This window comes from Phycodurus eques, chromosome 2 (genome assembly GCF_024500275.1).
Source record: "Phycodurus eques isolate BA_2022a chromosome 2, UOR_Pequ_1.1, whole genome shotgun sequence".
Classification (NCBI taxonomy): Eukaryota; Metazoa; Chordata; class Actinopteri; order Syngnathiformes; family Syngnathidae; genus Phycodurus; species Phycodurus eques.
Window position 1 is genome coordinate 18564988 of NC_084526.1, and position 144179 is coordinate 18709166.

The 144179-nt window shown below is 41.0% G+C and overlaps 1 protein-coding gene across 1 annotated transcript; it reads left to right on the forward strand.

Annotated features, from left to right (window-relative positions):
• The first annotated feature begins 1599 nt into the window (after positions 1–1599).
• On the forward strand, positions 1600–94966 carry tox3 (TOX high mobility group box family member 3). Its single transcript, XM_061701883.1, has 7 exons — positions 1600–1727; positions 63528–63593; positions 81130–81381; positions 92666–92929; positions 93029–93259; positions 93958–94038; positions 94125–94966. Exons 1-7 carry the CDS (start codon positions 1626–1628, stop codon positions 94884–94886), a joined length of 1758 nt encoding a protein of 585 aa, XP_061557867.1. The 5' UTR covers positions 1600–1625; the 3' UTR covers positions 94887–94966.
• Positions 94967–144179: the final 49213 nt, after the last annotated feature.

Sequence of the window (144179 nt, forward strand, 5' to 3'; positions counted from 1 at the left end):
TCGCCACACACACGCACACACACACGCACACACACGCGCACACACACACGCACACACACACCTATAAAGCGGCACGGTGGTCGACTGGTTAGAGCGTCAGCCTCACACTTTTGAGGACCGGGGTTCAATCCCCGGCCCCGCCTGTGTGGAGTTTGCATGTTCTCCCCGTGCCTGCGTGGGTTTTCTCCGGGCACTCCGGTTTCCTCCCACATCCCAAAAACATGCATGAATTGGTGACTCTAAATTGCCCGTAGGTGTGAATGTGAGTGCGGATGGTTGTTTGTTTGTATGTGCCCTGCGATTGGCTGGCAACCAGTTCAGGGTGTACCCCGCCTAAATCCCGATGATAGCTGGGATAGGTTCCAGCACGCCCGCAACCCTAGTGAGGAGAAGTGGCTCAGAAAGTAGATGGATGGATGGATATATCTATGAATAAATATTTTTCTATCCAAAGCTCTTTCTCAGTCTTGTTTTTGTTGTTTTACAGTTTGCATCCAAGTCACTGTTCTGATTGAAAAGCGTTTCTCCACTTTTTAGTCCAGTGTTTTTATCTGAAACCAACGCATCTTGTGCTGCTGTTTCCTAAAGAATGGAAAAATCTAGAAATTAATTTTGTGTTTCTGGCGAAAGAAGAGAGTCTCCGATTTCTTTTTTTGGGTAGTTCCGATGCTTACATTGTTGCAGAACACAATATTCTGTTGGTCTTGAAAGAGCAGTCAAAATTCTCTAAAATAGCTAGCAATATGGGGTACTCTGCTTTGAAAGTGGCTGGCAGTGAATTATTTAATAACTTCACGAAAAGTAAGTTCCTGTTTAGAACTTTTACACACAGCTAGCTTTTAGGTGAATTTCCAAGGAGGGAAAGAGAGAAACACCCAATAAAGACATATAGGGCTACAGTGACCAAATGTGAGCTTTTATGTATTATTTATTTCATAAACATATAGGTTAAACATCAATATATGTGTTAGCCACTTGGATCAAAAGAGTTCTGCTGAGTTTACCAACTGCTATGATTAGCATCCTGTTAGCATGGGCGTGTCTCGCCGTGTATTCTCCTCGGCACTTCACCTTGTTCTCCTCTGGCGTGTGCAGTGCAGTCACAGCTTCAATCTTGAACAACAACACCTAATTTCCACTCACCGCGTGTTCGTGGAGCCATAGCACAGTCTTGCTCGGCTACTTCCTCCACTAAGTTGTTTCAATTGGCGTTGAAATGCGTCGGGCGGACTAACTCTGAACTTTCAATCGGTGCGTTCGTGTGAGAAGGAGAAGTAAGAGGAGGAGGTGGACCCGCGCTCACTCGAGCCTCGCTCACTCACCCACTCGCTCGCTCCCTGCTAGTCTTTTGTATCCAGCAGCTGCGTGTACATGCTCGGCCACAGGCGTTCCATGAGGGGCACCTTCTTACAGCCTTCCTGCAGGGATTCCTTGCGCGTCGAAGAGGGATAACCCAAACTTCCACTACTACTACTACTTGTACTGCTACCACCGCCGCCACCACCACCACCACCACCACCAGGCTCCGCGGTGCGCTTTGGATTGTAAAGTCGCGAAAAGCACCCCGTACCCCGGTGCGCCACAGCCGCGCGACCCCACCTACTGTTTTTTTTTTTTTTTTTGCCATGGATGTAGGTTTTTACCCCAACGCCGGTGGAAATGCTATTCCCGGAGAATCGCCGAACCTGGATTTCTCTCACTGTCTGGGATACTACAACTTCAACAAGGTGAGGGGGCTTGTTTGTTGATGATAAGCCTAAAACACCAGCGTGCACCTCTTGCAAACTGATTTAAACATATTAATTTTCGGTTCTTCGGCTCTAACCCCACAGCACTAAAAGCTACTCAATTGATCTCATCTGCCACTTATACGCAAACTTTTAACAAACTTTAGTCCAGTCATATTAAAATCTGGCAAGAGCAGCAAACATTTACCACCACGAATTTACCGGTAATGCAGTGGCATGCCATGACATCATGAATTAGGATTAAGAGCACAAAAGGCATGGGTTTATAGGGTTGATAAACAATCAATAACAGCATTTTACGATCTGGACCCCAGTAAAAAAACAACAACGACAAACAGACACAGACAGTTTCATCTACCTTGGACTTGAAGACATACCATGTTGCCATCAAATATAATGCAAAAAAATATATAAAAATAAAGGCAAATCACCACAGTAGTAGTTTCAGTAGTAGTGCTACAGTTATTCCTAAAACAGGCATTAAATATGTAATTGTATTCAAACCTCATCCAAATACTGTAATTGAAAATATGAAATTATTTTCAGATATTGTTTAATTTGATCTTCCTACTTGAATATTTTTTTGCAAAACGTCATAGTAGTTCATTGAAGCAATACACAAATATATGCTTTTCCCCCTTATATTTATTGCTAATATTTCAGTTATTGGCATTACCTTTCTTTGCTCATTGCTTTGACTGCTTTGTACAAGTTGAAGCAGACATTTTGGACTAAAATCGTGAAAAAAAAACATTTCCTGGTCACATTTGAAACAACAATAGCAAAACGCAAGGCTGTTGTTGCTCTTTTTTCTCTTAACTCAATTTGTCAAGCTTAATAATTAAGCATACAGGGGTTCTTCGGTTTACGACAGTACCGACATAGACATTTCGAGGTTACGAATGGTGCTAAAACAATGATTTTCTGCAGTGGCGTTGTAATATGTAATCAGGCGACAAAAAAAGTTAACATCGTAGATAATGTTTTTCATTCGAATGTTGTGTATTGATGGCCTACAAGTGTTTTGTAAAAATATTTACTATAAGTATGACTACTACTACGATACTTTAAGTTGGCAATAGACTGGAAGTTGGACTTGCGTACAAATTCAGGTTACATCGCCACCCCCTGTACATTTGTATTAGTAAGACCTTTCTTCGCTGATTGCTTCAAATGGTTTTCAATTAAAATTGATTAAAATCATTTTTAAAAACCTCTGTTTTTGGTTACTCATTCATACGATAAACTTTTTGTGAAAACGTGTTATAATTCCAGAGGCGGTCCTGGCACCCTATGCAACGGTCATATGTGTAGCTGACGTGTATGCGCCCTGTGGGTTGGCCGTCGATTGTGGACCCCTGGCCGATCTTGAACGACAGCGGGGGTGCCGCTGCCCCACAGAATGATGCCCTGGGTGGCTGCCCATATCGCCTATATCAGAAACCGCCCCTGTATAATTCTAGTGTAAATACTGAAAAGTGCAACCCTGCAATACATGATGGACATGCACGACTAAGACGAAGAAGACGACTTTATTGATCCCACAGTGGGAAAATTCACTGGACTACATCTCGTTCAAAACAACAATGGCGGAACGCAAGGCTTTTGTTAAGCTTTTTTCACATAAATCATTTTGTCCACATGAATTTAGGCGTCTTTTGTTTACAACCGTATCGACATTTGAGGTTTTCAAGTTTTGAATGGCACACAATGAAGGCTCAGTTATTGCAGTATTCCCTTTTTTTTTTATCTCATCGTTTTATATTTGTGGCTTAGAAGTGTTTTCATTTGGCATGCAACGATATCTATATCTCACGGTTCTGTTTTAATCGCGGTATTAATCTCACGGTACGATAATTATTGCAATATCGTGGGAAAGCTCACGGTATTGCAAGAAGAGGTGAAAGCAGAAGAACTGAAAAACCTCTTTTTCTTGCTCTTCTTCACGCTTGCTGAGTCCTTCTCATTAGGTTTTAGTAGTTGTTGTCCATTTTCCCACAGGTTTTTGTGAAAAAGGCAGCTTCAAATCATATATTACCATGCACTTCTATCCCTGTCCATCCAATGTTTACATGCATATACTCTACCTCCAAAACAGTATTATTGCTGCAGCAATAATATATGCTCACAATAACAAAACTGTCCATAAAAAATCTATTTATAATGTTAGAAATTGGATACTGTCTACAAACATTGTTTTCCTTGCTTGAGTCCAAAAATTCAAGTGACGTCAAAAACGCATGAGCACTCTTAAAGGCATAAGAATCTTTTCCTCTGATTAGGGATATGGTAAGATGATTTATTTTTCTGAGCATCCTCTGTAATATGTTTTAATCTGAAATATGGACATTTCATTTGAAGAGAGGGAAGTATGTCAGATTTATTTTTGCATTCCATCCATCCATCCATTTTCTTCCGCTTATCCGAGGTCGGATCGCGGGCCAGTAGCGTTACCAGGGCAGCCCAGACTTCCCTCTCCCCAGCCACTTCCTCCAGCTCCTCCGAGGGGTTCCCGAGGCGTTCCCAGGCAAGCCGTCAGACATAGTCTCTCCAGCGTATCCTGGGTCGTCCCCGGGGTCTCCTACCAGTGGGATGTGACCGGAACACCTCACCAGGGAGGCGTCCCAATCAGATGCCCTAGCCACATCTCAATCTCAAGCGCTCATCTCAATGCGGAGGAGCAACGGCTCTACTCTGAGCCCCCCCCCCCCCCGATGACCAAGCTTCTCACCCTTATTGTTGCATTGATAGCTGTATTTGTGTGGAATGGATCTATTTCATAATTTCATTTTTGGGATGACTAATGTATTGGCGGAGGGATATGTTGTATTGGGGAGTCTGAATCGTTATTCTCTCTCTGTGTGATGTTCTTTCACCCGCAACTTTCGACTTGAGATAAGCACTCACAAATATACCATTGAAGAGTGCTGCTGTAACAAAATGCTGAAATCAGTGGATCATCTCATTGAAGGGGCACGGTGGTGGCAGCTAGTGGGGCTCCCTGGTGTGGGATACGGCTTCGCAAAGTAGCGGTCCACTAGCAGCCGATGCAGGCCCGTGGGCCGTTTGCAGGGACCGAGGCCGGCGCGAAGAACAAGGCGTGCTGTCGCCCAATCAATTGCAACGCAACACTCAGACTAGCATAGCGGCTACACTGTAGCTGTGGGAGGGACTTGGGGCACCGAGTTGTTTCTGCATCCCTCCCAACGCAGCATCTGGTCGCGTGGACCAGTCAGCCAATCACTATTTTATGTGATGTACCTACATGGTCACATGGGTTACGTGTCCAATTGGGTGCATTCATACTCTTAATGAGGAAGTGGAGTGCTGTATTCTGTCTGGAGCAGCCTGGTTAAGTGGTGTGGCTGCGTATAGCCAACCCAAAACTAGATTTTAAACACGACGGCCCATTATTTTATACAGACAAGACCACGACGATATCGAAGCACTTTTAATTTTGCGATATCGCGGTGTCGTGAATATTGTTACATCCCTAGTTTTCAGACAAGTATTTACTGTAATATTAATTTACTACTGTGTTAGCGATAGCGTAGGTTAGCGACGGACTACAGCGCGTTCACACTGACATACAAAATTGTCAAAAGTAGTTATGTCACTGTTGAAGGAACGGAACTCCGTCGTAAAGTAAGAACCCATGGACAGCATTTTCAGTCATTTTAGTAGCTACGTGTGAAACTTTTCAAACCCACAAAGTATTTGAAGATTTTAGTAAATCGTGCTGTAGGTGTTAAAATGTGATTTATTTATTTTCTTCTAAAGGCTTACCTGACAGACTCAGTAGCGGGTATTGTAGGGGTCAAAGCATTGGATAGGCATTTGGGTAAATATGCTTGATGGAACAGGGGAAAAAAAATATTAGTATTTTTGAGGATGTTCTGAACTCCCGTTTCCTTGCAAGCAGAATAATGCTGGGGCCTAAGTGAAATGTATGCCTTAACTGATGTCATGTTGCTTCTTCTTACGTAAAAGTTGAGTGACTAAACAGCATCACAACTGTTTGCAGCCAAAAAGGTGTACTCCAATTTAAAAAAAAAATAGGCAAAATTCTTCGCAATCAATTAAATCGATTATTATGCCCACCCCTCATCCAAAGCACACATCAAAAACCAATATTCCATCATCAGTGTTTGTTACTTTCAGGTGTAGACTATACAGTAATTATAAGAGACCATTGCCATTAACATTATTTCCAAGAGTCCTCACACTGCATTCTTGTTCAGCATCACGAGGGTGTTGTAGTATGTTTATTACTCCCACAATGTTTTGCAAGCCCCAAATTTTTGGGGAGGGAGCGATATGATGTCAGCATTGTAGTAGTGGTGATCCATCACACTGACAGAAAAATAAATCGTTATAAAGTCCAAACAATGTTTTCCAACTTCTAGGTTATCAGGTCTATTTGGCCTCTGCCACTGCAAAAAACAGTTGCTGGCTTTGTCATAATGTTTCATCAGCTCTATTGTGGCCAACTTGTCATATGTGCCCAATTTCATCATGTCTTCATCAGCCCCCAGTAGGCTGCTTTGATTTGGCTTGATTTCTTGTTCTTCATTTGTGCCGAAATTCCCCAGGTCAAGTGTAATCATCTGCAACAGTTAATTGGCCATAATGCAAAAGGAGGCTTATCCTATATCTCTACCAGATATGATGGAAAGGGAAACGGAGGGTAGGTTAGAACAAGCACAAAGCACGCGTTCCATGCTAATGACTACCGTTTGCATGGCGGACACATGCTCTCCTTTGCATGCATCATTCAAACCGTCCCTCTTGTTTATTTCTCACTTCGCAGAGAGCTTACACTCAGTTGGTGTTAAGCATTGCTCTTTTAAATCTATTAATACACCCTGGCAGGATCTTTAGTAACAGATCAAAAAACAAAAACTCAACACAAAGGCACTTTTTGCGACATGAGAGGTTCCTTTTTTAAATTGACAGAAAATCCACACGAGTGACAGAGAGTTAATTAGGCACTCTAGTCATGACTAATGGAGATGAGATGGAGGACGAACGAGCTGCGACTTCAGACAGAAGAATAATACTTCTGTAAAATGCTTTGGACTAGGAATTTCATCATTACATGTAATCTATAAAGTTCAATGTATCTTAAGTAGTACAATTTGGAATTTGATGAAAAACGTTTGAAATATATGGCTGTACAAAGGTTCAGAGTTCTTCTGGTCAACAGTATTGAAAAAAAAAAACATTTTGGAACATTCCAAGATTTTACTATCCCATGTAAATACTAGAATTTACACCGATCTGATCAGCTTGATCAGGTATCGGCCGATAATTAGCATTATGCCAGACATGCCGAAAGTCCGGCCCGGGTTCATATTTCCACTGGCCCGAAGCCTCTGTCATAAAACCAATAATATGTGGCCCGGCAGTACAAAATACACGCGCAATTTTATATTTCACCACAGGATGGCAGTAAACTTGTGGCTGAACTCCCGCGGGGCCGTTTTGCGCATGATCTGTGTTTTGCCCATTTCTAAAATGGCAACTGGAAGTAAGAAAAGAAAAGTTGATAGCGAGGGCCGACGTTTCCAGGACAAATGGAAGTCTGAATATTTTTTCACTGAGTTTCGAAACAACTGCGTCTGCCTAATTTGCCAAGAGACTGTGGCTGTGTTCAAGGAGTTCAATATAAAGAGGCACGACCAGACGGAACATGCTAATTACGACAAGCTAACTGGGAACAAACGCAGTGAAAAATTGAAGCAACTGGAAGCTGGTTTAACGGCACAGCAACACTTTTTCACAAGAGCCAGTGAGTCGAATGAAAATACAACAAAGGCAAGCTATGAGGTGGCAACGCTGATTGCCAAGCACTACAAACCTTTTACTGAGGGTGAATTTATTCAAGACTGTGTGATGAAAATGGTGGAGAACATTTGTCCTGAGAAAAAGCAACAGTTCGCCAATGTTTTCCTGGCTCGTAGCACTGTGTCACGAAGAGGCTAAGAAGTTTCTTCTGATATTAAGAGACAGTTGGACGCAAAAGGATTGGAGATTGAATTTTTTTCGTGAACCTGTGACGAAAGCACGGATGCATCCGACAGCGCTCAGTTACTGATTTTTTTTAGAGGAGTGGACAGTGAAATGAACGTGCGTGAAGAGCTACTTGACCTCCAGAGCCTTCACAACCAAACAAGAGGGAAATATTTATTTGCTTCTGTTTGTTCCGCCGTACATGACATAAAATTAAAGTGGAATAAAATCACGGGGATTATTACGGATGGTGCACCTCCCATGGTTGGCGAGCACAGTGGATTATCAACCCTAGTGTGTCACAAAGTAAGCGAAGAAGGAGGTAAAGCTACAAAACTCCATTGTATTATTCGCCAAAAAGTTCTATGTACCAAACCGTTTCCGTGGATCTCAGTGACGTTCCAGCCCACCTGCAGCTGGAGCTCATTGAGCTGCAGTGTGACACAGAGTGTCGCAGCCGGTACCAACAACTCCCTCTTGTCAACTTTTACCAGCAGCTGGATAAAGACAGGTTCCAAGAGATTCGTACATTTGCTAAGAAAATGTTGAGCTTGTTTGGCTCGACATACTTGTGTGAGAAGACATTCTCAGTCATGAACATGAATAAGAACCGCGTGAGGACAAGACGAAGTGACTCCCACCTGCGTGACATCTTGCGCATTAAAACCACCGCTTTTGAGCCAGACCTTCCCGATTTACTGCAGTCGAGATCTCAGTATCACCCTTCACATGAATGCAAGCATGTTGTTTGTGGATTCTGATGAATAAAGTTTGAGTTTGAGTTAAATTTCATAAAAATACTATATTTTGCATCATTTTTTTTCATTTTTATTTTAACTTTCATTTATCCAGGTCAGGCAGTTATAAGATCTACCTAGCAGCAGACAGCATAGTAAAACAGTAAAATAAAAATACAAAAAAGGATTCCCCTCGTCGGTAGCATGTAAAATTAATGCTGGCCCGCATGACAATTTTTTTACAGCAATGTGGCCCCTGAGCCAAAACGTTTGGGCACCCCTGCATTATGCTGATCAGCTGTCATAATTTGCCATAATTATGCTGATCAGCTGTCATAATTTGCCGATCCGATCAATGACGTCATTGAATGGGTCCGCAAATAACATTTACTCCGCGTCGCCATCGTGTACAGTATATTTGAAGTCAAAAGCTACTTTATTGTTTTGGCCTTGTCGCATGTCTTTTGACGTACTACTGTAAATATTGGACAGCCGATATAGTTATTTAAAAAAAAAACATGTCGGCGGCGGATCAGACTACAAGACAAATTTGGTCTTTCATGATTGCACTATGTCAGACTACTGCAATAAAATCTTTGCATCCCATCTTTTACGATCACGGGGCTTTATCTTGTCAACTCAAACACGACCGGATACACTCGTTACCATGGCGACGACATCGCGATACGTGTATTATAAGAACAAAATGGGGAAAAACGTGTGGTGGTCACCGGTGCTCGGCAGATATCTTTAAATTAAGGATTACTGGATGTATGTTCACGTACTTTTTATACGATACGGCTTGCAAGCAGGCAACAAAACGTTATGTTGCCTAGCAAACCAGTGCTAGTACTAACGGTTGTACGTAAACATGCTGGCGTTAAGTGGAATCATGCTCTAAAGTATTGGTGTGTGTGTAGTAATTTAATGACAATAAAGTAATTCAGTTAGAGTAAGTTAGCACCCATTATTTCTGTCATGTTGTAATGTTGGTTTGACCTGACGAGAGCAGTGATTTCCAACCTTTATGGAGCAAAGGCACATATTTTACAATTGGAAAAACTCACGGCACACCAACAAACAAAAATGCCACAAAAAGTATATACACAGTAATTACAGACCCTTTCCAAAGAGTTAGAATATCATGGTAAAGTTTATTTATTTCCATAATTCCATTCAAAAAGTACAACTACATAGATTGTAGATTCAGGGCCCACAATTTAACAATTTCAAGTATTTATTTTTTTATGTTTACATAATTTGGGCTTCCAACTCATAAAACTTGGGAATTCAAAACATTTGAATACTGTGAAGAAATCACCATTTACTTCTCAGTGTTAGTAGAAAAAAAGAAAGAAATTAGCGTCACATTAAATCAATCAAAATATGGTACTTTTCAAACGATATATTAATCCTCAATACTTGGTTGGGAAGCCCATTGGTTTAATCACTGACTCGATGCGCCGAGGCATTGAGGCAATCCGCCTGTGGCATTGCCTGGTAGTTATGGAAGCCCAGATTTCCTTGATGCTTGCTGTCAGTTCTTCTTTGTTTTTGGGTCTGGTGCCCCTCATTTTCCTCTTGATAATACCCCATAGATTCTCAATGGGGTTTAGATCCGGCAAGTTGGCTGGCCATTCAAGCACTGTGATGGCATGGGCATCAAACCAGGTTTTGGTGCGGGATTGGCAGGGGCCAGGTCCTGCTGGAAAATGAAATCTGCATCTCCATACAGATCCTCAGCAGAAGGAATCATGAAGTCCTCTAAAACATTCTGGTAGACCGTTGCGGGGATCTTGGATTTAAGAAAGCAGTTTACCAACACCTGCACTGGAAATTGCACCCCAAATCATGACTGTGGATATTTCACACTGGACCTCAAGCAGCTTGGGTTCTGTTGTTCACCCGTCTTTCCCCAAACCCTTAGACCTTGAATCCCGAATGAAAGACACACTTTCATCGGAAAAGAGTCCAGTCCTTATTCTTCTTGGCCCAATTGACATGCTTCCTATCTTTGGCTCAGGCTCAGAAGTGGCTTGACCTGAGGAACCCGACAGTTGTAGCCCATCTACCAGATGCGTCTGAATGTGGTGGTTTTTGAAGCTGTGACTTCCACCTCATTCCACTCTTTCTGGATCTCTGCTAGATTCTTTAATCTTCTCTCTTTAATAATTCGCTGAACCCCACGGTCATCTCTTTTGTTGGTGCATCTTCTCCTGCCAGAGTTTGTCCTTCCATTAGACTTTCCATTGATATGCTTGGACACAGCACTCTGTGAACAGCCAGCCTCCTTAGCTTTGCACTTCTGTGGCTTACCCATCCTATGGAGGGTATCGATGATGGTCTTCTGGCCAGTTGTCAAGTCTGCAGTCTTCCCCATATTGAACCCAACTGAGACAATTGAACCAAACTGAAGCAATTTAATGACACCTGGGGAAACCTGTGCAGGTGCTTTGAGTTTAGGAGGTGATTAGTGTGTGACACTCAGTTTAAAACATTAATGGCCTGCAAATTTTGGGCTAATTTCTTCACAGTATTAAAATTTTTTGAATTCCTGATTTCGTGGGTTTTATAAACTGGAATCCCAAATTTTATAAAAATAAACAATGAAATACTTGGAATTGTTTAAATTGTGAGCCATGAATCTATAATCTATGAAAGTTTAACTTTTTGAATGGAATTATGGAAATAAATAAACTTTTCCATGATATAAATTTTTTTGGGAAAGCGTCTTTACTGTATGTACTTCCTGCCATCTAATAGAAGAGCATATATTTGTTCTGTCTGTCACTATGCCTCACTGGCATAAATAGAGGAACAAAGATACATTATTTCTTGTAAATGAATAAGATTTTGAGCAGTTAAGTAAAATTTGATACTTTCCGACGGCCCACCTGAAGATTGCTCATGACACACTAATGTGCCACGGCACACTGGTTGCGAATCACTGGACTGGAGAATACTTTTGAAAATGAACAAGTCATTTAACTAGACACATCTTGTGATCGGATCGTTTATCGTTTTTTTAAATTCACTGATTGCTGATCGGCCCCAAAAATCGTGATCGTGTAAAGCCTAGTAAATACTATTCAAACAATACTACCTAATCAATGAATGAATGAATGAATTTTTGGGAAAGGCACAAAAGTTGTACAAAAAGTAACATTGTATGAAAGTAAGAATGTTAAAATGTAAAAAGAAAAAGAAAAAAAAGCATGTATGGTTAATAAATGTCCGTAGAATAATATACTCACTTTATTTGTACAGCACCTTTACAAACAGGTCCACAAAGTGCTTTGACAGACAATAAAACACAGTACACACCAAGCATCACGATCGTATATCATGAAGAACAAACCAGAACAACGAAGAGTGAATCCTCAGGCAATGAAGCCCCCAAACAAAGCAAGAACTCAGCTTGCCCAACTGAGACCAAGAGGGTTTATGTAGAGTGAAAACATAAGTAAGTACATAAACCTATAAAAACAGCATGATAAAATAAAATCCATTCATAAATGAATGAATAAATAGATCGATAAGTATATCTAAAAACATGCAAACAACAAGATAATATAAAATCAATTTATAAATAAATGAATATAAATAGATCTACACAATAAAATGAAAAGAAATACAAATTAGTAAATTAGGAAAAATTAAAAAATAATAAGAACGGGGGAGTAGACGACATCACATAAAAGCGCGTCCGTAAAAGTGCGTTATAAGATTTAAAAGATCCCACCAAATTTGCAATTTCCTTAGGCAGGCCATTCCAAAGTCGAGGCGCTCTGATGGAGAATGCTCGATCACCTTCAGTTTTAAGCCTCAACTTTGGAACAACCAGAATGGCCTCACCCAAAAATCTGAGACTGCGGGCTGGCTCATACGAGGTTAAAAGACTGGTAACATAGCCCATAGCCAGGCCGATACGTGCTTTAAAAGTAATCAATAAGATCTTAGAATCATTCGATGCCATGAGTAGCCAAGCTGCTGCATTCTGAACTAGCTGGAGGCGAGAGAGTGATTTCTTATGAATACCAGAGAGGAGTGAGTTGCTAGTCTAGCCTGAAAAAGATTAGTGCATGAATTAATCGCTCACTGTCCGATTTAGTGAATATTGATTTTATTTAGTAAGTTGATTAATCAGTCGTTAAGAAGTCTGTCGATTGTGTGGCATTCATTGGTGAGTAATAATTTCTGTAAAGCAGTGTAGGCAAACTAGACAACACTACTTGGATGAAACCAGCCGAAGCGCTGTCAATTCAGTCTGAACTAGTTTTGACCTGAAGAACAACAATGTGAAATTAGCTATGGAGGTTTGCATCTTTTGACCCAACTCCTTTAAGCAACATGTATGTAATGCAGAGCCATATCATGAAAAAATGAATGCAAACTTCTCAGGTATCTCAGGTTTTATTATTTAGGTAAATCATCCCTCCATCCCTTTTCTACAGTATGGCACTTGTCCTCATTTGGGTCGCACGTGAGCTGCTGGAGTCTTTCCCAGGACGTTGGGCACATCCAAGGACTGTTCAGCAGCCAATTGCTGGTTATATAGAGACAAACAATTCACACTCATATTCATACCTGTGGACAACTTAGAGTCTTCAATCAACCTAACGTGCTTGTTTTTGGGTAAAATCCCATGGGAGAACATGCAAATTCCATACAGGAAGCCAAAGGCAAAATTCAAACCCAGAATGTCAGAACTTTGAAGCAGACATGGTAACCACTAGGTGCTTAATTTCCTTATTTAAAAACATATTTTAGCCAAAGTCCCATCCCCTTGTGATATTAAGGGAAAAACAAACAGATTGTGTTTTACCTCAAATGTTCCACTTTACCTAGACTTACAATATTCTGTTGCATTTACTTTCAAGTGTTGACAATATTGCTCTTCAATGATTGGTTGTTAGGTTGGTGACTCAGCATTGTGACTCACATTTTTTTATTGTCTCTTTGGATCACGTGTAGCAACACCTGGTTGCAGTCAGTAACAGAGCTGTTTCCATCGTTTGGAAAACCTTTAAATGAGCACATTAGAGTTTATTTTCTGCACATCCAGTGTTGATTTGTCCGATTCCGTATTATACACATGATGTGAGACAGCGAAGGTTATGTGTTTAAGTCTCAGTGCTCAGCACACGGCAATGTCTGCGTTTTTTCTGTTTGTAAAAACAGAATGTGATCAACTTAAATGCTGTCATGAAAGAGACCCAGTGTATCCCTCATATTTATGACCATCTGGTCTGCCTCCCCCCACTTTTTTTCCCTTAATAATGTTTCAGATACAGTATCCATTTAGTGTGTGGGGTTTCATTGCCTTCAGGCGCAGAGAGATTGAAATTACCAACAGATGTTTTTGCAAACTCTTCACCTGCTCTGGTGTGAATACTCAAACGAACAGGAATTCCACCATTGCAAAAACATATAGACTAAAATGTACCAACTTTCATGTGTTAGGGGGGTGACAAATGAAAGGAAAAACATGGAAAAAAATAGTTGTTGCATTATTATAATATTTGAGTCCACATGGATAGAAATGACAACTATAAACGCATAACATTAGCTTACCATGTTGATATACATTAGCTCTGAATGCTGCAGTATTATATTCTCAATTTTGCTGCAGCGGTCCTTTTATTTGTTGTCCTCAATCTCCGAATGAAATTGGCATATCAGAACATTTGAGTACACATGGCTAAAAACGAAATAAACACACGTTACAGTTAGCAAACCCTGTTGATGTGCCTTAGTTCTGGACTCCAAAGTACAGTACTATAATACACTCCACAGTCTCCACTTGTCCGCAGCAAATCATTTTCTTGCTGCTCTCAGTCTCCTTCAAATAAAATTGTCATACTGTAACATTTGAGTTACTGTTGCTAGGAATAACAAAACTAAACACACATGCTAATTTAAGGTTACCCATTTGCTGTGCTGAAGCTGTGGACATTGAAAAAAAATATACTCCGCAGTCTCCACTTGCTGCAGTGGCCCATTTTCTTGCTTTCTTCTGTCTCCTCTTGGATAAAATTGCAGCTCTATGGTAACATTTGATTAAAGACATTGAGCTGTAGCGCTCCATTTTCTCGCCACCCTTAATATTTTGTTGAATAAAATGTGTAATTGTAGAATTTGAGTTTACCATAGCTTTTGCTGTGCAGTATTATACTTCACAGTCTCCCCTTCGCCGCAGCAGTCATTTTTTTTGCTTCCCTCAGTCTCCTCCTGAATAAATTGTCTCCCTGTGACACGAGGTAGACTCTTGTTGTCCTCCATTGTTATTGTTTTTAAACATGCCTCATTTTGAGTAATGTGTTCAGTGTGGCATTTTTTTTTTGCTGTCTTGGAGGCACTATTTTGGAAACGAGGCATTAATGTGTCATTAGGTGGCGCTCTCCTCCAGGGGTGTTCTTGCTGCTAATTGAAGTAGTTTATACTGTATGTTCATGGTGGCTTTTTCTAGGACATTACTTGTGTAAAATACACTTTTACAATTGTGTATTATTGTTTGTATTTATTTTTTTAAGCCACCTATGATCCACTTGAGTCACTCATGTTTGTGCTGTGGAAAAAGTGGCAGTTGAAAGGTTGCAGCTGTAATTACCTGAGGCTTTTACTGGGTCTGTAAAAAGAAACCGATCCTGACACTGAATAGTTGCAAAAGCTCTCTTCCCCCTCCCCAGTTCCATTGTGTCCTTTGTCCCACCTTCTGCATGGTTAGCAGGGAAGGGGTTAAAGCTTCGCCTCCATGAGTGGGCCTTGTGCATCCCTCCAGTGTACACAGCTGGTGCCATTTCATCGCACACATTCTAAACATATCCAAACACAACTTAAACTGTGTGCCCGGGAAGAGTGTGCACGTGTGTGTATGTGACCTCACAAGCTGTTTTTTTCAAGCTTCACACAGTTGACAGATCGGACTCCAGGGTGCTTGTAAAATGTGTAATTGTACAAAACGTGAATAGCTGACGTTTTTTTTTTCCTTCTTCTTTTTTTAAAAATTGTATTTATTTTTTTTACAGTTTTTTAATTGTAGCATGTCATGAACTGCAGTTTGCCAGATTTATTAAACACCCAATTTTCTCACTGAGATTAGAGAGCGTTTATTTTTAGTGCGTTGTCATCGCTGCAGTACTGTCGCACTGAGCTCCTGTATCTGACAGTGATGTTGCCGACTGACTTGTCGATGATATAAAAAACTGACAAGTGCACAGTATTATCATACGCACAACCATTTTCTTCACGGTACAGGAAGTACGGAGAGAGTCAACACTGCTAACTATAGGTCCATGTTAACATTCTTAACAGTCATACAAAGGTAAAAAAATATTTTTGGTTCCCAAAAATGCTTCGCAATTAATTCAATTAGGTTAGTTTGTTCGTTATTGGTCTGCAGGATTAGACCAACATTTCCAGGAACAGTTGCACAGTGGTGGGAGATGGGCCAGGGGAGGACCCTAATCCAAATGGAAATGCAGAACACTTGGTTATTACAGTCCGCTTGCAATGGGGACAAGTTAGACAGTGACTTGGGTATTCCAGCTTCCTCCCACATTCCGAAAACATGCATGGTAGGTTCACTGAAGATAGATTGATGTGAACGGTTGTTTTTATTTATGTGCCCTGCGATTGACTGGTGAACTAATTAGGACGAATGTAGAAGTGTAGAAGATTGATGAATATGAATATGACATCGGAAACCCCAACAAAAAAAAAAAAAAAAAATATAATCATTTTCATATAGTTTGATCCAGGGGCGGTTTCTAGTTTGATCCAGGGCACGGCATGAAGGCATATTTATGTCTGTATGCTGGTCTCTATTAATATTACAGTTACACTGTATATTACAGCACACCAGCATCGCAGCAGACCCTGCGATGTGACTATTGGGCACACATACATCACAATGACGATTCTCAAACAAAATAGCGTGCAGCCCTACTGTTTGTCTTTACGGTCTGCACTATTTTGTCTTAATCATAGGTTTATTTCAGATGGTCACCACCATTTGTCTGTCAGTGGGTTCTATCAACAAAGCTGTAGCAGAATTTAAGTCAGAATAAGAGTGATGCACAAGTTCATACATTCTAAAGGATGGGTGTTCTTTAATGGTTCCATATTTTGGCAATTTAGAACTCCATAGAGTGACTCTCTCACATGTTTTGAGTATAAAAGTGTGAATTTCATTTAAAAGAAACACCTTGCTTTTGTCATAAGAGTGTCCAGAAAAGGCCTCTCAGACAGCTACTTTTGTTTGACCCAGTTATGTATCCGCTTTGTCCATAATTGGCTAAGGCCGCCCCCTTTCCTCTGATTGGTTGCCTCCGTGTACAAGACCCACTTGTGAGAGCATACGTTTATGTTGACGGCGCTTGCCTGATTTCAGGCCTCTCAGCAGAAAACCGTCTGGAGCTCAAGAATGCGTGGACAATTTTAATTCATATTTCACGTTTACTGAGGCACCATAGAGCCAATATTACATCCCAAATGGTAGAAAAAATTGGTTTGGTAAAATATCAATGTATTTCTAGTTTTCATTGCTAAATTATGCAATTACTTTGTCAGTTGTTCAAAATGGGGCTGTCACAATCAAATCTTTTTAGAATTGATTATCCTATAGATATTTAATCGAGTACTTGAGTAATTATTATTATTATTTTTTTACTAACATGCATTTTATTCAAATTTCCGAGGGCTGGACTTCTATCTTTAAACTGAATATGTTGGTACTAAGTGTCTGGCATAAACACTGTACAGGATTTGAGACAACATAATCTGCCTAAACAGTTTGCATTCACCATTAGCATTAGCAAGCTAGCGGAAAAAAAACAACAAAAAAACAAAAAAACACTAACTACCATTCAGCTCACTCATACATGTTACATGTGCATTACACATCTAATAGTGTCTTTAAACTCAGTTACAGACGTTCCTCTGTCGTTTCTGGCAAAGTGTCTCAGTGGTGCGACACTGCTACCGTCTGCCATAAATGTCCGTGTGAAACATTGGCTAAACATTGGTTTCTGGCGAAACTTTTTTTTTTGGGACCCAGTGGAGCTTTGAGGCAGAAATTCTGTGAAATTCTTTTTGAAGTCGATTTAAGAGTTATTTGATTTTTTTTCACCCCAGCCCTAGTTCAAAGTATAATGTTATAAAGGTTTAACACCAATCGGTAAAATTGAGGCTGTAAGTTCACTACTGATTTTGTTTTATGATTGAATAAAGTTGTTCTTCATAAATAAAATCTGTCACTGTTTATGATTTGTTTTTCCCTTAAAAGCTTAAGAAATCTTGTTGTTTGGATTATAATTGCACGGGACTGCCATGAAATCAGTGTACTGTACAGGGTTGCATTAGCTAGCGACAGTTACAGATAGTTTAACCAAATGTCTTTGGCTACGACGTCAAAAACAGAAAAAAAAAATCCAGAGAAAATCAGCATACGACCGCCAGTACTTGCTTGAATTACTATACAATCATCCAGTGACTTTGAGTTCGTAGTTAAGGGTAATCAGATTCATGAGCTTAGCCGCTGAGAACCAGCGGCATATGGCGTAGCAAAGTCACTTAAGGGCCTATCTAACAGGCGGAGACGTCGCCGAGATTGCCAAGGTCTCCCGGGTCCTGGAGACCAAAATATTGCCTGCACTCTAACCAGGAACATGTCTTGCAGACATCTCCAGTAGGGCTGCAACTAGGGGCACATTTGAATCTTTTTAGAATCGATTATCCTATAGACATCTCCCAAAAATCCAATATATATATATATATATATATAATCAGAATTGTAATTTTAATACTACTTTAAGAAGTTCACAATGAAAGCTTGTTTGTAACATTTAATCTTTACTAAAACATTTTAAGCGTTTTAAACAAACCATTCCTAAAAACAGTATTTGAGTTGTGAAACGTGATTTTGTTTCATGAAGCAGATTTTGACAAAACAGACAGAACAGTCCAGTACCCAAACCTCTCTTGGATTGTTTTATCGCATCTCATAAAAGAACCTCATTACAACTAACCTGTGGTTTACGCTGCATTCAGGGTGGAGCAGATGCTGTGAAACATGCTCGATCACCTCCCAATCAAGTTTATTTGTCATCGTGTTGTCAGCAGGGATGGCTTTGTGTCGGTCGTCCTTTCCAATGTTGGCTCTGATTGGAGCAGTGGCATTGATGAAAGTGTCTCGCATCCTGAAGACTGAGCATCAAAATTATCTCTGCCAAGTAACTACCTAACTGATTTATACAAACGTTTGTAGGGTAGTGACTGCCCAAAGGAAAATGCATTTGTAAAATGTGTTTTTAAATTTGTCTCTCTGAGTCACTATGAGGTAAATGAAACAGTCCATGCAATGTGCAAAATGGCATTGTCCGTCCATAGTCTGCAAACTTACATTGGACAACCAAATGGATGTATGAACAGAAAAATATGGCTCTACTCATTTAGTTTACCTGTTGCGTAAACAGTAGTTAGGCCATGACAGAAGTTTTCACTTGACTGAGTGTGGCTCTAGTTCTTAAATACTACTGAAATGAGTTCTGTGAGTGTTTACTGTTTGCAAAAAAAGTTATTAAAAACAAAGTTACGACAGTGTCGTTGTCAACACAATGTCAGCTACCTTCCAAATCAGGTCTAATGCCCCCATCATAAAATGATCAAACAGTAACATAGTTCTTGTTTTTTTTCCTCTTGTTTCAAACACTTCCTTAAATCCAATTTTTAAAGCCCCTAAATGATGTTTGCACATGTTGACTCAGTGCTATTAGCGACTGAGCCTCCGTGTGAACCCACAGCTGTGCATTCAGTCCACAGCTCATATTATGTTGCTTATCTCCCTGATATGTGGTTGTACAATGTAGATATGCGGTTGTTAAGTTGGCTGCCATGCATACTGTTTCCCATCAGCGTAATGCTTTGAGTAAAACCCGGCCTAAATCTAAAGATTGGTTTCAGGATTAAGGACAGGGAAGTATTGATTCAATGATACATTGCAAGCACTGACTGCGAATGTCACAGTTTGCAGTGGGTCTTCCCCATAAGAACTGACAATAAACTGTAACATCTTACAATTGGTGCTGTTATTAGCAACATAATTCGTTTTTGTTTCCTTATTTCAGTCAGGGTATTAGTTTAACAAGATTAACAAACCACAGAAGAAGAAAAACCTTGTAGTTTCAAGCCATAAAAGAAGTGGTATGCTGCGCAGCTATCTAACTGTTCTGTAAATATTTAACTTGTTGTTGTTGACTTGTTGATGTACAATTCTGTATTATATTATAATAATTTTGTAATCAGATTTAGACATCAAACAAGGTTAAAATGGGTACAGGTACCTGTGTATTCTAACCTAATCACTACAGTGTTATAGTACTTGAGATCAGTCTTCGTCTCTACTTACTTTTCCAACACAATTATCCATCCATCCATCCATCCATTTTCTTTACCGCTTATCCTCACTAGGGTTGCGGGCTGCCGGAGCCTATCCCAGCTAACTTTGGGCTACACCCTGAACCGGTCGCCAGCCAAATTCAGGGCACATAGAAACAAACAACCATTCACACTCACATTCACACCTACGGGGAATTTAGAGTTTTCAATCAACCTACCACACATTTTTTTGGGATGTGGGAGGAAACCAGAGTGCTCGGAGAAAACCCACCCAGGCACGGGGAGAACGTGCAAACTCCACAGAGGCGGTACCGGGATTTGAACCCCAGACCCCAGAACTGTGAGGCAGATGTGCTAACCAGTCGTCCACCGTGCCGGCTACAACACAATTATATTTACTGAAAATATAATTTTCCTATTTCTAGAGAGCAAGGTTGATTGTTGAAGCAGACTTGAATTGCTTTTATTAGTTTAGCAGATTTTCAGATCTTGCTCCAAAAGTTCTTTGTCTTGTCTTAGTATCAACTCCTCAAATTTTAGGTCTTGTTCTTGACTTGGTCTCAACTTCTCAAGGTATTGGTCTTGACTTGGTCTCAATGGGCCTCTTTCACTAACCATGCATACGCGCTGATTTGTGCTTAAATCGTGCATATGCACGTTTGATGCACAAATCTGTGATTCATCAATATGTTCGGACTTTTTTTTGTTCGTAGTCTGTTAGCAAATTTAGAATCTTCTCAGACCATGCGTACATACAAATAATGCAGGATTAGCTTTAGAAAAAACTTCAAGCACACAACACATGCACAACGTATTAGAATGACATCACTTATAAAACAAGAAGAACCCAAACAAGGAATTTGCTAATGGGTTGACTGTCCTAAATAACAATGAAAAATACACTTCTCATCATGTTTACCCTTGCTTTGTTCAAGTGTGTGTACAGTATGTGCATTTATGTGTGTGTCCCTGCGCCCCCTTAACAACATACGTAGTCTTTGTTCATTCCTGGTCTTAAATTATTATTTTTTTGCATAGGTATACAGTATGTATATTTTCTACTAACATTCTCTAATTTAGCTTCCTAGTTAATTAAAAATGATTAACATGAGGCGGCACGGTGGTCGACTGGTTAGCTCATCTGCCTCGAATGGTTTGTTTGTTTATACGTGCCCTGCGATTGGCTGATTATTGATTGATTGATTATAGGATGAAGATTAAGAAAGCTATTAGCTTTGTATCAGCAATCCTTAGGAACGGCCACTGGACGACTCCTTCCGCGGAGATCATTGTCTCGATGGAGGGCTACTTGCATAATGGAGCCATGATCAGCTGATGATCAGCCTCAGGACTTGCTAGCTACTGTACAACTGCGCATATGAGCATGCGCAGTAAGTCAAAATGGCGTCAGCCATAAACAAAGGTTAAACATCATTTTGTATTATTATTATTTTTTAATTTTGTATTGTACTATGTATTTGTAAGTAAATGTGGCGTGGCAGCATTGCAGATTGTCAGAATAAGATAAGAAGTATGTTATTCTTTAATTTGTTGTGATTCAAATCCGAAAATTCTGATTCGTTGTTCTTTTTTTCCCGGCAGGCTTGAATGCCAATTCGAGTCACCACCCATTTGTGCCCCAGTAGGAACATTGTTAACCTTACCTCCGAGAAGGCAGGAAGTCAGGGGTCAGCAGGAAGGGGAAGGGTGCATGACATTTAGGACTCTTTAGATAAGAGTCTTGACTCAAGTACTGCATAACAACATGAAAAGTCACTGGTTTGGGTCACTTTATCACATAGCTCCAAGGGGAAAACAAACCTTCTGTCAAAGCAGATATATTTACCGTAATTACTTACTTTTTTTTTTTTTACCGTTACTTTGGCTTGCCACGTTTGACAGCCATGATCTTATTAAAAGGGGAGAAAACTCACTGTCCAGCCCCAGAAGCTGCTTTTACCCTGAGTAAAGAAGCACTTCTCAATAGAGCCAGTCAATCACTTCTAGTTGGCTGATTCAATAAGTGTTGAGTCCCTGCAGTGGTTAGGACACATCCATTTTTAAAGCTTTCCAGATGGGGCAGCACTCCTATGTTTCATAGCTCTAATATCCAATCCTCTTAATGGGCTCATGGGCCGTATTAAAACAGTTGACTTTTAACTTGACATGCTTGATATAAGCTCGCCCCTCTTTATTATAGATGCCCTCCCCTCTCAATTCTTTTGGTTATATCGCTTGCATTCCTCTAAATGTTACTGCTGGTTATCTTCTAGTCATCTTATAATTAAGATAAATGAGTAATATCATAAATACGGCATATAAATATTGCCTGTCAAACCAGTTTAAAACAAATAATAGCTTCCTTTTCAACAACAGGGTTAGCATTTCTTCCTCCTGGGATGCAGGTGTGTGTTGCGTATCATTTATCTGCAAAACACAACCAACCCTTCTTCTCCTCCCCTCACATGCCACATTCCCATAATGCAATGTGTTACCAGGCTGCACTCAAAAGGACCGACAAAAGCAGCAGGTGTGCAAATATCTCTCAGAGCCATCGGACAAAGAGCTTCAATATTAGCTTTAAATAAGAATGCTCTCATTTTAATGGACAAATGAGTGCACAGCAGACCACGTAGCTTGTTTGTCAGTTTGTCACCAAGATGAAAAGATAGTGTGCCAGTGATATATGTTAAAGGTGCCATATTTTACCAAAGCAACTGTCTCTGGTATTTGGGATGTAATATTGGCTCAGTAAACAGTGGAGACATGAATTAAAATCATCCACGCATTCCTGAGTTACAGACCTTTTTCTGCCGAGAGGCGTGAAATCAGGTCATTTAAATTTCTCGAGTTTATCTACGTCACTAGCGAAGCTCTCCGCCTACTTCGCCACCCCTGAGCCAGCACTGTCAACATAAACACATGTGCTCTCACTAGGGCTGCAGCTATTGAATATTTTAGTGTTCGAGTATCCCACCAAAAAATTTAATCGAATAATCCATCCATCCATTTTCTGAGCCACTTCTCCTCACTAGGGTCGCGTACGTGCTGGAGCCTATCCAAGCTATCATCAGGCAGGAGGCGGTGTACACCCTGAACTGGTTGCCAGCCAATCGCAGGGCACATACAACCAAACAACCATTCGCACTCACATGCACACCTACGGGCAAGTTAGAGTCTCCAATTAATGCATGTTTTTTGGATGTGGGAGGAAACCGGAGTGCCCGGAGAAAACCCACGCAGGCACGGGGAGAACATGCAAACTCCACACAGGCGAGGCCGGGGATTGAACCTGGGTCCTCAGAACTGTGAGGCTGACCCTCTAACCAGTCGGCCACCGTGCCGCCGGCCAAACATGAAGCTGACATGATTGCGCCATCAGCATGTACATTGTCATAACGCTAACCACTTAAATGAGCTTTGTTTTTTTTCCCTCTGGAGTTGTAGCCTTCCCAGGCTCCTACACTTTGATTCTGTCCTTTTATTCCCAGGCATCAGATTTCTGTAAGGAGAATACCGTACTGATAACAGTGTTTGCTCTTTAGCTTTCTCAGTTTGAAAGACATGTTTCTAGCTTACTTACTGTGATTGACACTTCAGTGTGAGTGATTCAAATAGATAAATTAAATGGGGGTTGAAACAGCGGGTACTGAAGTGGCAATTGCCCTTTGAAAGATTGTACTCTTAGTTGTGGAATTACAGAAAATTGCACTGCAAACAAGTCTTAATGATCCTGGAGGGTAAAAACACTACTCAGGTCTTTTGCCAAAAAAATAAATAAATCAAAAATCAAGATTAATCCTAAGCATGTCGGTCTGACTTGTGGGGTTGGAAAAATGTCCTGTAAGTTCACTGCCTTTCTCGGTCCCGATGAAAGTGGACTGTAACCACGAAAAGTCAAAATAAATTATTCTACATGCACCTTGGATCCTAAACAGACCTTGGTACCCCGCCACAAAGTTATCTGGCAGTCAGAAGTGTCGTTTTTGTTTAATCCAGCTAACAAAGCTCTTATTAGATGGTTTTCCTTTTCATTAACGTGTCAATAAAATGTCACATCTTTGAGAGGTGTTTCATCTACTGACATTACTTGCCAAAGGAAAGTGCAGCTGAAGGTCCAGTCCCTTAAACATCAAGCTGACATTATGCTTCAAATGGGCTCCATGAAATGTGTGCTCCAATTCTGATATTTTTGAGAGTTTGCAGCATGTCCTGGTTGTTTCTTCTGGCGGGTGAACTCCTCCATGAGGCAGAGCAGCAGATGAAGGTCTCGACTTTGGCAGTGTTTGCCTTCAACTACATGACTTTTTTTTTTTTTTTTAAACTATATTCTGTAAGCTAAGTTTCCTAATACCTGTACAGGCGGTACAATTTTACATTTCATGTCTTTGCCTGGCTGATAAACAAGGAGCAGGGCAGCCTGATTGCGCTGTTTGGAATGCATTAGTGGCAGCGTTAGGTCAAAGTTAGCCAAGGTTAACCGTCCATAATGAAACACTTTGAAAATAATGATACACCGCATGGTTTTATGAAGTCCTGCTGTTGGCTGCTCCGCTCCACTGTGGTGACCTTCTGCAGCTCCACCGACTAATCGAAGCTCAGCGCTCCCTATAGCTGGGATACTCCTTTAGCTTCTGGGAACATGACCATCAGACGTATTCTATTCTGGCATTAACCATTTTATGTGTGCTTCACCTTAAGGCTGGTCTTGCTTCTTCCCAACCAGAAATTTGTCTGAACGAAAAAGTTTCAGCTGATCGTCCTGAGAAAAAGAGCTAAAAAAAAAACTATACGGCACATCTGTTCAGAGATTAACAACAGAACCAAATTGGAAAGCACTAATCAGAAGCACATTGTGTTACTAGAGTTATTCCAGGGAATGTGGCCTGTTAAAACAGCTACATATTGAACACCTGGATTATATTAAATATGTTTCAAATCCAGGACTGGCCTCCGTCCATGATATGTTATAAAGAAAGACAGAAACAACACTGTTAGCTTTGGCTGCAGTGGTAAAACAAAACAGTGCTATTGCAATATATTGAATTGTTAGCTCTCACACTACAGTACCGCTACTAAGGGTGGGAAAATACCAATTGTATTGATAGTATGACCATATAGCAATGCGTGATAACAGATATATTGAAAAAAACACATCTAATACATTTAATCCAGTTTTAGCAATAATGTAAAAAAAAAAAAAGATAATGATTTGATACATCATAATATCAATATTGAGTACCACCTCTAATTGACATAGTCACCCAAATATTACAGCTAAACGGCAAATGAAGACATGTTTTATTATATTGTGATTTTAACTGAATATTTATCTGGTCCGTTCCAGTCTCCACTCTGTTCAATTTTGTTGAGATGAAGAACACATCAGTGTCAAGAACAGAAACAATTCACTTTAATTGTTATATATATGCTAAATGTGAAGCAAGATTGCTTCTACAAGTTATCCTCAGTTTACGACATTCTCTACGGACAAGTTTATGAACTGAATTACTGTAGCTGGCGTAAGAGTAGCTCGTCACACAGTACAAAAACGCAAGCTGAGTTACTGCAGGACTTTTCATTTAATTGTTTAATATTTATGGCCTAGAAATGTTGCTGTGATGAGGACTTCACAACTGCGCTAAAGCAGGTTAGTGGTAGACTATGCGCTCCGACTACTCCGCACACATTCGGGTTACGTTGCCACTATATGTACGGACCTCTGTTGTAATTCAAGGAGCCCCAGTTTATGGATATTGATAATATTATATTGTAGGCTAGTCTATTAGATGCACCCTTATGAGACATCTATAAATAAAGAAGTTGCATTAAACATTGATACATATTCATATGCCCTTCCTTGAGCCGTCACCTTGTCGTGGTGGAGGGGTTTGTGTGTCCCGTGGAATGTCACCTCTCTGGCGGGCAAGGAACCCGAGCTGGTGTGTTAGGTCGAGAAGTTCCGACGAGATATAGTCGGGCTCGACTCAACACACGGCTTGGGCTCTGGTACCAGTCCTCTTGAGAGGGGTTGGACTCTCTTCCATTCTGGAGTTGCCCACGGTGAGAGGCGCCGAGCAGGTGTGGGTATACTTATTGCCCCCCGGCTTGGCGCCTGTACATTGGGGTTCACCCCGGTGGACGAGAGGGTAGCCTCCCTCCGCCTTTGTGTGGGGGAAGAGGTCCTGACTTTTATTTGTGCCTATGCACCAAACAGCAGTTCAGAGTACCCACCCTTTTTGGAGTCCTCGGAGGGGGTGCTGGAGAGCGCTCTCGCTGGGGACTCCATCGGTCTGCTGGGGGACTTCAATGCTCTTCAATGGACTTTAATGCTCACCTGGGCAATGACAGTGAGACCTGGAAGGGCGTGATTGGGAGGAACCGCCACCCCGATCAGAACCCGAATGGTGTTCTGTTATTAGACTTCTGTGCTCACCACGGATTGTCCATAACGAACACCATGTTCAAGCATAAGGGTGTCCACACGTGCACAGGACACCCTAGGTCACAGTTCAATTATCGATCGATTATTATTTGTGGTCGTGTCATCGGACTTGTGGCCACATGTCTTGGACACTCAGGTGAAGAAAGGGACGGAGCTGTCAACTGATCACCACCTGGTGGTGAGTTGGGCCACGGCTGAAAGTAGCCAGATGAGGTGGCTTGGGCATCTGTTTAGGATGCCTCCTGGACGCCTCCCTGGTGAGGTGTTCCGGGCACGTCCCGCCAGGAGGAGACCCCGGGGTCGACCCAGGACCCGCTGGAGAGACTACGTCGTTCGGCTTGCCTGGGAACGCCTCGGGATCCCCTCGGAAGAGCTGGAGGAAGTGGCTGGGGAGAGGAAGGTCTGGGTCTTCCCTGCTGAAGCTACTGCCCCCGTGACCCGACCTCGGATAAGCGGAAGAAAATGGATGGATGGATAGATATTTATATGAGTCACTGATGGTGTACACTCGCCTGACTTTGGTGCGGGCAGCGTGGGTTCAGTTCTCACTCAGTGATGGTGTGAATGTGAGTGCGAATGGTTGTCCGTGTGTGTATGTGCCCTGCGACTGACTGGCGACCAGTCCAGAGTGTAGTCCGCCTTTTGCCCGAAGTCAGCTGGGATAGACTCCAGCGCCATGCGACCCTGAACAGGATAAGCAGTGTTGAGTATGGATGGATGGACCTATTCAGATGTAGGAGTTGCTATAACAAAACTATTAAGATTAAGTGTCTCCAGAAACTCTGCAACACACTTGACTAATAATTATTTAGTTTCCTGCTGCAAATACTGGAAACTATTCTCTTGGTGTTGGTCCCACTCGGTAGCAGATTTTTGTAGCAAATGCTTCTGGTTACATTCAGTCTGACACTTCCATGTTCAATAGATATTCACACATTTTGAATTTTCAGAAGAACTGACAGGAACTAATTAAGAAATAAGAAAGAAAATGGCCCGGGTTCTTTTATTCATCAGTGCAGCACTCGCATAAGAGGCGAGCTTCAAGTAGAAACAACAAAGTAGTAAATCAAAGTGGCTTCCTTTGCCAAGTCGGAGCCCCTTGGGAGCTACCTTGGTGCTTAATTAAAATCCAGAAGGATCATGTTTTAAGTGTAGGCGAATGAACACTGAATTACAATGACAAATCACACCCCAGAGCATAAGTGCCTTATTTTATTCATTTCTTTCTTTCAGAATGGCAGACTGTTATTTCTTTTGTTGCGTGAATTAGATTTGATATGACAGGAGCCATTTTCAAAGCATTGTGTTGCCTTTCCTGTCTGGAGAACATGCCAAAAAACAGTATTGACATACTGTATTAATCTCTTCATTACCGAAACAGGATTAGAAGGAATTATTCGACATTATTGTGACGGTTTACTGTTTTCATTGCTTTGTACGTGGTGTTACAGAGTGTAGTCATAATTCTGTATGAATGTATATCAATATATAGTGACAGATTTAGGCTAAAAGAATGTTTGAAAAAGATTTACATTTTTGGGTTAGCATTGAAATTCATAACCTGTTTTGGAATTCGAAAGTCTCATGAAAACACATTTTTTTTCAATTTTCCCTGTTTAGAAGTGTATTACAACCTTGCAATTAAATATTCTATTATTGTATTAGAAATTCCATTTCCATTCTCTCCTATGAGAAAAATATTTGCAGACTACCAACAAATTTATGGTTGACCAGCATCCCTAGAATGGATATTGTTCAACTGTAGAGTTTCTACTTTAGTGCAGTTTTTCAGAGATAATTTTGCTTATCATGCTTACATACGCAATGGATGTCACAGGCCATGGTGGCCATCCTCTGAGCTATTCTTGTCCCCGATCTTTCAGTTTGTCTGTATGACATTTCTGAAGTGACACTGACTTGTCTGGGGTCACAACATAGATATAAAAAAAACACAGCACGATATGGAGTCATATTTTCAATGGACGATGACAGAAATGGCCGACATACTGCTGTTTCTTAACCAAACATGATGTTATGTAAACTGTTACCTACCTAGCGGCCGTTCTACTGACGAATTACTCCAAGCAAAAACAGATTTTCGGAAGCCAGGATGAACCTAATAAATCTTTTTAGAGCTTAGGGCCTGATTTACTCAAGGTTTGCATGTATAAAATGTATGTAAACTTGATTGAGCATGCAAATAGATGTTAAAGCTGATATGCTAACCGTGCACAACCAGGATTGCATCTGCCAAACTCGCTAAATTGTTGCACAGTAATTTTGCATATTAAGGGAGGAGTATATGCAAATTAATAAATTTAGCGCATGCAATGTGATTTATCTAACCTGAGCTGAATTGCGCTGGCTGATTTTGCATCTTTAAATAGTGCGTCTGAAAGGCAGATGCATACCAGCCCACAAAGCGGTGCCAGTAAAACGCAAATGAGAGGCAGCAGGGAAAATTTTTCCGCTTGTGTAAACAATTTTGAAATACTGACAAAACTGATCACTACATATTACACTATTCAGTAATGTAATTATGGAGCTTCTGAATGATGAAAGGGCTGACTCAGACAGTTGCAAGAAGGAATCATGCCATGTCATTTGATAAAACTCCTTTCAACACTGAATTTTCGTGCATCTGGGTCATTTAGTTTCAGCACACTGTGACAATTGGTGCAGGCCTCTCCCAGAGCAGTTTTCTGGGTGTTGCATAATAATAAAGGTGATTGAGACAAGGGCTGGTAAACATTTCAAGTAAGGGCATGATGAACAGCCAACTGCTTGCTTTACCTGGAAAGCCAGAGAGAAAAGATCAGCAACGAAGGTACAGTAAGAAAACAATCACGAGCACACATTCCACACTGATGCACAGCACACACATACCGACAAATGGGCCGAATTTTCACGTTTTTCTTCACCTACAAGGTCAGCCAATGTGATGCCTCTTCATGATTACCATAAATGATTTGTCCTAAATTTTAATTTCATGTTACTCATGAGTTTGACTTCCACAAAATACTTACAAAGTATTTGTGTGCAGATATGAATATATTGTGTGTCTGTGTGCCTGTGAATCTCTAAATTTCTGGCCTAAGCTCTTCTGTAAATTGAAGTGTTATTTGAAATCCTGCACTTCAATTGGTTGAGAGATGAGCTTTCATGAACTTTATGCAGTGTGTATTCGTGCATGTACGCGCGTGTGCGTGTGCATGCCTGGATCAAAGGAGGGTCTGCCCCAAATTTAAAAAAAAAAAAAAAAAAAAAAAAGGTGTTTTTATTGATGTTTGAATTTCAACTCTTATTGGTCGGTTTGAATGTATCCCCTCCTATTGGTTGAGGGCATTCAAGTCCTCTAAAGCTCATCAGTTTGGTGAGCTCACTTTCACACCAGCAGCCATGCCTGAGACTGCATTCGGCCTTTTTTTCAACGACATTTTGAAGCATATACAGAGCATGACCAACCTGCAAGGCTGCACGTGAACCATGTTTTGGCTCAAATAACTGCTGTGTGCGCCATTGTTCCAAAAACAAAACAAAACCTAAAAATCTATGTTGTTATGACTTATTGACATATTCAAGGCTCTAATTACATCATATAAAAATTTACACTATGATTTTTTTATAAAAATATGTACAGCATATTTAGAGTTAGCGCTCCCGCTGGCGATTCCATCGTTCTGCTGGGGGACTTCAATGCTCACGTGGGCAATGACAGTGAGACCTGGAAGGGCGTGATTGGGAGGAACGGCCCCCCTGATCAGAACCCAAGCGGTGTTCTGTTATTGGACTTCTGTGCTCGTCACGGATTGTCCATCGACTTTGTGGTCGTGTCATCGGACTTGCGGCCGCATGTCTTGGACACTCGGGTGAAAAGAGGGGCGGCGCTGTCAACTGATCACAACCTGAATTGGCTCCGATGGTGGGGGAAGATGCCGGTCCGATGTGGCAGGCCCAAACGTATTGTGAGGGTCTGCTGGGAACATCTGGCAGAATCCCCTGTCAGAAGGAGTTTCAACTCCCACCTCCGACAGAACTTTGCTCATGCTCCGGAGGAGGCGGGGGACATTGAGTCCGAGTGGACCATGTCCATTGCTGAGGCGGCCGACCGGAGCTGTGGCCGTAAGGTGGTCGGTGCCTGTCGCGGCGGCAATCCCCGAACCCGTTGGTGGACACCAACGGTGCGGGATGCCGTCAAGCTGAAGAAGGAGTCCTATCGGGCCTTTTTGGCCTGTGGGACTCCTGAGGCAGCTGATGGGTACTGGCTGGCCAAGCGAAATGGAGCTCTGGTGGTCGCTGAAGCAAAAACACGGGTAAGGGAGGAGTTCAGTGAGGCCATGGAGAAGGACTTCCGGACGGCTTCGAGGAAATTCTGGTCCACCATCTCAGGAGAGGAAAGCAGTGCACCACCAACACTGTGTATAGTGGGGATGGGGCGCTGCTGACCTCGACTCGGGACGTTGTGAGTCGGTGGGGAGAATACTTCGAAGACCTCCTCAATTCCACCGACACGCCTTCCCATGAGGAAGCAGAGTGTGGGTTCTCTGAGGCGGGCTCTCCTGTCTCTGGGTTTGAGGTCACCGAGGTAGTTAAAAAGCTCCTTGGTGGCAGGGCCCCGGTGGTGGATGAGTTCCTAAAGGCTCTGGATGTTGTGGGGCTGTTCTGGTTGACACGCCTCTGCAACATCGTGTGGACATCGGGGACAGTGCCTCTGGATTGGCAGACTGAGGTGGTGGTCCCCCTTTTTAAGAAGGGGGACCGTAGGGTGTGTTCCAACTACAGGGGGATCACACTCCTCAGCCTCCCTGATAAGGTCTATTCAGGGGTGCTGGAGAGGAGGGTCCGTCGGGAAGTCAAATCTCAGATTCAGGACGAGCAGTGTGGTTTTCGTCCTGGCCGTGGAACAGTGGACCAGCTCTACACCCTCGGCAGAGTCCTCGAGGGTGCATGGGAGTTCGCCCAACCAGTCTACATGTGTTTTGTGGACTTGGAAAAGGCATTTGACCGTGTCCCTCGGGGAGTCCTGTGGAGGGTGCTTCGGGAGTATGGGGTACCGAAACCCCTGTGTCATCGGTCCCTGTACGACCGGAGTCATCCGCATTGCCGGCAGTAAGTCGGACTCGTTCCCGGTGAGGGTTGGACTCCGCCAAGGCTGCCCTTTGTCACCGATGTGGCCTGGGAACGCCTCGGGATCCCCCCGGAAGAGCTGGATGAAGTGGCTGGGGAGAGGGAAGTCTGGGCGTCCCTGCTAAAGCTACTGCCCCCGCGACCCGACCTGGATAAGTGGTAGAAAATGGATGGATGGATGGATATTTAGAGTTATAGTCATAACGCAATACTGCTTGTATTGCCCATAGATGCCATAAAAAAAAACTACATATCTATGGATAGTTCTGATGCCATTGAACATTTTGAGGGGTTGAAAGTAAAAAAATGTTTATGACTTATAAACATGTATTTAAAAGCCTGAAGCATGTTTTGTCCCAAAATGACTCCTACGTATGTATTGTGATTATGATGCATGAGGGTTAAATTAAGAAAGACTTTACTTTGACTTGAACTGCCTTTTTTTTTTAAAGAAAGAAAGAAAATGGTTTTGGGGGTCATCCGCGCCAACCTTGTGCCAAACTTGTCAGTATGAAGTAGCCAACTGCATGAACAACGATGGAAGGCGCTCCAAATTTATGGTTTGTGACCATACATGCAAATCAGTCGAGTTTTGGCGAAATTCACCGTTTTGTGCTCAAAATAGGCCATTTACCTGAATCGTATAGATCTGATGAGTTTTTCCTGGGGGGGGGGGAGTCGGTTGCTGTCGCTGTCATCATAGGGTGTTTCGTACTCCTTGAACGCTGGCAGCTAGCGGTAACAGTACTTTTACGCTGTTACAATGATCTAAATGTCACTCGCTGCTTTTACCAATTATTGCTTATTTCGTGTGCGAGACTATAACTTCGACTTCCTCATTGGGCGCTGTTTGCGTCATCTAATTGCGTCATCTAATTTAAGCGCAAGTGACGTTTAAGTCTAGTTCACGAATGAAATGACAAAAGAAAGTCACATGACCTCACACAACGTCTTCTACTGGGCTTCCCAGGTATAGGTATTAACACTAGATAAACCAGCCCAGCTGATTGTCGTGCCTAAATGACCAGCATTTTGGAAAGGTCGTCGTTACCATGAATGTTTACATTTAGACGAACAAAAACAACAGCTTTCATGTATTGTAGTATTCGTCTGATATGGTCTGCCCAAATGTGGATATTTCAGCTCACTTATAACTTGAGAAAACTGTGTAGTAAATTGCTAAATGTTTTTTATTTTGTTTTTTGTTTTGTTTCAGTACTTGAATAATTAGTTCACTGTGTACTTTTTACTCTTATTAAAGTATTTTTTTGGAGGACTACTTTTACTTGAGTCACATTATGGTCAAGTAACAGTACTCTTACTTGAGTACAATATTTGGCTACTCTATTTTTATTACGCACATGGTTACAAATTCAGTTGTTGTTTATTGTCAGGAACAATTAGTAAACAAAAGACATACTCGGACATTTCCAAACTACTTTCCAGAGAAATGTACAAGCTTTTGCCAGCCTCTGGCAACTGTGGTAAATTGATTATGCATAATAGATTATGGCATTGTTATTTGACTATAATAACAGACATAAGTATTGTTACCTTACAGATTGTCTGTCATTTGTAAGCATAGTTCAACCATTTTATTTGAAATGTGCGCACTTTTTAAAACCTTCAAAGCGCAACAAATATCAGAATTAAAGCTAAAAATATAGTGGAACCTTTGTCAAATTTCTGTGTCAAATGATCTGAAAATCAAGTAAATCATTTGGGGAAAATTTTAGTCCTCAGATTCATGAGCAACAAGGCTAAGTTTGCAATTGTATATTTTTTGCCATCTTTTGTTGTGACATTTCAAAAAAATAAAAAATAAAAATAATAAAAGCGGCTAAACAAGGGGTGTTACGAGAAAAGAATATATACCGTACTTATGGACTTCGTAAGCCTTATTAAAGTTAAGGTAGCGTGTATGCTATCAACTGTTAGTTTGTTTTTAACTGTGAGAGAATTCAGAATGAGGCATTTTTATTGTGATTCACCTTCACATTATCAGAATCAGAATCATCTTTATTTGCCAAGTATGTCCAAACACACAAGGAATTTGTCTCCGGTAGTTGGAGCCGCTCTAGTACAACAAACAGTCAATTTACAGAACACTTTGGGGACATAAAAACATTGACAAAAAACAATTGTGCAAAAAGTTGCAGAGTCCTCTAGCACTTAGAGCAGTTCGAATGACTAATATTGCAATAGTCCACCATGACAATGACCATTGTGCAAAGGGCGCTGAGACTTCAAGGAGTGTATGCGGTTTAAAGTGACGAGTAGTGCGATCATCTGGGACAATGTCGGTTGTGCAAATGTTACAGATACTCCTCAATCAGTGTGCAAATGGAGCAGATGCTACTCTGGCATGAGTGGCCAGTATATGCAAATAGTGCAGCATGGTGAGACAACTACAGTGAGTGCACGAGTAATACATAATTGGCCCCACAGAAATGTGACAACGAACTCAAGTCAAAAAATTGCCAGCTTGTTGTAATGGAATTATAGGTTAGGTGTTTAAGAAGTTGATCGCAAGAGGGAAGAAGCTGTTGGAATATCTACTAGTTCTAGTTAGCGTTGATCGGTAGCGCCTACCTGAGGGAAGGAGCTGGAAGAGCCGGTGACCGGGGTGCAGACGGTCCGAGAGGATTTTGCACGCCCTTGTCTTAGTTCTGGCAGCGTGCAAGTCCTCAATGGTGGGTAGGGGGGTACCGACAATCCTTTCAGCAGTTTTGATTGTCCGTTGCAGTCGGAGTTTGTCCTTTTTTGTAGCAGCACCAAACCAGACTGTGATGGAAGAACACAGGACCGATTCGATGACCGCTGTGTAGAACTGTCTCAGCAGCTCCGGTGGCAGGCCGTGCTTTCTCAGAAGCCGCAGGAAGTACATCCTCTGCTGGGCCTTTTTGAGGACGGAGTTGATGTTGTTCGCCCACTTCAGGTCCTGAGAGATTGTAATTCCCAGGAACTTGAAGGTCTCGACGGTTGACACAAGGCAGCTGGACAACGTGAGGGGCAGCTGTGGCGAAGGATGCCTCCTGAAGTCCACGATCATCTCTACCGTCTTGAGCGTGTTCAGCTCCAGGTTGTGTCGCCCGCACCACAGCTCCAGCCGCTCCGCTTCCTGTCGATATGCAGACTCGTCACCGTCCTTGATGAGGCCGATGACAGTGGTGTCATCTGCAAACTTCAGGAGTTTGACAGTCGGGTTCGCTGAGGTGCAGTCGTTCGTGTAGAGAGAGAAGAGCAGCGGAGAGAGGACACAACCTTGGGGCGCCCCAGTGCTGATGCTGCGTGTGGATGAGGTGACCTCCCCCAGCCTGACCTGCTGTGTCCTGCCCGTCAGAAAGCTGTAAATCCACTGGCAGATGGCAGGTGAGACGCTGAGCTGGAGAAGCTTGGTTGAAAGGAGTTCAGGGATGATGGTGTTGAACGCTGAGCTGAAGTCCACGAACAGGATCCTCGCGTAGGTCCCTGCACTGTCGAGGTGTTCGAGGATGAAGTGCAGTCCCATGTTGACTGCATCATCCGCAGACCTGTTCGCTTGGTAGGCAAACTGCAGGGGGTCCAGCAAGGGACCTGTGACACTCTTGAGGTGGTCCAGCACGAGACGTTCAAAGGACTTCATGACCACAGATGTCAAAGCGACAGGCCTGTAGTCATTCAGACCAGAGATTGCAGGTTTCTTGGGGACTGGAATGATGGTGGAGCGTTTGAAGCAGGATGGAACTTCGCACATTTCCAAAGATCTGTTAAAGATCTGAGTGAAGACTGGAGCGAGCTGGTCCGCACAGACTTTGAGGCAGGGGACACATGGTCTGGTCCTGTTGCTTTGTTAATCTTCTGTTGTTTGAAGATGCGTCTCACATCCTGTTCATGGATGGTTAACGCAGAAGTCAGAGGTGTGGTTGTGGTCGCGGGTGCGGCCGGGTGGGTGTGTGGAGTGAAACTGTCCTTTTCAAATCTGCAATAGAAGGTATTCAAGTCGTCGGCTAGTGTGCTATTTTTCTCAGCTTGGGGGGATCGTCGCTTGTAATTAGTCAGCGATTGGAATGCACGCCAGACTGATTTCGAGTCGTTCGCGCTAAACTGTTTTTCCAACTTTGCTGCATAGATCCTCTTTGCAATGTTAATTTCTTTAGTAAGCTGGTTTCTAGCTCGATTATACAGGGCCCTGTCCCCGCTCTGATATGCATCTTCCTTAGCTTGGCGAAGCTGCTTAAGTTTAGCAGTGAACCACGGCTTGTTGTTGTTGAATGTCCGAAATGATTTTGTTGGTACACAAACCTCTTCACAGAAATTGATATAGGATGTGACAGTGTCCGTATATTCATCCAGGCTGCCGGCTGAATTTTCAAAGACACTCCAGTCTGTGCAGTCTAAACAGCTTTGAAGTTCCATCTTTGCTTCATTGGTCCACTTTTTGACTGTTTTCACTGTAGGCTTCGCACATTTAAGTTCTTGCTTGTACGTCGGTATTAAGTGAATTAAGCAGTGATCAGACGAGCCCAGGGCTGCACGAGGTATAGCACGGTATGCGTTTTTTACCGTAGTGTAGCAGTGGTCTAAAGTATTATTTTCCCTGGTAGGACAGTCGATGTGCTGCTTGTATTTAGGGAGTTCGTGGTTGAGTTTAGCTTTGTTAAAGTCCCCGAGAATAATGAGGGGTGAGTCAGGGTGTTTTTTTTCAATTTCGTTGACCTGTTCGGCGAGCGTTAGCAATGCGGCGCTCGTGTTAGCTTGCGGTGTGATATAGACTCCAGCCAGTATAAACGATGCAAACTCACGTGGCGAGTAAAATGGTTTACAGTTCAGAAACAGCGACTCCAAATGCGGGCTGCAGTGTGTGCTGAGCACCGTGACGTCCGTACACCATTTTTCGTTTATATGGAGGCATATCCCGCCGCCCTTCGTTTTTCCCGATGATTCCCTGTCGCGGTCCGCTCGATGAATGTTGAAGCCGGGAAGCGTGACGGCGCCATCGGGTACAGCGTCGCAAAGCCAGGTCTCCGTGAAGCACATGGCCGCGGAACGTCCGAAGTATTTACTGGTCTTTAACAGAAGATGAAGCTCGTCCATTTTGTTGGGTAGGGAGCGTACATTCGCGAGGTGGATCGACGGGAACGCCAATCTGTGTCCTCTCTTGCGGAGTTTCACCTGAATGCCGGCTCGTTTTCCTCTGTGGCGTCGCTTCCGCATCCATGCGCCGAAAACCGCGGACGCCGCTCCGGTGAGTGACTCGGGGAAAAAACTGAGCGGATTTTCGAAAGTTGGTGACAGAAAGTCCGGTGTAGCCTCCTTGATGGTTAGCAGGTCTCCCCTTGTGTAAGTGAGTCGTGTAAGGTCTCCAAAGACGGACGAAAAACACAAAAACAAAGACAATACTAGAGAGCGCGTTACCGAGGCGGCCACACTGGTAGGCGCCATCTTGGATCCATCTTGGATCCATTATGTCTCGAGTATCGTATTATTTTTTACATATTACTAATAAATGTGGTGTGGCTCCTAGGAATGTTAAAATGTACTTAAAACATTGCATGCAGTTAAAAAAAGGCTTCACTTTCAAGAAATCATTTTTATTTCCACTATTTCCTATGACAAAAATTCCACAAACAGATTGTGTTTGACCTTAATGGTTCCACTGTATGTCAGTATGCTTCCAGCAAATAAATATGTAAATACATTGAGCATTGATGATTAAGTCCATACTAATGTAATTCTTTCAGGCCTGAGAGATGAACAAATCTATCCTAACAAGTGTGAGGTAGCTGTGACCAAGACAGTAACTTTTTTTGTATTTGGTTCTCAAAGTAGGCGGCACGGTGGTGGACTGGTTAGAGCGTCAGCCTCACAGTTCTGAGGACCCGGGTTCAATCCCCGGCCCTGCCTGTGTGGAGTTTGCATGTTCTCCCCGTGCCTGCGTGGGTTTTCTCCGGGCACTCCGGTTTCCTCCCACATCCCAAAAACATGCATTAATTGGAGACTAAATTGCCCGTAGGTGTGACTGTGAGTGCAAATGGTTGTTTGTTTGTATGTGCTCTGCGATTGGCTGGCAACCAGTTCAGGGTGTACCCCGCCTCCTGCCCGATGACAGCTGTGATAGGTTCCAGCACGCCCTCGACCCTAGTGAGGAGAAGTGGCTCAGAAAATGGATCGTGGCCCTGGTTGCGGTCCCAGTGGAACCACGAAGCACACGTAACATCAGCGACAAGACTTAGTCCACTAGTACATCTTGTATTAATTAGGAAGCACGCCTACAATTATCTGATTAATTTATGGATGTTAATGTTAAATGTATTACGCGATGGCGCGATGTTAGGTATTATGAGACAACACAGAATGAACTAACTTCAAATTCAGAAATGGCCAATAAAAATGGAACAATACTGTACCTAATATTTTCCTGGAGGATCCATTTGGGATTAGCCTTTGAAGTTGGTAGTAGTGAAAAATGAAGTGAAACAGACAATGATGTTAGTAAATTATTTTCCAGAATGAGTGCTTAAAGAGGAGGATGCTATTCATGTTGCACAGCTTGAAGTAGGCATCAGGTGCAGGTGGAGATGGGCCTGGCTCAAGTTGGAGGCCAAAACAAAAAAGCAAAAAAAAAAGAGGCAAATGTAATTTTAATCTTAAATTTGTACATCAACATGTGCTTCAGCGGTGTAAATACATGTTTTTCTGCGTGAAGAAAATTTGTTGATTTAGCCTGATTGTACTCTTCAGAGTCTTCCAGTTTTCTTAATTTATGTTAAAATAAAAAGAATTCTCTGTGGGGTTCCGGGGGATCCCCCCCAGACCCAACTCACGCATTAAAGACACAACAACAACGATGTGGATCCGTCACTACAAAACTCACAAAGACAGGAAAGCTAATTCAACAGGGTTACATTTAGGGTACGTTCAGAAATGTAATCTGATGCTCTCACTGCGCTCTGAGTGTGCAGTGTTCAGAGAGGCATAGTGCGCTCCATTTTATATGAATTAGCTAACAAGCATGTTGGCCATTGGCAGGGATATGTCAGTGTGTCCGCCATATTGAATGTGTCGGTTCTGCCTGTAAACATCTCGTCCTGCCTGACTGAGAAGACAGAGCGGCCGGAGTGTGCTCCGGTACTCCCAGAGTGTTGTGCTCTGAATATCCGAACGGCACTCTCCAACAACACTCTCGAGTCTCCGAACATTCTGGAGTGTAGAAGAGCGCACTTAGAGTACATTTTCAAACGTACCATAAGTTTCATAGGGACAATTAAAAATATAGGGACAATTAAAAATAAAACATTATGTGAATGTGAGTGTTGTAGTACAACTAAGTTACGTAACTCAGGGTGGAACAGTTTATGATAATTGTCCGAATCTATCGTTTCGGTTCATCGAGATGCAAAACTCGTTCTCTCTCATTTACTAATGAGGTGAAGTGTGCACTCTAGAGCAGAAAGTAGCAACTAAAATATAATGTCAACCGCTGAATGGAGAAGGAGTAAAGCGGCATTGTTAGTGGTGAGTTGTGGAGATTTAAAAAAAAAAAAAAAAAGTGTGGAGACGTTTGCGAGGATGACGGCGCTAGATGTTGTAGGGCTGTATGGGATCACTTTGCATTACGATCACAGCGATTAAAAAAAAGTCATTGACAAAAGTGTGTTCCACCATTAGTAAGTACAGTACAAATTGTGAGTAGCTACATATGAATATATTTTTCATTCTATTGAACATGTTTATTAAAGTATCACCATTAAAATGTTATCTGTGAAAAGGCTGTCAGCACTATGTTTCTAAAATTGAGACCATAACATATGAAACATAACCTTTAATCTAATGACAATTGTCAATTGTCCAGAGTCAGTGCTTCTAAATAAATAAACTTTACTTACACCGCTTATCCTCACTAGGGTCGCAGGTATGCTGGAGCCTATCCCAGCTAACTGTGGGCGAGGCTGAACTGGTTGCCAGTCAATCGCAGGAAACAAACAACCATTCACACACACATTCACACCTACAGGCAATTTAGATTCTTCAATTAACCTACCGTGCATGTTTTTGGCATGTGGGAGGAAACCGGAGTACCCGGAGAAAACCCACACAGGTACAGGGAGAACATGCGAACTCCAAACAGGCGAGGCCGGATTTGAACCCATGTCCTCAGAACTGTGAGGCAGATGTGCTAACCAGTTGGTACACTGTGCCACCATAAATAAACTTCACTGAGTGATTTAATTAAAGTAGAGAAAACAGGAGGAATGCAGATTTTGTTCACATTACTTTTTTTTTAAGGATGGCAACATTTTTATGTCCTGTATTATTCCCTTAATTATGAATCTCTTTCATTCGTCGTTAGGCCATTAGCACATCTAATTATATTTGACCAACAGAAAACAGTCTTTGCTTTTTTTTAATGGTGTTCTCTTAAAAACTTTAGCAGTTACAAGGCTGTCATCACAAAGTACACAGCATAGCTTGTTCAGAAATAAAGTTGACTTAAATTGAGTTTGGAAAAACAAAACAAAAAATTCAAATTAAATTTAAAACAATTCAGTGCAATAGTTTAAATCAATCATAAATAATCTCAGTTGCTCATTTAAAGCAAGTAATGACATGACTCGACTTGCTAGAAAATTAGTGGCGATTTGACTTGCTTGATTTTTTTTTCCCACAGTGACTGAGATTTAAAGGTTATGACTTGAGACTTGCTTATGACTTGCACATATTGTATGTGACTTACTCCCACCTTTGGATATTTTCACCAAAATACAACACAAAAAATCGTCAATATCCAAAGTAATTCAGCATATGATTGCCAGCACTTGCTGAAATTGCGATCATCCAGTGATTTTGAGTTTGTAACTATGACGGTTGCCGCCGAGCTAACTAAGCTAGCTATCTTTAAACAACAAACAATGGTGGCGGGCGTTCGAGCCAGCTCATTTTCCTCAAATGGACGGGGTGCCTTATAATGCGGCGCGCCTTATGTGTGCACCGAGTTGCAAAATCTGTAAATGTTGTTGCGTGACGTCAGCCGCATTATAAGGCTCCGCTTGACTGACTGACGGAGCATTTCCAACCAACACGCTGCTTATATAGAGGAAGGCGGACGTGACTGAGGACAGCATGCGGACGTAAAGGGGGAAGGGTGCGTGTGACAGAGGGCGCAAAAGAGACGCCCCCAGTAGGTATATAGTTCTGGTATGTGCATCGGTTTGGCTAAGGACCCCCGAAAATGGCACCTACGAAGAGACACGTTTACAAAGCACAGTTTAAACTGCAAGCTGTTAGTTACGCGGAGGAACGTGGGAATCGAGCAGCCGCGAGAGAATTCAAGATCAGCAATCCATGGTTCGCAAGTGGAGGAAGCAGGAAAACGAGCTTCGCCAAGTCAAGAAGACGAAGCGGAGTTTCCGCGGAAACAAACTGCGGTCAAGCCAGCCTCCATTCGTAAAGTAGGAGTCAAGCCAGCCGCCCCTAATTTTGTTCATACTCGGCATTACGGTAATAAGTCACCAACTCTCGGCAAAAGCCACCTTCAAAATAAAAGCCTCCCAATAATACAAACGTCAATGACGAGAGGGAACCTGACGTGTTTAATTGAGAACTTGCCCAGCTGTTCATTTCGGATACAGAAGATGAGGACTTTGACGGATTTGTGGATGAGGATTGATCAAAAAATAATGTGAGTACATTGTTAAATACTTCAATAAAGTACAACCGAACTCAGTTTTGCTCCCGCTGCCTTTTTAAAAACATTGTTTTAGCGTGCACGCATGCTACCGTATGTTTTAAGCTTGCGTATGTTTTACCATGCTTGCACCCAATAATATGGTGCACCTTATGTATGTGTTAAATACAGAAATAGACCCCGTAACTGAGACTGCACCTTTTAATACGGTGCGGCTTATGGTCGTGAAAATATGGTAGTTTTCGACTGTCCAAATCCTATAAACGTGTGATTTCCGACGCTGAATGGCAATGCTGACTTCAAATTGATCCTGGGCCCGGGAGCTTGACATGTCTGTTTTACAGTGAACTCGCAGTTTATTTTTTATTTTTAGTTTTAATTTTAGTGTCCGCTATATGGGATCTTAATAAATCAGGTCATAAATGTTACAAGCATCAGGGCTGTCAGTCCCCGTGGTTATTGGTTTGATCACTTTCGCAAAGAAAAAGATTCTCTACCTGTGTTTCTGGTGAATCTGTCCTTCTGGCTGCCAGTAAATGAGTTGATGACAAGCTGACAGTGGGATTTCCATCTCCAAAAAATCTGTGGCTGCACACCACCCTGTTGTATGAACAGATTTTCCAATTGTTTTTACATTGATTAATTGTTTTAGTGCCATTTCGCTTCCGGGGCTTATTGACCATACACCTGGCTGACGCCGTTTTCACCATTTTAGGAAGGATTGACAAAATTCTGTCATAGCTGTAAATTAAAAGTGAAGTCCATAAATCATGAGCTGGCTGACCTCATTTATTTGAGTAGAGGAACTCACCTCCTGGTGCAACAGTGCAGGTCAAGGCTCAAGTACAGAAAATGTCAATGAACCCCTTTCTTTTTAAAGCTACTTGCAGGGGAGAAACAAAGGGGATGGGCAGAGGAGGAGGGCTTGAACAGGGGGTGTAGATGGGGGAGGAAATCAATAGTGTTGGAAGGAGGGGGATGGAAATGTACAACATACAAGCTTGTTTCAGTGCATTGTAATAGCAAAAGAATTTATTATTATATTTTATATTAATTTATATTATGATGGTCCTGTTTGTGGGCGTGCAGCAAATGATCCTCATTCATAATCAGTAATTTAGTTGTGCTCTTTGTGTCAGTTGTGTGTGACAAGTCCTCGGGATTAATTCCATGCTTGATCCAATCAATTGAGAAATCAATGGAAGAATAGTGGTTTACCACAAGCTTGTTAGTGTTGTCTGTTTTAGCATTCCATTTTGTCATTTCATTTCCAGTCTAGTTTAATCTCTCAGGACACCGTCTTCATATATTGTATACCCAGTAGGCCTAATTATTGAACTCCAAGTTACTACCAGTTTCTGGGCTGCAAATGTACAAGTATGTTCCCAAGTTGTAAAAGTAGAACTGTCGGCGTACCACCCTAAAGAACATCAGAAAATGCATTCATGGAGTTATTTCAAAGATTCTGTGCATTTGATCTTCATTTTAATTATTGCTACTTGGTCATATGCCCTCCAGTTCTGAAGCCGAAGACAAGGCTCCTGGTGCCCCAAAAGGTGCTGCTCGGATTCAAACCCAGAATCTCCTGTTTACTAGACAAGCACTTTAAACAACAAAGCACCTTTAAACAATGCCATATTACACTCAAAAGATAGAGTAACAGGTTGAAGTGCAGAGTGGACACGCCAGAACAAATGAAGGATGCAATGTAATACCGAGTTGAATCTAGAATTTGTCCTGGCTGTGGCTTTGACAGCAATTTGATGTAATATGGAAACCTGATTTAACATTGTTAGTCACTTGTATCGAGGTAGATGCTCATCAGATTGATAGGCACTCCCACCCTCTGACTCCAAAACAAAGTATTCACTGAAGGAGCTGCCACCTTCAGATTTGCTGTTTACTAGACAGGCACTTTCACCAGCTAAGGCACAGCACCACATAAGATGAGCACAAACGGATAAAGCAGCCACAAAATTCACTGCTGGGATTTGAAGACCAACTAAGACACAGTACCACATTACTCTGTGGGTTGATGTAACTACTATATCAGATCAAACCAAATTTACACTAACACGATTAGAAATGGATCATGCGGTCTCAAACTGCACTGGTGGGATTCTAACAGGATCTCTTGTATTCTAGAAAAGCCCTTCAAGACAAGTGCGCCAGAGGACGACGTTAACTTCTTCAGCTATTACAACACAAAAATAAAGTGCAGGCTGGGGAGAGCAGGAAGATCTGATCCAAATTGCAGCAGGATTTGAAATGCAATATGGACATCCAATTTTGCATTTTCGGTTGTTGAGTCACTCAGATTTGATCAGATGGCTATAGATATATCGTAGATATATAGCAAGATTAATTGTGACCCTTCGGTTCGAAAGCCAAGTACTTACAATCAGCGCTATCATATCATAGAACACATACTCAAAAGGCACAGCTCACATGCTATAACACAAGCGCAGTGCAGCGTGGGGAGAGCAGTCCTGGTTTAATCAGGATCTGATCCAGACTGAGCCAATAATTTAACGTTCGGTCGCATAGATGGATGGATGGATGGATATTTTATTTATCCTGTGAGGGAAATTGGGGAAATGATATCAGTTAATTATACTGCATCAAATTCTATCATATATTATACATTGATACAGATACATGGTAAATACACAACAGGATTAATTCTGTAGTACCTTATAAATCATGTTGAGAGACCTAAAAGACAGCAGGATTAATCCCCAACCTTGCTCACATCCATCCCAAAATTCTTGACGGAGAGGGAGATACCACAGCCTCAAAATAAAATAAAAAAACTGAGGACGCTCCTGTTTACTAAGCAGGCTCTTAATCAATTAAGCTACACCAACATATATTCCTTTTGATACGTTAGTTCAAGTTTTGTAGAAAGTGGTTTTAATCCCAAACATTCTACCCGTCGGTCCCAGTCACCTCTTTACGAACGGAGCTACTCCAGCCTCAATAGGCAATAGGAGAAAGACTACAATAGAAGGTGAAACTAGATAGCATCTTTGACCAGCACAAGAACTGACTACTGTATTTATATAATACTTTAAATAATATTGAAATACTAATAATGACTGGACCCAAGAGCAGGCGGAGGGTGAGAGGTTGTGATGAACAGTTTATTGAAAGGGAAATGGGGATGGTCCTTGGGATGCGCTGGCGGGTTGTTGAGGCAGAAAATACGTGGCAGGCAGTGACGAGGACGGGCGGCTGGCTTGATGGTGAGGTGGCAGAGATCCACTTGACGAGGGACACGGAGGATACGCGCTGTAGAAGCTGCAATACTCTAGCGAGAGTTTCCGGGATCTGGTCAGGCTTTTATGCAGGTGGTAACGAAGGCTGATTGGTGACAGGTGCACGGCCGAGGAAGATGCTGGAAAGAGAGTGAGGGAAGGGGAGAGAGAGAGGGCGAGATGGTGCAAAGCGCCACCTAGGCTCCAACCGTAGTACTGCAGGATGGATCATGACAAATAAGAGAGTACCGATTTTGTAAATCCAATATAAAGGTCTTAAATAATACTACTGTATTATCTAACAATAGATTGCATACACTTATCTGAAAGTTACATCCACATAAAGTCACTGTTCTTATATCATGCTGCCCTGGTCAGGATACATTCTCCTGCTCGGTCTGTCTTTACAATGTCCCTCTCCTCCCAAATCACATTACCTTGCAAGCTGAATTTGAAAGCTCGCATGGCCATGTGAGAAACCTGAAATTGTGTGCAATAATGTGAAACTAGAGCTCCCACTTGGGAACACCAGTACTCAAATCTCTGAACGTTAATTCTGTGGCACAGCATATGTAACAACAGACATGAAGGATTGTCTTCTTTAATGCCAATTGGAAGGGTATAGAAATCTCCTATTAAAATCATGTACTTTGATTTGTTTCTAGATATTCAAAGCATAAGGAAACCTTGAAGTGACAGTTGGGAATACGACTACACAAAACAGTACGAGCGAGACACTTAGCCTAATGGCTCCTGTCACGGGAAAAACAATATCTGTAACTGAGTGTGTCAGGTTTGCTAATAATGTCCGAACATGCTGTCAGTCTTCCAGATGAACATAAAATAGTACGCCGAGGAGAAAATGCTTGTAGAAGCTAGTTGCCTCTAAAAGCCCACTCAGCCGTTATGCTACTGCTACATTTTCGCAGATGTTTTATTTTTTTTTAATGCAACTTGGCATCAACATCAAGAGAGAAGAAACAGTATACGAAGTTCATGAGTATCATGACTAAAATGATCACGTACAGGGTCCGATGTTAAGTCGTTTTGAGTGGTGGCCTGAGCCAAGTTGTGGTGTCCCTGTCAGAACTTGTACTGGACCCATATATTCATGATATATTATGTTAAGTTTTAGTGGTTATTTCATATTTAGCATCTTTATACTGTATTATTTAAGACCCTTTAAGAAATTATTAGTACAGTTGCCAAAGGACTTCATGACCACAGATGTCAAGGCGACAGGCCTGTAGTCATTTAGACCCGAGATTGTAGGTTTCTTGGGGACTGGAATGATGGTGGAGTGTTTGAATCAGGATGGTACTTCGCACCGTTACAGAGATCTGTTGGAAGATCTGAGTGAAGACTGGAGCAAGCTGGTCCGCGCAGACTTTGAGGCAGGATGGCGACACATGGTCTGGGCCTGCCGCGTTGTTAATCTTTTGTTGTTTGAAGATGACAGGCTGCAGAGTACGAGCTGCTGTATGTGGCTAGCAGCGTTAGCTTCGGCTATCGTCTTGAGACTAACCCGAGTGTGTTCCCGTTTATCCAGTCAGGCGGCGCTTGTTGCTGCTTCTCCTTACGTCATCACAACATGATATCTTGGACGGGATGTTTCGTTGATAAAATAATTTCAGACCAACACTGAAAACTCAGTTCTGGACCATTTTCGGCAGGCGAAATTTTTCAGTGACTTAGAAATTTGTACTGGCCTGAGCGGACCAGTGTCTATACGTAGGTAGGTGGTGGTCGCCCCGGGCCACTGGACCACTGTTAATGTCGGACCCTGATGTATATTTGTATTATCATAGTTTTGCTAAAATTAACTTGGGAAAAAACACACGGTCCAAAAACATTGGAACACTTTTTATTTTGAAAACAAAAGTATAAAATTGGCTACACCAAGTACTTTTTGACATTAAACCCTAAATAACAGCAACAAAAGGAAATTTTGACGCATAGAAGACCCCAAGAAATGTACCTTAAATTCATTATTATTATTATTATTTTTTTTTAACCAGTATGTTCAGCTGCATGGCCTTGCAGAATGGTGGATCTGTATGCCTTTGTGCTTGAACAGTTTTGCTGTTCAACATGGGAGTTTGAAATACTCCCTCTGCTTATTTAAAAATATACATATATTATTATGATGTTTATTGAAAATGCAGCTGGACAGAAAAGGGTTTTAGAGGACAGACAGAGAGATAGAGTTGACAAGGGGACAAGGGGTGAGAACCACATCAGAACAACAGTGAGACTGTCTCGATATTTGAACATAAGTAACATTACAACAGTCATTTGTAGATTGGGGGGGGGCTCCCGGTGAGGACATGCAATAAGAAAACCAAGAGAACAAGATAAGAGAGGACAGAAAAGGGCAGGACAAGATGTGGGGAAACGAGAGAGGTATTGCTATTGACGAGTGTTGTGGTGGGATTCTTTTTTTAGTGTCTAATGACCTGTAAGAACCTGTGAGTTGATATGTTAGTATAACCTGTGTTGTTGTTAGTGATCCCAGCACAAATAATTAAAGCTTATAGTGTGTCTATCAAATTTATGAGTGAGTAAACACCATATCACATACATGTTAGTCAACTGTTGTACGGAGTTGCTGAGCCGGCACATCGAGGAAGGGTGGGGGGCCGAGTCAGCGAGCCCGTCCAGCAGGGAACCCAACCAGGGGAACACCACCGACCCCTCAGTACCCAGGGAGGTCCCGAGCCCGACCGAAGAGCCCCAACCAGTCCCTAAGGGAGGGGTGCGGGCACCGGACCACCGCCGTCTGACCCCCACCCCTCCGCGGCCCAACAACCAGAGGTGTGTGTGTGGGGCGGGGGTGAGGGGGTTGCAGGCCACGGGAGTCAAGCCAAGAGAAATGTGAAAACCCACCACCCAGCCTATTATTATGGTTACCAGGTCTCCGACTAGCAACCATTAACCTAAGATTTCTAGACGACAGTAATATATTGAATATGAAACAATTTAAATATTTTGAGGCATTGTTATTGTTCAATACCACACCGCTTATCCTCACTGGGGTTGCGGGTGAGCTGGCGCCCATCTCAGCTGACTCTGGACGAGAGGCAAGGTACGCCCTGAACAAGTCGCCAGCCAATCACAGGGCACACATAGACAAACAATCACTCACACTCATGTGCACACCTATGGGCAATTTAGAGTCTTCAATCAACCTACCATGCATGTTTTTGGAATGTGGGAGGAAACCGGAGAACCCTGAGAAAACCCACGCAGGCACGGGGAGAACATGCAAACTCCACACAGGCAAGGCCGCATTTGAACCCGGGACCTCAGAACTGTGAGACAGATGAGCTAACCAGTCGGCCACTGTGTCGCCACATTGTTATTAAGTATTCTCATTTTAATCAAATTTTTCAGCAATCGAGATGGATCACCTCAACATACTTCCTTGACACTAATTACTAGCTTTTCTATTAACCAGGGCAATTTGTGCTGTTATAGAAAGTGCACAAAAGATGTGAGTAGGCGAGTATTTCAGCAGATATAGCTGGGGATACGTTCCACAGAAAGGCACAAATGGGTGAATTTGGGACTATGTTGGGGTTCACTGTATTTACAATAATGCAAATTTGGAACTGTAAATACTAACGTTTGAAATTTTATGAAGGTATCACTGGCTGGAACGATGCAGCGATTGTTATCCAACCAGTTGCAGTAAAAGCAGTGTCACACAGTCTGCATGTTGTACATTGTCGTGATTTCACTTTAATTTGGACCGGCTGTTGACGTTTAGTCCCTGCCAACTTGTTGATTGTCAGTTTTTGGAAGACACATTTCTGGAGAGCGGCCCGAGAGTATTTGCAGTGCCGGACCACTGTTGGGGAGTGCCAAGCAACACAGCCACAAATTGGAATGTGGTGCAGCTCCGGGAACGCTGCCAGGATTTAAATTAGACAATAACCTCTGCTCTCTCCATATTGCTTCTCTATTCCAGCTGCAGGCCCGGGCCATTTGTTTAATACAGTTGAGCTCCGTGCTATATAATAGACTGATATACGAGTCGTCGCTCAGCAGTTTACGGTGCAGATTTATAGAGAATGAACAACTGGTCATGCTTACGGTATATGTTTGCTGCTGGTTTTTTCTATGAATACCAGAGAGGACAGAGGCGTCACTGGGGCTTTGTCTCACTAAAGGAAAGAGAAACAGATGAGAACTGACTGCTTTTATTGGTGTTCTGTTTTTTTCCCACCCTGCATCCTTATGATACGCGGAATCATTCAAAGCAAACACAGTAGCCTACTTAATAAGAAACGAGTTTAACTTTTAAGTAATTGCATTCCAAATGAGCATTTACTAAACATAGGTTGACAAAAATCAGCTTCTTTATTACTTCCTACTTTTCAGGCTTTGAGAATAGTGGACTATGTTTATTTCACATTCCCTAACCCTGTTATAAAAGGTGTATTAGCCAATAATAGCACAGTGGGGATAGAGAAATATGTGAGCATATGTGTGTGTGGTGGTGTGCGTGCGTGCGTGTGTGGGTGCTGCTCCAGCAATAGGACCTTTATCTGAATTCATAACTTGCTGCCCAGTGAACCAGCAGAAGTAGAACTACTGTCACCATTAGTATTATAGCATTTTAAGCAGAAAGGTGCAGTTATCAATAGGGCATTGGACCACTGTATTTTCACGACCATAAAGGCACACTTAAAAGTCTTAGCTTTTCTCCGAAATGGATGGGGCGCCTTATAATGCGGTGCGCCTTATGTGTGCACCGAATTCCAAAATCTGCCATTTTTTTTCTTAAGATATCAAATAAACTACATTTTTTAATGTATCTCAAGATTCAAATGAACTTTGCTGGTAGCATTCCTTAACCGAAGAGCACTGACGTACGTATTATTGGGAAGCTTTTATTTTGAAGGTGGCTTTCGCTGCGAGTTGGCGACCTATGACCGTATTGAGATCTCTGGAGAGACCTGGAAAAAATTAACTTAAATGATTTTCGCAAATAATATATAATGCAATATAACAAAGAGTGAAAAATTTAAGGGGGTCTGAATCCTTTCCGTACCCACTGTATATGCAGTCATACGTACCCCTGTCATATTGGAATGAAAGTGTAAGCTACACCTTCTTCATAACCTCTAGGTGGCGGTGGCATATTGGAATGAAAGTGCACAGTTTTTTGGGGGGGATGTGGGAGGAAATCGGAGTGCCCGGAGAAAACCCACGCAGGCACGGGGAGAACATGCAAACTCCACACAGGTGAGGCTTACGCTCTAACCAGTCGGCCACCGTGCGGCCGTATTTAACATTAATATTATTATTATTATTATTTAGGGTTAACACAATCAGATCACCGATCAGCGAGTTTAAAAAAACAATAACCGATCACCGATCCGATCACAAGATGGAGTAATGTGTATATATAAATGACTTTATTATTTACTGTTATTATTATTATTTACTGTATATACTTGTGTACTTAATTGCTCAAAAAATTATAGTTACAATAAATAATGTATTGTATTAAATATGTATTAATGTATGTGTAATTATGTATTATTGTATTATATGTATTAATGTATTAAATAATGTTCATCTATTTATGCCAGTGAGGCATAGTGACAGACAGAACAAATGAATGGTCTTCTATTAGATGGCAGGAAATACATATAGTAATTAATGTGTCCACTTTTTGTGACATGTTTCTTTGTTGGTGTGCCGGGAGATTTTTTAATTGTAAAATATGTGCCTTGGCTCCATAAAGGTTGGAAATCACTGCTCGTCAGATCATGTATTCTGAGGTCAGGTCAAACCAACATCACAACATGACAGAAATAATGGATGTTAACTTACTTAAATTTAACTTAAATTACTTTATTGTAATAAAATTACTTCACACACACCAAAACCTACAAGCATGATTCGACAAAACGCCTGCATGTTCGCTTACAACTGTTAGTCCTAGCACTAGCTTGGTAGGATAGCATAACATTTTGTTGCCTGCTTGCGAGCGGTATCGTATTAAAAGTATGTGAACATACCTCAAGGAAGCCTTAAACGAACGTCCTCTCCCGAGCACGGGTGACCACCAGCATGTTTTTCCCCATTTTGCTCTTATAAACATACAGCGGAATCCATTATTGTTGTCGTCGCCATGGTAACGAGTGTATCCGGTCGCGTTTGATTTGACAAGACGAAGCCCTGTGATCGTAAAAGACGGGATGTGGTGGTATCAAAATACAAGATTTTATTGCAGTAATCTGACATAGTGCAATCGTGAAAGCCAAAATTTGTCTGTTGACTGTCTCAGACGTATTGTCTGTTCCACACCGCCGACATGTTTTTTGATAAATAACTTTATTGGTGGTCAGATATTTACAGTACTACGTCAAAAGACACGCAACAAGGCTAAAAATAAACTAGGGTTCGGATTCAAATATACTTTACAAAATGGCGACGCGGAGTAAATTTCTTCTGCGGAGTCATTGATCGGATCGGCGAATTATGACATTAAACCCCATCAGCCGATCAGCATAAAATGCTAATTATCGGCCGATACCGATCAGGCCGATCAGATTGGTGTAAAGTCTATTATTATTATTATTATTACATTATATTACATTAGTTTAGTTGGTGTTTTGTGACTGGATGTTTTTTGTTAGTCGCTACAATAGCAGGTCAAACCAGAATTAGAGGTACAAAATGGATCAATAGACTGTTTTGCCCGACCCTTTGGCAGGTATTGAAAGTCCAAAAATGGATTGTTATTTTACGAAATATCGTTGACCAACCGGGGAACATTATTGATGTTAATTAATTTTTTTCAAATATGATTATGCAATGTCCTGAACTCTTAATTTTCATGCTCATCATATTGTCATATTTAGTGGAAAATGCTAATTGTTTGAGTTTTGCCATCATGGAATAGTGTAGATGTAGGGCTTAGCTGGCATCATGTTGTTCTTCTTTTAACTAATTGGGAGTGACTCCTGAGCGCATCTGCTGGTTTCAGTGTAGCAGCACACTCCAGTTTGTCTACAGTGCTTCAAGACATGACTAATAACTTTCATTGGACCAACAGAATTTGCAACAATAATTTATTGTACCCAGTTTCGTTCCACGTGGCATGCTAAGCAATTATTTGTTAAGATGTGGAGGATACTTTACGTTGCGGTACTGGTACAGTATCTTGAGTGATCCACGGGTGGTGTTGGACACATTGCAGTCTGTTGATTGGTTAGGAGAGTAGCCTCACATCAGTGTGACAACAGGAAGGGAATACAATCTACAGTCACAATTTGGAAATTCATTGCAACACTTTCAAAGCAAAAATTGCGGCAGTGGTCATGTGAACTGATCTACTGTACCTGTATATCACTAATTAATTGTTGTATTCTTGGTGGTTCGCTCCGCTCAACCTCACAGCAAAGTGAGCTTAGTACAAATACACTGAGAGCATCTTGGAGTTTCTTCAAAGCTTCGAGGAAGAAACAGTCTTACGGCGACATGGGGGCTCAAGCTGTGACAACAAGAGCCCACCATCGGGCCTCTCATGTTGTTGCCTCCCAAGCCTGTGTTCATGCACTTGCACCAGCCATTGTGAGAAGACTACACTATATTTCTGAGGCCCTCTTCATCTCCTAAGCTTCTTTTGTGGCCGCCGGCCAATGGCTGCGCACCCTGCAAGATCAAAGATGGCGCCCCATTTAGCTGGTAGCTTTCTTGTAGGATTGTCTCATCTCAAGGACGCGAGGCTGCTCGAAACAAAAGGGATGTTGGATGTTGACCTACACTACCGCAGTGTTGACATACTGAGCTCAGGCTATAGGTCCAACACAAACAACACTGATCTTAACCTTCTTGTTGTGGTGTGTTTTTTAAATTTTATTCGATGTATGATTCCAGTTAATGAGTCAGCCATGCCAACAACAGTCAGTGGAATCTAGTAGGCCAAACAATTGGGAATTTGAATATAACAAGCCTTTAAAGTTGCCAAAACACTTTGGAAGTTTGAAAAGCTGTTACTGTATGGATGACACGTGCAAAACATCAGTTCGAGAATCTAAGGATTAACTCGGGATTAACTCTTTTTTTTACTTTTTACTACAGGGGTTTGCAAACTTTTGGGGTCCAGCAAACCCTTACAAGGGGAGAGACTTTCCAAGGAACCCCTCATAATCCTCATGCCAATCATACATAACAACAGTGTGGCTCCGTAAATGCCGTAGAAATGAAAATGTTGCCTATTTTTTGAGTAAAAAAGTCAAGGTTTTTATAAGAAATGAATATTTTTAGTGAAAGAAGTTGCAAACTTACAACAATAAAGTGGTTATAGTATTCAGTTTTACCTTGAGATACGAGTTTAATTTGTTCCTTGACCATGTATGTGACTCAAAACATATCGCAAATCGTCTTTCATGCATTCAGCTAGCGGAAGATATGTGGTTGCTTTATATAAACATGTACAATAATTCTCTTTGTTTTATGTTTAATTTGACAGTAACCTTCAGTTGAGACTGGTAATAAACAGCTTGAAGCCTCTTTAAGATTGTTGTATTGGCACCATAAATGATAAGACATCATAATTTGTTGCAAATTATTTTTGCTGACCCAGAAGCTACCGCTTGTAGACCCCTTGAGGTCTGGGTATCCCAGTTTAAGAAACTGTCTTCCAGTACTTATTCACAAGCATACGACACTGCTGTCCTGCATGACATGACACAAGTAAGTGGATTTCGAATAATTACCGTAGGTGTCATTCCTTATCAAAGTTGAGGTAGAGAGTTTAATTGTTTTTAGACTTCACACTTGCATCAGAACTCACAATTTTAAAGTCAGATTCAACATGACTTGCCTTTGCATTACACCTTTGTCAATTGTCAACAACAGTGTTTCATTCCTAACAGTGGTTTATTTTAAAACCTTTGAAGAATGTTAAAATATGTCTTAAAAACATTGCCTTTATGGCTTCCAAATGATGTCGAAAAAGCAGTCTATGTCACGATGCGATGGTATAAATTTTAACTGGACCCAGAAGCAGGCGGAGGGTAAAGAAGTTTGTGGAGAATGGTTTATTGTGAAGGGAATCAGAGGTGGATCCTTAAGGCATACTGGTGGGTCGGCAGGCGGTGGCGTGAGCAGGTCGATGGCTGGGCGGCATGGTGGAAGAGGTCAGCAAGGTGGGGAACACGGAAGGAGCAGTGAGGACAAGGAAGAACATGGAGGTCAGAAATATTGCGAGGACTGGCGTAGCTTACGTGTAGGTTGAGAGCCGTTGTACCACGGATGAACGTTAATACTCTGACAGTGGAGTCTTGGATCTGGCAGGCTTAAATGCAGGTGATGATGGAGGCTGATTACCAACAGGTGCGCACCCTAGGTAGTGCTGATTACTGGGAAGAGCAAGAGAGAGGGTGAGAGGGGCACAAAAGCGCCACCCAAGCTCCAACCAAGGAACTCCAGGGCACAGCTCATGACAGTCTATTTATATTACTTACTATATATTACTACAGGAAAAATTGTTTCCCAGTACCAACAAATTGTAAAAGGTTGATGCTCCCTGCAACTACTGTTAGCTATTTTAACAAATTTTGACATGTTAATTTATTATAAAAAAAATACACAAGTATAATGTACTTTACGTTGGACCCAGGTTGTGCTGAACAGTGTTTACAGTACATATACAGTATCGACAATTGGAGAATAAGCTCAGTGGGATACACTGTTGTAGTCTACAATCACTCATTTGCATGCCGGCTCTCCCTGTTCTTTACTCAGTATGTTTAGTTCAGCCTGTTGCCAAGGAAACCACACACTGCATTTAGTATGTTGTCTTGTTTTATGGCCCATGGGGTTCTAATTTATTGTGCCCTGCGAACTTTGCCTCGCAATAGCAATGTGTGACGTGTGTCATAGATGTATCGTCTGTAAGGAAAGACAAGTAGCAGTTTGTCAAAACCTATTGTACAATGCAGTAAATAAAATGGAAAATAAAAATGAACAACCCCCTCCCCCTGGTCTGTTTGTCTCAATAATCTCATATGCCGTGTCTACTGAATATCAGTTCAGCCCTAAGGAATATACTGAAGCTAACAATAGCTTGTCCTCATCAATACCGTAAAGAATGAGTCCCTTTAAAAAATGCATTTGTTTTGTTAGTCAAGCTTGAAGAAGAAGAAACACATGGCAATCGCCATCTTGTGTTTGATGCATCTGAAGAGTGGATTTCATTGACACCTGGATGGCAAGTGGATTTACAGTATAGCAGGAGCTTAAACTCTAGGCTGCTATAACGCTCGCTGGTCAATGCGCTCGCTGAGATAATGCACAAGAACCGAAGTACACATTTGCCGTTCTGAGTCTGAGACCCACCACTGAGATGACATTTAGTGATACTCGGAACAAACATCCCGTCAGCGCTGCCTTTCTTGAGGACTGGTGGTCCTAATAGTGCAAGACAGTGCTGGGCCGGGGGAGTAGTGATTTTAGCTTTAAACTGAATTAACTATTGATTTAGCAGCAGCTCGTCACAGAGCCCACTGTGTGGACGTGCTGTTCTGTGGTCTTGCTTTTCCAAATGTAGCCCTCCACACACACGCACACATATGAGGATATACATCCATACACTGTATGTCAGCTCAGCACTGTCTTTGCGGCAGCCTGCTGGGCGTAAATGGGCCCTGTGAGGGCTACAGAAGCAGCTGCACAGTGTTTATGCTGAATGAGCTTGTAGATGATGAAATCTGCTATTGTATCCCACCAAGATTTGTTGTTGTTTTTCAAATTTTTTCAAAATTGTATTTTTTTTCCATGTACAAGAGTCACTGTTTTATTTGGAACATGTCCATAAATCCACATTTCCACCAAGCGGTTTGTATCAGTTAAATCCTGCAGAGTTTGTTGACGGGATAGCGATAGCTGCTTTGGCTATGTATATAGCATGACAGAAAAGTATACCAGCACCTACCAATAGCCTAATTATCAATAAATTAGTTCATGTTTACACATAAGATAAGTAGTTTTATGTCTTGCAGTTGAAATCGTAGTTCGTGCTACAATTTGTTTTATTGCCCCTAATTTTGCCTTTTTATTTAGTTTGAGTGTGGGGGAGAGATATGGCACAATCTTTGGGGTACATGTGTGTGTGTGTGTGTGTGTGTGTGTGTTTTAAACTGTTATGTAGAACTGTTATGTTTTAAACTGTAGAACACAGTAGTGTCTTGTTTCAGAGGATTCGGCTCAACTGTAAAATCGCTTGTCAGCACTTAATGTGATGGCGGGTGTTTAATTAGTTTAGTGGTTTTTAATTAACTAACCTGTTATGGCTTTTGAATAGTACCTTACAAAAACGGCTAAAGCTAATATATAAATTCTAATAAGCCCTGCCGTGTGTTTTTTGTTGTTGTCATTTTCTATTTCACGTACACCGTTGACAAGACAGTTGATCTACAGATCACCATAATGCATGCAGACATTGATCGTCTTCAGCCACAGATCTTAGCATTCCTTGCTCATGTTTGCCGATGTGTGGTTACTCCATCAGATCCGGGGTGAGGCAGAGTCATATCGGTGCAATATTGTGTTCACCCCAAAGGTTGAAATAATTTTGTGCTGGATAATAGCTGCAAAACGCCTTATTTCCCACTGGACTTTCTTTCTTTCACACAAATATTCCTGCGCTGGGATTTAAAGAAAAGGTGAGAATAGGGGAGAAAACAAATCAAAATTGACAGACAAAGGAATGTATACTTATATTCATGCAGTGTGCTAGGTTTAAATAGACAGTGGGGTCTGTTTACATTGAGCTCAGCATCTGTGTAGAGCTCTTAATACACTCTTATTGAAGAAATATGCTCTTTGTGCACAAAGAGGAATAAAAACATTGTGGATTTCTCTTGATGCTGCTGAATTTCATCAACCGCATCTGCCATAAGCCACCATTTTCGATTAAAACTGTAATACATTTTTATTAAAATGCACATAACATCATTGCCACTTGACATTTCAGTCGATTGAGGTTAAGGAGTGCAGACGTTCTAAAATAAATTTTCTCAGTGCTTCATTCACCTTAAACTGGTACCTCAAAATTCGAATGCATTGAAATTACAACATTTGTCCGATTTTGGGGGGGATATTAGCCTAAAATTTGCATAAATATTTTTAGTTCTGATGAGCAAGTCTTTAAAGTATCTTCAGCCAGTTACACACATTTTTAATGTCTTAACCAATGTTTTTATGTAAGATAGCCCACACGATGAGGAAAAAAACATCACAAGTTTGATTACTGCTCTTATAGTGTGTGGTGTACTCCAGATGATCAACACAGCACACCAGGGATGATATTTCCACTCCCCGAAACCAGATCAGAATCAGAATCATCTTTATTTGCCAAGTATGTCCAAAAACACACACGGAATTTGTCTCCGGTAGTCTGAGTCGCTCTAGTACGACAACAGACAGTCAATTGACAGAGAACACTTTGGAGACATAAAGACATTGACAAAAAAACAGTCACTGAGCAGTAAAGGGTTGCTAGTTATCTGGTAATGCCGGTACATTTTTTTTTTGACAATTGTGCAAAAAGATGCAGAGTCCTCTCGCACTTAGAGCAGTTCGAATGTCTGACGTTGTACCAAGACTGACCTGTGAGTTTAAACTACAAAGAAGAAGCTAGGCTGACTGTTATGTACTTATCTGGTAACTACGTTGCGTTTGCAAACTCTTCTATCTATCATTTTTATTATGGCAAATGACTTGTGAGACACATTATACTGCACAAGCATTCAACACAACCAGTTGCTCCTCTATTAGTGTCAGGCAACAGCGCAAGCTTCAGATCGTTTCCTGATTGCCTATCATTTTGTTTCAAATCACAATCCGTGGCTCGGAGGAACTCGGTGTTGACCACACACACACACACACACACATATATAAGAGATCTTAAGTATGGAACAGGTTTATCATTTACGATTGTTGCCCTCCTACTGTTTTCCAAGCAGATCAGGGAGGAAAAATCTCTCTTAAAACACCCGTACACCACATGATAATCATGCACGAGTCTTTTTTAGAGACATCCGATAAAAGGGTGTTTGCTGACTTTGATCGGAAAGTGGGAAAATGTTAAAATCAGGACAGACTATCATATTCTTTTTTATGCACAATATGTGCCATGGGGCGGCATGGTGGACACCTGGTTAGAACGTCTGCCTCAAAGTTATGAGGACCGGGGTTCAAATCCGGCCTCGCCTCTGTGGAGTTTGCATGTTCTCCCCGTGCCTGCGTGGGTTTTCTCCGGGCACTCCGGTTTCCTCCCACTACCCCAAAAACATGCATGGTAGGTTAACTGAAGACTCTAAATTGTCCGTAGGTATGAATGTGAGTGTGAATGGTTGTTCGATTATTTGTGCCCTGCGATTGGATCGCAACCAGTTCAGGGTGTACCTCGCCTCCTGACTGCAGTTAGCTGCGATAGGCTCCAGCATACCCGTGACCCTAGTAAGGATAAGCAGTGCAGAGAATGGATGGATGTGCCATGGCTCAATACAGGTTGGGGAACACTGACGTAGACGACAGTATATGTTGCCCCTGCATTTAATTGCCTTGACGTTGGAAAAGGAAGTGGAAGCAATAAAAAGCTGAGATAGAACAGAGAGAACAAACTGCTTTCCACTCTACATACATAGAGACGCACATTCATTCGTCCGATAATTTTTAATTACAGGGCCTTCATTGTCTGCGCTGACCCATTTTACCATCAGCTGCGCAGCCCCTCCAATCACACTTAATTTCATCTGGCATTGAACTCCAAGAACACCAAGCACCTCCTCCTCCTCTTTAAAAAAAAAAAAAAAAAAAAAAAAAAAAAATCAAATAGGGAATAACAATCCCAATCTCCATTGAGGCCTTTCGGCCCCCACTGCTCAGAGACACGAAACAGCTTTTAGCAGTGAAGATTGATACATGTGGCAGGGGATGATTTCTCAGGATGTTCACAGAGGAGATTAGTAAGCGCTCTTAAAGGGCCCCCTTGAAAGCTAATAGAAACACATAGCCCCGCGGGGATGTCACACCACTAATTATCACTTCGACGATTGGCTTTTCCCCCTAATGAAAATCCTGATCAATGTCCGCACCTTCGCTGTGCAACTCAACCGGACCCGTCGGTTGATGTTTGTGTTTATGACACATGGCTTACTGATGTATAAACAGTTGCATGCTCATGAAGTTGTCATCCTATTTAACCGGTCATGTATGACATTTCGAGTGATTGTGTTGACTACGGATGACACCTCAAAATGTGCACAGAACCAGCAACTAGGGATCTTGGAGCAGTGTCATTCTGTTCCTCTTTAAGCTTATTTTACACCTTAAAAGAAGATTTGTCCAGGCTTTACCTTTTACACAGAACCCAGTGAAGGCAGGATATTTCTGCAATTGTGCACTTTCACACAGTAACACAGTTTCCCGTAATCACACAATTATGGCGACTACACCCCTTTCACAGAATTCACAGATTGCAGAATTCCCCTCCGACTTTAACACTATCTTTATCTGCATTCACTTTGTCCCTTCATTCCAGGGTCATTGCCGTTTAGGCAAAAGAACATGGTGTAAAAATGACAGCTCTTACATAAGGTTTAAAAGGGGTTTCTGATACTACTGATACTAAATTGTCGGGTCGACTTTGTCCCCCCGTTCCGTATCAATATCGTTCATACAAAACAGCAACATTGGAAAAAGGTGGATGCATGCTGGAGTTTAAAGGCATTGTGAAAGAGGCTTCTGATGCAACCCACAAAAGTAAAAAAAAAAAAATGCCAGCTCCATTTTAACACCCCCTGCTTCCTGTGTGATGAAGCAAGGAGAAACTGCGACCAGTACCGCCTGACTGGATAAATGGGCACGAATTCCATTTATCATCAAGACGATAGCCGAAGCTAATGCCGCTAGCCTCATACAGCAGCTCATACTCTGCACTCTGTAGAATATTATTCTGCCCTCCCTGAGCGTACTTAAAGCTGTTTACTGAAACCCCAGTTGGAGTTTATTGTAAAACTAACCGCATAAAAAATTATTACCCTCATTTTATATTTAAATAATAGGCACACATCGTTTCAGAAATGGCCAGCTTAATGTTAACAGTCGATGGAACACCCTATTGACGGGCTAGCTAATATTAGCATGTGATCATGGCCTGATTTAAGTCAAGTGTGATTTACCTTCAAATAACAACTATTCACACACAAACGCTGTAGTAACACATACAGACAGGTAATATAACAATACTCACTGGCATATATTGTTCCCAATCTGTGAAAAGCAAGTTTATTAACGTTACATTGCAACTTTCTTCTACTCTTTTTTTATTTGTAGCTTACATTAAACGAGTAGCCCCCTGAATGCATCTCACCACACTGCCTCTATTTGATGCATTCTGAGGCCTGAGCACATACAGCAGGAACAGCAGATACAGTCATTGACTGTATAAAAAGACATGCTTTTTTTTTTTTTTTCCCTGACTCTAACATGAAATCAGACTAAACATTTCCTGTTTCAATTAGGATTACCAAAATTATTTCTATTTGCTATTAGCCTTGGATGTATTTATTTTTCTTAGTTTTTTTCCCCATTTCTATTATTTTAATATATTATTATTTTACTTGTTACGAATTAATTTTCTGGTTGTTCTTTTAAGTTATATTTTTATATTATTATTATTATTATATTATATTATTTTTATATTTAAGTTGAGTTTTGGTAGTTAAGTTAATACAAAGTTTTGAAATAAATGAATAATCATGATTTCAATATCAATCAAAATAATAGTGATTATTATTTTTTCCGGCAGCACAAAACCCTTATCAGAGTAATTATACATAGTGTGCACAACATCAAGAAACAAGATAAAGCATTGTTGAAATGTCAGTGCTAAGTCAATATTTTAATAGTTTTGGAATTGATTTATTCTTTGAAGCATTATTATTTATTCGTGAAATTGCAATGCCTTGATTTTAGTGAAGTAAGTACAGAGTCCATTAATCCAATTGTACTAATAATTTATTCATATTATATCATGAATATACGGGGCTAATAGAAGTTCTGACAGGGCCACCACAACTTGGGTTATGGCCGACAAGGCCAGTACTCAAAAAGGCTCAACGTCAGACCCTGGTGTATGCAAGTTCCTGCATTGTAAAAGCACTCTGAATGCACCTGTGTTGCTTGCTTTACCGTAACAAGAGTGCATTCTGCCCTCTCTGAGCGTACTATAAGCTGTTTATTGAAACCCCAGTTTACTATAAAACTAAACTAACAACAAAAATAATTACACACCTTGTATTTTTAAATAGGACACACAGTTCGTTTTAGAAACATCACCTGCTTAATGCTAACACACAATGGAAAACCCTATTGACCGGATACCAAAAATTAGCATTAGAAGTCACGGGAGGGATTCACCTTCAAATGAATATTCACACACAAACGTTGTAGTGACACATACAGACAGGTAATATAAAAGTACTCACAGACATATATTCTTCCTAATCTGTAAAAAATCAGTATATTAATAAAGTTAAAGCTCAACTTTCTTCTTGTCCTCTTTTTATCATAAGTGTGTAGCTCCATGCATGCACGACACTGCCTCTAAGAATAGCAGGTATTTATGTTTTTAATTGCTATTATTTTAATATATTATTATTTTACTTGTTACTAATTTATTTTAAAGATGAGTTTTGGTAGTTAGGGTTATTATTAAATGTGATTTCAATATCAATCAAAATAATTGTTATAATCAGTATTTTCTTTAATCGCCCAGTCTAATTCATCACCTCATTTCGTGTAAATACAGTTTTTAAGCAGCACAATTTAAAAGGCAGGAAAAAAAATGTTTTTTTTTAAGGCAGTGTGAAAAGGGCTTATACTTCTTTTTGCTTCAGTGATTATACAAGGCTGTATAAAAGCTGTGTGAAAGTGGTTTCTGATACTATTTCTCTCCCGTCATCCACTTCCAGCTGCCATAATCATACAAATGTTCCTCCTGCCTGAGGACATCTCTGAGACTCCAATTTGCCATTGAAGTGATAGAATAACACTTTCCAAGATAAGTTCAGCTTTTGGGTTAATTACCAGTTTGGTAAGTGAGGCTGAATCATAAGTGCGACAACTCTGGCAACCAGGGTTGAGCAGGACATCTTCAGGTGTGATGGCACCAGAAGCTGCGAACCACCTCCTTCGACAACCCCTTCTCGTTGCTGCAGAACACTGTTAACATAGCTCCCCCACCCCACCCCATCCTCCCCTCCATCTCGCTCTCCCTCCAGGGCACAGACCAATTAATGGATAGCATTCCTAGTTGATTAGCCCAAGTCCTCTCTGTAATTATATTCGCCTACTAACCCATCAGAATCAAAGGAGATGGGGATAAAAGGGGACAAAAGGGTTGAAAATATTTCTGATCTTAATTTGTTTCTGCTATTGTTTCACCCCCGCAAAGATAAGACACTGGTTTATTTCTTCTTCTCATCAACTGGAGTTCTTAGTGATGTTTTAAGACACACACAAAAAAGACTGATGGAAAATAAGAAGTTTAACGAAGAAACCGGGATTCTTATACCACCCCCAACCCAAATTGGGTCTTGCGTGGGTCGGGCCCACTCCACACAGAGTGCATTGTGCTGCCAGAACCAGCTGCTAGCTCATAATTCTTCATTCTGTGTCCTATTGTTCCGACCTTTCACCACGCTTGCATCCCCAAAGAAAGGAAGTTGCTACCATTTTTCCAGCAGGCAGTGCACGGGTCAGGAAGGGGGGGTTCAGAGGTTGTGAAAACATATTATTTCTTTGCAGAGTGTATGATTTTAGTAGCTTAAGCATGCATGTGGAACTTACCACCGTCATTACTTTAATACAGCAATTCCCAAACTATGGCGTAATGGTCGTCCCGTAAAAATAATTGGCCGTCCCGTAAAAATTATTACACCTTTAACAACCGATACCAACTCTGTCGTGATGTTGAAGGAGGTGCATGACTGAACAAGGTTGGGAAAGGTTTTTTAAACATTTTTAGAAAGGCAGCAATTTAAGTTGTTTTGGGGGTGTGCAGCGAGGCAGGTTGGGGCTTCGGGTGTGTTCGGGGTAGGCAGGGATGCACCAAATCTGTCGGATGTTAAAAGGTGTTTGGGCTTAGAAAGTTTGCAACAAAAGCTTTTCTGAATTTTATGAGGGTGTGGAGAGAGGGGTGCACTAACCGTCAGGATGTAGAAGAGGTTGCATAACATAAGTTTGCAATAAATACTATTATGATTTCTTTTGCGACGGGTAGGGGTGCGCCAATTCCATTGGGATGTTGAAGGAGATGTGTGACTTAAATCATTTGCAGTTAAAGCTTTTCTGACATTTTTGAGGGTTTTTAGGGAATAAATGGCTGTGTCAACTCTGCTGGGATGTTGAAGGGTGTGCATGGCTTAAAAAAGTTTGCATTAAAAGCTATTCTGACTTTATTAAGGGTCTGTGCAGGGGGAGGCCACCATTTCTGGCAGGATGTTGAAGGGGGTGTGTGGCTTAAAAAGTTTGCTATTAAAGCTTTTTTTTTCTCTTTTTTTTGAGAGTGCAAGAGAGACTGGGGTTCGCCAAATGCTGAAGGGGGTGCGTGGCTTGTGGGAGTTTGGGAAAGGCTGCTCTAATACCAACAGCTATGACTGCCAACACTCACATTAGCTCCTGCTGATTACCCAGTGTCACACTAACACCCCCCCCCCCCCCCCGCCCTTATGTACAACACACTCGACCTCCTGTGGTATCACTACTCATCCACAGGTTATGTGAAGTTAATAAACTGCTCGTGCATCTTGATACTTGTCTTTGTCATGCAAACGCACTTAATTGTCACCCCCGAAAGGGCTGAATAGGCAGAGCGGCGTCTCATTACTTCCCACTTTGAATTGGCACAGGCCTCTCCGAGTGACACAATCATCGGGGGGCCAAAGTGGCAGCGTGTCCTTGTGCGAGCAGCAAAAAAAAAAAAAAAAGTGGGTCAGGGCCAGTGTGTAAACACTGGGCGGGGAGTGCATTTGAGTGACAGCTGTCCACTGTGAGGAGAGCAGAAAGTTGATTGTGTTTTTGCTGTTTTTTTTCCTCCCTTTTCAGTTCCAGAACAACAACAACTACATGAACATGTCAGAAGCGAACACCGCCCTGCTGACTGCTGGTGATGTGAGTATACATGTCTTTGAGCAATACTTTTGATTAATTGATAAGTACATGGCGGCACGGTAACCGACTGGTGAACACGTCTGCCTCACAGTTATGAGGACCCGGGTTCAAATCCGGCCTCGCCTGTGTAGAGTTTGTATATTCTCCCCCTGCCTGCGTGGGTTTTCTCCGGGTACTCCGGTTTCCTCCCACATCCCAAAAACATGCATGGTAGGTTAATTGAAGACTCTAAATTGCCTGTAGGTGTGAATGTGAGTGCGACTGGTTGTTCATTTATATGTGCCCTGCAATTGGCTGGCGACCAGTGCAGAGTGTACACCACCTTTATAGAGATCATTTTTTGTGGGTTTTTACTGTATACTGTTCTTACTTACTGTAATGCCCTGTCATATGGGAAAGGAGAGCCACATGGTCTCTGATGCACTTTTTAGCCATTTATTGAACACCAGCAGAACAGTAAAACACCAACACAATGAGTATGCTCACTCTTAGCAACAGCTCACATCCAGGCGCTCACATGCAGACTTGCCAACGTCACACGTCACCCCACCAGGCCCTGCCTCTTAAAGGTACCCAGTGTATCTTACACAGAATTTTGTGTGTTTTAAATACATTTACAAGTGTGTTTTAATACATTTAGTGTTTAAAGCGTGTGGGGTGGTTTAACTAACAAAAATGTTTTTTGTATGGTCTCTATATCGCAGACTTTTGTCTATAGCGGATTGGTGTGGAACTTATCCCCCACGATGAATGGAGTTTCACTGTACACTGATTACCGTAAAATTAAATCTACTGAGTGCACTGCTGCTACATTATATATACTACCACCATCAGTGACGCGTGGTAGTGTCATGGCGTGGGCATGTGTGGCTTCCAATGGAACTGGTTCCCTTGTATTTATTGATAATGTGAATGCTGACAAAAACAGCAGGATGAATTCTGAAGTGTTTCAGGCAATAATATCTGCTCATATTTAGCTGCAGAACCTATTAGGACGGCGCTTCATAGTGCAGATGGACAATGACCCAAAGCATACTGCGAAAGAAACCAGGTTTTTTTTTTTTTTTTTTTTTGGGCAAATAAGCAGAATGTTATGCAATGGCCAAGCCAATCACCTGACCTGGATTCAATTGAGCATGCATTTCACTTCCTGAAGACAAAACTGAAGGGAAAACGCCCCAAGAACAAGCAGGAAGTTAAGACAGTTGGAGTAGAGGCCTGGCAAAAAATCATCAGGAATGAAATGCAGCCGCTGGTAATGTCTATACGTTCCAGACTTCAGGCTGTATTTGACTGCAAAGCTTTAGTAACCAAGTATTAAAAAGTGAAAGCTTGATTTATGATTCTTAATTAGTCCCATTACATGTGCTCCCCTAAAAAGTGGGAGGCATATATACAAACTGTTGTAATTCCCACACACTTCACCTGAATTGAATGTAAATACCCTCAAATTAAAGCTGAAAGTCTGCAGTTCAACCACATCCAAATCCATTGTGGTGGTTAGCATGTTAGCAAGCTATAGACCCATCTCAAATCTCCATTTCATAGCCAAGATTGTTGAGAAAGTTATTTCTAATCAACTCAGCAATTTCTTGAACTTAAATGGACGTTTTGACAAATTTCAATCAGGTTTCTGAACTCATCACAGTACAGAATCTGCTCTTATCAAAGTGCTTAATGATATATGGTTGAATATATACTTGGGAAAGGTGTCAATTGTGGTCTTGTTGGACCGGATTTTGATACGGTGGATCATAATATACTGCTGAACAGGTTGGAAACGTGGATAGGACTAAATGGAACAGTCCTTCAATGGTTCAGGTCCTACCTGCAGGAAAGGAACTATTTTGTAACCATTGGAAATGTTCAGTCTCACCGAATGGCAATGAACTATGGAGTCCCTCAAGGGTCAGTTCTTGGACCCCTCCTGTTCAGTCTGTATATGCTACCCTTCGGTCAAATTCTTCAGAACTTTAATTTTGACTATCATAGCTATGCAGATGACACACAGTTATATGTAGCATTGTCTCCAGATGAGTCACTGTCTAAAACAGATAAATAACTCCATGAGCCAAAGTTTTCTTCAATTAAACCACAACAAAACTGAGATCATTGTTTTTGGCAATAAAGAAAAGAGGATTGCTGTAAGTAAATACCTGGAGTCACTCTCTTTAAAAACCAAAGACCAAGTCCGAAACCTTGGTGTTCTGATAGATTCCGACCTGACTTTCAACAGTCATATCAAATCAATTACTAAAACTGCCTTCTCCCAACTGAAGAACATATCCAGAGTGAAGGCTTGCATGTGTCAAGCAGACCAGGAGAAGCTCATCCATGCTTTTATCTCAAGTAGACTAGACTCGTGTAATGGTCTTCTGACTGGACTCCCCAAAAAGAGCATTAAACATCTGTAGCTCTTTCAGAATGCTGCAGCTCGGGTTCTGACCAGAACAAAGAGGTCAGAGCATATTACTCCAGTTCTAAAGTCTTTACACTGGCTTCCAGTCAGTTTGAGAATATATTTTAAAGTTCTCCTCCTGGTCTACAAATCACTGGTTTAGGTCCTGAATACATGAAAGAAATGCTACTGGGATATAAACCCAGTAGGGCTCTGAGATCGACAGACTCAGGTAAAATAGGTGAGCACAGAGTCCAAAGCAAACATGGTGAAGCAGCGTTTAGCTATTATGCTGCACACAAATGGAATAAATTGCCAACAGAAGTGACATCAGCCCCAAGTGTGAATGTTTTTAAGTCGAGGTTAAAAACTCTTCCTTTTCCCATGCTTTTTAGAGTATTTCCACTTTTAAATGATATTTCTTGCACTGTACGCTGTTTTAATTGTACCTTTAGTTTATTTTTTTCTCTTTGTTTTAAATGTTTATAATCCTGTAAAGCACATTAAGTTACCTTGTGTATGAAATCCGCTATATAAATAAATTTGCTTTGCTTTGCTTTGGTGTTTAGATCCAAAAAGATGACAATTTTGTTGATGTCCCAATATTTATGGCCCTGACTGTAAGTCGCACCCACTGAATAAAAAACAATTTGAGCTTTTTTCACACATAAGCCACACCAGTTTATATGTCACGCCCTCTGGTGTGTAGACCTTAGCAGTAGTGTGACACAGGTAGAGCAAACTACAGTTAAGAAGTTGTAATTGTTTCCACAGCGCTGAAAGAATATGAGCCTGTGGGGGTTATTGGATGTTCTATATGTGTGCATGATTGCGGGGTTTATCCTAAAGTAACATCCATCCATTTTCTGAGCCGCTTCTCCTCACTAGGGTCGGGGGCGTGCTGGAGCCTATCGCAGCTATCATTGGGCAGGAGGCGGGGTACACCCTGAACTGGTGGCCAGCCAATCGCAGGGCACATACAAACAAACAACCAGTCGCACTCTCATTCACACCTACAGGCAATTTAGAGTCGTCAATTAACCTACCATGCATATTTTTGGGATGCGGGAGGAAACCGGAGTGCCCGGAGAAAACCCACGCAGGCACGGGGAGAACATGCAAACTCCACACAGGCGGGGCTGGGGATTGAACTCCGGTCCTCAGAACTGTGAGGCAGACGCTCTAACCAGTTGTCCACTGTGCCGTTAAAGTAACATTTAAAAAAATATATATTTTTTTAATCCTATCCAATTTGTTGGCATTAGGGCTGCCACAAATTATTATTTTGATAGTCAGTCACCGATTATTTTTGCAATTAGTCAACTACATCATACAGTATATATGTATGTGTGTGTGTTTGTGTGTGTGTGTGTATATATATATATATATATATATATATATATATATATAAACGTATGTACATATATTATGTAATTGTAAAAATATTGCAGTTTCTTATTTGCATTGTTGATCTGATAATGGTATATTCATCTTAACAGAAACTTTGCAGCTTGTATACATTTTTAACAGTTTAGTTAAGTTTAAGGTTTTAGTTTTGTACAGTGTTCATGTACATTCACAGCAAGGGAACTGGGAATAACCTTTCATAGGCCCTATGGGGGCCGCAAGCCAGTGCTAACTGTAGGACGGTCCCAAGCAGAGGGTGCAGAGGGTCGCGTCAGGAAGGGCACCGGCTTAAAACTTTGCCAAACAAATGTGAGCGTTCATCTAAAGAATTCCATATCGGATCGGCCGTGGCCTGGGTTAACAACGTTCCCCCCGGGGTGTTATGTATAATGTAATTAGCGGCTATGCCCCCCAGGTAGGATGTGACCTAGAGGTGAAAGAGAAATTCTGGAAGGCACTAGACGAAGTAGTTCTGAGCATCCTAGACAGAAAGAGAGAGAGAGAGATTGGTGCAGATTGTAATGGATATGTTGGTGAAGGAAACAGTGGTGATGAAGAAGTAATGGGTAAGTACGGCATCCAGGAAAGGAACTTGGAGGGACAGATGGTGGTAGACGTTGCAAGAAGGATGGAAGTGGCTGGAGTGAACACGTTTTTTCCAGAAAAGGCAAGTACAATACATAGGGTGACCGACAAGAGCGGAGGTAGAAGCACGCAGTTGGATTACATCTTGTGCAGACGATGTAATCTGAAGGAGGTTACCTTACTGACTGTAAGGTAGTAGTAGGGGAGAGTGTGGCTAGACAGCATAGAATGGTGGTGTGTAAGATGACTGGTGGTGGGGAGGAAGATTAAGAAGACAAAGGCAGAGCAGAGAACCATGTTGTGGAAGCTGAGAAAGGACGAGTGTTGTGCGGCTTTTTCGGGAAGAGGTGACACAGGCTCTCGGTGGACGGGAGAAGCTTCCAGAAGACTGGACCACTACAGCCAAGGTGATCAGAGAGACAGGCAGGAGAGTACTTGGTGTATCTTCTGGCAGGAAAGGCCAACAGAAGTGACATCAGCCCCAAGGATGTGCAGCAGGTTAGGGTGATTAAGGATAGAGATGGAAATGTGTTGATTGGTGCCAGTTGTGTGCTGGATAGATGGAAAGAATACTTTGAGGATTTGATCAATGAGGAAAGTGAGAGAGAAGGAAGAGTAGAAGAGGCAAATGTGGTGGAGCAGGAAGTGGCAATGATTAATAAGAGGGAAGTTATGAAGGCATTAAAGAGGATGAAAAATGGAAAGGCAGTTGGTCCTGATGACATTCCTGTGGAGGTACAGAAGCATCTAGGAGAGGTGGCTGTGGAGTTTTTGACCAGCTTGTTCAACAGAATTCTAGCGGGTGAGAAGATGCCTGAGGAATGGAGGAAAAGTGTGCGGGTCCCCATTTTTAAGAATGATGTGCAGAGCTGTGTCGTCGTGACTAATCGACTCATCGTGGCAGCCCTAGTTGGTATTCAGAAACAAGTTTTCCCATAGGAACTCAAAAAAATATATAAACAGAAATATTCCAGGGTTAAAAGTATCCCTGTAAATAAAGCTATATTAACTATTTGGGTAATATTTTAAGTAATGCCCTCACTGTCATGCAAATGTAAAAAGAAGAAAAGAACCCCCACCTCCCCTGAAAAAAAAGAATCACTTTTACATATTCTTGACTGTTAGTGTAAAAAATAATTCTTGACGTGTATGTAGCCAAAGTGCAGAGGGAGACGAGTACAGTGCTTGAGAGCCAAGTCTCTTTATATAATGACCAAATGCAGCTGACTTTCCACTGTACATGCTTGGTTATTGTTGAATTCTCGTTAGTTACTACTGAGCTGCTAGTAACCAAACGCATGTACAGCTTGGTCATCACATTTGTTCTTTGTTCTATAACTGGGATCCTACTGTGGTGGTCTTTAAAACAATGCACTAATAGCAAAGCAGACTCGTGGCGTTAATCTGTCAGATGCCCAATGATCTGAATTCTCAGGAGATTTGATGACGGCAGTTCGTTCTCTATTTTTTGTGTATCTTTCTAGGCACGTTTCCTGATTTTCATACTTAGTCTTTATTTGGAAATGTATTTCTTTTGGTTGCGTGAAGTGTCTATAAAATTGAAAAAACAAATCTTATTTAAACAGAAATAACAAGGAACATAGTGTAGCTTCCTTCCTTGGTAATCCTTCACTATCATTTCCATTCAGTTGATTCTTTTCATTTCATCTTTTCATTCCATGAATAATAGAGCTCTTTTTCATTTCTTTATGCCTCATAATTCACTAATTCTAAGCACCAATTCCAATATAATAAGCGCAATACACCATGAACCCCTCTCTACTTTTAATATTGATGAATGCCTGTTACTCAATTCCGCTCTGTTATTTTTATTGCCTGAAACATTTCTGCCTCATCTTTTGTCCCGAGACCCAGAGACAACACAGGTAGCTTAGTGCTCACATCTTGCATTGTCTGCTGCTGACGTCCAAAGAGTTTACGGCGATGTGATGTGACTGCACTCAGTAAGAGATGTTCTGATAACCTGGAAATATGATAATGTACATGCCTGCTTTACTTCTCAAAGACATATTGGAGAAGCTAAAAAGCTACTCTACAGTTCTGTCTGCTGACATAAAAACAGAAATTGCATTTGGTTTTGAAGCATCTTTCACACAGAGATCACTTAAAAAAATGTCTTGCTTTCTTCCTTATTTCCTCTCTACTGACTTTTTGTCCTTTGAATTTACTTAATTTGAACATGGTTGCACATGTTGAAAATGTGTGAAACTAACATACTTTATTTTATTATTTTCAAGAAAAATAGGGGGAAATTACATCAGTTTACCATGTTTTAATCATGTGCAACCGAAAATGAAGTACTTTTGGCCCCAACTTCCGGAGATAAATTTCTTGTGCGTCTTAACATACTTGGCCAAGAAAGATATTTCTGATTCTGGCTTTCTGCCTCATTTCACCTCTGATACTACGTTCAAAGCCAGAACATTGCCAGCAGACTTGGCCCCCATGATTCTGTGACAGGGCCATTCACACCAAAGAGCAACATGAGAAAAAGCTGGCATCTTTCTACCTTTTTGTGGTCTCTCTTCTGCCAAAACAACAAATATTCGGTCATTCTTTCTTATATCTACACAGCTACTACCCCCAAAGCAGGGGGGGAAAAAATTTCCCACTTTTTCCTGTCGCTGTCCTGTATAAATAGCACTGACACAGAATCGGGGGTGGGCCTTCCCATTTTTTTATTTTTTTTTTGTCTTTGATCATACATACGACAGCAAAATATTGCTGACTTGACCTCGCGCCCGCCCCCTCTTCCATGTCCGTGCCGTTCATACAGAACTGCCAAACCGCGTGTTTCTGTGTTTCAGTGGTGCTGCTTTGATTAGCAGCAGTCTTCCAATATGTTAATTCATTAAGGTCCGTGTGAAGGATAAGGTCTATGTATGATTGGAGAAAGTATTTTTTTTTTTTTTTTCCTTAATTGGGAAATGGGACACATTTATCTGAGGGTCAGGCAATGAAGCGTTCCATTTACCGCAATTGGTTGACAATGTATTGCATATATTTAGAGTGCTTTTGCATTGGCTGTGGCGTTTTGATTGCTAGTGTATCATTTACCTTATGCACTTAGAGGATGAGATAAGATGACCTGGTCGTGGCTGCAAAAGCACACAACCTCGCAGGGAAAAAGCTTTGACTGCTTGCCTCGGAGTAAAAGATACAGTCAACTAAGATTGTCTTCCACTCAGACGTATCACTTTACTTAGCCAATCACATTAGATATGGCTAATGAACTATAAATATGTAGAAATGGACTACAAATTTGGAATAATGTTGATTAGAGCTTTCATTGGCTGATGTTGTCATTTGAGCAGTTGCACTCTGGCCGTCTGCTGATTTGAAACTAGATCCTTAATCCTGCCTGCCATTGATTCTCAGGCCGGCTACATTCAGTAATTACATGCTGCTGCCTTCAACATGTCTTGGTTATTGCATCTGCGAATCACATTAGGACATTTATTGAAGGGCTGGGAGTATTGCCTGAAAAGCTTTTTGTTCTCTCTCTTCCTGAAAGAGCAGCCTGATGGCACTCAGATAAAAAAATAAAAAAACCTGCAAAAGAAAATAATTTGTCTGATAACAATTTAACCTTCTTGTTTTTATATTTGTTTCTGTAAGCATTTTTGTAATCTTATTGCTCTTTAAACAATGTGCATTATACTGGATATGCCACAATCACATAGTAGTGTCAGTGAGTCTTAAAAAAAACTATTTATAAAGCTGATATTGTACAAGGTCAAAACAGGGAATACATTCTACAGCAAACATTGTCCATCGTTAGAAGTAAAGCAGTATAGTAACTCGGGGTGTAACGTACATTTATTTACATTCTTAAAACACAGAACTCCCCTCCAAAGCATGAGGAGAGTTGGGCCAATTCCTTTATCAATCATTATTCCTCATCAATATGTCTGTATGTGTGTGTGTGTGTGTGTATATATATATATATATATATATATATATATATATATATATATATATATATATATATATTGTCTATCTGTTCCTGTACTTTTGCTCATCTAAGAACTAAGAAAATGCAGTTTTTCTTAGATGAAAACTTACAATTACCGTAAAAATGACTTTGTAATGTTATTCATCCATGTCTGAATGCGATCTGTCCTTCCTCACTCATATATAGTGAATCAGTCACCTTTCGGCGAATTGTGAATATTACCCTGCGGCGGACTGACATATATGTAACCTGAGGTTTCGCCTGTGCGCTCGAAGTCACAGGAGTTGAGGAGACCAGAAAAAAACACCGCTGCTGTTAATAAGTCACAATACTTTTACTCCCTTACAATTTTCCAATGTTATAAGATGAGTGTGAAATTATATATAAATTGTTTTGAGCTTATAGTTTGTGGTGTATATGTTTAAAGGATTATTATAAACAATTATAAGCTTTTGGGGGGGGGGGGGGGGGCCTCAATCACTCGCTCGTTGCCATAATTCACCCGTCACATAGCATTGATCAGCATTGACTCATTTAAATATGTGTGGTGCTTTGGATTGGCCATATTGTAGATGGTTTAATTGGGGTGTGTAGAGGGCAGAATATGAACATTGTTGTTGTGTACACTTTTCTAAGTGGACTGTGACTTATCAAGGTAAGATTTCATACTGACAGGTTTTTTGTCGCACGACATTTTCAGCTTGTGTGCGTGCGTGTATTTTTAGTAACAATCTTGCGCACCCTCTTCACATGTATTTAGTGCAACCTAATGAAAGGCATCATAATCTGTGCTATAACTGAACACCATGGCTTTATTAGAAATGACTTGCGGCGATGTTAGGAACACCGTGACACTCGCCGACATCCAGCAGGATCTGACACCTCTCCCCCCCTAAACACCCCGGAGAGGGTCTTTCCTCATGGACAGGAGACATATTTCAACCGCCCTTGTTCCAAATGAGATCTGAAAGCACTGAAGGCCTCTGGTGCAGATGTTAATGTCTCATCATTAACATGCCGAGGAGATGGCCCAGCAGTGATACTGGCGCCCGTTCCATCAGTGCATGTCATCAACATCCTTGTTGTTCATTAAAAATTAAACCATTGCTGATAGTCAAGTACGATTCTGGTCCCCTTTAAATAGAGCTCACCATGGCCAACCTTCTTCCTTATTTGTTTTGTTGGACTCCAATTTCTTGTTCCACCCTACTGCAAGGCAATATGTTTACTTTACTTTTTTTAAACACAGAAAAACAACATGTTAGTCTTGCAAGAAAGTGGAGATCTAGTACAAACCATAGTGTAAAGGGGTTCCATTCCAACAGCATCAACGTATGACAAACACTAACCTAGTAGTAAAGTCATAATTACAATAACTATTTGGATGGAAAAGTCCAATAAAACAAGGCGATGAAAATGTTCTCAGGATCTGGGGGCTTATATATATATATAACCCCAATTCCAATGAAGTTGGGACGTTGTGTTAAACATAAATAAAAACAGAATACAATGATTTGCAAATCTTGTTCAACCTATGTTTAATTGAATACACTAAAAAGACAGGATATTTAATGCTCAAACTGATAAACTTTATTGTTTAAAGCAAATAATCATTAACTTAACTGCAACCCGTTCCAAAAAAGCTGGGACAGGGTCATGCTTACCACTGTGTTACGTCACCTTTTCTTTACACAACACACACAACATTCAATAAACGTTTGGGAACTGAGGACAGTAATTGTTGAAGCTTTTTAGGTGGAATTCTTTCCCATTCTTGCTTGATGTACAGCTTCAGCTGTTCAACAGTCCGGGGTCTCCGTTGTCATATTTTACGCTTCATAATGTGCCGCACATTTTGAATGGGAGACAGGTCTGGACTGCAGGCAGGCCAATCTAGTACCCGCACTCTTTTACTACGAAGCCACGCTGTTGTAACACTTGCAGAATGTGGTTTGGCATTGTCTTGCTGAAATAAACAGGGGCGTCCATGAAAAAGACGTCGCTTGGATAGCAGCATATGTTTCTCCAAAACCTGTATGTACCTTTCAGCATTAATGGTGCCTTCACAGATGTGTAAGTTACCCATGCCATTGGCACTAACACAGCCCCATACCATCACAGATGTTGGCTGTTGAACTTTGCATCCATAACAGTCCAGATGGTTCTTTTCCTCTTTGGCCCGGAGGACACGACGTCCACAATTTCCAAAAACAATTTGAAATGTGGACTCATCGGATCACAGAACACTTTTCCACTTTGCATCATACTACAAAGTCAAGATATTTAATGTTCAAACTGATCAATTTTATTGTTTTTAGGAAATAATCATTAACTTAGAATTTTATGGCTGCAAAACATTCCAAAACAGCTGAGACAGGTGGCAAAAAAGACGGAGAAATTTGAGGAATGCTCATCAAACACCTGTTTGGAACATCCTACAGGTGAACAGGCTAATTGGGAACAGGTGGGTGCCAGGATTGGGTATAGAAGCTCAGTCATTCACAAGCAAAGGTGGGGTGAGGTTCACCTCTTTGTGAACAAGTGCGTGAGAAAACAGTCGAACAGTTTAAGGACAATGTTCCTCAATTAACAATTGCAAGGAATTAAGGGATTTCATCATCTACGGTCCATAATATCATAGAAGGTTCAGAGAATCTGGAGAAATCACTGCATGTAAGCGGCAAGGCCGAAAACCAACATTAAATGCCCGTGACCTTCGATCCCTCAGGTGGCTCTGCATCAAAAACCGACATCAATGTGTAAAGGATATCACCACATGGGCTCAAGAACACTTCAGAAAACCAATGTCAGTAAATACAGTTCGGCGCTACATCCGTAAGTGCAACTTGAAACTCTCCTATGCAAAGCAAAAGCCATTTATCAACAACACCCAGAAACGCCGCCGGCTTCTCTGGGGCCGAGCTCATCTAAGATGGACTGATGCAAAGTGGAAAAGTGTTCTGTGATCCGACGAGTCCACATTTCAAATTGTTTTTTCAAAATTGTGGACGTCACGTCCTCCAGGCCAAAGAGGAAAATAACTGTTATGGACGCAAAGTTCAACAGCCAACATCTGTGATGGTATGGGGCTGTGTTAGTGCCAATGGCATGGGTAACTTACACATCTGTGAAGGCACCATTGATGCTGAAAGGTACATACAGGTTTTGGAGAAACATATGCTGCTATCCAAGCGATGTCTTTTTGATGGACACCCCTGCTTATTTCAGCAAGACAATGCCAAACCACATTCTGCACGTGTTACAACAGCGTGGCTTCGTAGTAAAAGAGTCCGGGTACTAGACTGGCCTGCCTGGAGTCCAGACCTGTCTCCCATTCAAAATGTGTGGTGCATTATGAAGCGTAAAATACGACAACGGAGACCCCGGACTGTTGAACAGCTGAAGCTGTTCATCCAGCAAGAATGGGAAATAATTCCACCTAAAAAGCTTCAATAATTACTGTCCTCAGTTCCCAAACGTTTATTGAATGTTGTTATAAGAAAAGGTAACGTAACACAGTGGTAAACATGACCCTGTCCCAGCTTTTTGGGAACGTGTTGCAGTTAAGTTCATGATTATTTGCTTTAAACAATAAAGTTTATCAGTTTGAACATTAAATATCCTGTCTCTTTAGTGTATTCAATTAAATATAGGTCGAACATGATTTGCAAATCGTTGTATTCTGTTTTTATTTATGTTTAACACAACGTCCCAACTTCATTGGAATTGGGGTTGTGTGTGTGTGTGTGTGTATAGGCGGCACAGTGGACGACTGGTTAGAGCGTCAGCCTCACTGTTCTGAGGACTGGGGTTCAATCCCCGGCCCCGCCTGTATAGTTTGCATGTTCTCCCCGTGCCTGTGTGGGTTTTCTCCGGGCACTCCGGTTTCCTCCCACATCCCAAAAACATGCATTAATTGGAGACTCTAAATTGCCCATAGGTGTGAATGTGAGTGCGAATGGTTGTTTGTTTGTATGTGCCCTGCGATTGGCTGGCAACCAGTTCAGGGTGTACCCCGCCTCCTGCCCGATGATAGCTGGGATAGGCTCCAGCACGCCCGCAACCCTTGTGAGGAGAAGCGGCTCAGAAAATGGATGGATGTATATATACACACACACATACATAATGTAAACTGAGGACCGCCTGTAATACAAATACTAAACATTGCATATTGTATCATGGCCCTGATGCAACATTTAATCACAAACCGTGGTCTCGACTATCCTGTTCATTGAAACACAAGGAAAGTTTCATAAGCCGCTTACTACTTCTGCTAATACTGCTATTACTACTTTAGGAACATACCCAAAGCTGTCTCTTCTGTGCATTGTGCCTCACTGTCAAAGCAACCCTAGATTGCTACATTATATGATACAGATGAGACTGGGACCACAAGGTCTCCACGCCGGCATACAGCTTGACCCGGCTCGGCAGAGGAAGTCCGACAAGATGAACGCAGCAAGGATGGAGAATCTCTGGAGCCCCCTCCCGATTCTTGGCAGTTCAGTTGATTACCTTTTGGAGAGTTTTTTTTGTTTTGTTATTCGCATGTTGACATCACTGGGACTTTTTGAGTGGAATGAAGCTTATGACAGCAGAGGGCTCATAGCAGACAGTTCTTAGTGGAAGTGCTTTCTATTCTGCACTCAGGCAGCTCGAGGCTGGCATTTTGACAAATTGGACTTTAGCTCCCTGTGAACTGAAGGTGAACTGGTTCTGTTTTCTAAATGAAAATTTCAGTGTTTCTGCCACTGGATGGTTATTGTTTATTCGTGCTGATTTAGATGCCCTTAGAAGTTAATGGATGTCAAGTCGTGGTGGTAATACAATATCACAATATTTGGTCAATAATAATGGTAGTATGATGCTTCAGCAATCACGCAATAATTGGAAAGTATTGTGAAAAAAACATCAGATAGACCACAGTATCTATTAGAGATGGGCATTAATTAAAATTAGCTCCCCTAATACAGCAATTATGTGAGACTCATATCCATCCATCCATTTTCTTTACCGCTTATCCTTACTAGGGTCACGGGCTGCTGGAGCCTATCCCAGCTATCTTTGGGCGAGAGGCGGGGTACACCCTGAACCGGTCGCCAGTCAATTGCAGGCCAAGAATCATATTAAGTGTGATAAAGAAAATGTACAAGATTCTTGAAATTTTAAAATGTAATCAAATAATGTAAAATTGTAAATACAAATACATTTTTAATTGCATGGATGAATGATCTGAACTCCTGATTTCATTCCAGAATAATACTGCCCATATTGGATGTAGCTCAACTTCCCATAGCAACTGTCACAGCATCTCTGCAGGTTGCGGCCAAGTACTGCATCCATTTTTGCCTAAATAAAGCACACAATTAATCAGCAATCGATCAAGTTCTTATTGAGCAAATAGGTCAAATTCACCGTTGGCCAAAATTAAAAACTCGGACAAAGTCACAACCTTTATTGAAAATTGACTGCAATTGTTTTATAGCATTTGGTTCCATCCATAAGTGAGAGAAGGGGGAAAAAATAAAATAAAATAAAATATTTCACCGGTGCCATGTGAAGTTACTTTTTGTGCCAAAATGCTGAGTTCCAGTGCGTACCCTTCAAAATAAAAGGCTACAAGCTTAAAACAAGAGGTCAAGTTAAAACTTGCACATATAAACCATTTGATGTGATGAAACAGAATACAGGGGCAGCTATATAACATTGTTAAAATAACAATTTAAACTTTAACTTTTAGCTGAAACAATGAACATGAAGTCAATTGGGTTACTTCATGGGTGGGCAAACTACAGCCCGCGGGCCACATCCAGCCCGTTGATCATTTCAATCCGGCCTGCCAAAGATTGTCACAGAATCAACCAAATCATATCAAAATCATGACTGCATTCATTTGACTTTGTCCTGTAATGCCGAGTGGTTCCACCAGGTTGTCCTGTAATGCCCAGTGGCTCCACCAGGTAGGACAGTAGGTACAGTGATACATTGACTTGACTTTGGCTGTTCTCTTTTTACTCTGCTACTGCTCTGAACCCTTCTTCAACCATGAGTAGGCCAAAGAAAAAAGTCGACAGTCAATGCCGAGTGTTTAATATAGAATGGACTACTAAATACTTTTTCACTGAAGTCCGGTCAAAGGCTGTATGTCTAATTTGTGAAGAAACCATCGCGGTTTTGAGGAATATAACATCAGCCGTCACTTTTCTACCAAGCCTGGTGATTATGCTAACAGCCAATCAACGCAGGAACTGATGGCTACAGCTCAACGGTTAAAAATCAAGCTTGCAGGCTCAGCAAAACAGCTTTATCTGACAAAATGCCATCCAAGATTCAGTCACACAAGACGCTGAAACAGCGCCACGGGAGCTGCAAATGGAACTGATTGATCTCCAATGTGATATTGTTACAGCTGCGTCAAATATTATATATATATATATATATATATATATATATATATATATATAACAATATATTTGGACCCCAAAGAAAAGCAACAGAAGATGCATGTTTACAGACTTTATTCAACAAAGGGAGCACCCTTACGTGAAAAGACGACTATAAACAGAAAGTGACATGACAGAAGGTCAACGTGAAAACCATCTAGCGGACCGGTACTTAAATAAGGACGGTGAATGGGCAGCCACAGGAGGAAAACACTAAAGGAAACTAGGAGAACAAACTCTAACCTAAACAAGAACAGAAAAACACGGTAGTACTTACTAGAAAAATAGACAAAAATAGCTACTGGCAGGACGGAATGAACGTGGGAATGCACGAGAATGTAACAAAGCTGGCAAGGCAATGGCAAGAAGCGAAGTCCAATGCGTCTCCCATGCTTAAATACACTGCTGATGACAACTCACCAGCAGCTGCATCGCGGGAGACGCCTCCCACTGACCTGCACCCAGGGACTGCAACACAACAGAAAATTCCACACAGGAAACAAGCAAACAAAACAGGATATGACAGTTACTGTCTTAAAAGAGAAATTCAACTTTCAAAGTGGATAATTTCATGCTTCATTAAGTGCAGACAAATTTCCAAAAATCTAGAAGATGGCACAGAAGATGCTGGTGGTGTTTGGCTCTACATGTGTGTGTGTGAACAGATTTTTAGTGTGATGAACACCAACAAAACATCCTACAGATCCTAGCTGTGTGATGAACACCTCAGAGGTGTTCTGAGAATTGCCGCAACAAAACTAACACCAGACTTTGATGCACTGGCAAAAAAAGGTGATCAACAAAACTACACTGCTCCCATTAAAAGTAAATCTCAGTATTAACACTACAATGCCTTTTTTGTTGTTGTTGTTGTTGTTTATTTTTTATTTGTAAGCATCTGGTCCTGGCTTGGCCCGCCTTTCAAATTTTAAAAGTTAATGTGGCCCCTGAGCCAAGAAGTTTTCCCACACACATTGCCTTTTAGTTCATAGGCTTGATATTGATACAGGTTATCAAATGAGTGAGTCAAATGTTCATTTTAGTCTATGCTTTCAGGCTGCTGAGAAAATGCTTGTTCATAATTTGGACACCCTTTATTTAAACCATGCAAACGTTTTTGACCCAGCCCCATAAAAGAATCGGAATCGTGAATTGTTTGGAAACGGAATCGCTCAAATTCAAACGATGCCCAACCCTAGCACCAACACACGAGCAAACCATTCCAGGATTTGTAGTAGTAGCAGTGCATACACCGGCAGGCCAGCTCTAATACAAATATGCTATGGTCCCACGGACCTGAGTTCAACATATTAATTAAGCGATTAGTATTTAGGTTGTTGAAGAACTTCGGTTATGATTAGGGATAACCAGGATCCTTTATAATGGAGTGAAAGGTTATGTTTCCTCAGAATTGTCCCATAACTTCAAAGATTTCAATAATTTAAAGTTTTGTGAATTTATTTTCATTGAAACACATTATTTGTTGTTGTACTAATACAGTTCAATATGGCATAATATCAATATTTTGTCCCTTCTCTGAAGCTACATTGGTATCTTTCTGCTCATTTAATTGGAATACAAATCATGTTTTTAGATTTTCGGGGAAGTTTTACACCTGTGAAAAGGATGCAAAGTTGTCATGGTGTTGTAGGTTGTGAGCATGTCATGGACTCTCAGTTCTATAAATATTTAACTGTGTTTGAAAAGAGACTCAACTGTGCCTTCATTATTATCATAAATGCCTTATTTTGGCTTTCAAGCTAGTTATTGTCATGTCAAGGATTCCCTTAAATGGAACAGTCCTGTAAAAGTGATCCCAATTGGTTTTGGATGGTTATTTCATAAGATCGTTTTGAGCTTTTCAATCAGTTCAGAGACTGCAAGATTTCTTTCATTATTTTGCAAAATCACCTAGAAGCATCTTTGACACAATGTCCTTTAGTGTTTGTGTGGTCATTTGGAGCTTATGAATATACCCAAATCCCTCAGTGGCTTAACGCAACATTGCGCATATAAACAAGACCTAAGTGAACATTCCCATCTCCGAGAAGGCACATCAGCAAATTAGGCGTGTCATAAAGCTTTAATTCCAAAGGCAGAAGGATTACGCTGTTTGATGAGCAGATTTAAGGGTGCAGGCAAGGGGAACAAAAAAGAAATACTCCTGGGCGAGTGTAATCATCTTTGAAAATGCTTTTAAAACCATCTAGTCAGTTCCGTATATTTTCAGTGCACTTCAACCCAACATTTTGCAGTGAGATTAAGTGACTTTATTGCATATCATCTCGCTCTCCTGTGATTGCTGCTTGGTCTTTTTTTTTTTTTTTTTTTTATTTATTTATTTTTTTTTGCTTTGGATGCTATGGAGCCCCTAAAGGGACATGGGCATATGTTTCTCGTTAGAACGAGAAAGGCTGTCGTGAGGACGAGAAAGTAGTCCGTTGCAGGCATGTTTTAACTACATCTCGATTTGCATTTCTGTGTGAAAATGAAATAAAAATGAAAGAAAGTTTGCAGTCCTAATGAGAAATAAGTTGCCTTTTTTTTGCCCATAACTCATTAGGGGCTCCATAGAATGGCTTGCTGTTCTTCAAAGTGGACACTAATAGCTTCAGGAAATGGTACATTTCAATGCACTTAGAAGACAAGTGTATTGGCTCGCTCCTGAAACTCTTAAACAACTTCAGTCAGATCAACCAATGTTTCCTCTTCTCTCCTTCCTTGTAGACCTTTCACACACCCAGTCTGGGGGACGAGGAGTTTGAGATTCCTCCCATCACACCTCCACCAGAAATGGAGTCCGGCCTTGGCCTGTCTGACGGTGATTCTCCTTTCCATACCATGCCGGAGCCTCCGGCCCACCACAGGGGCTCCCTGATCCCTCAGTTTCCCCCTCAGAGCTTGGATCTGCCCTCCATCACCATCTCGCGCAACATGATGGAGCAGGAAGGGATGGGGATCAGCAACAGCCAACCGATGGTAAGTGTAATTGCCCTTCTACTTCCGTGCGTGGGTAAGAACAGCATTTAATCCACCAGAGTGCATCACTCTGAATAAAAAAATTTCGGACACACAAAGAAAACAACAATTTTTGACGCAAAACAGGGCGACAGTCGCGGAACAACCAGGGGTCTACCCCAGAGCAGCACCCCCTGAGGCGCCCCGACAACTGGCCACCCGGTGGAGGCCGCAGGGAGCCAATGCCACCCCGCTAGCCAACCCCCCCAAAGCCCCCCCCTCCAACCTGCAGGGCCCGCGATGCAGCCAGTCCCCACCCAGCTCGAGGGCTGGAGAGTGTCAAAGAGATATTAATAAATGCTAAATTTGAGACAGATAGCAGGTGACGATTGTCTGTCAAGTCCGTAAAACACGTCAACCGCCATTTTTGGAAATTAGTTGTTTATCTCGACCCCCCTGTCCCAGTGCCTGTTGTTGAAGTGAAATTCCTGGGATACTGGAAACTTTCCATGAGACATAATATATGGGAAATTGCATCAATTTTCTATACCGCTTGTCCTCATTAGGATCTTGGGTGAGCTGGAGCCTATCCCAGCTTACTTTGGGAGAGAGGTAACTCGACTGGTCCCCAACCCGTCGCAGCATATTTGAAAAGAAATAAACAAAATATTTATTAATGTAGTGTACCCTATGACATAATTGCTGTTTATGTTACTAGCAGGGGAAACAGTTGATTGAAGTCATATTCACAAATAAAGTAAGTGAAAGCCAATTAATTTTCATGATATAAGGTAAAAAATTGTCAGATTTCACAGGAGGTGTGAAAGGGGCTACTGCTATTGCCTCCAAGGGCAGAAAATTGCCAAGTCGACCTCAACTCGCCATTCCGTGTCGTTGCCATTCATACAGAACAATGACGATATTAAAAAGATGGGAAAATTATTCTTTGCCAGGCAGTGTGACAGAGGTTTCTGATCCTACTTGTTACAAAATAAATTTTTCATATTTGTTTTTATACAATCATCCAAATTGACCAATTCCAATTACTATACATTTCTAACTTTGTCCAACTTTGAATAAATTGCCCATTTGCAAAACTAGTCAGGAGAACAATGAAAATATTGTTTCATTAAATGACGTCTTCAGTGCACTTTTTTTTTTCATCAAGTCATTGTACCGTTCCGATAAACCCGCTGCTATTGCAACATACGTACTAATCTCTTGAGGCAAAACCCAGATTGTTAGAGGTGAACTCAAGCTATGTATGTTTTTCATACATCCTTTTCCTTGACATGAGATGCTCAATCGCAGAGTAACGGGCAGGCCTGTGAGATTGTTGTCTCATGTTGGAAAAAGGTGTTCTTAAATGCCACGGCGGGTAGAAGCACTGAGGAGGAAAAATGGAAATGTCAGCTGGATGACTGCTTGACTATTCGAAAAAAACGACAGATTCGTTTAGGGAAGTGGATGCAAAAGGATAAAAGCATGATTGGTCCAGATAATGATGATACTGAGGTGCCGCGAACCATTTTAATGTCTTTCCTAAGTATCAGAAATGAGTTGAAGGGAAGCCTGTAGAGGTATGCACACACATTTGTTGAATCTCATTACCATTACGTGTACAGTTGAACCTTTAATATCAATTTTCCCTTCGGAAAGTGAATTCATTTATTAAAGAAAAACTTTATTTAATTGTACAGGCAATTTTAAAAAGTAACTTGTTAACATTTGTAGTAGTCATACAAGTATAAGGACAAATTAACCACTGTATAATAAAACTAAAATACAAACAACTTAATGCTTTAGTTTAGCGAAATTTTACCAAGCAGCGATAAGGGTCATTTTTTGTTATCATCACACTTTTCCTTGTTGTTAGACTTCTGTGGTGACATCACAAAAAAAGACACTTCAAAAGCCAAACTACCTAATCCCTCAAATGCTGAAGTCCTCAAGATTTGCCAGTTTCAACTACAAGATTTGTTTGACTATCAAGGCATATTTTTTCCAGGTTCCATTGCATTTATTTACATTCCATAAGGGGAGAAGGGCGATAAACTCTAACAGCTCCTTTTCCCTGCCTCTTTGCTCCAGGACCCACAAGATAATTGCTGCTTTTTTAAAACATCCAGTACAGTAAGCGAGGGCCCCACAAGGCTTGTGCCTAAAGAATTTTCATTTCATGGTCAGTTAAGCTTGGTACATCTGGAGGAACCTTGACACAATTACATTCCAGACCATTCTCACAACTTGCTGGAGAATTAGATTTTGATTCCCCAGCATTTATTCCTCCTTTGAGACCATTTGCATGGCTCATGTGTCTGATTGGACTCTTATTTCAAAGCTGAGAAAGTAGGTTGCTGCTCGTTATCGGTCATCACACATTCTTTTGCAGGAAAATGAATTGGCGAGGGTCCTCCTTTTTCTCCTGAAATGGGATTGATTCCCCAAAAGTCTTTCCACAATAGGTATCGTCACTCCTTTCACCTGTTTTTTTTTTTTTTTAAATCTCCAAGAGGAAACTTTTTAAATGAGATAAGCGCTGGTCTCAGTTTGCAGACATTGATGTACGAGGGCCTGAGAGGGGTGTTTTGTCATTCTTGTCAGCACGCTGATAAAGGAATGACAAGCTTATGTACATGATTACAAGATCATGTCTTTGTTATGGCTGTAGGGACCAACAAACAAATAGCACAATATTGTAATTACATTTTTCATTTGTCTTCTTTGCTTCCTGCTCAGTTATGTCCAGAAATCCTGCAAAATTGCACAATCAGAGCTATAACACGATATGTCATTTATCCACGTGCCCTTCACACAGAATACAGCAAAGGTGGTATATTACTGCAATAGTGTGCGCTTTCACGAAGCGACATGGCGTCCCGCAATTAGATAATTAGATGACATTATCACCAGTTTCTGGTGGGACGTATGAAATACCTGAAAGCAAAAACTACTTTCGACGCGTCGTTTATGAATTAACACAGAAGTAGGTACGCTGTCGTCATGCTGAACTTTTGCAAAATGAGTGCTAAAGAGCCACGATGGTCCTAAGAAAAGAGAAACTGCTAAAGATAGTGTTAGGGAAGCACTTGTCATAGATGAACGGAAAGATCTGTGTTGTGCTTCTTCTCGCATTGTGTAACCCGCCTTTGGCTCTGTGCGTCACGCAATGCAAGTAAGGTAGGCTACTGTATCATTGTTGCGATGCTAGTGAGGATAAGCAGTTCAGAAAATGGATGGATGGATGTACCGGATTACAATAGATTTTTTTTAAATCCTAACCCTGTCTGTGGGTTGTGTGTGATAGAGTGAGTGACATCCTGGTCAGTCCTGCCGTATGCTAAGTGAAACTAAGCTAATAGTTATCAGGTGACTTTCGGCTGTGATTGATACAAGAGTGTAAATAACAAGACACGTCTTCACAAAAGACATCATAAAAATCTATTGTGTAAAAATACTGAACATAACAATGTGGCGGAAAGGTAGGGTAATTGAATACTTTAAATTGCCCGTAGGTGTGAATGTGAGTGCGAATGGTTGTTTGTATGTATGTGCCCTGCGATTGGCTGGCGACCGGTTCAGGGTGTACCCCGCCTCTCGTCCGAAGTTGATTGGGATGGGCTACAGCGCGTCCGCGACCCTGGTGAGGACAGGTGGAACGGAAGATGAATGAATGAACAATGTGGCACCATTGCAGTAAAGCATTGTTGTATATGTATAAGTATATGCTTCTATTGTATACACGTGGTATTCACAGTATGTTTTCATTGGAGGAAGCTCATTGTAGAGGTCAAAAGACAGGAGCCCTAGTTGCTTTCACAGAGTGTCACCTGATTCAAGTAAGCTAACCAACAGCAAATACTGCTCAATACTTGGAATGAGATGCGGCTGTTGGATAAGTACAACGTATGAAGTGGCGCATAACTCCAGAATCCAATTCTGACTTCTCTCTTCCCAGTTTTGTAAGTGATTTTTCAGTGGTCACTGTTGCCTGTTACTGTAAAAACCCTATGAAATGTCTAACAATGTAGGTTATCTGGGGTTCCCATGGCAATTACATTTTATCCTCCTCATTATAATCCTGTCTACCATCTACATCTATATATATTTTATCTATTTTTATAGTTTTTAAAATATATTTTTATTGTGTAATTACTCATTTGTTATGTAATTACATATTTGTCTTTTTATTTTATATTACCAGTACTTACTTATTTATTTTAGCTTTTTATACTTGTTTAAATATAAAAAAAATATATTTATGTATGCCAATATAATATATACTATATATACAGTGTGTGTATGTATATATACATATATACCGCATTTTCACGACCAGGGCGCACCGTATTAAAAGGCGCGGTCTCAGTTACGGGGTCTATTTCTGTATTTAACACATACACAAGTATAAGGTACAATGTGAAAGGGGCTTCTGATACACCGTATTATTGGGCGCAGGCATGGTAAAACATACGCTAGCTTAAAACATACGGTAGCATGCATGCACGCTAAAACAATGTTTTTAAAAAGGCAGTGGGAGCAAAACTGACTTCGGTTGTACTTTATTGAAGTATTTAACAATGTACTCACGTTATTTTTTTATCAATCCTCATCCACAAATTCATCAAAGTCCTCATCTTCTGTATCCGAAATGAACAGCTGGGCAAGTTCTCAATCAAACACGCCTGGTCCGAGTCAGTCTCATTGCTGTGCGAAAGCTTGAACAAGCATCCACAATCCATTCCCAAATTGTGGCATAACCCGCCCGGCGCTGCCTCCTAGTCTTAGTACAGCTGTGTTTGACATCTGTCATCCATGGCTCCCACGCCGCTCACTTAACTTTGAACGCCCTGTTTACACGGATGTCCAGTGGTTCGTCAAGCCTCCTGGAATGATGGCAAGCCCCGAATTATTGCACTCAGTCGAATGGTGACTAGAGATGCTTCTCCCAGCTGTTCTTTGCTCATTAATCCATTGCTCGAGTTGGTCTTCCAATTCGGGCCACCTCGTCTTGTTTCCGCGTTTTGTTTTTCCTTTTTTTCCGCGGACACTCAGCTTCGTCTTCTTGACTTGGCGAAACTCGTTTACCTGCTTCCTCCACTTGCGAACCATGGATTCGTTGACCTTGAATTCTCTCGCGGCTGCTCGATTCCCATGTTCCTCCGCTTAACTGATAGCTTGCAGTTTAAACTGTGCTTCGTAAGCTTGTCGCTTCATAGGTGACATTTTTGGAGGTCTTTAGCCACACCGATGTTTTTTTGCACAATGCAAATGCTCCCAGTCAGTCAAGCGGTAAAAAAATATTAAAAAAAACCCCGGCGCAGGGGCATGGCTTTAGCGTCCTCCTTCACGCACCCTCCCCTGTCCTCTGCCACGTCCGCTTTTCCTCTGTGTAAGCAGCGTGTCGGCAGTAAATGCTTAAAAAAAAAAGTCAAGCTCATCACACAACAACATTTATAGATGTTGGAAATCGGTGCACACATAAGGCGCGCCGCATTATAAGGCGGCCCGTCCATTTTGGAGAAAATGTAAGACTTTTAAGTGTGCCTTATGGTCGTGAAAATACGGTGTGTGTGTGTGTGTGTGTGTGTGTGTGTGTATATATATATATATATATATATATATATATATATATATAGAAGAGAGAGAGAGAGAGAGAGAGAGAGAGAGAGAGAGAGAGAGAGAGAGAGAGAGAGAGAGAGAGAGATTTTTTCAATGTGCTGTAATTTCCAAATGTTAAAAATTGCATGAACTTGAACCAACCCAATATGGTTCCTTGCTTTAAAATGACTACAATGAAAGTTGTCAGTAATGCCAAAATTTTTTCAACGTGTTGTTTGCGATTTGATGCCATGTGGACACTATAATAGTGTCACTATTCACCAGTCAACCATGAGCTTTGTAACAGAAAGCATCACATCAGCCTACCATGAAGATTTGACATGGCCTGTACATCAATTTAAAAGAGTGGATTTTTGTTTCCTTTTCTTTGGTTCCCTTGACAGAGAGCTTGAGTGAAACGTGGGCTCAGTCAGAAATTATAGATATTCATACGGCTGTGCAATACTTGTAATGAATGAATCTCGGCCTGACCTTCTGTGTGATTTACCACAGAATCACAATAAAATGTTTAAATGCGTATAATGCATCTGGAAGATTAGGGGGAGTGGATAGTTGGCAGATATAATTCTTAGAAATTACGTTCATACACAACAGCAATACAGAAAATAGGTTGAAAATGATTACTCTTATGGGCAGCCTGGAGGGGCTCTTCTAATACTCCTTCTGAAGGCATAAAGTCACCAGGTCAACTTTGTTCTCCTTGTCCATGTTGTGGCAAGCAACATTGGAAAAGGATGAGGAGATTTGAGCGCAACACAAGAAGATGATTTGTTCCCTCTGGTTGAGTCCATCTGGTATAAGGTACAATGTGAAAGGGGCTTCTGATACTACCGAAGAATGTGGATAATTGCTGGGTTGACTTTGTCCCCCCCGCCCCCATTTTGTTTTGTTGATGTTCATACAGAAACAAATGTCAAGCCCCTTTCACACTGACTGTAAAAGAAAGGGGTTTGATAGTACTAAAAGAGGTGAAAAATTCATCATCATGGTGACACAGGAAAAAGCCTGGAAAATGCCTTGCTTTTTACCGGTAATGTGAAAGGGGCTTTTGATACTAACTCAAAGGGAGAAAAACACCGGGTTGACCTTGCTCCCCACATTGCAATGCGTTTCAGGGTTGATTACACAAAACAGGATCACAGAAAAAAGGCTAAAAATTACAGCTTTTACAGGCAGTGTAAAAGGGGCTTCTGGCACTTCTTCAGAAGGCATAAAACTGCCATCTTATCTTTGTTTCCCCCATTCAATTTTTGTGACATTTGTACATTACCACAATATAGGTAAAAGATTAAATGTCAGCATTCACAGTCAGTGTAAAAAGGTTTCTGATACTACCTCAGAAGTTGGAAAATTGCCGGGTCGAATTCGTTTCCCTATTTTGTGTCGGGTCATGACACAGTGAATAAATTCTGCTGCCTGGAGTAGTATCAGATTTTAATGGCATTTTTTACAGGCAATCTGAAAGGGGCTTCTGATATTACCTCCAAAGGCAGGAAAATCCAGGGTTGACTGTTCCGCCCATTCCATTTTGGTGTATACAGAAGAAATTGGAAAAAAGTGGAAAGTTCCAGCTTTTACAGACAGTGTGAAAGGGGCTTTAGATATTTGCGGGCTTACTTTGTCCCAACTTTTCGTTTTAGTGCCGTTTATGCAAATGAGAAAAGTGATACGGAAAAGTGGCTTCTGTTACTTCTTTCACTTCATTCCCCTAGTCAGTGTCGGTGCCGTTTATAGCTATTCAGGCAATAATAATTTATTATGTTTGATTCTTACGTCATATTTTTTCATAAGTGTAGTATGGCTCTTGGAGGACTTACAGTAAATGACCCCAGCCCTGCATTGTAGCCTTTACCACTATTCACTATTGCATTTTTCTCATTTGGCTGTACATCAATTTAAAAGAGTGGATTTAAAGAGTGGATCTAAAGCACAGTTGCTGAAAATGGAAGGGGAGGGGACGTGTGTGTGTGTGTGTGTGTGTGTGTGTGTGTGTGTGTGTGTGTGTGTGTGTGTAAAAATAAAAATTATGTTGCCATTTAGAAGCCAAGTAAAGGAATATGTGCAGAGCCCTGATAAACTATCTTTAATAGGACTGACCTTTCATGCTGGCGAAAGTTACTGGGGGATTCATCCACCCATAATTACCATATAGATGATTTCTAGCCCTCTGCCGCCAAAGAACATTTCCAAGAGCTCTGCCCATTGATTGAATGGAAATTGAACTTGTTAACATTCTTTTCAGTGCTCTTACAGCTTAGTGCATGTGGCCACTGTTCATAAAGTCTCCACCAATTCTGATTTTCTTTTTTATTTTTGTGATACCTTTGTTGGAAGCATATCTATCGCACGAGTGTCATCCAAGCCCAGAAAAAAATTGATTTCATTTTATTGCTTTCATTCGGCAACAGAAATGCACCAAATAAGTCATTTTTACCCCTTCATTTCATTAATGTGTGGAATATTACAAATTGAATTAACATGTATTGATTTGAGACATTGCCGCTTGTTTGGCTGCTGAAAGCTGGAGATAAGGACTTATTTGCAGATTTACAATGGCTATCAAAACATCTTGTTGGGACTTCTAACAATCCCACAATCAAAATGCAAACGAGAGGCGACGGGCCACATAAACCGGCAGCGTTCCATTTAAGCGCACTCGAGGCGACTGCTAGCCTAGATGATTTGTTAGCTGTTATCGTTACATGTTGATAGCAAACACCCTGCATTCATTGTTTTTGCTACCATCTGCGGGCAAGTAACACACATGCAATGCAGTAAGTACATCTTTTCCAATTTGTTGTAATTTCAAGACCTTTTTTTTCCCCAATAGAAATCCATTGTAATAGAATTGATCTGCTCCAGAGCCCTGCTATTGGCTGGCGGCCAGGCCAGGGTGTACCCCGCCTCTCGCCCCAAGTCAGCGGAGATAGGCTCTGGCTTATCCATGACCCTATTGAAGATAGGCAGCATAAAAAGTGGATGCTCCAGAGCCAAACTGATGCCATCATGAATGCCTTAAAATGCCCCTTCCACATACTTTAATCACACTGTAACTTAAACAGACTTTTTAAACGTCCTGTCAATGTATTTGAACAAAAGAAAAGACATTGCAAGCATGAGAAAAAAATTCCAAGCATGAAAATTTATAGAAAATATTGAATAAATACTAAAAACATTTTAAAATACCCCTGCCACACGCTGTAATCAAATTGAAACATATTCAAACACACTTTTAAAAAAATATTCTAAACTATTTCAACACAAGAAAAATGCAATTACAAATACATTATTTTTTTATTAATAGTTTAGAATAGAAAAAAATATCTCAACGTAAAAACCCATTAAAATACAGTACGATCGCTATAAACTAACAATTTTTGACATATAGTAAAAATGTATGCGATAGAATATTAGATAAGATGTGCATAAGCTGTAATTAAATAGTATAATTCAGGACGTTTTTTTTTTTCTCTGTTTTTTTTTTCCCGTAATGCCATGACAGAAGGGTACAAGTGATGGCAACAAGGTGTGATGATAATCATGGAACACAAAAAGGACCATACTGCAACATACATGGTAAAGTTCACGTCCTACGCAAGTGATGAATTCGTACGTAGGACGGATCCAACTAACCTATGCTAAGGTCATAGGAAAGTCATAATTACAGTTCTGTAATGCGGCTCAGTGATCTACCATTTACATTATAAAGAGTCCTGTTTTTATTTATTTATTTATTTATTTTTTAAATCGGTTAATTAAAATGTATGTATTTATGTTTTATTCATTTCCATTAAATAAATGGTTAATTCATTTATTGTAAATATAAAAAAAATGTCAATTAGACAATTTTACATATACATCAAACTTTTTTATTAAATACAATCAATCATCAAACAATCGGCTAAGTAATTAATAATAATTAAATTAATAGTACAGTTTACAATTTAAAACGAGTGAATTTTGATTTTATAAGTAAAATTAAGTATTTTATATAAATATTGTAACTGTTTTCTCAACTTCATCTACAAATAACCTGGTCCATTTAAAAAAAAAAAAAAATGTGGCCCTTGAGGACAAAAGTTTGCCGATTCCAGTTTAAGGGCGTTTGACTTTAGAGGTTCCACTGTATTGGTTAGCGTTTAAAAAAAACAATCCTCAATGTTTAAGGAGCATTTTGAGGTAATCAGCATATTCCAAACAAACAGTGCAACGGCTCATTGCCCAGCCTGCATCACTGCCATACAGATGGCCGCGACTAATGAGCTCAGCATGTGTGTTTTTACGGCACAAACGGCAACCCATCATGTTTTCAGTAAAGTAAGCACTTGGAAGCGAGGTGTACATGCAAGTATGCTCTCAAGCTTGCGTGTGTATTTTTTATTTGGGAGAAAACTTTTTTTTTTCCACAGCATTTTCCTGTCATATATAAATAGACACTTTCCACCTTCCTTCACTCCACAGATTGTAGTCATGATAAGAAAGAAGTGACATGTCTGTGTCCTTAAAAGGTGTTACAATATTCCTGCACGATGGGTGAGTTCAATAAAGCCCTCATGTGTTGCTTTATGATGTGTTGATTTAGGCAGAGATTGAGTTTGTGCTGCTGAATACCAGATGGACTCAGCCAAAGGGAACAAATCATCTTCTTGTGTTGCGCTCAAATTTCCTCTTCTGTTCCACATGTCAGCTCTCTGATCAAGCAGCCCTTTGGGAAGGCTGCTGTTTTCAACTTAGCTGCAATCAATGCTAACCTGTGCAAACATGTACCTTGCACAAGGCACTTCAAGAATTTGTTGTCCCTTCTCAAAGAATTGTTCAAAACCCAGTCGTTCCGTCTCAAAGACTCTTTCAAGAATCTGTAGTTCCTTCTCAAAACCCAGTTCCATTTCAAAGATCAAAGACTTTCAAGAGCCTGTTGTTCCTTCTCAATGGCTCTTTCAAGACCCAGTTCAGGCTAAAGACTTTCAAGAACCTGTTGTTGCTTTTTAAAGGCTCTTTCAAAACCCAGTTATTCCTTCGGATAAACATTTCCAATAGTGAGATTTTCCTACCCGCTCTCTCCATCTCAAAGACTCTTTCAAAAATCAGTTGTTCCTTCTCCAAGGCTTCCAAGAAACACACGGTTCTTTGCAAAGATTATTTCAAGAAGGCTCATTCAAGAACAGTTGTTCCTTCTCATAGACTATTTCAGGAACCTCTTTTCTTTCTCCAAGTCTTTCAAGACTTTCCTTCTTTTTGATTACTGTGATTGGTAATGAATATATCAGTGTGGAGAGAATGGCTTTCAATTGTCATTAATTGCACTATGTTGTTAGAGGTATAAACAGTCGTCATCATTTTGTACATGTTATGAAGAAGCACATTGAGGAAATAGACTTGAGTCTCCTTAATAATGTACTAAACAGCTTTGTTACAGATTTTAATACAAAAATACTTCACGTAAGAAGCGTGTCTGATCTGTCACTGGCTTGAGTCATAATAATTCATCATGGTATAATAACCAAGCACATTGTGACACTTGACCTATCACATAAAAATCCACAATCCATTTCCTCACTTGAACGGAGATGCGGACTATTGAGCTGGCATGCACGGCAACATCCAAATTAACACGAAAGCGGAGGATCGATACTGCATTACCCTATTAACTATGCCTCGCTTTCCTTTGGTGTCACGCTCACAGAATGTTGGACCAGCCCATCTCCGCCACTACGCGGCTAACCCAGCCATGCTGATGAAGTCCATCGCCAATATGAGCGGCCCCAACGGGATGATCTCGCGGAATCAGCTGACCACCATCAACCAGTCACATCTCAACACGCAACTGAACCTGAACATGGGCGGACACAGCATTGTCCACACTTCGCCATCGCCACCGGCCAGCAAGTCCGCTACACCGTCACCCTCCAGCTCCATCAACGAAGATGACCAAGACGACAGCAACAGGGTGAGGAAGTAGTCAGATGTCTGCTAAAAAGCTTAAATTGTAGACATTTCTGTAAATATGTATATGTATCTGAGCAAGATCCATCATCCATAATTGCAGGTGGTCGGCGAAAAGCGACCGGCACCCATCGATCCCACTAAAAAGCCCAAGACGCCCAAAAAGAAAAAGAAGAAGGATCCCAACGAGCCTCAGAAGCCGGTGTCGGCTTACGCTCTATTTTTCCGAGACACGCAGGCCGCCATCAAGGGTCAGAACCCCAACGCCACCTTTGGCGAAGTATCCAAGATCGTAGCGTCCATGTGGGACGGTCTTGGGGAGGAGCAAAAACAGGTACATCCAGCAGATTATGACTAATGACTGTTGTCATTGACAGAGAAAGCAATGCTCTTCATTAGTATTTCTGTCCTATAGTATGTAAACTCCAACGTTAAAATCATTTTTAGGGTTTGTCAGTCTCCCTTCTGTACTTGGCTGATCAGTACTCTATAGATCCTGTTGTTTCTTTCTCAAAGGTTGTTTGTGGTTTGTTGCCACTAAAAAAGTCTCTTGGGAATGAAATGTTTCTTTTAAAAAAAAAAAAGTTCCTTTCAAAGACTTAAAGACATTAATTTGGTCCCCCTGAAAGAACCCATTGTTCCTTCCAAAAGATCTTTGAAGAACCAGTTGTTCCTTATGAGATATTTGAAGAACCAAATTTTCCCTATCAAGTCTCATTCAGGAACCAGCCTTCTCAAGGACTGTTCCTTCTTTAAATAACATTTTTTTTTCTTTTTGAAGACGCATTCAAGAACCAGTTGTTCCGTTAATGGTTCATGCATGGCGGTATGCGTATATGAACTACATACATTTGTAACATAGAAGTGTGTTTAGCGCCAGAAGAAAGAGCTTTTTGAGGAGATGGTACGGGTTGTCCATTCTGGGACTCTTAACAATGACTGTACTGCTTGGTGGAAATGAACTTTTGGCATCCCTCTAATATGATGTCCAAATCTGTTCGCTGATTGATCTCTGTTGTTGTGTCATTGCAGGTGTACAAAAGCAAAACAGAAGCTGCCAAGAAGGAGTACTTGAAGGCCCTGGCAGCATATCGCGCTAGTCTGGTCTCCAAGGTGAGATATTTCTTTCTTTACCCTAAAAAAATGCTGCACTGTGACACCTCAATTGTTTGATTAGTACTTGTTTTTCTTGGGTTCAGGCGGCGGCGGAATCCGCAGAGGCGCAGACGATCCGGTCTGTGCAGCAGACCCTGGCCTCCACCAGCCTCTCTCCGGGCCTGGTAATGCCTTCGCCTCTCAATCAGCACCCCTCCATGCCTTCGGCCTCACAGGCCCTCCAGCAAGCCCTACCCCGAGCCATCGCCCCCAAACCCCTACAGATGAGACTAGGAGGCAGTCCAATCGTCACCTCAGTCACTGTTTCCCACCAGAACATGTCCCCGGGGATGCCCCAAATGCTCGGCCAGATGGGCTCCGCCGTGACCATGCCGCATCCTGCACCCGTGTCCCAGATGAGCCCGCCCATGCAACATCAGCAGCAGCATACCATGCAGCAGCAAATGCAGCAGCACCTCCAGCACCACCAGATGCAGCAGCAGCAGATGCACCACCAACAGATCCAGCAGCAGATGCAGCATCAGCACTTCCAGCACCACCTCCAGCAGCAGCTCCAACAGCACCACATCCACCACCAACAACAACAACAGCAGCAGCAGCAGCACTTGCAAATGCAGCACATGCAAATGCAGCAGCAAATGCATCAGCAGCAAATCCAACATCTCCAACAACACCAGTCCCAGTGTTCCCCACCGCAGCACTCGCCCGGTACGCCCCTTTCTGTGGGCTCTGCGTCACTCGGCAGCCCCCAGCCGGCCCCCCAGCAGCAGAACCCTCCACCGCCGCAACACCCCTCTCAGATCCAGACCCACGCCCAGGTCCTTTCCCAAGTCAGTATTTTCTGAGCCAAAATCCTCCAAGGACATTAGAATAAAAACATCAGTCCTTGTTGCTTTTCAGCGTTGCACTTAACAAGTGTGTCACGTTTTAGAATGTTATACCAAGAAGAACTGATGTCCATTGGTATAGGCAGATATGCACTTGCATGTAAACGTGAGGCCAATGGGGGAGAGGGGTTAATCGGGTGTTGTCCAAGGGCATTTACAGATACTCCCTAACTTACAAACAAGTTACGTTCAAGTTCATAAATTGTAATTTTGCCATTTTTCAATTGTTGCCATGTATTCCTTAGCTTACCTTGTTTATTGAAAACAAAGTCAATACAATCTCAGGAGTGTGTGGTTCTTAATACTACAACACATTTTGATATCAAATACAATACCTTGACTTACGAGTTGAAGTTGTTCAATGACTCAGCTCGTAACTCAGTTTAATCATGTCTCCGATTGTGAGTCGCAGGATGCTGGGCAGATGCGACATTCACGTATCTTGTTCGTACTTCAAATTTTGTCGCGCAACACTGAGCAAAATAATTGACTGAGCGATGACTCAAAGTTTGGACAACTCGTAGATTGATGGACTCGTAAGTCAAGGTACCACACCATGCACTGTTATAAAATCGTCTTACCTTTGATGTGACTACTGGGGGAGAGTGTCGGCAACTTCATACTCTTTGTCATCCAGCGTTTAGTCAGTCAGGGTTTCTTCAGTGTGGGTTTCTTTAACAGCCGAGGCTTTTTTTGAGGTCGACAGCACTATACTGAAGAAATTATCCAAGGCAGTTTGCACCATTTTTCTCTTTTTCCCGTCGTAAATACATCAGTTGTTACAGTCATGAACACTAGTTGAAACCTTTGAGAATCTTTCAGTGTTGGAGTCCTGAAGCGCAAACGTACGGAGATAAGTCTGTGAGACAAATATCATTCTTATCTCAAACTTCTTGGATGGAACACGTTCCTCTTCTTCATGCTCTTCATTTAATTGCATCTTTTACAGTAGATCTGGGTGCTGCTCAGCATGGGTTGCGGCAAAACGTGGTACACTTAAGGTACGCAACTCAAAATTTAGACTTGCAGTATATAGTAGTGTGTTTGTGTATACATATATATATATATATATATATATATATAAAATTTTTAACTAACACAGAAGTTTTTGGATGTCCGTAATGTATATTAAGTTTGATGTTCGTAAGTAAGGGAGTGTCTGTACTCGTTTGTTTGTGACATCTTAAATTTGTCAACGGGTACGCCAGCGTCTGTCACTGTTTTTATTTAACTCTGAAGCTTTATTTATGAGGACCAGAGGTGACAACAAAGGGTCAAATGGCTCATTCCGATTGGACTGGTCCAGGTTGGGGGAGGACATTTTAAGACCGAAAAGATCATTTTTGTGTCACCATGTTGTCCAAGTGTAGCTGTTATCTGCTGTAAGTGTTTTTGTAGAGGCGGGGCTGGTAGTGCCCCACCACACCCTCAAAATGTTATTACTTTTAACATCAGTTGTTTAAACAGTTAAATTATGTTTTTGTTTTATTGGCTAACAAAAAAGGGGATATTTTATGATCCATCTCTAAACGTGGACACTTTCGAGGTGAGTGATGTATTTTTGCTGTGAAAAAACAAATAAATGAATAATAAAAATAAAGCAGAGCCAGTCTGCTGTTGCACTGCCAAAGCCAACTGAAAATCAATTAAAGATTTATAAAAGGCATTGGAAGTATTTTTGCCAGCTGTACAGTCGACCCTAAAGTAAGTTACAAACACACAAAAAAAGAAAATGTTGTACATTTTTCATATCAGTTGTAAAGTTTTAATATGTGAGGCTTTAATGAAAACATTGTTCAAATGGCCTGTGGATTGCTATATCATATAATGCATTTTCTGCTCTTTTTCTACTTTTTTTTATGAGTTACAATAGCAGCAGTCAGTTTTTCTTTGTACCTTCGCTTTGCCATTCAAGTAGACGAGTCATCAAAGCATCCAGAGACATTCCATCACATCTAATATGACAGTAGCCATAATTTTTTGTATGAAGTATTATATATTTCTGTGTGTTCAAAAATTAAACTATCAATCGCAAATATTTATTTGAAGGGATCCCTTTTGTTTCAGGAGCTATTATACCTTTGATCTTATTGTTAGCTACTGAAAATAAACACTGATGAAATGAATGAAACCCAAATGTGTTTGTTTGACCCATTTTCAAATGTTTGCGATAAATGGCCAAACAACAGTTTATTCATGTTTTCAGTTGAAAACCTTCTTGAAGACATCAATCATATTGCAAAGTACTCGGTACTACTTCTCTACCTTGCTTTTAAGTCATGGTTCGGTCCATATTGGGTACAGTAAGGGAACTAAATAAACACAAAAATGCATACAGTATATTTTATTTAATAACAATATTGAACAATATAGAGAATGAACTTTTCTTTTCAGGAAAGTGTCATCTTTTTGGGGAAATGAAAAGTGCAGACAAGTGCAGAGCATGTCACCAGCTATCATGTCCCTCACCTGAGGCTGAGCTCCACTGTGTTGGTGAACGACATCAACATGACATTAGAGAGCGAGGCAGTTGCACTTCCATTCCCTTACTTAATATATGTTCTGTGGGGGAGCTCAGTCTGAACCATACAGAAAAATCGGACTAAGAATAAATCTGCCGTTAAACGGCTGCAATGTTTACTTTATAACAACAGTTTATCTTAGACGGAAGCAAAAACTTTCTAAATGTTTTGGTCTCCCACTAAATACTGTTGTCATGTAATAGCAGAAAAAAACTGCATTTTATCTCTGTATTCACCAGGGATTTGGAGGGGGAGTTTGTTTGAAAAATTCCATGCGTGCCAGGCGAGTAGTTGGCAATGACACTTTGTAAATAAGCTCTACCCACGTGGTCAACAACTGCTTTTGCGCTCAAGTTCATACAAAAGCATTTTTTTTTTCATAATCTTGATGTTGATTTCAATATGAAGTACTCAGGAATGCGCACATCTTTTGTTTTTTAAAAAGTACTATAAATAAAATCACCGTCAACAGCCTTAAGTTCAAAGAAATGTTGGTCTGACTGTATTTGATGAGGGCGGCACGGTGGACGACTGGTTAGCACATCCGTCTCACAGTTCTGAGGACCCCACCTTTTGCCCAGAGTTAGCTGGGATAGGCTCCAGCACACCCGCGACCCTAGTTAGGATAAGCGGTATGGAAGATAAGTGAATGTATTTGATGAATTCGGAGCAGTGCATATAGGAAAGTATGAATATTATCGACATGAGGATCGAACTGTTGACCTCTAATTTTAATACTCTACTTGCTGTTGCTTGTTGAGTTGAGTGTTACATAATCGCATATCATTGGCATGCAAAGGGAGTAGCGGACGGAGCGGTGGCCCCAGGTGTCCACGTTGGGGGGGAATCCAAACTGGTTCGGGTGCGCATCCAAGCAACACAACCCCAGTCAACGATCGGTTTTCAAGGGATAAAAACTTCAATCAGCATTTGAGAGGCTCTCTCTCCTAAATGTTCACTCGCAGATTTTCACCTATTGCGGGTGGGGCTGGAACGTATCCCCACGATAACGTTTTTCACTGTATTTTTACAGTCTTCCAAAACATTTTGCATCATTCCCAAAAAGCCTCATGGCCGCATTAGCGCAAAAGGGTGCTTCTACTAAATGCTGAGCAAAGGGTCTGAATACTTATGGCTGTGTGATATTTCAGTTTTTCTTTTTTAATAAATCTGCAAAAATGGCAACAATTCAGCTTTTTTTCTGTCAATATGGGGTGTTGTGTGTACATTAATGAGGAAAAAAATGTACTTACATTATTTGAGCAAATGGCTGCAATATAACAAAAAGTGAACATTTTAAGGGGGTCTGACTACTTTCCGTACCCACTATATATACATGTTTTTGGAATGTGGGCGGAAGCTGGAGTACCCAGAATCTCGAGACTTTGAGACACATGTGCTAACCGCTAGGCTAACGTGCTGCCCTACTCTGTTTTTATCAAAACTTTGCTTGATGTTCATGTTCTTATCGGTTTCCGTTTTGTGTATGGACGTCCTTTGTGTTTGTTCCTGGACAAGGTCAGCATGTAACTGCTACTTGTCTTCATCATAATAATAACAACACAGCCCCCCTCCTCCACTTTAATACTGCCTTCAGAATAGCTTCATTTCCAACATGTCCCCAAGGCTTGGACGAGAGCGAGAGGGGGGTGGGCATCGAGGTCTTGGTAAACAATAATTATCATATCTTCACAATAGGCTGCCCAGAAAGGGTCCTTTTCCCCCTTTCTTTTTACTTCTTCGAAAGGCAATTGAGAGGATTTCAACTTACAAATCAGCAGTGTGAATTGACTCTGACTTCAATATGTTTCTAATTTGTTTTCCTGTGAGTATCTGTGGTGGGGGGAGAAAAATCAAATAAAAAGGCCAATTTCTTTTGCCATGATTAGTGAAGAAGCAAGCAAAGAAGAAAAAAAAAGCCTTATGATGTGATGAAAATTAAAAGAGCCAGGGTGTGTGAGTTGAATATTAATGCATGCGAGAGAGAGAGAGAGAGAGAGAGAGAGAGAGAGAGAGAGAGGATGGAAGAGCCCTGGTGTCCATGGTGACCGAACACACGCTTTTAAAAAACACAATAATGAGCCTCTGGGAAATGGCTGTTATTATTATTCCGAGCAGATTCACATCCGAGTCTGTATAAATAATGCATGGAAGAGCTCCGAGCTGCTCCTGGAAGCCCTCAGAGCCTAGCAGGTCAGTGTGTGGACAAATAGCTCACAGCCGCCCGAATCAAAAGGTTACGACTCAGTTTCAAAACACATCATTTAGCGGAGAAATAAATTAACTTCTTTCACAACGCCTGACTCGGGCTACATACATATTTAAAAAATCACCATCACTTATGCTCTCCATGCACAAAAGGGTGCTATAAGAATGGTTCCACAAAGGAGTGGCCTCCGCTCCAGTTGATGTCATGCCTCCATGAGTGGCCAGGTGCCTAGCTCGCTATAAAAATATTGTATTTTCTATTCACTCATTCGAGCCCCACAATCTATATCATGGTACATCAATTCCGATGATCATGATTTAATTATTATATTTATTATTGCACCATATATATATATATATTTTTTTTTGCAAATTGTTATACTAATTAATAGTTATAGTTTATTAATTATAGCTTATTTTGTATTTGTTGACATACTGTATGTGCAAGTATATAACAATTGATACTATTATGTAAAACACATTCATTACTTTTAAAACTGAGACCCCTTCTCTCCCCTTTGAACTTTTTGTGCTAACTTTTATAAAAAGTCAAATCACTTTACATTTATTATTAATAATATGTATATGCGCACATCTTTTGTTTTTTTAAAAAGTACTATAAATAAAATCACCGTCAACAGCCTTAAGTTCAAAGAAATGTTGGTCTGACTGTATTTGATGAGGGCGGCATGGTGGACGACTGGTTAGCACATCTGCCTCACAGTTCTGAGGACCCGGGTTCAAATCCGGCCTCGCCTGTGTGTAGTTTGCATGTTCTCCCCGTGCCTGCGTGGGTTTTCTCCGGGTACTTCGGTTTCCTCCCACATTCCCAAAACATGCATTGTAGGTTAATTGAAGACTCTAAATTGTCCGTAGGTGTGAATGTGAGTGCGAATGGTTGTTTGTTTGTATGTGCCCTGCGATTGGCTGGCAACCGGTTCAGGGTGGACCCCGCCTCCTGCCCGATGATAGCTGGGATAGGCTCCAGCACGCCCGCGACCCTTGTGAGGAGAAGCGGTTCAGAAAATGGATGGATGGATGTTAGACAAAGCTATAGTGGGCTTCAAAAGTCTACACACCCCTGTTTCTGGTTTTTGTGACATTAGCCCGAGTTAAATAATTTATTTTTTTTTAACCATTAATGTGACCTATAACTTGTGCAACTCAATTGAAGAAAAACATCTTTTTAAGAGGGGAAGTAACAACTGAGATCCTGTGGTTGTGCAAGTATGCACACCCTCTTTTAACTGGGGATATGGCTGTGTTCAGAATCCTATCACTTTCTCACTCATGTTAAATAGGAGTCAGCCCCTACCTGCCACCATTTTAAGTGCCTCTGACTACCCCCAAATGAGGTTCAGCTATTCTAGGAGGCTTTTCATGACATTTTATCACCAGCTCATCCTGTATTTAATTGGGATGTCTTTTGCCACACCGGCCAAGTAACAATGCAGATTGCTCTCTCCATTCATGTGAGACCGCCATTGCGCCTCACTTAAAGGGAATGAATGAATAAGCCGATTAATTGGTGGCGAATAAAGTCAGCTGTGTTTACTCCCATAGGCGTAGAGAGCCTCTTTTGTTAAATACGCCGGCTGAGATTACAACAACCCAGTCTAACCCGCCCTGTTGCAGAGCTATGCCAGATTTGCGCTAGTGAGGAAAATAGAGCCCTTAGTCTCTCCAGAGTTTCCTGGGTCATCCCCGGGGGCTCCTCCCGGTGGGACGTTCCAGGAACACCTCACCATCCAAGGGGCATCCTAACCAGATGCCTGAGCCACCTCATCGGGTGGAGGAGCAGAGGCTTTACTCTTAGCCCTACCCGGATGACCGAGCTTCTCTCACCTTTATCTCTCAGGGAGAAGCTCGGACACCCTGTGGAGAAAACTCATTTTAGTCATTCGCGATTTTGTTCTTTCGGTCATGACCCACAGCTCGTGACCATGGGTGAGGGTGGGCGCGTAGATCGACCTGTAAATCGAGAGCTTCGCCTTCCGGTTTAGCTCCTTCTTCACCATGACAGACTCCACCCTTTTCTATCTGAGGACCACGGTCTCAGATTTGGAGGTGTTGATTCTCATCCCAACCGCTTCACACTTAGCCACGAACAGCGCAAGAAAAGAAAAAAAAACCTAGCAAACACCTTACCTTCAATTGACACCTAATCGCTCTGTAGTCGACTATTCATGTCATACTTTAGCAGTCCTCTTGGTAGACCTTAAGAATAAAAGCCTTACCCTTAATTGGCACCTGATAATCTCTGGAGTCAACTATTTATGTCAGAGTTGTCCCAATGTCCCATTGGTGGAGCTCATCACTTTTCGACTTACGGGGTCAATTGGCTTGCGCACATCCTCCAGCAGAACAAACAAGCAACAAGAAAAAAAAAAAAACGCTGAGTTAGAGATGTTGTGATGAAGCAGGGCGGCCGGTGGGCGTGGGCCTCCTGGCTGTCAGATGGTCAGTGTTAGCAGCGCTTTTGTGGCGCTCGCATTGTTTGTGTGCGCCGGACGGGAAAGCGACAAAAGAGTCAAATAAATCATTAAAATACAAAATCCCTTTGCCTGCACATCTGACTCTGCACTTACTCTCCAGCGTGAGGAGGAGGGGCACAATTAGGTCATCCTGTGATTGTATTACTTACAATGACAGACTCTATTCTGTCAAATAGCATCTGGGTGGGTGGAGGGGGGTTTATTTACTCAACTACCATAATTACTAGGCATTTATTAGCGGTAAGAGTGGAGATGTGCAAATCATCTTTTCACTGTATGAAATTATATTTCTTGAATCACTTTTTGACACATAAACCAAAATCATACACTTTATAATTTAACATACAGTATATGTCATCACTGAACACGGCACCTTATAAGACTTGAGGCTACTATTTGAGGAAATACAGTTGTCGTAAAGATAGAGGTGTGCAAAAAAATTAAAAATAAAGGGTGGCATCTTTCGAATCAGGCATCTATTCGTAAGGTTTCCATTGTGGAGAGGCCTTTATTTTTCCAAATGCATTTTTAAAACAGATACATACAGTATGTTGCCATGTGAAATTGGAGGAGAGGTATTTAGTTGTTTCGAGTGGCACCCGGCGATTAATTAAGGCAACCCCATCTATTACAGTGGAGGCCTATTTGAGGAAATACTATATACTATTGGGCCGCTACAGTTAGCAGGATTGTACGACAAACGATATTCATGGAATTTTGTAGCGGGATGGCACATGCCATCAATGACACCAGGTGTCTGGTAATTATTGAGGCATTTATTTCAGGGGAGGCTTTTATATGTCCAAATGCACTTTTGACAAAGTTTGCTCAAGCATAGAGTGGAGGCAACTGTTTGAGGAAAGTGTGAACGAGGATGTGCTTTTGTTGACTTGATTTGAATAACATGTAGTTTGTTTCATGTTTTGTAAAGTTCTGTTGTGTTCCGTGTTCATGTCTCGTCTTTGGTTTTTGTCTCCACTTATTCTCGTCAGCCCTTTACCTCGTGTCAACCAGTCAGCTCCCTCCAGTCACTTGTGTCTTGTCCAGGTGTGCCTCGTTGTCTCGTCAATTTGTATTTAGTTCCCGGGGTTGGTTCAGTTGGTATTGGGTCATTGTTTCTGCAAGTCATGTTTCTAGTTTTGTCATGTTTTCCTGTTGTGGTGAGTGTTTTGTTTCCTTGTGTTTCTTTGTTACTTTCAATCCGGATTTTTGGGACTTCCATAATGTAGTTATTTTTGATTTTGATGTTTGCCTTTGTTGCATTTTTGTGTTTTTGAAAATAAATCATTTTCTTGAGATTCATCCTGCCTTGCCTCTCTGCGCTAAGGTCCTCCTCTTTTGCCAACATCACCACAAACACTGACAGAGCAGGCCATTACATTTTGGCGAGTGTCTGAATAGGTGCAGATACAGTATAGGTATTTATTTTCAGAGTCACTATACTATCAGGCATTGTTCAATAGTGAGACATTTATTCAAAGCGAGAACAACCAGGCCAAGATTCTGTGCGACTTCCAGATCCAGACTGGCAGACTGGTGATGGGCTAACAAGCTGGACATGGTGGTGGTGGATACCTATCAGCAGACAGCGGTCTTGATGGATGTAGAAAGTGATAGCAAAAAGGAGCACGAAAAGCTGTAGAAATACCGAGGACTGAAAAAAGAACTCGAGAAAATGTGGATGGTGAAGGCAAAAGCGGTTCCCGTAGAGATCGGGGCACTGGGGGAGGTAGCCCCCAAGTTGGGAGGATGGCTCCAGCAGATACCAGGAACAACATCTGACATCTCCGTCCAGAAGAGCGCAATACTTAAAAACAGTTAAGATCCTGCGCAGAACCCTCAAGCTCGCAGGCTTTCTGGCAGAGGACCCGAGCTTCAAGGAGATACCGGTGAGGAGGTTGGACAGACAAACAGCAAGATAAGGCAAACAAATGATTTCCCCGACATTTTATAGAGGTGTGACATCTGGGTGGAAGAGTAGCCGCACACCACAACTACACCAAAATGGCACTGCCCAGCCCATCAGTTCGTCATCCTCCCCAAACAAGGAACTAGCCGGTGACCTAACAATAACAAATGTACAAGGTTTGATGATGTTGTTGCTGACGATGACAATGATGTCACCAGTCATCGGAGCTGCTCTGACGTTGTGTTCATCTTTCTGCTTAATGCAGAGCAAAGCCGCCACGTGGGAACACAGCAGTCCGGTGATTGATAGTGCTCTAATATGCTTCATCCTGCTGTTAATGAGAGCAAGCTGAAGGGAAACACATTTTATTGATCTCAGCAGAAAAAAACAGGTGCGCTGTAGCCGAGTGGAGACTGTGGAGTGTAATATGCCCAGAGTTAAGTCCCAGCGTAACGGTATGCTAACTTTAGCCATGTTTCATCAAATGGTAAAATAATGTTACACTTTTATCCCAGAGGAGATTAAGGGCAGCGATAAAACATCCAAAAGTGCTGCAGCCAAGTGGAGACTGTGGTGTATAACAATGCAACAACAACAGGGTAAGCCAAATGTTAGCATTTGTGTTTAATTTTGCAGTGTATCCTTAAAGGGTACAGTGATGCAGCAATTTTATCCAAGAGGAGACTGAGGGCAGTGACAAAACAGAATGGAGACTGAGGACTATAATACTGCAGCATCCAGAGTTAAGCCGCACCTACAGGGACAGCTAATGTTAGCGTGTTTTTATTTTTGTCATTTCTAGCCATGCATCCTCAAATGTTACAATTTTAACCAAGAGGAGACTGAGGGCTGCGATTGGCTGGCAACCAGTTCAGGGTGTACCCCGCCTCCTGCCCGATGACAGCTGGGATAGGCTCCAGCACGCCCGCGACCCTCGTCAGGAGAAGCGGCTCAGAAAATGGATGGATGGATGGATGGAGACTGAGGGCAGCAAGGGAAAGGAGTGGACAGGGAAGTGGACACAACATCCAGAGTTAAAGCACAGCAACAGGGCAAGCTAAAATTAAAACCTTTCTATGTGTCTATTGTTATCATTTCAAGATATGTATCCTCGAATGTTACTCAACTCAATTTGTAGAGCATGAAAAGAGCAAACACAGTATGCTCCCTGTATGAGGGCTGAAATCGTAATCTCACGATCACAGCGTGCATGATGTCGTGATGTAATGTATCTCTTGAACACACAATACAGCGTTTTACCATGACGCTGCAATTCCATTCAGGGGAGACATTTTAACAAATTAATCAAGACAGAGTAGGAAAAAAATAAAAATAAAAAGGACAAAAACAGTTCATGAAAGATTTTTCAGATCCACCTAACTGAAGATGCTTTTCATCCCACATAAATAATAAGTAAGTATCAAGGCGAGCGATATTTGCCATGTAATTACTTGGTATCGTATTGATACCAAATGCTGCAGTATCAAACACCATTAACAAAGTCTGTTGTTTTGTTAAAAAAAAAAATTCATTCAGATTTATCCTTTGGATGATGGATCCACCAGTATCAGCATATTGGCCTGTATTGGCCCTGTAGCTTCAGTTTCTTCTTATAATATCGATACCAAATTATGAAGTATTACGCACACTTTGCAATTTGATGATGCATCCACTTTAGTTATTTGATTATTGATGTATCACTTTGATAATGCAGCCACCTTAATTATGAAACAACGTCGATACTGGTATCAGCAATACTGACCCTGTATTTACGTTTTGGTATGATATCAATCTTGCAGTATCACACACCAAAAGCACAAACCCTCCATAATTTCATCTGGATTTTTTTTTTTTTTTTTTTTGTAATCTAGCCCTCTAACTAACCAGGAAACGTCATCTATATTTTCCAGTAGCACAAACTTTCCATAATGATTTGTGAAAAAAATGTTAGTTTTGCAGACATTTTGCTAACAAACAAACTGAGAAATCATGCATTTTCAAGCTGTCCTGCATATTCATTAATTAATAATATAAAGGGGTTTAAAAAAAAGAAAAAAATCACTTGTTAGCAATTTAATGATGTATCCACTTTTAAGTTATATATAAAAAAAAAACTAACCATTAACCCTAACCAGGATAAGCGGTGTTGAAAATGGATGGATGGAAAAAAAATATAGGTATTGATATTGGTGGTACTGCCCTGTATCTACTTGGTATTATATCGATCCCAGATCTTGCAGTATCGCACAACACTAGTGCACAACCTCCATTGTATCTGTACGTTATCATCCCTTCCCTTTTAATGCAGCTCACTTGGACTGGTAATCATAAAAGCCATTAACTTGGCCAGCATGTTCTATGGCAACTGCGCAGCCGCGGTTGATAGATGACACAAAAGCGCGCCATGTCACATCCAATTACGTCAAAGCCTGGCGTACTTGCCATTACGCCACCACTCGCCGTGATAATCGATACGTATGGACGGTGCCCGGCGAGCGTTTCTCTTTTTCCTCCGTGTCGTGCCACAAGAGGCAGGTGGCGCGTAGACACCATTGAAAAGTTGCCCCTATTCAAGGCAAACTCCTCCAACGCTCCATTCATGCATAGCAAAACACCATCTGCTCCTGTTTTGCCCCCCAGCAATCGCAGCTGACCGAGAAAAAAAGAAAAGAAGAAGAAAAAAAAAGAAATCCATGATAACAGCTGTTGTCAAACAAAAGGTGGCGGGGGTAGGAAAAGGTTAGAGATGAGCAATAATGACTCATTTACTCTGTATGCTCTATAAACATTTACTGTTGCGCCATAGGAGGGAAGCTTATAGGGGTTGTCTCACGGTGATAATTCAATCTTTTTCATGGTGCACACACACAATTGTCGCGGTCCAATGAAAATTTTACTCCAATAAAAAAGACATAATAAATAATAAATGAAAACAAAGAAAATAATTTCAAGTGAAAATAAAAAAAATTATAAATATTATTTTTAAAAAACTGTAAATATACTGTATGTACTGTATATATATATATATATATATATATATATATATATATATATATACAGTATAACATGTTTTTTGTTTTAGGGCCATTAAGAGTAGATGTAAAAGTATAAATAACTATAATTATATTATAAATATAATAAATGGCTAACCTTTCCCAAATGAGTCACACTTCTTGTTCTTTCTGTGAAAGGAAATCCAAGTGTGATAACAACGATAATATGAATTTACAATACAATTAAGAAAATGTATATCCGCAAATATTTAAAGAATGTATTTGAATTTAAAAATAACTTATTAATTATAGTTATTCACTTTAATTTAACACAGTGGCATTCAGGCTTGAGGCTTTGTACGCTCTGATTAGAATACATTAGGTCGCTAGACTTGCACAAATTTGAATACATCATAATAGAAAAAGATATGCTGCATCTCAAATCCTTTTTTGAATTATCTGGTTATGATTAAAAATATTAAATATATTCTAATATAATAATAAAAAAAAAAATTATCTGATACTGTGCCACTGCAATAAATAATATCTAACATGCCACTGCAATGAATGATTCTAATATCCAGATACTGTACATAATAAACTGCTTATAATTTGGAGCTCCCTGACACTATGTACCTAAAAAATGCCAATTGAATCATAATTATAATAATAGTAATTGACATCATCATATTTATGTGTAAATGTTTTGTAAATGTACATTTTATTTTTATTATAATTTTGATAATTATATTTAGGCGGCACGGTGGACGACTGGTGAACGCGTCAGCCTCACAGTTCTGGGGACCGGGGTTCAATCCCCGGCCCCGCCTGTGTGGAGTTTGCATGTTCTCCCCGTGCCTGCGTGGGTTTTCTCCGGGCACTCCGGTTTCCTCCCACATCGCAAAAAGCACGTTAATTGAACTCTAAATTGCCCGTAGGTGTGAATGTGAGTGCGAATGGTTGTTTGTTTCTATGTGCCCTGCGATTGGCTGGCAACCAGTTCAGGGTGTACCCCGCCTCCTGCCCGATGATAGCTGGGATAGGCTCCAGCACGCCCGCGCCCCTAGTGAGGAGAAGCGGCTCAGAAAATGGATGGATGGATAATTATATTTAATTCATACTATAAACGGCGGCATGGTGGACGACTGGTTAGAGCGTCTGCCTCACAGTTCTGAGGACCAGTGTTCAATCCCCGGCCCCGCCTCTGTGGAGTTTGCATGTTCTCCCCGTGTCTGCGTGGGGTTTCTCCGGGCACTCCGGTTTCCTCCCACATTCCAAAACATGCATACTAGGATAATTGACAAGTCTAAATTGCCCGTAGGTGTGAATGTGAGTGCGAATGGTTGTTTGTTTATATGTGCCCTGCGATTGGCTGGAAATCAGTTCAGGGTGTACCCGATGGTAGCTGGGATAGGCTCTAGCACGCCCGTGACCCTAGAAGCGCCTCAGAAAATGGATGGATGGATCATACTGTAAATTGTATTGGATTTTAAGATAATGGAATGGAATAAATAAATAACGTTCATGCTGGAGCCGAGCCAAAACAGGCGAACGAGCAAACAACTTGCATGCCTGCAGACCAACACCGAGTCGTAAAACCCCCCAAAGTGTCATGGCGGCCGTTCACGACACTGACAGGAAGAGAAAACATGCAATGATCTCACGTATCGGTATGATAAAGAAGAAGAGCCGCCATTTCACTGCATGCTCACACCATCTATAAATCTGCAAGCTCACATATGGTAGGTTGTTTGAACCTGTAAAACAAGACAAAACCTGACAAAAAAGCAATACATGTAAAATACCTTATGCTCTTTATTTGCTACTGGTCATGCAGTATTGAAATATAGCGGCATACAATGCACTGTTGTGACTATTCCAGTGTACAGTGAAAATCTACGAGTAATTGACGATCAGTCTCGCCCAATTTTTTTCTTCTAATTGTTTTAAGTATGGTGTTTGATCCACCAAAAATTTCCAAGTACGTCCACTTCTATGCCTGTAACACAAGTAACATTTTCCATAAACTGTACTTGTCAGAGTACTTGAAATGCACTGTACTTTTTACTTTTACTTGAGTATTTATGTGAAGAAGGATCGATACTTTTACTGTGTTACAATAATCGACATGCCATTCGCTACTTTTATTTATTCATTTGTGCGTGTGCGCGTCTATTTTCAGACTCCATCTTCGACTTCCGCATAGGGCGTCTGTCGCGCCAATCCAGCGTGATCACTCATGTCATTTGACTCCAATTCATCAATCGGACGACACATAGCCTTCGCGAGCCAATCAAAATGACTCTTTTTTTTTTGGGGGGGGGGGGGGCACGCGACTGTGTTTATTTTACAGACTCGTAAAAACAACAGCTTTGTCATGCAGCTCTTAAATTTTGACTGCCCAAACTTGGATATTTCAGCCCATTTCTAACTTGAGAAAACACCTTGCAGTAAATTGCAGATGTTTCTATTGTTGTTTTGGCAGTAGATACGGCAAAATTAGCACTATCCCTATGGTGTCGCACACGCATGTACGATCACTAATAAGCAGTGTTGCCACCATTACCTTGAAAAAAGTAACTTAGTTACTTTACTGATTACTTTTAAAAAAATGAACTTTTTAGTTACTTTCAGCAGCTGTCAAGTGGCAGGAATATCACATATTCACAGTACAAAAAAAGGCATTAGCTTAACCGTACCCATTACTTGGTAATGTACGCCACACAAATTACAGAATGATGTCATCAACGTGAAAAAAATCACTGAAATATGAGTGTAGTTGAAGCCACATTAAATGAGCAACTTACAGCAGACCAAATAGCCACCTAAACATAAACAAGCACACCATTCTCAGTACACTTCTTTAAAGACCCTTAACAGATAGATAGATAGATAGATAGATAGATAGATAGATAGATAGATAGATAGATAGATAGATAGATAGATAGATAGATAGATAGATAGATAGATAGATAGATAGATAGATAGATAGATAGATAGATAGATAGATAGATAGATAGATAGATAGATAGACTGTCGCAACCCTGCCAATTGTGTGGGGGTCAATGAAGGCCACTGTGTGTGTGTGCGCATAGTGTACAACGATCATTAGTATCGTCCTCTTTAGAGAAACTTGGAAGTAGTGACTGCATTTCCAGCTTGAGGCTGCCAATCCCTCGTCAGCGGCCATTGTGTTTGCGCGGCTGGCTGCTTGGGCACACGTGAGTTGACGATGTGCTGAAGTGTCCTGGTTATTGACTTGCCTCATGTTCCAGAGCACTACAGTTTGTTAATGATAAATATCTGTTGCCTGACGATAAATAGGATAGTATGCAAAACTCTTAAACTCTGGTTCTCGTGAACAAAAAATGTAACTATTGGTAGCTAAAGCAAAGTAACTGTAATCTGACTACTCTAATATAAAAAGTAAGGCATTCGATTACTTATGACATCGCTGTACCACATTTTTTTGAGTAATGGGTTACTTTGTAACCGACTTACTTTGTAACTCGTTACTGGCATCACTGCTAATAATTAAAATTTTCATGAAGTCATTTAAGCGAATAAAGCAAATCATTTTTCTGTCGGGCCCAATGTATGTGTTGCTGTTTTTTTGGCAGTTAATAATTGAAATGGTGGCAGGTGTGTGTCGACTCCCATATATTATTATTTCTTTTTGTTTTCATGATGTTCAAATAAATAATCAGAAATTACAAGTTACTCTTTACTTTTAGTATTTTTTTTTCATTAAGTACGTTCTTACTCTTAAGTAAATATTTGGATACTTTTTACTTTTGCTTGAGTCATATTATTCTAAAGTGACAGTACTCTTATTTGAGTACAATCTTTGGCTACTCTACCCAGCCCTGCTGTCTGTGACTCTTCCAGTCTCCAGTTCATCCTCCTTTCATCTGAAAACATCCTATTTGAAGCCTCATAATGGTGATCAATTGTTCCGAGTCGTCTTGATCTCATAATGTCAAAATGTGCACAGCTTGTTGAGAGGACTGTTTTAACACCAATTTTAATTGAACCAGAAAATCTGTCAGTTGATACATGGATGAATCAGAATCAGAATCATCTTTATTTGCCAAGTATGTCCAAAACACACAAGGACTTTGTCTCCCGTAGTTGGAGCCGCTCTAGTACAACAGACAGTCAATTTACAGAACACTTTGGAGACATAAAGACATTGACAAAAAACAATTGTGCAAAAAGATGCAGAGTCCTCTAGCACTTAGAGCAGTTCGAATGACTAATATTGCGATAGTCCGGTGCAATGACCATAGTGCAAAGGGCGCTGAGACTTCAAGGAGTGTATGCGGTTTAAAGTGACGAGTTGTGCGATCATCTGGGACAATGTTGGTTGTGCAAATGTTACAGATACTCCTCAATCAGTGTGCAAATGGAGCAGATGCTACTCTGGCATGAGTGGCCAGTATATGCAAATAGTGCAGCATGGCGAGACAACTACAGTGAGTGCACGAGTAATACATAATTGGCCCCACAGAAATGTGACAACGAACTCAAGTCAAAAAATTGCCAGCTTATTGTAATGGAATTATAGGTTAGGTGTTTAAGAAGTTGATCGCAAGAGGGAAGAAGCTGTTGGAATGTCTACTAGTTCTAGTTTGCGTTGATCGGTAGCGCCTACCTGAGGGAAGGAGCTGGAAGCGCTGGAAGAGCTATTCAACGCCTGCTGAATATTTTGCTCTTTGTTAGAGAACAGCAAAGTGTGCAAAAAGTAATGAAACATCGAACAATTGGACGTGAATTGAGAAGCTTCAAATGAAGTTCACCTTTAAAGGTTATAGTGCATTTTAGGTTCATCCTGAAATTTTATCCAGAAGCCGCATATCCCTTACTTTTTGAGAGTAGTGCATGTCTCTTTAACTTGTAATGCAAACATTTCTTTCTTTGACTTCGTCTGCGACATTATCCCTCAGCATTTGCATTGTTTCTCAGGGAATTGCAAAAAGCGTTACGAGTTTGCCAGCATGTTTTCCAGACATGCAAATATAATACGATGAGCGGGTTTGCCTAAGAAATTGCGAGCCGACACCAGCTCCAAATGCACATGACCGGCTTGTTTCAGGGGGTCAGAGTGGACAGCTGCGCTGCGAGGCCTCAGAGCTACCGCGGATGCCTGGACAGTGTACAGTTGACGACACAAGACATTGTGTCGTCCTGCCATTCGCTATTAGAGAGAATTTGTCTGAGAAACCTCCTCGAGTCCGTTTTTTTTTTTAAAATCGGTTCACTGCCCAGCCTGCCTTCATTAGTTCTTCACCGGGTAGAACAAGTATGTTTCTGTCAAAAGCGTGAGGGAATTGAAGGGGGGTTGGGTTATAGTGCTCTATCCGTATTCAGCTCTCAGAGTGATCCATTGTTTGAGTCCTCTCTTTGTTCGGGGAGAGGAGGCCAACCAAAGGGTAGCTCGAGCTAGCGGCCTTCTTGTCTGGGAAGTCCACATACGTATCCTCGTGTTTGTTATTACTATGTGGCTTTTTGACAGTACTTTCGAGCACTAAGCCTAAACCAATTGGCCGATTCATTTTTAAGTCAGGGTGGCTCTCAGGTCTGTTCGGTCACGAGGAAAGATTGTCAGTTGTCAGTTCGCAGAGGGTTCTCAATTTCCGGCAGCTCTCAGCAGCCTAAGAATAGAAGGCACACTCGGTTACCAGGTAGTTTTTAGTTTAATGGTCTTATATTTAAGAAATACATTTCTTTTTCATTGAAATATATATTATAATTAGGACTTTACTGCTGCGTTAGCATAGCTTAGTGATAGACTACAGTTTTTCAGACTCCCGTACGAATCTGGTAAATCTCAGTGTAGGACAGGAATTCTCGGAACTTATAACCACATTTTCATTCATTCAAATGATAAAATACAAAAAATACAAGCATGTAGCAATAAGTTCTACAGTAAATCAGATTCTAAAATATGAACAAATGTGTAAGTGTAAAATTAAGGTAAATATTTAACCTTATACATCCAACTTAGGTGGGCGTCTGGTTAGCACATTTGCCTCACAGTTCTGAGGAACCGGGTTCAAATCCGGCCTCGCTTGTGTGGAGTTTGCGTGTTCTTCCCGTGCCTGCGTGGGTTTTGTCCGGGCACTCCGGTTTCCTCCCACATCCCAAAAACATGCGTGGTAGGTTAATTGAAGACTCTAAATTGCCCATTGAGTACTAATAATGAGTACTAATAATATTAGTTACAGTAAAATTAAAGTAAATATTTAATCATTTCCAACAGCCGACATTTTTTTTTTCTAGGAAAGTGGAACACTAAAAGTTTGTCTTCTTTTTAGGAAACACAGACAAGTGCAACGGGAACAGTTTATTTTCTCAAACAATCCAACTAATGTACACAATAAAATGAATATTTAATCATATATATAATGGCTTGTATCTTTTCTTTTTTAAGAAAGTGGAAAATCAATAGTTTGTATTCGTTTTTGGAACTCGCCTCTTGTCTAAATTCAGCTGGGACATACTAAACTCACCCATTTCCCTAATGAGAACAAATGCTATGAAAAATGGCCAAACTCGCATCAAGAAGATTGTAAGTAAGTAGTAATTACACCTTAGATTGGTACTTTGTAAATGTGCAACATTTCCTCAGGCCCCCCCGCCACCGACTGTTTGTTCAATGATTTGTCCGTCTTCATTCGAGGGTGGGTGGCTGAGGCGTGCTTTATTCATCACCCACGTTCTAATGTGCTAATTTGGTGTTCCCAATCAGAATTAGCGTCATCCATCAACATTGTTTTGACGAGCCACCAATGGCAACACCCCCAACCCGCCATCTAAGGGGGTCACTTGTTCACAATGTCCTAAATCTCGGATTTCGCTGTGCAAACGAGCTGGTTGCCATTGGTGATTAATGGAAATGCACATCTTCTCCTTCTCCTCTTTGGTTATTAACGGACCGTGTGTTTGTGATGAATGGAGTTTGTTCAAGAGAGGCCTCCGTGCACTTTTTTATCAGTTCATCTAAATAGTAAAATATAATTATTTTAAATCATTTTTAAGGACAAAGCACTCTTTAGTTGGCACCTTAACAAAATGCAAAAAAAAAAAAAAAAAAAAGTTAAAAAATAGTCAGATAGATTGCATGTTTTTTGTTCATTTTCAAAATATTCAACATCAGGTAGCAGGAGCCTCAAGAAGCCTCTTTACTTATTCCCTTTCAATTCATTACATTGATGGTACACATTGGATTTACGAGATGCGATTGTGGCAATATTAAAAGTGGAATTTAGCTAATTTGGTTGGATGATGACAGACACTTGCAGTCATTTGAACCTTTCCTTCGATGACAAGAACAGAAGTGCTCGCAAAGGGAAGCATTTGGAAAATAAATGAAAAAGCGGTCTCGTTGGAAAAGGTCAAGACACATGTTTGTGGGATGTGGCTTTGAAAAACACTTCGTGTGACATCAAGATTTAAAACATATAGTTAAACCTCACATGAGTGAGTTATCATTTTACATGTTTCTCGTGTGATTAGACTTAAGTGGATTTCTTTCATTCAAAGTTGCCAGGTGGGTAGTGACCCTTTGCACTTGTTTTTTTTGGGGGCTTTGCTAGCTTACGATTCGCTCACAGCTTGTTTACATGAAAGTATCATTGCCATCTGGTATAATAAGGGGGATATTTCCTTTTACATGATTTCCTATGTAAAATGACATTGTTTTTTGGGGGGGACAGGGTTGTTTGCTGAGGTTTGGGATGCACCAGTTCAGTCGGGATATTTGAAGGAGGTGTGTAGCTTAAAAAAAAAAGAAAAAAAAAAAGATTTATCCTGCAATGTTTCCACCGAAACTCAGCATCATTAGCATAACTCTATCGTTAACAAGCTATTGTTATTGCATCCGGGTGGATGCCCCCCCCCCCCCCCCAACCCAAAATTAATTGCACTATTCGCAACACACGTGGTCACTCCACAATGTTGTGTGCATCCAAGTTTATATTGTGCGGTAGCTACATGACTTGTTACTTTATTGATTTAAAAAAAAAAAAATCTATTTCCGTTTGACTTTAGTTGCAATATACCGGTAATGTTGTTTAATATTATTCCAAAAGTGTACCAAAATGGCTTCCTTCCATCTGCTGTTCAGTAATATATGCCTGCGGCCACTATTTTTGGATATATGATATGTCCTAGATGTGAAAATTTAAAACCTTCAATTGTACGGCCTTAATAAAACAACAGAAATAAAATAATAATTGGGTTTTCCTCTCATCTTACACAACAATTAATGTTCAAGTAGACTTTGAAATGTGGTCACTCTACAATGTTGTGTGCACTCATTTTTACAGTATGTTCCAGGGAGCTACACAATTTCTTATTTTATGTTATTGACATAGATTGTCATGTACGAGTAATATTGTTTAATATTATTTCAAAAATGTACCCAAAGGGCTTCCCCCAGCTACAGTTCAAACTCTGACATGTGGTGGCTCCAGTGCTGTGTTCATTCATGTTTATGTTTCAACTAGCTCCTCTATGTGTATGTTGTCCAAAAATGTACGAAGAAAGCATTTCCCCCCCTCCAGTTTTGTAAATAAATGCAATATGGTCCAGTATTGATCTGAATGTCATGTCATAAAAGGAAAACCCCTCAATTGTATGTTCCTAATGCAGCAACAGTAACATATTTGTTTTCTGATTTCTTGTCTTTCAGTAGACTCTGTGGTGGTTCAACAATATTGTACCAGTCGATGGTTATGTTCCGGGGTAAGTATCCTGTGTCTTATTTGATTTTGTTGACATAAATTGCAAAACACCATTAATATTCCGTCATGCTATTCCATAAATATGTTTGCAACCAAAAGACACCTCCCCCTCCACCCATTTGCAGTTCAATAAATAAAGGTCTTGTGCAAATGTAGTATAGTCTAGTATAGGGCAGTCAATTGATGTTCCTTCAGCTGTATGATTCGTAATACTGAAAAATACATATTGGTAAGTTTGTCACCCGGGAAGCTAATATATCGGACAAAATGGTAAACATTAATTGTGTCGGTCACCTGGCGCAAACAAACCACCGAGCAACTCCACAGTGAGTTCTAAAGATGATGGATGTGTGCAGAGTAGCAAATCTCCAGAGAGGGAAAGGTCACGGCAGCTATAAACCCACTGCCTCTGTTAAAAAAAAAAAAAAAAAAAAAAAAAAAACCCAAGATGGATTCCTTCAATTGTTGCCTGCTTTTTCCCCATTTTTCCTCCTCCTCCATCACAAATAGTTGCTCTCAGCTCCAATTGCGTATGCGCCAGATGAGTTTAAAGTTCTATTTTTGCGAGTAATAAACATTGACATGACAATGAGCCGCGGGCAAGAACTCTAATGAGAAAATGAAATTAGTTTTTCAGCTGACTGATCAGAAACATTTCATACATTATAATCAAGCATTTATTTGATGTGATTTGTTTTTGTGTGTGTTTTTGCCATTAATGTGTGCCGGTGGCTGTGTGTGTGTGTGTCTGTGTGTGTGCGCAAATACATTATTCATGCATCTCTTTGCCATGCTACCTTCTTGTTATTGCTAGAACACGCTGCAGCTCATGACATTTTACAACCTTTTCTACGACAACTAGCTCACTCGCTATATGTGAGCTTTTATATGGCTTGTATTTTCCTTGTTGTGTCAGCCAATTAAAGCCAGCGACGTAAGGCAGTGATGGCTACGTCTACGACATGACAAAAAACATATAAGTCATATTACATGATGTCCAAAAAAAGTATATGAATAGCCTGTGATAAGAAGATTGCTCTTTCCACCGCTGCAAATCAGGTTGAGAACAATGGTTCTATAATGACTGACATGTCAGACCGTCCAATGACTGCACAAAAAGCAAGTGGGAAAATGACCAATCACAGAACAGTCAGACAGAAATGCGAGTGGAATGGAAAACAGGAAGAACTTTTCTAACTTGGAAGAACTTTTCTAACTTGCGCTGCAAATTGAGTTGCACCACAATTGTGACCGATCGCTAGCGCTGGTATCATGATTGGCATGTAAGATGTACAATATGCTCTTTACCGGTAACATGATGACAAGATATCAGATTACTTATGGCACAGCAAGAATGTGCAGATTTTTTCCAAGACACTTGATTCCCCTCCCCGACAATTTATTTTCACATTTTTCTCACTACGAATCACCACACTACAAAATTGCTTCCGTTCAGCTTCCCTAATTAATAAAAAACGTAACAAAATCTCAAGTATTGCCTTCACAGTTTGATCATTTAATCTTGGAAGGCTTAATTGTTGCCTGGCCTTTGAAAAAGTCGTTTTTCTTTGTGCCGCCCTGAGGCTGAAGCATCATGTTCATTAGCGCTGCTTGTTGATGTTACTCATGTTTGGATAAGAGCTCAGATGACTGCAATCTGCCTCACATCTCCCTCCGCTAGCACAGAAAGAAGGAGAAATATTGCTTTTATGCAAGATCACTCACTTGATCAGTTCGAGCGAGCATTGGGTTTTATCATTTGGCCGGAAGGTGAGAGTTATTTAGCAGCTGTTTGATGACTAAAGACAAAGGAGATTGTTTCAAATCATACAATGTAAAAATGTTCACAAGCTTAACAATTCTGAAGTTAGAAGTGAACAGTAAAACTAAACCTAAAGGAGCCTGGCATAGGCGCAGTTTCTGACTGATAGGCTCATTTAATAAGTTTACTGGTGGACATCGCTGACCGTCTAAGGCAGGGGTGTCCAACTCATTTTTGTCTCGCACTGTCGTTATGATTTCCCTCAGAAGGCCATTACAACAGTGAAACCACATCAATGGTTAATCACCAAATCATATCATTACCATTACACAACAAGAGGGATAACTAGTTTTGAAATCAGAAGACAAGGATAATCAGTTTGTTCAAGTATTGTTTAAGTTACTGTAGAACAAGGGTTTGCGGTACAGAGTTGAGCAAAAATCACAGAAGTTGACGAGCATGATTTGCTTTCGCGGGCCACATAAAATGATGTGACGGGCCGCATCTGGCCCCCGGGCCTTGAGTTTGACACCGGATCTGAGGGTACGTTCAGAAATTCAATTACACCCTGAACTGGTCTCCAGCCAATCGCAGGGCACATATAAACAAACAACCATTCGCACTCACATTCACAACTACGGGCAATTTAGAGTCTTCAATTAACCTCCTATGCATGGGATTTTTGGGGTGTGGGAGGAAACCGGAGTGCCCGGAGAAAACCCACGCAGGCAACATGCAAACTCCACACAGGCGGGGCCAGGGTTTGAACCCCAGTCCTCAAAACTGTGAGGCAGATGTTCTAACCAGTCGCCCACCGTGCTGCAAGTGAACAAATTGAATAAACTAATGAATACAAATCACACAAAAAAACCCTAAATAAATGAAATTAAGCGTTCCACAGATTCCATGAAATACAACTACAGTGTACATACAAAGGAGGTGAAGGCAACATGGTTGTTCTGCTACTTCACAAGCGCTCCATTTCTTGGAAGGTCATAACCTCTCTGGTAAAACCGAGTTTTGGCCAGGATGCTTTAATGATAAACAACACTCAACACTATCTTGAGATCTACCTGACATTCTACTGCAAAATGTTTGAGGTCAAGTCATGCTCTTTTTCATGAGGCTTTTACGGCAAAATAATAAAAAAAATACTATTTTCAAGGGATGAAACAAGAGAACTTGTCTAATCTTGCTTGTAACACAAATGACACTCATGTCGTCATTGGACAGAATTCAATCATCATCTGAATGTGAAAAGCTGGATTTAAGAATATTCCAATATAACGAACATAAAGCACAAGACGCTGAGAGCGATATAGACCTGGAAAATAATTTTCTTGGTGACACTCAGTGTTTTTTTGAATACGACACAGAATCGCAATTCAATAGAATTTCAACAAAAAAAGGTTCATTATCAATTAAGCACTTTAACAGCCGGAGCCTCAATGCGAAGCTCTCTAAAGTAAGAAGTTGCTTAGTGGAGTCTAAATTAGTGGAGTCTAAATTCACTGCAATAGCAATATCTGAGACTTGGCTGAGTGAGGATGGGACAAACATGGGTGAAATTGAGGGCTATGAATTGTTTTCCATGAATAGAACTCAGTCCAACGGTGGGGGAGCAGCATTATTATATTTACAAGGGTTGTGTTAAACCCACGTCATTTTCAATGGATAACATGACAACCCATGATCCCCTACTTATTGTTCTTTTCCTTTGCTTACTGAATTTATTATGGATTATTTATTTTCTATGTCTTACAAGATCAGCATTGATTATTTATTTTCTTTCTTGGTTTTGAGCGATGAATGTAATTATAAGGGGTACAACTACTTGTCCCTTTTGAACATGATTGTTGTTAAGGATTTATTGTATCTGTTTATTTTCTTTCTTATATTTGTTTATATTCTTTCTTACATTCTAATTCTATTTTTTTTAAATTAATCCAATGAGTCTTTTTTTTGTCAAAATGCTAAAAAAAAAAAAAAAAAAAAAGGAAATTTGCACCAATCTCAGGGATTGCACAAACATGATCATGACCCTTTTGTCTGATGCTGTGGGTCAGCAGAGACCTGCAGGCCGGCGGCTGGCACGCTGCACTGTGAGTTAAGTGAAGGAAGGGGGAGGTGGGAGGGGCAAGCGATCAGCGAGGGGGACAATTCTCACAAGAACTCAAACGAATGCACATCAGATATCGAAACACTTTGATCCTAATTGGGATTGGCCCATAGTGTCACTCATCTGTATAAGATAACTGCTCATTTAGGTGAATTCCCTATTAGGAGTTTGTCTAAGTATGAATTCTGGCATACGCCTCAAAATGGCTGCTTCAAACTGAAATGGTTGACTTTTGTTCAAATTCGGGCAAGGTTCCTTAGGACTTTTTCCGACACAATTTTGCATTGATCAGTGAAACTGGCGCACGGAAGGCTAATGTTGTTTTTTTAACTTTCTAGAGTGCACTACTGTCCAAGTTTTTTTTGGGGGGGGGTCATGTTCTATACGCCTAAAACAATGGACATACACTTTTACGAGGGTACAATACATTTAGCAAAATTTGTGAGCTTTTGGGCATGGTGATGCCACCAAAATGGTAAATCATTCGTTGGAATAATAATAATAATAATTATAACAGCAATTTCAAGAGTGCCTTTGCACTGCCTGCTGCTTAGGCCCTAATCATGACTAAAATTACTCAACTTACAGTAAATAACTTGAATCTGTGACCATGTGAATGTATTTGCGTATCGTATCTTTCACACTTTTTAAAACACACACACGGTGCTTATTGTGTCAGCCCACACAGTCACAGCATGTTCCCACAAAATGAGAATTTTTTTTTTTTTCTTTTTTTTTTTCATATCCCAGAATAGAAATGAATAGATTTGGGTCTTGTGGTCGAGAAATGGAAAGGTACGATGTGTGCTAGGGGGTGCAATGTAATAAAGTTCCCCTTATATTTCGCTTAAGAAAGATATTTGATGTCATTGTGCTCAAAATACTGGCGTTATAGTCAGAGGTGGGTAGGAACACATGGCATTTACTCAAGTAGCATTTTGGACAAATTAGACTTGTTAGAGTAGTTTTAATGCATCACATTTTTTTACTTTTACCTTGTTATTTATGTAAACAAGAAACAATACTTTTACTCCATTACAGTGATCTACATGCCACTCGCTACTTTTCTTTCTTTTTTTTTTATTTTTTATATCAATTATTGCGTGTGCAATCTATTTTTAGACTTTGTCTTCCACGTTCGCATAGGGCGTGTTCATCGTGTTCAACAATCAAGCCACCTGACCACACACAAAGCCTTGGGGAGCCAATCAAATTGACTCATATTGGGGGGAAAAAGCCACCGGGTGACTTGGGTTTACATTAAAGACTTTGAAATACAACAGCTTTGTCATGCAGCTTGTCTTAAATTGTGATCGTCCAAACTTGGATATTTCAGCTCACGTTTGAGAAGAAACCTTACGGTAAGTTGCGTTTGGCTATGCAACATTATCTCTATTGTATGGCCATAAGCAACTGTAAAACAGCGCATGATTGATTCACTTAAGAGGATCGTCTGAACATGGTTAAAAATTCATTTTTAAGGCCAATTTTTTTTTTTTTTTTTTTTTTCAAACTCGACTTTGTAAGGCTAGCTCAACCAACTTATTACTGTCTGGCTTCTCAGCACGGAAAATGATTTTAGGGCACTTTTAGAGCAGCATGAATGAGCTAGCCTACACAGACAGCCAGGAGAAATGAAGTGGTCTGCTGCGTCTCCATCAGCATCTTCGGTGAGTAAGATGTATTTTATTTAAGTTTTGACATTTTGTTATTAGATAACTATTGATTGTGAACCGCTATATTGTAGTTTATACAATACAATGACTATAGATGTTTGGAGTTGTTTGGAGGTGATGTATTTGAAGATAAAGTTAACTGTGTTTCTTGCTTTAGTAATAATGGCTTTTATCCTCAAATATGAGGAATGCCTCTGTCTCTTCTTTAATGCCACACATAGTAATACATGTGCAGCGTTTTTGTCCATCATTTTTGCAATGTGATGGTGTTATGAAGATGCGGATTAGGTCACTGTAGGCCAAGGTCCCAAACTCATTGCCTGTCACTGGTGAAACTTCGATTTAACGGATCCTGATTTAACGGATATTTGAATTAACGGATTATCTGGACAGTACCTATGTCCAAAAATAGTGACAAATAGTTGTCACTTAAACCAGTGTTGACAAAGTCTGTTAGTTCCAGAATTGGCCGCTGTTGTTTACTGGCGCTGTGAGACTGGGACAGACGTATTTCTGGATCACTGATATACATTATGACTAGATTAAACCAACAGCCGTGTCTCCTGTGCCTACGTGGTGGCCATGTTGGATATGGCAACATTCCATCAGAGGCAATCAATTGACATTTAACGGCCATGTTGAACGTGGCAATATTTCCAGACCATCCATTGACGTGGCGGCCATGATGGTAGGAGTTCTATCTATTGTCGCGTCGTGCTCCGCGCAGGGAGAGCGCACACGGCTGCGGTGTTAACTTCCAGAGGAATACGAAAAACAAGTCTCTGGAGTCTGGAACATGCTAATTCTGGCACAGTAGCAGGTCAAGCTGTTCTTCTATGGCAACGGATTTGGAAGTAGCGAGCACACTAATTCCTCGCGGCTCCTGAAAGTGAGCATTTGTGACTTGCCAATGAGTACGTCATCATGAATGTCAACGTCAAGCACACCAATGAGGTAAGTTTGGATCAAATTTACAACTTTTCAAACGTTTTAAAGTTTTAAAAAAATATTTATTTACAATAACTTTGTGCTTTATTGGGCATTTTAGGGAATGAAAAAAATTAAAAAAACAATAATTTTGTATTTTACAGAAATATGGGTGCATATGGCCAGTAAAAAGTGTTTCAATATAACAAACAATCGCCAATAACGGATGATCCCCCGCAACTATTAGTCCGTTAAAACACTGCGGTCAAGCCAATCTACACTCGTAAAGTAGCAGTCAAGCCAGCCGCCCCTAATTTTGTTCATACCAGGCATTACGGTAATAGGTTGCCAAATCGCGGCGAAGCCATCTTCAAAATAAAAGCGACCCAATAATACAGACGTCAGTGCTCTTCGGTTTAAGAATGCAACCAGCAAAGTTAATTTGAAATTTGAAATACATTACATACATACATACATTAAAAATGTATTTTATTTGATATCTTCTATCTATCTTCTATCTATCGAACCTGTTCTACCTACTGAGCCAAAGCCCAGGTCTCCACCAAAAGAGGTCCCATCCAAATCTGATGTGGCATTTCAAAATAAAAGTCCACTGAAATTGGTATATTTCACTGTCATTACCACGGATTTAAAACATTCATTAAAAAAAATCTGAGTTATTGCAACACCAGTCCAGTTCTGGGGGACACTGCACCACCCTAGGTCTCCAACAAATGAGGTCCCATCCAAATCTGATGTGGCATTTCAAAATAAACGTCCCCTGAAATTGGTATATTTCACTATCACTCCCACTGATTTAAAATATTCATTAAAAAACATCTATGAGATATCGCAGCACCAGTCCAGTTCTGGGGGACACTACACCACCCAAGGTATCCAACAAAAGTGGTCCCAGCCAAATCTCAAAGCCAGAGTTTTTGCTTCTGGGACCACCAAAGCTGCATTCCGCTTGGCCAGCCGGTACCCATCAGCTGCCTCAGGAGTCCCACAGGCCAAAAAGGCCCGATAGGACTCCTTCTTCAGCTTGACGGCATCCCTCACCGTTGGTCTCCACCAACGGGTTCGGGGATTGCCATCACAGCAGGCAACGACCACCTTACGGCCACAGCTCCGATCGGTCGCTTCAGCAATGGAGGCGCGAAACATGGTCCACTCGGACTCGATTTCCCCCGCCTCCCCCGGAACATGAGCAAAGTTCTGTCGTAGGTGGGAGTTGAAACTCTTTCTGACAGGGGATTCCGCCAGACCTTCCCAGCAGACCCTCACAATACGTTTGGATCGGCATCTTCCCCCACCATCGGAGCCAACTCGCCACCAGGTGGTGATCAGTTGACAGCTCTGCCTCTCTCTTCACCAGAGTGTCCAAGACATGCGGCCGCAAGTCCGATGACAAGACCACAAAGTCGATCATCGAACTGCGACCTCGGGTGTCCTGGTGCCAAGTGCACGTGTGGGCACCCTTGTACTTGAACATGGTGTTCGTTATGGACAATCCGTGATGAGCACAGAAGTCCAATAACAGAACACCGCTCGGGTTATGATTGGGGGGGCCGTTTCTCCCAATCACGCCCTTCCAGGTCTGAGTGTCATTGCCCACGTGAGCATTGAAGTCAATTTCTCCAGCCCCCCCTCCAAGCACTCCAAAAAGGGTGTGTACGCTGAACTGCTGTTTGGTGCATTATGCACAAACAACAGTCAGGACCCTTTCCCCCACCCGAAGGCGGAGGGAGGCTACCCTCTCGTCCGCAGAGATGAACCCCAACGTACAGGCGCCCAGCCAGGGGGCAATAAGTATACCCACACCTGCTTGGCGCCTCTCACCGTTGGCAACACCAGAGTGGAAGAGAGTCCAACCCCTCTCGAGAGGACTGGTACCAGAGCTCAAGCCGTGTGTGGAGGCGAGCCCGACTATATCTTTTTTTAATGAATATTTTAAATCAGTGGGAGTGATAGTGAAATATACCAGTTTCAGGGGACATTTATTTTGAAATGCCAAATCAGATTTGGATGAGACCTCTTTTGTTGGAGACCTGGCGTGGTGTAGTGTCCCCCAGAACTGGACTATTGTTGCGATAACTCAGATTTATTTTAATGACTATTTTAAATCAGTGGTAGTGATAGTGAAATATACCAGTTTCAGGGGACATTTATTTTGAAATGCCAAATCAGATTTGGATGAGACCTCTTTTGTTGGAGACCTGGCGTGGTGTAGTGTCCCCCAGAACTGGACTGGTGTTGCGATAACTCATAATTTTATTTTATTAATTTTTGAAGAAGTGTGTTTCAGTGGGCCACCAAGAAGTGTGTTTCAGTGGGCCACCCCTATTTGCTCTGTCAGGTTCTGGACACGTTAATACAATTGTTGTTACCTCTGTGTTAATAAAAGAAAAACCCACACTGGTCAGAGAAATAACTTGAATCGAACAAAAGTAATAATAAACAAAAATGTCATGAAAATTAACCAATGAAAATCAGACATTGCTTTAGAATTATGGGTCAACAGAATTGTTTTAAAACGCAAACCCGTGAAACATCTTGAAAGTGTCACATATTGGCAGTAAATTGCATATATGAAATTTATGTAATAATATAAGGAATTGGACGCTACTTTGGAGATTTCATTTATTGTGGGGGTTTTCTGGAATGTAACCCTGCGATAAATGAGGGTTTACTGTATTTCTAGCCATTGGTTGAACTCAGCTTCAGTTTAAGCTTTAATTTCCTTTTGAGGCCTCTAATGTCCATGCTTTTAGTGTGGGGAAAGCTGATTTATTCTTGTAATTGGCATACTATTTCATAAAAAATAATTGGTTCATTTGAGCTAGTTGAAGGATGACAGGAAAACACATCCCTTTCAAGAAGATCCATTGTGTTCTTCAGGGACTAATCTACAAGGCTGTCCTATTTATTGTGTGTGTGCTCACATGCACGAACATGGATTTGCTTGTCTCACTTGTCATGGCTATGAAAGAAGAAGGGGATGATTAATGATGCAAGTTCCTCTTTAAAGTGCCCTTATGGGGCATCATTCAGCGTGGCTTTGACTGCCAGCCAACAACATCACCGTCGTTTTTACTCGGTCTGTACAGAAGATTAAATTCTCTCTTTTCTTCTCATGTGAAGAACATTTGGAATTTTCATGACTGCTTTTTCATAAGCTATTGTAGAGTAGTTGTTTGACAGCAAGGCAAAATATTCCTTTTAAATAGCTATTCTAATGCATTTTTGTACTCCGATTCAAAATATGCAGTGTCCATCAAATACAACAAGTTTCTGAATTGGTTAATACACAAGTATGTAGAAGCTCTTTAACCCAAATGATATTTGCATTCCAAAATATCAGAATTGTTAGCCATGAATTTTTAAATCTACGTTTAAAAAAAAAAAATAGAATTTTTACAAAACATTTTGAAAAACATTTTATCACTTTTTTTACAGTGTCAGTTAGTTACGTACTGAATCAGTTAGTCAGTTGGTCAGTAAGTCAATTAGTTGCTCATTCAGCTATTCAGAATGTCCATCCATCTGTTTGTTATGCGGTCAAGTAGTTACTCAGTCAGTGAGTTTGCCTGTCAGTTAGCCAGTTAATTAATTATAAAGTTAGGCATATTGTTCCACAGTCAGTTAGTAAATCAGTCAATTAATTCAGAAAGTCAGTTACTTACTTACTTTCCTCCCTAATCGGTTAGCCAGTTGGTCAGGCTGTTAGTTGGTTTGTCCGTCAATCAGCAAGTTAGTTGATTAAAAAGTCAGGCAGTTTGTCACGCAGTAACCAGCTCCAACTACCGGAGACAAATTCCTTGTGTTTTTTGGACATACTTGGCAAATAAAGATGATTCTGATTCTGAAGCTAGTTAGTCAGTCGTTCAGTTACATACAGTCAGTTAGTTTTTCCCATCATTTAGCGAGTTAGTTAACAACAAAATCAGTCAGTTTGTTATGCTGTCATTTACTGTAGTCGGTCAGTCAGTCAGTCAGTCAGTTTCTAACTTAAATAGTAAGTCAGTTAGTCTATCAGTTAGTTACCCAGTCAGTTTGTCCCTCAGTCTTAAAGTTGGTTAGTTACAGTCAGTCTGTTTGTCAATCAGTCAATCAATTATTAACATTTGCAGTCAATCAGTTAGTTAATTTGCTAATTAGTCAGTATATTAGTTCCTGTATTTTGTCAGTCAGTCAGTTAGTTAGTTGGGTACCCAGATCTAGAGATCTGGATTAAGGTGCTCAAAGAATTTATTTAATCTTTTAGCCGTTACAGTAGCCTTGCATCAGGGGCCAAGTGGGACAGTAACCCACCAGATGATGCTTCAGTGAACGTGGCAGTTAGGACCTTCTTTCAATGTCCATTACCGCCACCTCCAGGACTGGAGTGGGACCATATTACCTACTCTGTCATAATTCTTCAATTTCAACAACTCATTCATGCGTGTTTTGGATTGTTCGACCAAGGTGGAGGTCTGTTCCATTCTGTTTCATAGATGCAACACTTGAACAGTTTGTTATTTTCACTCTTATTTCTGAGTCATAGTTGTTGCCTGAGTATCAGGTGAAGAATTAACTCTCCTTCCTTTGCCTCATCTTTATTTGTGGTTGTGTTTTTTGCTTGCTGAGAGGCTCATTTCTCCCCTCCACAGTGTTCCATCATGAGTAAGCGCCCTCTCTCGGGAGTTGATGTTTATCCTTGGATCTCAAATTCCAACCTTCCCAAACAGGGCATGGCTTACCTGGAAGAGTACAGATGCCTTCTTTATTCCCGCAGCTCCAATCTCACAGGACTTCTATATACACGCCACTGAAGCAGCTTGAAGAGATTGCAGGGTTGGTTTTTTTTTTTTTCTGCAGGGAGAGGTGTTGAGATGCTGTTTGCATCTTAATAACATGCCCACTTTATCCTCTCGACTGTATCCAATTGATTTCATTGATTTCTTGTTGACTGCTTTAAATCAGGGGATGGCTTTGTAGACTACATGTGCTTGACTGGAGGCCCAATTCGTCTCTCTTTGAATGTGTAAAGGTGTGCTTTAAAACTGTAATACAAGTTTCTTGTTCACAACGGTTGACGACAAAAGCAGTAAAATGTGTAAATCTTTGTTAATGTAGCCATATTGTACTGAGCAGCCAGGACAGCAACGCGTGTATCACTTTCCTACATCGCAATAAGTGCAAAGTGTCTCTTATGTGGTAGTGTAAGAAAAGCACTATATACCTTAGTGTATCCAATTCACTTTAATAGAGTTCTTGTTCACTACTTTAAATCGGCTTTGTACACTAAACGTGCTTCTCTTGTGTCTGTGCACGTGTGAACATGTTTAAAGGTGTGCTTTTGAAAAGAAAGGCAAGCAGATGATGTCATGCAGTTTAATGATCAATCCAAACACATTACACATAAGCATGACTGTAACTGTCACTGTGGTTGGGGGTGCAGTAAATTCTTCAGTCTTTTGTGTGCTTTTTATTGACTGAACTGTGTCACTGTAGCACACAAAGCTTTTGGGGCAAACACAAAGCCAACAAAGGGGCAGGTGCAACTTCTTCCCCTCATTCAAAGGTGACACGATGTGCTGGTATAAAATCATTTTGTCTTATTGAAGGTGACTCGCTGAGCGGTAGGCCGGCGCCCTAGGAACTTCTCCTGACCAGCTGCCACTGATAGATCGATAGCTAAATGGCTAGGAACTGTATATTGATAGATGGCTTTATAGGAGCCAATATGATAGCCTCGAACATAGCTAGCCAGTTAGCCACACAGACACTGCATTCGTCCCGGGAGTGAAATGAAATAACTTGCGCACTTAACTCTGCGAACTTACTTTGCCAATTTGGAACAGCGGAAGCGTTGCTAAATTGTAATTTCTAGTTTGTGATCAATGCGACAACTCATTTCCTAAAATAATGTGGGCTAGTTCTGGGTTAAGACGAACCACAGCTGAACGACTCAGTTAAGCGACTCGACTTTCTCCTACAACACAGCTGGTTGGCCCTGAAAAGAACAAGAGGCAACAAGTCAGTAAGTGTGGTTATGACTCTTCATCCATTATTGACGGTGCGCGGCTGCCTTTGTGTGGACCCACGCTAAGGCAGGATCTTCTCCACTTGATTTGTGTGTGCAGCAGGGGGCTTGCATCCCTGCTCTATTTTTTGATTGTTGGTTGTGAACTTGAACCCTATTTTGGCACAGCAGTGGATTCCCAGGAGACTCAGAAGATGAGCTTCAGGTTTCTGGTTTCTGATCTGGTTGCTTGTTTGTAGTTGGAAAACTCAAACCTTTTTAGCCATATACACTCCATCTCCAATGCAAACGTCATCCAAAAGGTCTGCAAACCTTTGATTGCAGATTTTTATATTGCACGTTCTTTAATCTTCAACATCACAACACAGTTGGTACACGCCCTGTCCCCTGCACACAACCTCAGGAAGTCAGAAACGCTTTTATTTCAGATTTGTTTAAGTCACGCATTAGCTTTAACATCACATTTGTGCACCCCTTGTTCCCTTCACACCTCCCCAAAAAGACAGAAAAAGGGTTTATTGACAATTCTTCAAACGACTCACCAACGCCAGTGTAGGCCGTCCTTACCCCCACACACCCCAGGAAAAATCAAAAAGGTTTTATTTTTATTCCACATAACAGCAGTTTGAGCACCCCACAAACTCTTTTTAAAAGTTTAAAGATGTAATTTGCAAACTTTTTTTGAGCCACACATGGCTTTCAACATACCATCAGTGTGAGAAAATCTTTTATTGCAGACACACTCAAAAAAGAAAAAAAAGTCAGAAATGCTATAATAGCAAATTTGGGGGGACTGCAGCTGTTTCACAATGCAAGTCAACTCTCAAGTTCTATAACACTCTGCAGCTTGGTATCACAGATTTTTTTTTTTTTCACTTGACAAGCAAAAGCACCTCATTTACTTCAAGTATTCTTGTTACGGGGCTGCCCAGGTTCAGCCTTAACAGCTGCAGTAAAAATGCAAACATCTGGTCATTCAGGATTTATTCAGGAAGCCTTTAAGATCTTTGGCAGGTAGCTAAATTAGAGGTTTGCCTGAGAAACTTTAAAATTTAAATATACTGCGCAGTACACGTCGCACCACCTTTATTTTCTATACAATAAGTAATTCTACGGCCGGGATAAGCCTCTTTGCCTCTAAATGTGTCACAGAATGGCCGTTGTAAAGGTTGCATTATTTATCACTGTGAGGGCATTTGCACATTGCTACAGTACTGCTGGGAAAATATTGTTTTCTATAATGGAGGACTAAGCCATTCAACTCGCCGCGTGAATTTGCATCATTCATTCTGGTTGGCGTGTACATTCCGCCTCAAGCTAACTCAAATGCCGCACTGCTAACGCTCTCCAAACAAGTAAACGACATTTTAAAAAAAAGCACCTGGACTCAACCCTCATTATTCTCGGGGACTTTAACAAAGCTAAACTCAACCATGAACTCCCTAAATACATGCAGCACATCGACTGTCCTACCAGGGAAAATAACATTTTGGACCACTGCTATACTATGCTAAAAAACGCATACCGTGCCAAACCTCGTGCAGCACTGGGCTCGTCTGATCACTGCTTAATTCACCCAATACCGACATACAGGCAAGAACTTAAATGCGCGGAGCCTATGGTGAAAACAGTGAAAAAGTGGACCAATGAAGCAAAGATGGAACTTCAAAGCTGTTTAGACTGCACAGACTGGAGTGTCTTTGAAAATTCAGTTGGCAGCCTGGATGAATACACGGACACTGTCACATCCGATATCAGTTTCTGTGAAGAGGTGTGTGTACCAACAAAGTCATTTCGCACATTCAACAACAAAAAGCTGTGGTTCACTGCCAAACTTAAGGAGCTTCGCCAAGCTAAGGAGGACGCAAATCAAAGCGGGGACAGGGCCCTGTATGATCGAGCTAGAAACCAGCTGACTAAAGAAATTAACATTGCAAAGAGGAACTATGCAGCAAAGTTGGAAAAACAGTTTAGCGCTAACGACTCTAAATCAGTCTGGCATGCATTCTTATCGCTGACAAATTACAAGCGACGATCCCCCCCACGCTGAGAACAATAGCACACTAGCCAATGACTTGAACACCTTCTACTGCAGATTTGAAAAGGACACTTTCTTCCATCACAGTCTGGTTTGGTGCTGCTACAAAAAAGGACAAACTCCGACTGCAACGGACAATCAAAACTGCTGAAAGGATTGTCGGTACCACCCTACCCATCCTTGAGGACTTGCACGCTGCCAGAACGAAGACAAGAGCGTGCAAAATCCTCTCGGACCCTCCGCATCCCGGTCACCAGCTCTTCCAGCTCCTTCCCTCAGGTATGCGACCGATCAATGCAAAGTAGAACTAGCAGACATTCCAACAGCTTCTTCCCTCTTGCAATTTACTTCTTAAACACCTAACCTACAATTCCATTGCAACATGCTGGCAATTTTTTTGTCTGTTGTCAAATTTCTGTCGGGCCAATTATATATTACTCGTGCACTCACTGTAGTAGTCTCGGCACGCTGCACTATTTGCATATCTGTTGTTGACCAATACTGGCCACTCATGCCAGAGTAGCATCTGCTCCATTTGCAAACTAACTAAGGAGTATCTGCAACATTTGCACAATCAACATTGTCCCAGATTATCGCGCTACTCGTCACTTTAAACTGCATACACTCCTTGAAGTCTTGGCGCCCTTTGCACAATGGTCATTGCACCGGACTATTGCAATATTAGTCATTCGAACTGCTCTAAGTGCTAGAGGACTCTGCATCTTTTTGTACATTTGTCACACACAAAAAAAATAATAACAATGTACCGGCATTACCAGATAACTAGCAACCCTTTATTGCTCAGTGACTGTTTTTTTGTCAATGTCTTTATGTCTCAAAAGTGTTCTTTGTCAATTGAATGTCTTTTGTCGTACTAGAGCGGCTCCAATTACCGGAGAAAAATTCCATGTGTGTTTTTTGGACATACTTGGCAAATAAAGATGATTCTGATTATGATTAAGACTATAAGGGAACACAGACCTCTGCCAAAGTGTCAATATTTGTCGGATGTGTAATCAAGGTTGATAGTTACACCAATTAATCAAAAACTTCACTCTCGCAGACACTCAAACTCATCCATCCATCCATCCATTCTCAACACTGCTTATCCATCCATTTTCTGAGCCGCTTCTCCTCACTAGGGTGGCGGGCGTGCTGGAGCCTATCCCAGCTATCATCGGGCAGGAGGCTGGGTACACCCTGAACTGGTTGCCAGCCAATCGCAGGGCACATACAAACAAACAACCATTCACACTCGCATTCACACCTACGGGCAATTTAGAGTCTTCGATTAACTTACCACGCATGTATTTGGAATGTGGGAGGAAACCGGAGTACATGGAGAAAACCCACGCAGACACGGGGAGAACATGCAAACTCCACACAGGCGGGGCCGGGGATTGAACCCTGGTCCTCAGAACTGTGAGGCAGACGCTCTAACCAGTCGTCCACCGTGCCGCTCACCACTCAATCACAGGGCATATACAGACACAGATAACCATTCACACCATCACAGACTGGGAATCAAACCCACACTACCTGCACCAAAGTTAGGCAAATGTACCACTACACCATCAGTGACTCAACATGCAAACTCATATGTAAATCAGAAACATAAGATAAACAAATTTCTCTGTAATCCTGGCTAGATACCATAACTTTGCTTTTTGAAACCCTAAACCAGGACGGAAGCTTAAGGCTGGGTAAAAACCCTAACTTGAAAGCACGATTAGAGAAAAATATTAACTTGAAAGCTTGTCTCATATGAAACCCTCGTCTTTGCTTAAAACTGTTATTTGAAACGCTTGAAACTCTAACTCTGGTTTGAAACACTAACTTGAAACCCCAAACCAGGTTTGAAGCTTTTACCCCAGTTTGAAACCCTAAGCCTGGCTTGAAACTAACCTTTAAAGAAAACCCTCAATTGAAGTCTGTACCTTTTCTTAAAAATTTACCGGTACATTTTCAACCTTAATCCCTTTTTAAAACCCTAATTTGAGACAAACCTTAACTCGAAACCCTAATCAGAATCAGAATCAGAATCATCTTTTATTTGCCAAGTATGTCCAAAACACACAAGGAATTTGTCTCCGGTAGTTGGAGCCGCTCTAGTACAACAGACAGTCAATTTAATCCAGGCATTAAACCCTAATTAGAAACTCCCTTTGCTGAAAACCCTAACCCAGGCTTGAAACACTGATTTAAAACTGAAACCTTTTCGCTTTAAGCGCTAACCCATGCTTGAAACTAACCTTAACCTTTGCTTGCCCGAAACTGTAATTTTCATGCCGAACTCAGATTATTCAAAATTTGAAGCCCTAATTTGATATGATCATTAATTTGAAACTCTAATTCGATCTTTAAACCTTGATTTGAAAAGACTGACCTTTGCTTGAAACCCTAATTAGAAATAAACCTTATCTTGAATGCAGCAATCCAGTTGAACCCCTTATTTGAACCCACAACCCTTGGTTGAAACCTACCTGTTCTATTATACACAGTATATTCTCTTGTTTTATGTAGCTAAATAAGGTGACCAGGATATTAGAAGCAATATAATGCAAGGCAGTTGTACACCACTGCAAACTACAACCACAATAATGTGTTGTCAAATAAATGCCGTTTGACACTGATAGCGTCAATCAAAACTGAGCGTTATCATCTTTTGTAAAGGCAGAATTTTACATACAGCTCTTCTTATTATGACTATATGATTAGATTGTGCTGCAGTGCAGATGAATGTCGCTGTCAAGTGTGGTAAAAGTGTCTCCATTCTAGCCAGGGCTACTTTTCTACAGCCTGCAGTCATCATTCCTCCATTTTTATGGTCCACGCATACACTGAAATTCATGACCTCATCATAATGCAGGAATTGATTTGACATGCTACGATTTCCTTTTTTTTTTTTCTCTCTCCACTTCCCAAACCCATTTTGATTTTTTTATCTTCATGCCAGTGAGACTTTCCCATTCCATTTGATGTTTAGAAATCACATTTGATGGTGCTCGCAGAATATAAGCTGCTGGTTCCACATGAAACAATATTGTTCAGCCATGACTGCAGAACTGTGTGTTTTAAAGTGTCACTCTGTCTGCACGCCATAAAAAAATGACAGCCAGATAATAAACCGAGATGACTCTGGCGTTAATTGAGTGTGTGATGTTGTCAGGAGATGACAGGTTGGGGTTATTTGATAGGTGGCTTTTGCAAATGGAAGTGAAAGGTGTCATTAATCCGCTCATCTGTATGCTGTGCGGCGTCAGGACGAAGGTAGCGGGGGAAATTGTTCGTCATCCTCGGTGGCTGTTAATTGTTTTCCTGATGAGTTCGGCGTGGGAATGTGTCTATTTACCCAAATGTTAACAAGGACAGCGGTGACCCACTTTATGGCCCCGCCGCCCCCCCCGGTCTCCTCATCCTTCTCACCCTGCATTCTGAATGAAGGATGAGAAGAATCCCTTTGAGCCCCATGAAGAAAGAGCATTATAGGACTTTAAGCAGTTTAAGCATGTTTTTATTTATGATATGACTGCTTTTTTTTAAAATGTAAAAACAAACAACAAGTTCAAGAAAATATGCATTTCTCCACAATTTAAAACAGTTCCCAGGTTTCTTCAAAAGGGACAAATGATACAAAAAAATGACTCAGTGCTTTTTTACAGATCCTAGTATAAACAAACACAATTGTGGAAAAAGAACCGCATGTTTCCTCTCAAGTCTACAGGTACAAGCAAATCATGTGAATCTTCCTAATGTTTCTCGCTAAAATTGATACAAAAATTGCAAAAGGGTTTCACTTTTGACGTTGAGGGATTGCAAAAGTTGCTTGGTACCAAACCCCTTTTGAGTTAAACTATTTTGCTTGACCTGGCATTTCAAAACCAGTTATCCATCAATTTGTTGTGTATATGTAGTCATATGATGAGGGAATTATTCATTCACAACGAATAGTGAAAGAATGCATGGAGGCTAATAGATGCCCCCTCCCCCCAAAAGATATTACCTTACTGTAATTGCCTATGGATGCCACAAGATGGCGGCAAAGGACTACTATTGTCTAAATTAAGCTCTCAACTCACTTCAACAGTTTCTTGGCACCAAGATGACACCAGATGGCACCAAAACTGTTACTGCTAATCACTAATTACGTGTTTTTGGCATCTTTTCTTCCGATCGCCCAAATTATACAGGAGTTACGACTCGCCCGTCTGCTGCCCTCGCAGGACTATAACACTCTTTAGAGCAGCGAAATGTCCGCTCGACAAGGCGACATAGTCTTCAGATGTATGCGCCAGTACGAACATAAGCTGGTTGTGGCACCGGCAGGACCACTTGGAGCAAGGGCAGCGTCATGAAGTGAATCTCCATCTTTGTAACCAACATTTTATGTCCAATAATGCGTGGACAGCAACGGTGCGATTACGAGAACTTCATTTGTATCACAACACGCACTAACCAACATCACGCAACACATGTCACAGGACGGCATACGGCCATACAAGTGTGTGGAAATATTTTGCCAAAAAATAAGCCCAGTAGCATGGCGAAAAATATATAAGTCTATCAAATGCAATCAAAAGCACAATTGAAATAGAAATTGTCAAAAAGAGAAATGCTTGATTTTTCTTTTTTTTTTTTTTCTTTTCTTGGGAGCCTGACTATGATGTCCCGTTGTACAACATGCTATGCTATAGAAGACAAGATGAGACCAGCCAGCTCGTTGAAGAGAAACATGTCCAGAGCTCCCACTAATTAAAACAACTGCAGTACATTCTCCGTAATAGTGAGTTGTATTTGTAATAGTTTTTTTTTTTCAATGTCTGTCTGTCTATATATGTCGCTATGTGAAACCTGTCTGTGGCGCAAAAAAGGTCGACTACAACTCGACTAACATTACAGTCAACTACAAAAATCTTTAGTCATTCAACACCTAGTGTGCATGTCTTGTTTTTATATGGAATTAACATACACCGAAAAATCCACAACAGTAACGGAGGACAACTCCTGAAAGTCACTTCTCCGCAGTGAGCCACGCTGTCACCTTGAAGCGCTTAACACAAACACTGCGGTAACCTGAAATTATCTGCAAATACCACACCAAATACACGGTACATTGTTTTATTCTTGAGCATGCAATCACACACAAACACATTACTTTTATCACGTGTGTGTTGTTTCAGCTGAAACAGCAGGTGTTATGCGGGCCTCCTGCACATGCCTAAATAACAGCCTTTGTGTCCTCTTGTTTTAGTCATTTTGGTGGAAAAAAACAAAACAAAACAAAAAAAAATGTTTTTGGAAAATAGTGGTGCCATGTCAATTCTACTCACATCCCATCCACCCATTTTCTATAGTACTTATCCTCACTAGGGGTGGGTGGGTGAGGGTGGGGATTTGGATTGGAGTGGAGATGACAGTATATTATCTGAATTGTGGCAAGAGACTGGGTACACCCTTGACTGGTCGTCAGCTAATCGCAGGGCACATATAGACAAACAAACTTTGACACTCAAATTCACACCCGTGGACAAAAAACTAATTTACATTGCCGACCTCATCAAAGTTATGGTTTCCCTTAAGGTCCGTTATGATTTTGAAAATCATATAAATATATAGGGCGGCACCGTGTTACGTCTTTTTGTTTGCACATTAAGGACAAAAGTCCCGTTTTTCAATTAATTCAAGCAATACGTTTTCCCTCATGTTTTTGAGATTGTAGGGTGAAAGCTGCAGCTGGCTAATAATGTGGACTGAATGTATGGCAACAATGGGAAAATGAAATGCCAGTATTTTAAGGGGACTAGCCAGTCAGCAACATAGTAAGAAAAAAACAAAAAATAACCATGAACGAGTTCATTTTTGGAACAGTGACCTGAAATTTGAACTAGTTTGTGTAGAAAAGGAATTTTCCCAACACTGTAAATCAGTGCGTTCGTCACGCTTTAGAGGACAAAAATGTACTGTACATATTATGCACAGAGAAGACTGATGATTTGAAAGCATGTTGTTAACTGGCAGAGGCCTCTCATCACTGTACCTTCACAACTATCGTTTTTCATTCAAAAAGAGTGAAAACCATTCTTGGTTGGAGTATGCCTCAACCCTCGGATACATATTTGGATCGGTCACAATCCCCTCAGACTAGCGCTATCCCAGCCAGTCTTTCAGTATGAACTGATGAAGGCTGCTCAGATGAGAGGCAAAACGTATTTTTGAAGATAATCACTGAGTCCATGGCTTGGCCGAACTCGGTTTTAACCACACAGAAGGATTTGCTATTGTGATTATTGAACAGGTTTAACATTTACAGTTGTCGGTCTTGACCAGATCGTGGAGGGAAAAATCTCTCAACACACTGTACACCACAGGATAATCGCTAAGAGTAATCTTTTACAGACAGCCTTTGCTGATTTTGATTGGAAGGTAGCGGAAAGCTCAAATTATCAGTATGTGGGAACCTCACTTCAGCTGACGTCATGTTATTCTTCAGAAAGCAAACTATTACACCAAGACACTATTAGAAACCCCCCCCCAAAAAAAATATTAAATAAACTGATGTTCAATTCCTCATTTTAAAAAAAAGACCATTCAAACAATACTTTGTTGATGTTAGTACCTAGTGAAATTAAGTACTAAATTCAGACAAACAGCAGTCTAGATCTGTTGGTCCTAAAGCTGCTTTTAAGCTATATATTACACTATTTGAATTCAGTGTATTAGAAGGTAAATGCGAATGATCAAATCAGAATGTATCAGTGCTGTCCGTCCATTTGAAATGCGTTTGCTGAAAACCAACCCAGGAGACAATTTCCTTGTGAAGAAGAAATAGGTCACAGATTCAATTACAGCCACTGAAGCATGGACTCAATCTATCATGCCAAATTAAGTGCATTTTAGCAACCTATATTTCTCTCGTCATTTTATAGACACATTCACTCGAGTGAAGAGATTTGAGTTGAAACGGAAAATTATTATGATCAGTCCCTCATTGCGCTCATTTTTCTTCATTTAAAAATGGTCTAAACATTGTTAATAAATGGCTATCCTCATAGAAAGCTATTAAATTAACTGCATTGGAAAACTGTCTGAGGCTAGTTTGTTTGCTTTATGTGGTTGAGGTTGTTAAAATAAGGTCACACCTTATTTGCCAAAATACATTTTGAACATGGGTATACGGTATCATTTCATGTAAAATACATTTTCATGGGAAAATAAATATTAAACCACCCTTGTTTCTTCAGTTTGTTGTCCGTTTTTAATGCCTGATACAACTATTTGTTTGGACAAATATACTGATGACAACAAAAATAGATCATAAGAGTTTCATTTAAGAGCTGATATCTTGCCATTCTCCATGGCTTTCTTGATAGCAGCCAAAATGACTGAAAATAGGACATTAAGTATTATGGAGTCACCTGCATTTTTGTTGTGTTGATTGTATTCTTTGGGTAATACACTTTTAGTGGCACTAGGCATTAAAATGAACAAGAAATTGAAGAAATTTGGGTTTTTCCCCCATGACTACAACGTTTAAAATAGCTATTGTCTGCATGTTTTGAATTTGTCATTCACAAAACCTATAATACATTGCCATACATTAGCATTAAAGGCTTTTTTTTTTTTTTTTTAGAACCACAAACAATAAGATAGATTGTAAATATTTATGTTAAAACATCTTTGTTGAGTTAAGACTTCCTTGTTGTATTTTATTTGCTTTACTTCTTCAGGTAGCCTAGCTAATCATGTCTGTATGGAGAATCTGTGTGGCAGTTATTATGTAAATTAGTTTAATTGCTATGAAATAGTGAGGAGGAACTGCAGAACAGTTTGCTTCAAGAGGTTTTATATTGGCAGAAAAAGGAAAAAAAAAAAGCTCGGTTATTTCTTTTGACACTTTGGTGAAAACAAAGTGTTCAAACGTGTAATGGAATCCAGTCCTTTTCCCCTGAGGTAGACTTTTACAAATCAAAGCAAATTAGCCACATGCTTTGAGTAGCTAAGTACACATTTTAATAAAGCGTCACTGAAGCTACCTTAGTTATGATCAAATGGATGAAAGTCACATAAAAAGAGACTTATGTTTAGCTTGCCTGCAGACTCTGGGCTGTAATGCCACTAAGACTTGAATAGAAAAGATAAACTGTCACATATAAATGCTGCTCAGGCACACAAAAGCAATTTTGCGAAAGGCGATTCATCGTCTTCTGACACTTATTATTGTGTGCTGATATTCGTGCGAGGTAAATCTGTGCTTGTCATCTAATAAGGTACGCCAGGTTCTCTCATTCCCCCGCTCGCCTTCAAATACCGGTTGCCATAGCGAAGACAGACACTGACCATCAGAAGAACCTCTTTGCCGCTTGTTATGGACTGTTCTGATGTTTAGCACGAAAGCCGCCATTATTTTGCAGTGCAGAGAATATGGTTGGAATCTTCAGATCATTGCACTTCTCTGTAGAAAAACTCTATGAAGTGAGCTTTAACAATTTATAATGCACAGTACAAATTGGATGATGAACTGCCGGGAGTCACAAAATTATTTGCCACCGAGCAGCATGTCAGTGGATCATGTTTAATCATTATGATGATATGATGGAAATACAAGATAATTAAACCCACAGCAATTACTGATTTACAGAGCGCCTTTCATGAAACTCAATGATAATGTTCATTCGTCATATGCACTACATCAATTTGTATTTCTTGCAGCAATTGAGAACAGTAGAGCCTCCAAAACTGAACACAACTCTGGTTAACTTTAAAGTTGTTCCCCTTTCAAAGCAACTTTTCCCATTGGGAATAATGGCATGGAATTAACTTTGTTCCAGGGTCAAACTGTCATAAACCATTTATTGTACATACTGTACAAGTATTTTTGTGCTCCTGCTGTAAAAGTCCAAGATGTTCACCACTGTTCAGATCAACTAAAAAAGGCAAAACTACTCACGCTTGGAATATGTCCGGCCAGACACAGAATGAAGAGAGATCAGCTAATGGTATTTAATATACAATGTTGTATATTACTGGAATTAATAGGTGTTGTGTATACAGCACATACGGTGTTAGCATTTGCTAATTATTATTCAAGTACTGTATGTACTTGATAATACAAGTTATTCTTCTTCTTTTCCTTTCAGCTTGTCCCTTTAGGGGTCGCCAAAGCGTGTGATCCTTGTCCATGTAAGCATCCTCTTCTCTAACACCAACTACCCTCATGTCTTCCCTCACGACATCCATCAACCTTCTCTTTGGTCTTCCTCAAGCTCTCTTGCCTGGCAGCTCCATCCTCATCTTTCTTCTACCAATATACTCACTATTTCTCCTCTGAACATGTCCAAACCATCGAAATCTGCTCTCTCTAACTTTGTCTCCAAAACATCAAACCTTGGCTTTCCCTCTGATTAGCTCATTTCTAATTTTACCCAACCTGGTCACTCCCAGAGCAAACCTCAACATTTTCATTTCCGCCACCTCCAGCTTGGCTTCCTGTCGTCGCTTCAGTGCCACTGTCTCTAATCCGTACATCATGGCTGGTCTCACCACTGTCTTATAAAATTTGCCCTTCATCCTAGCAGAGACTCTTCTGTCACATAACACACTTGACACCTTCCTCCACCTGTTCTAACCTGCTTGGACTTGTTTCTTCACTTCCTGACCACACTCATCATTGCTCTGGACTGTTGACCCCAAGTATTTAAAGTCCTCCACCCTTGCTATCGCTTCTCCCTATAGCCTCACTCTTCCCCCGCCAACCCTCTCATTCATGCCTCCATCTTTCTAACTGTTCCTCCACCTGCTCCCTACTTTCAGTGCAGATCACAATGTCATCTGCAAACATCATGGTCCGCAGGGATTCCAGTCTAACCTCATCTGTCAGAAAGACACATAGTAGCTCCTTCTGACCTCTCTGTACTTTTCCATCAACATCATCAAGGCAAATAATGCATCTATAATGCAACTCTTTCTAGGCAGGAAACCATACTGTTGCTCACAAATACTCACTTCTGTCCTGAGTCTAGCCTCCACTACTCTTTCCCATAACTTCATTGTGTGGCTCATCAACTATATTCCTCTATAGTTCCCACAGCTCTGCACATCACCCTTGTTCTTAAAAATGGCCACCAGCACACTTTTCCTCCATTCCTCAGGCATCTTCTCACCCGCTAGAATTCTGTTGAACAAGCTGGTCAAAAACCCCACAGCCACCTCTCCTAGATGCTTCTGTACCTCCACAGGAATGTCATCAGGACCAACTGCCTTTCCATTTTTTGTCCTCTTTAATGCCTTTGTAACTTCCCTCTTACTAAACATTGCCACTTCCTGGTCCACCACACTTGCCTCTTCTACTCTCCCTTCTCTCTCATTTTCCTCATTCATCAACTCCTCGAAGTATTCTTTCCATCTAGCTAGCACACTACTGGCACCAGTCAACACATTTCCATCTCTATCCGTATTCACCCTAACCTGCTGCACATCCTTCCCATCTCTATCCCTCTGTCTGGCAAACCTGTATAGATTTGTTTCTCCTCCTTTTGTGTCTAACCTGGCGTACATGCCATCATCTATGCCTTTCCACCTGGTCTCCTGGACACACAATATACAACCCCAATTCCAATGAAGTTGGGACGTTGTGTTAAACATAAATAAAGAATGATTTTCAAATCATGTTCGACCTATATTTAATTGAATACACTACAAAGACAAGATATTTAATGTTCAAACTGATCAACTTTATTGGTTTTAGCAAATAATCATTAACTTAGAATTTTATGGCTGCAACAAGTTCCAAAAAAGCTGGGACAGGGTTATGTTTACCACTGTGTTACGTCACCTTTTCTTTTAACAACATTCAATAAACGTTTGGGAACTGAGCACACTTATTGATTAAGGTTTGTTGGTGGAATTCTTTCCCATTCTTGCTTGATGTACAGCTTGAGCTGTCAAACAGTCCGGGGTCTCCGTTGTCATATTTTACGCTTCATACGCGCCACACGTTTTCAATGGGAGACAGGTCTGGACTGCCGCCAGGCCAGTCTAGTACCCGCACTCTTTTACTACAAAGCCACGCTGTTGTAACGTGCAGAATGTGGTTTGGCATTGTCTTGCTGAAATAAGCAGGGGCGTCCATGAAAAAGACGTTGCTTGGATGGCAGCATATGTTTCTCCCAAACCTGTATGTACCTTTCAGCATTAATGGTGCCTTCACAGATCAGAATCAGAATCAGAATCAGAATCATCTTTATTTGCCAAGTATGTCCAAAACACACAAGGAATTTGTCTCTGGGACAATGTCGGTTGTGCAAATGTTACAGATACTCCTCAATCAGTGTGCAAATGGAGCAGATGCTACTCTGGCATGAGTGGCCAGTATATGCAAATAGTGCAGCATGGCGAGACAACTACAGTGAGTGCACAAGTAATAAATAATTGGCCCCACAGAAATGTGACAACCAACTCAAGTCAAAAAATTGCCAGCTTGTTGTAATGGAATTATAGATGTGTAAGTTACCCATGCCATTGGCACTAACACAGCCCCATACCATCACAGATGTTGGCTTTTGAACTTTGCGTCCATAACAGTCCGGATGGTTCTTTTCCTCGTTGGCCCAGAGGACACTACGTCCACAATTTCCAAAAACAATTTGAAATGTGGACTCGTCGGACCACAGAACACTTTTCCTCTTTGCGTCAGTCCTTCTTTGATGAGCTCGGGCCCAGAGAAGCTGGCGGCGTTTCTGGGTGTTGTTGATAAATGGCTTTTGCTTTGCATAGTAGAGTTTCAAGTTGCACTTACGGATGTAGTGTCAAACGTTATTTACTGACATTGGTTTTCTGAAGTGTTCCTGAGCCCATGTGGTAATATCCTTTACAGATTGATGTCTGTTTTTGATGCGGTGCCGCCTGAGGGCTCGAAGGTCACGGGCATTCACTGTTGGTTTTCGGCCTTGCCGCTTACATGCATTGATTTCTCCATATTCTCTGAACCTTTTGATGATGATATGGACCGTAGATGATGAAATCCCTAAATTCCTTGCAATTATACGTTGAGGAACATTGTCCTTAATGTGTTCCACTATTTTCACACGCACTTACCCCATCTTTGCTTTTGAATGACTGAACAATTCAGGGAAGCTCCTTTTATACCCAATCATGGCACCCACCTGTTCCCAATTAGCCTGTTCACCTGTGGGATGTTCCAAACAGGTGTTTGATGAGCATTTCTCAACTTTCTCAGTCTTTTTTGCCACCTGTCCCAGCATGTTTGGAACGTGTTGCAGCCATAAAATTCTAAGATAATGATTATACAATAAAGTTGATCAGTTTGAAGATTAAATATCTTGTAGTTGTAGTGTATTCAATTAAATATAGGTTGAACATGATTTGCAAATCATTATATTTTGTTTTTATTTGTTTAACACAACATCCCAATTTCATTGGAAATGGAGTTGTATCAACCTTTCTCCTAATCCTCACGTCAACCAACTCCCGAGATTTTCCTGTCATAGTCCCAACATTCAAAGTCCCACATTCAATTCTAGGCTCTGTGCTTTCCTCTTCTCTTTCTGCCTAAGAACCCGCTTTCCACCTCTCCTTCGTCTTCGACCCACAGTAGCTGAATTTCCACCGGCGCCCTGCGGGTTAACAGTGCCGGGGGCGGACGTTGTTAACCCGGGCCACGACAGATCTGGTGTGGAATTCTTTACATGAACGCTTATATTTGTTTGGCAAAGTTCTAAACCGGTGTCCTTCCTGACGCAACCCTCTGGATTTATCCGGGCTTCGGACCGGCCTACAGTTTGCAGTGGCTTGTGCCCCACATAGGGCTGCATTTGCTTGATCATACAGGTTGTGGCCAAAAGAATGACATTGTTTTGTTGTTATGAAGCACTTCTCGCACAAATGATCTCAAATTTTAATGCGATGTTTAAAAACTAACCTTAAAACCATGTTTCACACGAAACTTAATGTTTTAATTTGGGCGATTTGTGTCTGAGAATATACTCGACCACATTCAAATAGGGCGTGTTACTGTTTTGAAGAAATTCAGTCAAAATACATCAAATGGAAAGGGGATTTGGACATGGCACAAAGTATTCATCGAGTAAGGTGGGTGGGGAAGAGTCATATATCGGGGGGGGGGGGGGGGGGGGGGGGTGCTCATATTGAACATTTTCCAAGCTTTGTGCAATTGGTTATGAAATCAAAATCCATTTTAATGTTGTTGGAATTTTGATAAATACAATTTATTGACATGAAACATATTTAATTTTGTGTGCCTTGATAGAACATGTAGATGTTTATATTTCAAATTATGTTAGAAGTGATGCCGCTGTGTATCACCATCACATTGTATCAGGCAACCAGAACCTTTGTCGTTGTGTTTTTTTTAATTTCTTGTACTATGGCCTGCATCACACTTTCTCTCGTGCAGATCACAAACCGCACAACAAAAGCCCCAAAGAAAAAGCAAAACATACTTTTGGAGTTCCATTTGACTTTTGAGGCACATTTTCAGAGAACATTTTGGTTGAACTCCACATTGGATTTTGTGACCTACTTTTCCTACAGTGCACAGCAACCACACTGTCCTTTTATCTTAGTCAGTGCCATGTTTGATCACGTTAAAACATTTAGTGCACTTTGCTTTAAACGAGTCATTATGAACTTGCTTTACGTGTGTCTGGCATGGAGGAGTCAGATGACTGCTTCGAGCGCTTGTCGCAGTTAAAATGAAGCAAAAATATTTTGCTGGGAATAATGTATGTTTACACATGCATCATGCATTCAGCCTGTGTGCGCTTTCCTCTGCATGCAAAGTCTCAGGCA

Bases quoted from the DNA above. Each gene is read 5' to 3' on its own strand.
- tox3 (XM_061701883.1), top strand. From the start codon at position 1,626: ATGGATGTAGGTTTTTACCCCAACGCCGGTGGAAATGCTATTCCCGGA. The intron at 63,594-81,129 runs GTGAGTATACAT...CCTTCCTTGTAG, and splicing joins CCCTGCTGACTGCTGGTGAT to ACCTTTCACACACCCAGTCT. The intron at 81,382-92,665 runs GTAAGTGTAATT...TCACGCTCACAG, and splicing joins TCAGCAACAGCCAACCGATG to AATGTTGGACCAGCCCATCT.